The 129,737-nt window shown below is 47.4% G+C and overlaps 3 protein-coding genes and 1 long non-coding RNA gene across 7 annotated transcripts; 2 read left to right on the top strand and 2 right to left on the bottom strand.

Moving 5' to 3' along the window:
• Nucleotides 1-9,664: 9,664 nt before the first annotated feature.
• On the top strand, nt 9,665-18,213 carry LOC139052030 (uncharacterized). The gene is made up of 4 exons (XR_011509663.1): nt 9,665-10,100; nt 11,092-11,196; nt 15,179-15,323; nt 18,104-18,213. It is a non-coding gene; the product is annotated as an uncharacterized lncRNA (long non-coding RNA).
• Nucleotides 18,214-30,670: 12,457 nt separating this feature from the next.
• LOC139051992 (uncharacterized) lies at nt 30,671-39,473 on the bottom strand. The gene is made up of 3 exons (XM_070529062.1): nt 39,080-39,473; nt 36,869-37,163; nt 30,671-31,238 (listed from the first exon to the last, which is right to left on the bottom strand). The coding sequence occupies exons 1-3, from the start codon at nt 39,471-39,473 to the stop codon at nt 30,881-30,883; spliced, it is 1,047 nt and encodes a 348-aa protein (XP_070385163.1). The 3' UTR covers nt 30,671-30,880.
• A 45-nt stretch (nt 39,474-39,518) lies between these two features.
• Nucleotides 39,519-49,211, bottom strand: LOC139051991 (uncharacterized). 4 transcript variants are annotated; one of them, XM_070529058.1, is made up of 4 exons: nt 48,625-49,211; nt 42,984-43,274; nt 41,827-42,156; nt 39,519-39,923 (listed from the first exon to the last, which is right to left on the bottom strand). In XM_070529058.1, the coding sequence occupies exons 1-4, from the start codon at nt 49,192-49,194 to the stop codon at nt 39,519-39,521; spliced, it is 1,596 nt and encodes a 531-aa protein (XP_070385159.1). In that variant the 5' UTR covers nt 49,195-49,211. The 4 variants fall into 4 exon arrangements, with proteins under 4 accessions (XP_070385159.1, XP_070385161.1, XP_070385162.1 ...); XM_070529060.1 differs by having other exon boundaries at nt 42,984-43,302; nt 48,625-48,722; XM_070529061.1 differs by having other exon boundaries at nt 42,984-43,297; nt 48,625-48,711.
• Nucleotides 49,212-60,385: 11,174 nt separating this feature from the next.
• On the top strand, nt 60,386-105,962 carry LOC139051988 (protein NLRC3-like). The gene is made up of 5 exons (XM_070529056.1): nt 60,386-60,466; nt 66,627-66,745; nt 76,906-77,085; nt 77,865-78,227; nt 104,970-105,962. Exons 3-5 carry the CDS (start codon nt 76,909-76,911, stop codon nt 105,768-105,770), a joined length of 1,341 nt encoding a protein of 446 aa, XP_070385157.1. The 5' UTR covers nt 60,386-60,466; nt 66,627-66,745; nt 76,906-76,908; the 3' UTR covers nt 105,771-105,962.
• The last annotated feature ends 23,775 nt before the right edge of the window (nt 105,963-129,737 follow it).

A 129,737-nucleotide genomic window follows, 5' to 3' on the forward strand; every position in this document is an offset into this window, starting at 1 on the left:
AGTGTACGAGTACAACCTGCTTTTCGGTAGTAAAACACTGTTGGAAGTTAGCGCCGTGTGCGTCCGTGTGAGGCTTCTTTTGTCCTGTCGTTTATTCACACTACAGTGATACATCTTCAAGCTAGCCCAATGGCTGTGGCATTGTGCTGCTGAGCTGAAGGTCGCTGGTTTAATCCCGTCCGCGGTGGCCGCATATTGATGGGGCCGAAATGGAAAACAACGAAGAAGAAAAAACGCTGGTAAGTAACTAGAATCCTTCTGAGGCGTCCCTAACATACCTGTCTTTGTTAAGGCAACACTGGAATTAAAGGGCGAGACTCAGCGTCCGTTCATTTACGTACGTACAGGGCGCGCAGCCAAAATGAATAAATTTATAGCGTTCGTATACGTGCGACACATGAAGTTTGTCCGTACGTGCACATTTAGATCACGCGATATGTGTGCGTATTCAGAGCTTCTACGCACGTGAAAATAGATAGTTTGTACTGTGTACAAATTCTGGACTAGACCTTCACAAATAACGCTGCGCGCTATAAGATATGGTGTAACTCGCTACTTCTTCGTTTCATTTCCTCATTCTTTCTTCAAGCGAGTTGTATAAGATGGCACAGTTACTCGCATAGTTAGTTCAACACAACTGTATTCAGACTTCATGTGGCGGATAATTAGCGCTGGTAATTAGCGTGAATGAGTTAAGACTTGACTTGATTACGAAACAAACAAAAAGCTGTGTTGTCTACGTTGCACAAGTTATGTACTTAAACCCCCGCATATTAAACCAAGAATCGACAAAGCCGAAATTCATTCGTACTATGATGCACGGATACTTGAATTGTCGATTAAAAAGAAGGACTTTAAAATAAAGCCGAATATAGCACTAAATATTTCTTACATCATGTGATAAGAAGGTGGCACATGAGGATTACTCTTACATGCGCCTGTTTACATGTAACAGAGGTAGAATAGTCCTAGCGGGAGTGTATAATGCAATTCTGGAAGCTAATGGTCCACCATCCTAAATTTACATTCCCGGCAATATTATTCGCTCGAATTCGATAGCAATGTACGTCTTAGTGGCTCTTCGAGATTCAAGAGTGCGATGGAAGGGCTAGCGGTGCGTACAAGAATACCCACCTGTGCGACCAATTTAAATATATTGCCGTACAAGTATTTAAAAAGTGTAGAGCAAGCGCTTATATCAGACAATAACGCACGAGCATAACATACAGAAGGCCTCATTTTTCTTTCTCTTTTGCTTCTTCATTTGTCAGAAGCAAACGCAATGGCATACCATAGCTTTTCTATCCGTTTCGAGCGAATCTGATTCAGGTGATACACTCCTCTTGTTCTAGCGGCCGTGTTATCTGGCTTTGGTTGGTAACATCGGGTGATGTTCAATTGAATCCTGGTATAGGCGATGGGTAATTCTCCAGTGATCCTGGAATGTTCTGGCCCACCTTGTACAACCTCGTTCGTTGCTACTGGCGGAAACACGCTTGATACGTACATTTTAGTCCAATATTGACAGTCTGGTCAACCGCCTTCTTATTTGTGCAGAAACGTTGGAAACAACAGTTGGATGTTATCAATCAGCAGGCTCCAACACGGATGGCAGCACGAGCAGCGCCATCGCTGTGCTCTCGTCTCACGTCAAAAGTTTTAGGGGCTAAGTGCGATGACGATGAGAACCGCCTCCGCAGATCAATCCTAATTTTTCTGGTATTGCAGAAACGAACGGGTTGACAAGTGTACAATACGAGTCAAATGATTTTACCTTTTAGGCAGAAAAGCTTGCTGTTAGAACTAATGACATTATTATTGCAATGGCTGATCAACTGTGTCGCTTCAAGCGGCAATAATTGTACTAGTATCATTAAACTCACGCGCTTGAAAGATAAGGGGAGTATCTTGAGGCATGGGTCTGAATTGCGAGGACCGTCTTTCGCTATTAGCTTGGCTTTTTCGTTGCGTGTGATACTAGCCCAAATACAGACGTATGTCTATGCTCAAGAAACAAATAGTTCGTTTAAACTAAAGCTCGACAGGCTTCTGACTGACAAGCAACAGCTTATGTGAACGCCAACCTGGACTGTGCCGTTGAAACTATGGACCTATTCTTCTCTCTTTCCCCTATGTGTCCAATCAGTCATTGAGAACTGTTCGTTCTTATCATTATTTGAAGATTTTGATGGCCAAGCTGCGAAGTTATCTTCCTAAAGAAAGGCAAATAAAAAGCCATTGACGTTGAGCAAAAACAATCTCGTTGGGTGCATTAGTGTACCATGCATGTGGTTCCTTCTTTTAACTCCACTACCTGCGGCACCGGCCCAAATTTTTAGACTCAAAAATCTCCCAGGTCGGCGCATATGTTTTATTGAGTCAAGTCCTACTTCCGTATCTGGTTTTAGGGGCGCGCGGTTCGAACGAGCACATCGACTTTTATTTCGGCCTTATTGCGATAATTGCGCTTGAATAATACTTCGTTCATACCTCTACGCTTACTCGGTGCGTCCTTTTCTCCCAGCTTCATTTTTATGCATTTTTCATTGTCCTACGTGCACCACAAGGTCTGAAAAACGTCTAAATTCACAAGACTAAAGTTGCCAGATTCTGAGATCTCACGAACCTACTTTCGACCTGAAGTCACCGAAGAAGACCTTGTCTTCAAAAGGATACTGCGCAAACCACTTTGGATGACAACGACTCTGACGTGGCCATTTTCATGGAATCCTTGCCTACTTTTGACGTGGCAGATAATTAGCTACTAAACAATAACGTTTGTTATTCAATTCATCGACTTGAAGGGTTAAGCGTCGCGGAGCCGGGCTGGGCAAAGATACATTGGTATTGCGTCGTAATATAATAATAATAATAATAATAATAATAATAATAATAATAATAATAATAATAATAATAATAATAATAATAATAATAATAATAATAATAATAATAATAATGATGATGATGATGATGATGATGATGATGATGATGATGATGATGATAAAAACGTTTATTTCACATCGAAGAAGACGGATAAGATATGCTAGAGATGGAAAAGATACGATACAAACATTTGAGAAACAATCATTTGGCAACAAGAATTTGAGATAAAGATACAGGATACTACCGCAATTATTGTATCCGATGCGATACCTTCCAGTTGTATCTTAAGTTACTTCTATACATTAGCAAATTTCTTATTAGAGATGTTTATAATGTAGCAGAAAACGCGTATGGACAAAAAATGTTTGCTCGGATATTGCTTAGCTCCTACCAACCTAGTTTCATTGAACGAAATATCTGTTAGTATTTAAAAAATTTTGTCTTTCTCGATCAAAGTATATTTTCATTCCGAAACAATTTATCGGGGTTGCTTTAGCTCCTTAATATGACAACTCCTTATAGGCTGCGCTGTAAGCGATTTCCCCCTGGCAGATTTGTAGCTGCTCTGCTTGACGGTCAGCTAGCAGGTCGCCATCTAATTATATGAACGTAAACAAGAAACCTCTGTACGATGGCGCAAATACCACTGTAGAGTTTACCCTGTCCGCAAGCATATTACCGTTTACGGAATACCGGAGCATCGGACAAGCGTACAGCAGCAACAATGATTGTAGCGACTGCTTTTGCGACGCGTCGTGTATACAGAGGGCACATAAAGCTGCAATGAGCTTTCATATAATACTCATCTGCCGGCGTAAAGCGTTGGTTAGCGACACATTCATTAACAGGCCATAATTTTACGATTTTTCTTCTACGAGAAAGCTGGTGCAGCCCAAAAGCCTTTCATCCGCATTGTAGTGGCCCGAAGCCTTGCAGGATACCGCTGCTATTCACACTACTGCCACGCATAACTCCTATTACCTGGTGATTTGTAAGAGCAAGAAATTAAAGAGTGAGCTAGAAAAAACAAAATATCTACGCATGTAACATAAAAAAGCGGTCCCGTATCAAACAGTCACATTCAATACGTATAAAAATGATACAGCTGGCACCACTAAAAGCTAACACTTCAGCATGAAGTATTGTCAACTTACATGTTAAGGTCAGACAATAGAAAACTCGGTGCCTCTGTAAAATAGCTTAAAACAACTCGTGTGGATGCTCATGAGAGAAACTGAGTATTCGGTGTGATAATGTTTCTCGAATCTCCTTCCTAGCATCTAGCATTCTTCAGACTTCGTAACAAAGCACCACGCAAGAGAAACTTCGATAACGACACTATAGAGGAATCCAAATGTGCGTGAAAGACGCAGCACGCATTGGCGTAAGCAGCACAGCACGGTGGCTACGAGATACCGAGCAATATGCGTATGGTTCTTAGTGAACCAAGCGTCTCCCGTTTTCTTCGATATCCCTTCTGTAGCCACCGTAGGTGCCCAAAGCAGGCATTCGATTGTGGCCAGCCTGCCTTCCTTAGCATTCTTTTTTTCACTTTCGATGCCCCCGCCCAATGCACGAAAGAAAAAAAGGACATTGTTGCGTCGTAGCGAATTGTCGCATGGTAAAAGTTAGATTTTGTTACTCCTTTGCGGAAAGTAATGGGCCACGGGACGCTTCAGTTGCTGGATATTCTTATTAAATTAGATTGTTTTAGAATACGGGCCCCAATAGTTTGGGGCCCCAAAGAGCTTTGCGGGTGTTAGTGTTGGAGCACGCAGGAGTGAAGAGCTTTAGAATAGGGCTTTGCGTTTGCGGAAGCGTCTTGCGCTGACAGCGCCACTACGGCGTCAATGAAAAGCTATTAGAAATAATTCAGTAAAATAAACTACTTTTTGATGGGAATAATAGTTTTGACCTTCGTTTGTTTTCGCGTTTAATTACAATTTAGAGGTTATTCTGTAAGTATCAAAGCATTAGTTGCGCTTAGTTCTGAGCAAACCACCTTTACGTACCTTCACCAGCCAAGCTTAGCCGTGTTAGGCCTACGTGCCACAAAATTCACCATCGAATTCGGAATCAGCGTCGTCTAATGAATCAATCTTCATAACGCACGTTAGTTGAGAGAAAGCAATAACCGCAGTCACTTCTCCAAGCTTCCAAACTTCATGTGTTATCTCGAATCGAACCCAGTTTGGTGCTAGGTTAGAGCCGTTGCTTCGATAGGTGCCGCCATGTTTGCTGAAGCAAAGCTTTGGGGGCCGCTATTTGCGCTCTCGCTAAATTGGTGAAATAACGTTCCCAACGCAAAACCCAAACGCAGTTTGCGTCTCGCGCATGCGCAGTGGTTTCGACGCTATTTCTTTGGGGCCTCAAAATGTTTGGGGCCCCTATTCTGAAACTCTATTCTTGCGATAGCGATTACATAGACACCCCAGGCGCATTCCTGCCCGCGCCGTCACCCTCATGTTCAGTATAAAGTCCAATTAAGGGCGATAACATCGGGACCGCGCACCGCATGCTGTATGTGCGAGTGAAAGGATGTGGAGGGGGTTGCAAGGGTGAGCCGGCGATGGTGGCTCAGTCTTGTGTGCGCAAGGGAGAATAGTGGGGAGGAAGCGCACCACCTTCCGTCGCACACGATCGCACGCGATACATAGGGGGCAGTGGAGGGAGGAGGCGCAGGCATTAGGATTTTTATCTGTGAATCTGTGATTGCGCAACACGTTTGTTTGCTTTGCTTGTCGCATTATATACCGTGAGTTTTTCTTAGATACGTAAATTTATAAGAGATTTAGTCGTATATTTAAATATCTTATTGCGAGTTGTCCACGCAAGGTGCCCCCGCAAGGTGTCATGTTACTGCTAAATAGACAAATCTTCGACGTTAAAACAAGAGACGTTCGAGGCATCCTCGCTCTCGATCTCACGAAAGCATTCGACGCCGTCTTGCACCGTTTCATATTGGAGTCTGTGGCAGGCCTCGGCCTCGGCCAGAGATTTCAGGAGTTCGTACGCTCCTTCTTAAAAGACAGAGAAGCCCGACTGCGTGTCTCACAACTTAAGTCGGACCCCTACACGCTGGGCTCCGTCGGAACACCGCAAGGCTCAGTAACCTCTCCATTACTATTTAACATAGTGATGAAGGGACTCGCAGACAAACTACGAGACATCCCGAACGTAAACTGCGCTCTATAGGCAGATGACATCACCATCTGGAGCCCGGGAAGCTCCAGATGGTGATTGGAGATGGCCATTGGAATATGAACCTGGCAACGTTTAACGCTAGAACGTTATCTAGTGAGGCGAGTCTAGCAGTTCTAATGGAGGAATTAGAAGGCAGTAAATGGGATATAATAGGGCTTAGTGAAGTTAGGAGGCCAAAAGAAGCACATACAGTGCTACAAAGCAGGCACGTCCTGTGCTACCGGGGTTTAGCGGAGAGAAGAGAACTAGGAGTCGAATTCCTGATTAATAAGAAAAATAGCTGGTAACATACAGGAATTCTATAGCATTAACGAGAGTGTGGCAGGTCTTGTTGTGAAACTTAATAAGAGTTACAAAATGAAGATTGTACAGGTCTACGCCCCTACATCCAGTCATGATGACCAGGAAGTCGAAAGCTTCTATGAAGACGTGGAATCGGCGATGGGTAGAGTGAAAACTAAATGCACTATACTAATGGGTGACTTTAATGCCAAGGTAGGCAAGAAGCAGGCTGGAGACAAGGCAGTGGGGGAATATGGCATAGGCACTAGGAATAGCAGGGGAGAGTTATTAGTAGAGTTTGCGGAACAGAATAATATGAGGATAATGAATACCTTCTTCCGCAAGCGGGATAGCCGAAAGTGTACGTGGAGGAGCCCGAACGGCGAGACTAGAAATGAAATAGACTTCATACTCGGCGCTAACCCTGGCATCATGCAAGATGTGGACGTGCTCGGCAAGGTGCGCTGCAGTGACCACACGATGGTAAGAACTCGAATTAGCCTGGACCTGAGGCGGGAACGGACGAAACTGGTACATAAGAAGCCGATTAATGAGTTAGCGGTATGAGGGAAAATAGAGGAATTCCAGATCAAGCTACAGAACAGGTATTCGGCTTTACCTCAGGAAGAGGACCTTAGTGTTGAAGCAATGAAGGACAATCTTGTGGGCATCATCAAGGAGTGTGCAGTGGAAGTCGGTGGTACCTCCGTTAGGCAGCATACCAGCAAACTGTCGCAGGAGACGAAAGACCTGATCAAGAAATGCCTATGTATGAAAGCTTCTAACCCTACAGCTAGAATAGAACTGGCAGAACTTTCGAAGTTAATCAACAAGCGTAAGACAGCTGACATAAGGAAGTATAATATGGATAAATTGAACATGCTCTCAGGAACGGAGGAAGCCTAAAAACAGTAAAGAAGAAAACAGGAATTGGCAAGAATCAGATGTATGCGTTAAGAGACAAAGCCGGCAATATCATTACTAATATGGATAAGATAGTTCAAGTGGCTGAGGAGTTCTATAGAGATTTATACAGTACCAGTGGCACCCACGACGATAATGGAAGTGAAAATAGTCTAGAGAAATTCGAAATCCCACAGGTAACGCCATAAGAAGTAAAGAAAGCCTTACCCTATTGGAAAATCCTATTTAAATTCAAACTGGGTTATACAGGTTTAAACTGGTTTTAACAGGGACCTGTTTAGCAACAAACAGGTATAAACAGGACCAGTTTACACATGAACAGGTTTGAACGGGGTCCCGTTTGGCATGCAAACAGGTATAAACTGGACCAGTTTACACACGAACAGGTCTGAACGGGGTCCCGTTTGGCATTCAAACAGGTATAAACTGGACCAGTTTACACACGAACAGGTCTGAACGGGGTCCCGTTTGGCATTCAAAGAGGTATAAACAGGACCAGTTCACACACGAACAGGTCTGAACGGGGTCCCGTTTGGCATGCAAGCAGGTATAGGCATGACCAGTTCACGCAGAAATGGGTCTTAACAGGAGCCCTGTTTGCAACTAAACTGGCTTATACTGGACGCAGTGGCACCATATAGGGTCGCCTGTTTGTCACAAAAGCTGGTTTAATCTGGAGCTTTGTGGCAACTATACTGGATGGCATCATGCATACCAGTTTAATGCTTGAATATAACTGGGGAGGAGCTTTTTTATTGTTCGACATCCTGACAATTTAACCCCTAGTGCTAAATTGGGCCATTATCAAGCTCTACAGAAATTGCGTGAACACCTCGGAACATTCACAGACCAAACTGCGATATGCTAGCTGCGAATTTCAAACCGATTCCCGGTCCTGCCCAGTTGAAAAAGACAACAGGAATTCCTGCTGCAAATACAGAAATTTCTGTTGTACGACAGAAGTTCCTAACGTTTCTGTAGCTGCGACAGACATTTCTGACGTTACGACAGCAATTCTGACGTCGCAACAGAAACATTCGGTCGCGACGGCCAAGCGTTCTGAAGTCGCAACAGAAGCACTTTCCGTCGCGGCCCTTTAAAATGTCAGCTTCGCATCGGTGGTGTACACTGCACTTTTCTCTTGCGCGGTATTCAATCGTGCTTCTCTGAAGCCGGCAATACTGATAGCACCGACACCGGTATTAAAGTCGACGTGGCCAATTGTTATAATTGTGCCGTGACGACGCGGCACCAGCAACGCGCTACCGGCCTCCTCAAAATCGGCCGCTGATCAAAATCATACCATCTGCGGGAATGGCTGCGTATCCGCTTTGTTTTATTTGGTAAGATGGGGCACACAGTCCTGTGGACTTACATGTGCGGTTACACTGACACATTAGTTAATTTCCCAGAAATATTGCACGAGCTTATGCGAAGCGGAAAAGAAGTTTTGGATTGTTCCACAAAGTTGCGTGAAAAGCTTTCTCGCTCGGGTCTCATTAATCTGGTACAGCGCTGCCGTGAGAAGCCAGTATACTGTCCGGATCAAGACTCACCCACGAGTGTTTATGTAGCTATTTTGCATTGAACGCACGAATTATATGCGAGCTCAAAAGTGTAAAGAGCAAGAGACAACTGTCGAAATTACCAGTAAAAACCTTCAGTGTCCCCGGTCACCGTTGTCTATTTCTGAATTTCTTATTAAATATGGATATCGTTACAGCAAAATTGATGTTCTAGCATTCCACGATGTACCTGTCGATGGTAACAACACTTTTGCGCATATAGAGATACGGCAGTTGACGCGACCGGTGAAGTGAAAGCGCATCTTGGCTTTTAAAATGTAAATGTAAACAGCAACCCACAGCGAGATTTATATTGCTGGCCTAGGTGAGGTGCGGGCGTGTTCGGCGTGGTGCGGTGGTAAGATGCTTGTCTCGAAATCGTGAGGTCCGCAGTTCAAATCCTGTGCGAAAGCTTTTTTTTTCTACTTTCTTTTTTTTTATTAATAATTTTTCTTATCCTTAAAGAGGTCTCTGTCAATTTTTAATCAAATATATTGATCAGAAGCTACAGAATTTTCGACTACAAGACGTCACACTACAGAGAACAGAACGACAGTCACAACGTCCCAAAATACGACAGACTGAAAATTTCCTGTTGTGTTATTCAAATGGGTGAGACGTCTATACGGCGTATACGCACATTGCCGTCCTCTCTATTAAAAGCAACGTTGCTGAAACACGTCGTACAAGACGCTGTACGACTCGCATAACATCGAAATACAACGCCGTCACCATCCATGAGATCACCGAAAGCACGGTCGCTTTCGGTGGCGGCCTACAGATGGCAGCACAGATAGCGCCGGTAAAGTTACAGGTGATATTATTTTGCCGTCTTCAGCCTTAGCTACATGTGAGTGCGCGCTGCATTGACGCCGTCCGATGCAGTTGTTTAATCGTGTGTACGCTGTGCCGAGAGTAATTGTGGTGCATTTTGTATTCATTGAGAATCACAAAACCCCTGGGACCGCGTAATGTAGCCCGCAGTATCCTTCGTGTGGTGCGCCGATGTCGAAGGTATGAGCCTTCGCCACTTTCTTTGTTCCGGGCTCACGAAAAGGATCTCCTCCTCTGGCACTCTCGCATCGTATCACACTGTACGGAAGAATTTGGTGAAAATTGTGCTCTTGCGTCCTGTAGTTGATCCGCAATTCAACAGTGTGTGCGCCGGAAGGACCGTTGGTGCAGTCGATGCCGCGGCACCTGTGACGCTAAAAGGAGCGTTTTCCGAGTACGCCTAGAAAGGTAAGTCCGGCGCTTGCGCGCATTCTTCCCGTCTATGGTTCGTGAAGTGTGCGTTCTTGTACGTATCGCAAGATCCGTACAACAACCGAATCCGAATGAGTAAAGCAGCAAGAATTATAAATGTGCTTTTCAAATGGTTGTTCTTCATGTCGCAGTGCACATTTAGCAAAAAGTTCCATGGAAATTGCCCTAAAACGTATTCATGTTACCAACAGCTCTATCTGTGGTTTATTTACTTTCACCTATGAAGCACGCTAGCGCGGGTGGTTCTTTGATCTAAATGGGCACAAAAATTCAAGCAAAGCAAGTTACTGTTTGTGTACATAATTTTTCATTGAGAAATGGTATAGGCATTTCCAGAAGTAGTACGTCCATGTGTCGTCTTCACAGCTAACAGCTGCGCGAGATAGCACCCGATTTCTTCGTCGACGCATGGCCAGATTTTCAGCTTGTATGGAAATTCGTCTGTTTATAGAGTGTCGTCAGATGACGTGTATTAGTGTCCTGTGTGTTTTCGTGTACTTGTAAAGGGTTCCGATCTTGCAGAGAAGCCGAAATTACAAAAGCAATGTTTCTTTTTAATCGACAAATCTTTCTCTTTTCTGTATTGTCTCTCCAGAAAAAGAGGTGGTCTGTTGAAATTTTGAGCGCATCGTCCTTTGGGAGCAGTGCTTTGTTGCGCCGCATAAACAAATTAGGTTTTGGAACGCTTTTCATGTACTAAGAAATTTTTTGATAGTACAACTCACATTTCACGTTATACAGCTGTACGTTTGTGTGAACCTTTTCATAGTAGATTCATGTTTGCTACAGTTCGATTTACGTGTTATTTAACCGCCTGTGATGTTACGGTCAGATATTTGCACAACCAGTTGCAGCTTCATGTAACTGGTTGTAGAGACTTTTTTCAAAATATGACGTGATCTTTTTATATCACAAGTTTGCAGTTTCAGCAGAGATTACAATAAATTAAGCATTTATTATTGTTTAGGGATGGCAAGATTTTGTGAACCAGAGGCACCTCCAGATATGCACCTGCGGCACTTCTGCAGCCTCAACAGCACGGCAAAGTACCTGATGTGCATGCTGTGACAAGGTGTGTGCAAAGCAGTTGCTGCCACTTACACAAGCTGCAAATTTTGTTGGTATCATCCATGTTTGGAAACTCTCCTGAATTTTCCGTGGGTTTACAAATGTGGGCTCATTTTACAATTTTATGGATGTCACTTTAGAAAGACAATGAAGTTGTGTTGGTTAAGATATTTTAAAGCTGTTGAGAGATTAAAGGCATGACATTGTTAAAATGCACGTAAAAATTAATTGTAATGGTACTTGTAATGGTTTATTATTAGCGATGCAATATCTCTAACGAGAACATCAGAGGGGCACTTGCTTTAGGGAAGTTTGGTCAGATAAATTCATGAAGCAGCGTAAAGCGGCAGCAGCAAACACGCTGTAAAAGCTCTGTAATCTAAAGAAAAAACAAAGCTGTCAGTTACTGGTTTCAAGTTCGCTGCTGCTTTTTGTGCTGCACGACAAGTTAAATAATGGTTGATAATGTGTGTGTGACGTAATAGTTATGCGCAAACACACGAGGTGGAGAGAAGTAATTATTAAAGGGAAAATCAGACATCGTAGCATTTGCTACAAAGGAAACCCGTATGTGTTCCTCAAAAGGAAAGCCGCACAGTTGAAGAAAAATTCGTCCTGGTCCGGGACTCGAACCCGGGACTGCCACCTTTCCGAGGCAGCCACTGTACCATCTGAGATAACCAGGTGGCTAGCACATGGCAGGGCGAAGTCGAATTAGTTGACAACACGAAGCAAAGGCAAGGGTTTGACATAATATTTTTTCCCCTTTATTAATTACCTCTCTACACCTTGCGCGTTTCCGCAGAACTATTACGTCACACCCTTGCCTTTGCTTCATGTTGTCGACAAATTCGAATTCGCCCGGCCATCTGCTAGCTGCCTGGTTATCTTAGATTGTAAAGCGGCTGTCCCGGAAAGACGGTGGTCCCGGGTTTGAGTCCCGGACCTGGACGGTTTCTTTTTTTCAACTATGAGGCTTTCCTTTCGAGGAATCCGTAGGGGTTTCTTTTGTAGCAATTTCTACGAGTGGGTGGATGTGCGATTTTCCCTTTATTAATAATGTGTGTGTGTATGCAACAATGGGGGTGCTGAGAGCAAGCTTTAAAATAATGTGTGTTATGTCCCCAACAAAGAATTTAGTGTCTGCAGCATTTTTACAAAATATTATGTTCACAGGTTGGCAGGTATGACATAATGTACAACAATAATGTACAACACTTTTGCTGTAGATGCCATATTCATAACGTCCCTTTTCTGTCTACTTGAATCGTATATTTAGAATTTGGCCCACCTTCAGTTTGATCAAGGTTCATAGGTAGCCCCCTCTGAAATAAATATAATTAGGAGCTATTGTAGATAAGCATGATATACCTACTCACTGTATTGTGACATATATTTTTAGGGACTGTGTTGTGAGGCATGCATATCCTTTTACCTGTATGTCTTGCAGCAGGTTGCCCGACAATAGCATAAATGCTCTGCCCACCTTTATTATTATGCTTTCATGTAGACATCTAACATCTGTGCCCACATAGACTCCATGTTCTTAATTACATTTTTCTAAGTATTCACTGTTGTGCATTACATTATTGTGTTACATTACTGTGCATTACATGTTTTCTTTGTTTTATTTTGGAGGGGGCTATTCATTTCTATAATAGTACAGAGAATAGGACTTCAAAACAAAAAACCACGAAAGGTGGCTTAGGGCCCGTATTCACAAACCAACCTTATCTTAACGCTATAAGGCGCCCTTTTATAAGGATGAGGAAAGTATAAGGTTGAGAAAAGGCCAAGGTATGATTCAGAAGCGTCCCTTATTGGGTGAAAAGGCGTCCTTATCGAAGGCAGCCTTATCGTCATAAGAGATGAGCATGGGTGCGAGGCTATGAACTTTTCTTGGCCTTAAACCACTCAGTTATTAAAAAGGAAACACATTTTTGTCGCTGAGAACAATAAATATAAAAATTGGATGGCGCATTATTACGCGTTGTGAAAAAGCAATGTGGAAAGAGCGAGTTCTAGCTGTTGCGCGTCTCTCATCTGCAGATGAGAGACGCGCAAAAAAACGGCAACGCGTGTTGCCATGGCAACACGCGTTGCCGCTTTTTTTTTCATTTGCGGTGCTTCATTTTCCATTTCCATTTTGCGGTGCTCGAGCGCAGTTGCTTCACTTTTTCTCTTGTGTGTTAGCTATAACTTGCGCTTTGTACTTTTAGATGCTGTAAATATTGCACGTATTTATTTATTTATTTCCTTATTTGTTCATTTATTTGTGTTTTGAAGTGTTCGTTTGCTTATTGTAAGATCTGTTGTGGGAATGGCCACTGAGAGGAAAAAAATCAACTTTACGGAGGAGGAGCGGGGAACTTTGATTGACTTGGTGACGAGAGAGAGCAACGTGCTGGAGATCAAGCGTACTGATGCGGTGTCCCTGAGCGAGAAGAAAAAGAAATGGCAGCAGATAGAAGAACAGTTCAACAGTAAGAACGGAGTCCACCCGCGCACGGAGCATCAGCTACGCAAGTGTTGGGACAACTTGAAAGAGAAGTGGCGGCACAGGCGAACCGCGATCGTCTGGGCTCGGAGCAAGTGGCAGGATGGAGAGAAGGTGTACCACCGCTCGTTTTGAAAAGTGGAACCTGCCAAGAAACTCGCCGTCGTTGTACATCTCCATGACATTCTGACGGTCCCTGAGTACACGCTGGATGAGCTTTACATAAGGAAGGGCTTCGCGAACATCGGCTTCCCTTAATAAGGCGACAAAATCGACTAGCTCCGAAAAGCTGCTTGCGTGGTCGGCCATAATAAGTGGCGCCTTAAGGTAGCTGCCGGGCTACCTTAAGGAACGCTCCTTTTCCGAGCCGGTAAGGTTAAGGAAAGGTTCGACTTAAGCATAAGGTTTGTTTATGAAACGCGTTAAGGCACTGAAAAGGTAAGGAAGGCAAAAGATAAGTATAAGGTTGGTTTGTGAATACGGGAAAAGTCTATGATGCTTGGAATTCTACATTCCATCCCCTAAAGCGCTACCAGTAGTAAAACATTCCTAATTGTCTTTTTTATAAGCTAGCTGCCAGATACATAGTCCCATTATGAGAGTATGTTATTTTTTTTTCTTTGGTCTGACTTTTGTTGAATGTTCTCCTTGTTAGTTCAGAATTTGTTTTCTTGCCACCTCATGCAATACTCCAACTGGAGACTATGAGCTATGTGTACAATAAATAAGTAAATTCCTAAAGCATGCAACAAACCATGCAGCATAGCATTTAAATGTTGCCAGTTTATAATGCTTCTCGAGTGCAGCGCAGCATGGAGCTTGAGGCTGATCTCTTCAGATGTAAAAAAAAATGCAGGTTATGAAAATATGGTCCTACAAACTGCTGGTTACGCATGTCAGTCAGCCTGTTGCAGTGGTCACAAGTGAGAATGTAACCAAAAGCTGGGCGTGCTCGGCCATTTTGCATATGGCACAAGATAAAGCTTCACCTCTGCTATTGCTTCTCTTATAATAATGGCCTCCGAGTATACATGCCGAGTTATGCTTCTGGGGACACTTAGTAGTTAACCTTATCAGGTAATACCATTAGCCTTATGGGTGCTATAATGTTGCAGTGCCTGCAGGATGGCCAGCATTACAATACACATTAAAATTATTGTACAAGTCATGCAATGGTATCGAGATTGGCCCACCAAGTGACACCCTTTACTTACACTATACCTGGGATCAGCCCAGCTCACTCAGTCAGGGAGACATCCATGCATAAGGGGAGGGGTGTAGCAAATAGAGGGCGTTCGATTAATCTTTCTCACATAGATAGCTCATACATATAATGTTTCTTAAATTGGATGCTTTGTTGCTCAAAATGAAGTTACTTATGTGCATAATGTCAGCAATGCGATCCTATTTATGCCTAACGAAAGTTGCTTTGTTCACTGCCACTTTTTATATTGTTTCGCTTGTTATTCTAAGCTCACTTGTTTTATAGCTGCTATAGGTATGGCTGGACCTGGAGAAGAAGTGTAAGCAGACCATGCTATGTTGCTGATCTGCGCTGATCTCCACATCCAAGTTGGTCCCGCGACAGTTGGGCGCCATTGTGCCTTGCTTCATTGACAAGGTGATATAATATGGTGAGCTTGTACTTCAATATCGGTATTGAAAATTATGTTAAGGAAAAAAGACAAGGATTGGTCTTTATGATAGATACACTCATATTCTTTCTTTAAGGTGTTCTTTTGACACTGTTCTGCATGGACATATTTTTAGAGAATTATAACAGTCCTTTATTGCAAAGTGCCACGGCGCTAGTTTATGCGTTAAACTAGCACTCTTTCACCAAAAAAAGCCGTATTTAGCACACAATTCACAAGGAAAGAAAGGAGGCAACAGGACAGAGTGCTACTAACAGTTCAGTATTATAGCTCGCACAGTAATATTGTGCAAAAGGTGAAAGGGGGAGAATAGATCTGAATACATATTGTTCGCACAGAAACGAAAAGGATGCATCACATGGTGAGTGTGACATTTGTTTTACAATGATAAGAAGCAGTCTCACTGTCTAGTAATTCTCTGCATGGGGAGCTAGTGCCAGGTTCCTCGTCATACATATAAGAAAAGTTTCAGATATCTCTCCAGCGCTTTTGTCTTTTTATTTTGTCACGATCAAGCAGCTTTTAAACATAGGTGCATGTGCACCGAGAGTAGTGCACTACCACTGCTGACTGACCCACACATCAAGTTTGCTTGGTCACGCTGCCAGTCATTTATACATTTGCCGGTTTATCCGATGTAGCCTCTACTGCACGAAATGGTATGTGATAGACACTGCACCTGTGTACTGTACGTGCTTTCTTACATTATTTTTTTCAGAGATAGTGATGCAGGCCTTTTCATTATTTACATGCCTACACAACAAACGAAGCATTATCTGTGCTTAGAAAGAATTGTAGGAAAATCCAGCATGAGGCAACTGTTCTCAGCACGAAACAAACGTGATTCGTTGGTTTTCGTTCATTATTGCGGTCACACTAAGGCAGACAAGCTTGTAGGCTGTGCTTCTGCAATTTGTACAGCACACTGACAGCACTGGTGTGGGCCTCATCTGTGGGCTGACTGATGGCACCTTCTACGGCGCAGACCACTTGTGTTGGGCGAGGCACCAATGTTGACGTTTGTTCCCTTGTGCAAAACAGCAGTCCTAGGTTTAGAGTAGTTGTAGGAAGACGAGGTAAACATAACTTCCATGGCTTGAATGGGCTCATTTCTCTTGGGGCATCTAGCTTTTTTTCTTGCAACTGTGCAGAGGTGCTTCCCTAGAGTCAGCGGGAAAATGGCATAGAGTTGTGCATTCGGGAACTCCTTAACAATGATCTGCCGTAGTTAGGGCCTTGCGAAAATGCACTGTCTGCCAAGTGGTAGAAGGTGCATTATTCAGCCACAGATTTCCTGTTGGCATGATTGCACTCGTGCTGTCAGTAATTTCTTGGCTTGCCGTATTATCTTGAGGCCCCACGCTGATGATGCTACCGATGTCTTCGTGTGCAGATTTTCAGGGTGAGGTTTTTTGCTTTGCAAATGTTGTTGAAAGGTAGGTGGTGCTTACAGGTAGCTATTCTAAATATTAGTGAAATGAATTGGCCCATCTTGCTTCGTCAAACATCGTCACGCCGGCATCAGTTGCACAAACAAAAAACCTGGCCTACTTGCAGCGTCGTGCATGAAGAAACAAACAAATCAGCTGCTGGATTGTCTTGGCATCGCATACTAAGCTGAGACCAGAACTGCTGTAGCTACAAACCAGGCAGAAACGATGATGATGAGCAGGGATTTGTAGTAGCGCCACTTCGTGGGGCACCAAGGAGGCTTCGTTCAAAACAAAAATGGCGTTCAGCAAGTAGAACCATGCAACGGTGAGAGTCGGTGCATGGTGCTCTCGATCAAGTTGGCTCAAGGAGTGTCCGAAAAATCAGACGAGAGGTTGCAAGGCGTCCGAATTTTCGGAAGTTGTTATATATTATGGTCCATGGGGAGAATGGCGGTGCCGTGAAGCAGACCGAGTAATCATGTCCGGAAAATCAGTCGGCGACTGTACCTATACCTATTTGTCTATGTATACCTAGGTGCAACAGTGTTTGCTATGATCTGTGCCAGAATTGCTGTTGCCCGTAGATGCCCAACATGTCGGGTGTCAAATTGTAAAATACCTTGCAAAAGTGATCTACGGAAAAATACCGCTTCTGCTATATTTCGCTTTTGCAAGAAATTTAGCGGCTGCTGGTACCTACCTTAAAAGCCTTTATATGGTCTTCGCATGGCCAGGGCCTTCTACTTTTGTGAGTTTACTTATCTCGAAATTTACCCCGGTTTTTATAACTTCAAGTTGGCGGGATCCCTAGTCTCCTTTAACATGTACCCAATAGACCTTACATAGGGGTTTTGGCATTTCCCTGCCATCTAAATGCAGCCATTGTGGCTGGGATTCAATCCCGTGCCCTCTGCCTGAGCAGCGCAATGTCAAAGCCAATACACTACGGTATTTTGCTGGCAGACGGGTTTAGTTTCTGAATAATTTATTATCTCAACCTGTTGGTGTTGTTTTTAAAGGTATTTCATGTTTGTATTCTGTTGCTTCAATACTAGTAATTATTGTTAATCAAACGATGTGTCCATCTTTTTCCTATAAGACTTGCTTCAATCGCCTGCTAATTATGACAGCTTATTCTCCCACAGTAATCCATGTTCCCTTGAAACATAGGCAGTGCATGAAACCACATATTTTTCAATAAGATGTATTCGTTATCTTCTATGACCGGAATGCTGAACCTTTCTTATCTGTGAGAACATAGGCAAATTTGCCTATGTGCTAACCTGTTGCATGAGTCAAGATAAATTATTGGCTTTACTTTTTCAGGTGCCCTGCTCGCTCTCACCCAAGCAACCCACTCCAGCGGTCTTCTCTCGGCAGACTGGATGCATCGAAATACCGTTAGAAGGTCCAATAAACAGTGCTTGAGACATTTATGACATGCTTTTATTTAGGCCGGAGGACTTCAGGCTTAATGAAAGCTCAAGTGGGTGTACAGAAATACCTACGTAAAGTGTACTTGTCTTTTTCAATTACAAGTACATGCCAATACTTTGCCTGACATTTTTCACCCCAAAATTACACTTTACTGTGGATTTGTGTACAAACCATTACAGCAAGAAGCACTGCATTAAGACGAGTACAAGTAATCGAACATATACTAAACTAGCAAGAATTACATTTGCATACTTGTAGTATAAATATGAAAAGGAGGTACAATCTTCTTCAGGGTGCATTTTCTTGTAGGTCATACATAGAGAACGTACTCGTGGGTCATACAAAACTTGTTCATAATGTATCACATCAGTGTTGGTAGTGCTAATCAATTTATGCCGAAAATTGTGTTCATCTTCGTATCAAGCAATGTACCAGGCAAACCTACATATGAAAGTGGCTTCTTGTTGCGAACCTAATGCAGATCTACTTCTCTTCAATGCTGATCGCAAATACACAAGTGCACAAAATATGTGTAAAGAGTAAATTATATTAAGCAACATCAATCCATTCTGAAAGGACCTGGTATGAATGTAGCAAAAAATAGGTCTGAACAGGGGCAAACAGGTCTTGGTTAGATAGGACGGGATTAAACGGGTCAGGATTAAACAGGATTTAAACGGGTCAGGATTAAACAGGATTTAAACGGGTCAGGTTTAAACAGGATTTATACGGGTCAGGTTTAAACAGGAACAAACGGGATTTAAACAGGTCAGGACTGAACAGGATCAAACGGGGTCCCGTTCCATAACCCTATTTGATGAAACCCGTTTGAAAACAAATAGGATTTTTTAGTAGGGTAGGAGCTATGCAAAGGAGGAAGGCAGCTGGGGAGGATCAGGTAACAGCAGATTTGTTGAAGGATGGTGGTCAGATTGTTCTAGAGAAACTAGCCACCCTGTATACGCAATGCCTCATGACCACGAGCGTACCGGAATCTTGGAAGAACGCTAACATAATCCTAATCCAAAAGAAAGGGGACGCCAAAGCCTTGAAAAATTATAGACCGATCAGCTTACTGTCCATTGCCTACAAACTATTTACTAAGATAATCGCAAATAGAATCAGGAACACCTTAGACTTCTGTCAAGCAAAGGACCAGGCAGGATTCCGTAAAGGCTACTCAACAATAGATCATATTCACACTACCAATCAGGTGATAGAGAAGTGTGCGGAATATAACCAACCCTTATATATAGCTTTCATTGATTACGAGAAAGCGTTTGATTCTGTCGAAACCTCAGCAGTCATGGAGGCATTACTGAATCAGGGTGTAGACGAGCCGTGTGTAAAAATACTGAAAGATACCTATAGCACCTCCACAGCCACCATAGTCCTCCATAAAGCAAGCAACAAAATCCCAATAAAGAAAGGCGTCAGGCAGGGAGATACGATCTCTCCAGTGTGTTTACAGGAGGTATTCAGAGACCAGGATTGGGAAGAATTGGGGATAAAAGTTAATGGAGAATACCTTAGTAACTTGCGATTCGCTGATGATATCGCCTTCCTTAGTAACTCAGGGGACCAATTGCAATGCATGCTCACTCACCTGGAGAGGCAAAGCAGAAGAGTGTGTCTAAAAATTAATCTGCAGAACACTAAAGTAATGTTTAACAGTCTCGGAAAAGACCAGCAATTTACAATAGGCAGCGAGGCACTGGAAGTCGTAAGGTAATACATCTACTTAGGGCAGGTAGTGACGGCGGATCCGGATCATGAGACAAAAATTATCAGAAGAATAAGAATGGGCTGGGGTGCGTTTGGCAGGCATTCTCATATCATGAACAGCAGGTTGCCATTATCCCTCAAGAGAAAAGTATATAATAGCTGTGTCTTACGAGTACTCACCTACGGGGCAGAAACCTGGAGGCTTACGAAAAAGGTTCTACTCAAATTGAGGACGACGCAACGAGCTATGGAAAGAAGAATGATAGGTGTAACGTTAATGGATAAGAAAAGAGCAGATTGGGTGAGGGAACAAACGCGAGGTAATGACATCTTAGTTGAAATCAAGAAAAAGAAATTGGAATGGGCAGGACATGTAATGAGGAGGGAAGATAACCGATGGTCATTAAGGGTTAAGGAGTGGATCCCAAGGGAAGGGAAGCGTAGCAGGGGGCAGCAGAAAGTTAGGTGGGCGGATGAGATTAAGAAGTTAGCAGGGACGGCATGGCCACAATTAGTACATGACCGGAGTTGTTGGAGAAGTATGGGAGAGGCCTTTGCCCTGCAGTGGGCGTAACCAGGCTGATTATGATGATGATGATGAATCGAAGCCACTGGATGCCACGGACACACGTTAAGCATTTAACCACCAAAACCAAAAACATGATCAGACTCGCACACAGAATCTCAGGGCGCAGGAAGGGTCTGTGGGAAGATAACCTTCTGCGCGTATACCAGGCGTTCCTTATGAGCCACATGAATTACGTCGCCTCTGCTCACGACTGGATGAAAATAGAAAAGAAGAAACTAAAGACACTCATGCGCCAGCGCATCAAACAGGTCTTGGGCATTCCACAAAGAGCAAGTACAGCAAAGGTTGATCAGCTAGACATGCACAACAACATCAAGGAAGTGATCGAGGCTCAGATTATTTTTTTTTCGGCAAGTATTCTTTCTTTATTTATTGTTTGTTTCACGGATTCTCTCCGTGTAGGGGGCAGAGGTAAAGGCAATATGCCTGACAGAGCCTCTGCGCCCCTACAGTTCAAGGCAGCATGACATATCATTCACATACATATTTCTCGAACATATGTTTAACACACAGCACACAGCAACGAAAAATTCAATTATTCAGAACACATGTCTCCAAAGCATTACTTTTGCTTCAACGGGATGGATTTCGAAAAAGCAGAAGATACATATGCAATAAGTATTATATAACAATAAAATTGGCTTACACCAGAAGTCAACAAAGAAAAAAAAACCATAGAATCACTTTCTCGAAAATAAATAGCACATACAGTAAGTAGATCAGTACATTAAACATTTCAGAAAAAAAAACGAAGGTTTAGACTGATACACAATGTATATGCCGAAACAATGGCAAATATGATTTACAAGCGCTGAGAAAAATCTAACATAACTGAGGTTACATTTGTTATCAGGGATGAGCACAATTTACTCAAAATGAAAATGCAATGTCACTGCCCACTAATAGGTTTTTACAGTCATTTTTGAAGCCGTGGGAGGATTGTGTGTATTGTACGTTAAAGTGATCACTGTTTAATATATTAATCGTTTGATAATTCAATTTTTGCTTTCCAGCATTAGTTCTTGTAGCGGGCTTTACATAGTGTGGTTTACGTATTGCGTATGAGGTGCAACTGTCTACAGGTATTGTGTGCAGCCTATATTTATATATCCACTGGAGTAGCTTGAAATAATAAACTTGATCTGCTTTAAGCATGCTATATTTAATGAAGAGCGGTTTTGTTCGGAGTCCTCGTTTATCACCCACATAGTTTTCACACATTCTCAATATTTTCTTTTGTACAATGATTAGTTTGTTGTAGTTTGAAGCTGTCGTAGTTCCCTCCCCAGACTTAAATGCCATAACTGAGTTTTGAATAGAAAAGTGAGTAATATAATGTTTGTTTCAACCAGGTGAATAGTATATTTTGTATTTTATACATGCAGCCAGTAACTCGAGATAGCTCACTTTTTAATTTGTCAACATCAGTATTCCAAGTAAGGTCCTCTGTAAACCATACGCCCAAGAACTTTTGCTCTGTAACTTGTTCCAGTAACGTGTCCTCAAAGTGCAGATGAACACAATAGGGGTCTTTTTTATTTGCTGGCTTAAAAATTATATATTTGGATTTGCTTGTGTTTAAACTTAGCCGGTTGCTTTTAAGCCACCTGGAGAGGTGTAAGAGGTAACTCTTAGCTGATGATTCTATGACCTCTTTTGTAGTGCTAGTAAAGAAGATATTAGTGTCGTCAGCATACATTATTATTTCAGGGGAGTTTGGTATGGACATTATATCATTTATGTACACAAGAAATAAGAGGGGTCCTAAGATTGATCCTTGAGGAACGCCAGATTCGACTTTCAATTTTTGTGATACCAGATTGTCGACGCATACATACTGATACCGATTTGAGAGATATGATGTAATTAAATTCTGTGCTACTCCTCGAACACCATACGCAGCAAGATTCTTTAGAAGGATATCGTGCTGCACAGTGTCAAATGCTTTTTTTTAAATCCAAGAAAATCCCCAGAGTGAGCCGTTTGTTCCCAATATTTTCAATTATTTTGTCCTTTATGTTTGTTAAAGCTAGTTCTGCAGACTTATCCTTTTGAAAGCCATACTGCGACTTCGTAATTTTTTTGTGTTTATGAAAAATAGACGTAAGCCTATCATTAATAACACGCTCAAATATCTTGGAAAACACCGGCAAAACAGATATCGGCCTGTAGTTGGTAAGCTTTTTCTCATCGCCACCCTTGTAGACAGGGGTGATCTTAGCTATTTTTAATTCATCTGGGAACTCGCCGCGTGTAAGCATCTCATTTATTATATGGGTTAATACAGGACTCATAAGATGAGCGAGATAATTGACAGGTAAGGCCTTTATTTCGTCTTCTCCGCCTGCAGCTTTGTTTCCTAGGGTCATGATAATTGCTTCAATTTCAGTAGGAGTCGCTAGTGTAAGCATAATGGAATCAACCTGCCCTGTAGTCATGAAAATATCCGCTTCCAAGTCTTGTGCACTATATACCCCTGTGCTTACAAAGTGTCGATTCATTTCATCAACAAGCTGTTGCCCAACTACACTGGCATTATCGATTACAATTTCATTCACGATATGCGTTTTTCGCCCTCGTCCAGTTAAATCGTTCACTGTCCTCCAGTCTACGTTGATCGTTTTGAATTTTGTAAAATTTTCTTTCGTAATAATCATCCCTTGCCTTTTTCAAATCGAAGTTTAATTTATTTCAGAATTTTTTAAACTCAGTCAATATGTCACAATTACGAGAGCTAACGAAACAGTGGTACAAATTATTTTTTTACGTATTCGTTTGTATAAGTCCACAGTTATCCATGGTTTTCTAACTTTTTTATTTCTTTTTTTCTGCTTTCGCAGAGGGAAGGCTGTATTGTACCACTTGTTGAATTTATCCAAGAAGATCTTGTACGCAGTTCTGGGGTTATACTGATCGTAAACAGCCTGCCAGCTTTCTTGGTTGATAAGGCAGCTGAACATGTTTAGCGTAGTTTCGTTTACCATGCGGAGCAAGAGGTTTCCTTCATCATTATGTTGTTTCTTGTAGGATGCATTTGTTAGGCAAAACACGGGCAGGTGATCGCTGATGTCATTCAAGATTACACCAGCGGAAAGACCATCGCTATCTATATTTGTGACGCAGATGTCAAGGGATGTGGCCGTGTCAACGGTCACCCTAGTGGGCAGTGTTATCACATTGTTGCACGCGTACTGGTGAACAGCATCTCGAAATGTGTTAGCATGTAAGTTACCGGATATTGTGTCAATATTTATATCTCCAAGGATCATAAACGGCGCATTCGCCGAGCTAAAAGAGCTAAGTGAATTTTCGAAAAATGACATGAATTCAGACACGCAGCCAGAAGGTGGCCTGTACACGGCGCAGACAATGGTGTTAAGCACTTTCACCGATAAGCTCTCGACATTTTCATCCATTCGGCACATGCTGTCTAATACCTTATGCGGTAAATTATCTTTTAAGTAAATGGCTATCCCACCACCTCTTTTGCTTTTCTACTTATGCTTTCCCATTTGTAACCTTGAAGGTAAGGGGGTTCCATTTCATCTGATAGCCAAGTTTCCGTGAGTATTATAACGGTAAATTTTAAGCTAAATGACTGCAGAAACATTTCAAGATCTTGAACCTTATTTTTAAGGCTTCTGATATTTAGATGAATGGCTGAAAACTTTCTTTCGCCTTTTTTTGTATTTTTCATTGAAATGATCACATTCATAATAGTGGCATTCCTGTGGTATGTCTTCCATTTGAGCTGTTGTGCACTGTACAGCTTATACAGTTTTCTATACAATTATCTGCTCTATGTCAGCAACGCTGCTAATTCTGTGACTTGTGGTTTGCTCGTCCTTACGGGCAAAAATTTTCCCGCCAGTCACCCACACAAACTTCCATCCTACTACTTTTTTCTGAGCGATCGCAGCACCCAGAATTATCTTGTTTGAGCGGGTCAGGTGCTCGTTCACATAGATGGGTGTGCCGTCTCCACCATATTCAAGATCTTTTGTAGTCATCCTCTGCTTTCTTGCTTTTTGCAGAATCTTGTCCCATTTTGTGCGTTGTACAAAACGGACAACAACGTTTTTTTCGGAGGAGTTTGATGTGGGCACACGATGGCAGATGTCAATGTCCGAATCAGCAATCGGTTCATTCAGTGTACTCCCGATCCTCCTCACAACATCGACAACGTCACCTTCCTCAGGCACTCCTTTTATTTCCAAGTTGTTCATCCTTTGATACTGTTCTAATTGATCTATCCTTTATTCAATCTACAGTTTTCAGCTTCCAGTTCTTTGTTTTTCTTTGAAAGACTTTGGACTTCCTTTCTAAGTTCTTTCGTTTCACTTATGATTTCATTACACCATCACAGGTATCGTTGCAGTTTTTCACACTTTCTTTCAATGATCTGAGATCTGTCCTTAGTTCTCGCCTCAGGTGCTCAAGCGCCGTGGCAATATCTTTCACGTCCTTACACATTTACGTTTAAGTATAGAAAGTGCCTTACAGAAGTACCCAACAAAAGCAATGGCTGTGTCAAATACAATGTTTGCTGTGTTCGGCAGGAGTGCACAGTCAAGATTTCGGGCTTTATACAATAGAAAATTATATTGCTCACCTGCAGAAGATACAGAAATTAGCCGTTGCTCTGTGGTGCACCGCTGCCGAACTGAAGATTCAGCTGAGGCGCTTCTGCTAATATAGGCAGAATCGTCCACCAGGGGAGTCCTTGTGCATGCGCTGTTCCGCCACTCGAAGCTTGTAATGCTTGCAATTATCCGCTGACGGCCGCTGATAGCACCGGACCAGCGACGAAGCAATGCCTTGCTCGGTAGATGGGCACGCGCCGAAAGCTGCAGAAGATACAGAAATTAGTCGTTGCGCTGTGGTGCACCACTGCCGAACTCAAATACTTTTTTTTACTTTCGAAAATACTTTCGCAAATACTTCACCTATCCTCGCCCAAAGCCGGTAGACTAATCCTAAGCGATTAGTCCTTGAATGTGAATGTCTCCCCATCTCCCTATCTCGAGCATGCGGTTACCCTACCGACCAAAATTAGAGACAATTACAGAGTCTCACCGTTTCTCAGAAACGTGCACCCATTACACAACGTGGGTAGGCACCGGGCCCGCGCCTGCGCCATTCTCGTCCGCACCGACGCGGATCGTGAAGCCACTGCTCTTATAGGCGCGGCCCAGTTCGGCAACACATCAACTGTCGCGATAGCAGTCGTGGATGGCAACGGAACGTTACGATCATCCGCATTGGTTGAATTGGCCACCAGCGCTAAAACAAAACATATAGCCGTAGCCACCGCTATGGCATACCCCACATTTACCCATATCCTCACGGATTCGCGTGCTGCAATTCGGGCTTGCGAAAGCGGCAACGTATCTAAAGAGGTAGCGCATATACTACTAGCAAGCTCAAAAGAGAGCAAACGATGCCTCTCCTGGTTCCCCGCTCACATGGGGAAAGACATTCACCCGAAAAAACACAACCTCAATGAAACGGCCCAAGACCGTGCGTGAGAACTTGCCCGCCGTGACGGTCCCACGGCCTCCGAGGGGATGGACATTGAGTTTCATGACCCGCTACTAACTGACCAAGAAATCACCTCACACTATCGAAAAGGCAGAATTAAATACCCCCTCCCACACGCCAAACTCGAACGCGCGCAGGCGGCCGCGTTTCGAATGCTACAAACGAACTCGTATCCGTCACGAGGCCTACTAAGCCACTACAACTCAGAAATCCCGGCAAATTGCCCAGACTGCCCAGAACTCTACTACTCACTCTCGCACATGCTATGGCAATGTACCGCGTTACCAAAGGTACCAAAGGGCCCTCTCTCCTGTGAGCCCGAATGCGAAGGAAGGAAAAAGTGGAGAAGGAAATGCAGGGAGGATTACCAGTTTAGCATAACCGGTTTGCTACCCTACACATGGAAGCGGGATGGGAGGATGAAAGATGTGGAAAGGAGAGAGAGAGAGAGAGCACATAGCACAGTACACACATCGTCAGTTAGAGTCCATCACTTTTCCGTGGTACGTGATATCACTGCCACAGCCGCTTGTCCAATGTCGTCTCTTTCAAAAACCGAAGTAGTCCCATCGTCGCCTTCAGCCGCGATGTCTTTTGTCGGCGGCATGTGAAAATCGTTTCGAGGGATAGTGGTCTAGTGTCAACGTGCGCTAGAACGGATGCGAGGGACTGTCGCTGAACTTTATATGCAGGACAGTCGCACAGAATGTGTTCAAGCGTCTCCTCGCAAAGACAGGCATTGCAGAGAGCGTTGTCGGCCATTCCAATGCGAAATGAGTAAGATTTCGTGAAAGCCACCCCTAGCCATAAGCGATAAAGCGGAGCGGCCTCTCTTCGGCGGAGTCCAGTTGGCATACAGAGATGCATCAAAAAGGGCAGGGGGTATTGACGGTTGCTCCGGTTGCTTTGGCTGCTTGGTGTGCACCTTAGAGAGAGCGAGATAACCTGTGCAAGCACCAAAAGTCTGCTAGCTGCGTCGGACCGTGAAAGTGGTATGGCCTCTTCTTGTGCGTCTTCAAGGACTGCGCGAGCGGCATTATCGGCATCTTCGTTTCCTATGACACCGATAATGAATGGGAAGAAGCCCTCAAATGCCGGGACCTCAAACTCCAACTCAAGGCCGTCCAGAGGGCCGAAGAACTGGCGGAGCGTCACAACGTTCCCGTCCTGACTTGAGCGTCGCCTACGGTTACGGCCCAAGGGGCTCCCCGCGTGCCATCTCCCAACGGCTTAAACCTCCTCAGGACCTCAATAAAGCTCTTGACTGACTGATTGCGAGGTTTTGTCTATGTGTGCGGTGACCTTTGTTTCCTGTGACACTTTTTTGCCCTTTATCAAGCTGTATCTTCGCATTTGTAATGTACGAGGGCGAGTCAAATGGAAGTGAGCCAACCAAGCCCGCGCAATGATGGTTGTGTTCATTATCTGCGAAGCATGCGCGTAGCACACAGGCATCTCCCATTTACAAAAGTGACACGCAAGTGTGAGAATAAAGATTTTTAATGCTCTCACACACTGTGTTGAACATGGTTGAGTGACATAATGGACACTCCAAAGTGGAATAGCGTGGTGTCGTGAGGTTTTTACAGCTGAAGGTGTACGTTGAACATTGCATTTCGTTGGCCACTTGTTGGTGAAGCGTTAGAGCAAATGGTTCAAAAACGGACGTGAAAAATGCAAAGATGATCCAAGACCATGCCAAAGCCACCGTGCAATCACCCGCAACACAATTGCAAAGGTTGATGAGATGATTAGGCAATAACGGAGGATAAAAAAAAATTAATAATAACGGAGGATAAAAAATTAATAATAACGGAGGATAAGCGTCGATGAACTGGCAAAGCGTGTAAACATCAGTCACGGTTTGGCTCAAACCATAATTCAGTAACATTTCGGTTACCGGCTCTTGTGTGCACAGTGGATGCCCTAGATTTCGACTCACAGCCAGCAGACGAAGTTCGGCGCTGCCTTGACTCGATCATCTAATCCGGTATCACAATGAGGGTGACGACTTCTTGTCTGCATTTGTGACCGGGAACGAATTATGGTGCCACTACTACAGCCTGAAACACGAAGCCAAAGCTTACAGTGCAAACATTTAAATTCACCATCCTCAAGGAAAGAAAATCAAGTTGCCATTTCCGTCGGAAAGGTGTTGACTTTTTTTTTCGATCGTTAGAGGTCATTACTGATTGTGAAACGTTATTTATTATTGTTATTGTGAAACGCCGGATCGGCTGCGTGTCGCAGTCAAGAACAAACGGCGTGGAAAAATGACGAATGGTGTCATCTTGACTCCACGACAATGCCAGTGCCCACGTCGCTTATGATGTTAATACAAAACTGGCAAAGTGTAAGTAGGAAACGCTGCAACATCCGTCATACAGTGCAGATCTGTCGCCTTGCGACTTCCTCATTTTGGTGCAATTCAAGAAACAGCTCAAGGGAACCAGATTCGTGTCGGACGATAACGTGAATATACAGATCTTTTGAAGCAGCAACGCGAGGAGTTTTATGCGACAGGAATCACGCGACTCATTAGCCAGTGGCGCATATGTCTAAATGCTCATGGAGACTACGTTTAAATAAATACCCCGTTTGCCATATATTGCAATCGGCTCACTTTCATTTGAATCGCCCTCGTATATTTTGCAGAATTCCTGCTTTTTATACGTGGAGGGCTCTTTGTTGCGACTATAATTTCGGTCCATTTGCTAACAGTACACGACCGATGATAGCTGCTCATGAGCAATACATCGGAACAAATGACCGAGTCATTGAAATTTTTGTGTGGTTGTGGTATATGTACAAAAATGTAAACAAGGTTCTTCGCTGACAGAGTTTCATTAAACTATTTGTCCTCAAATTGTTAATTTCATGGCCTTTACATTTTTCATAACAGCGGCATTACCTGCTTTGCTGGTTTCGAGCTGATATAGTTGTAAAGTTCATGTGATATTTTCTTTACCTATTCATCATCATCATCAGCAGCAGCAGCAGCAGCAGCAATCTCGTTACGCCCACTGCAGGGCAAAGGCCTCTCCCATATTTCTTCAACTACCCCGGTCATGTACTAATTGTGGCCATGCCGTCCCTGCAAAATTCTTAATCTCATCCGCCCACCTAACTTTCTGCCGCCCCCTGCTACGCTTCCCTTCCCTTGGAATCCAGTCCGTAACCCTTAATGACCATCGGTTATCTCCCCTCCTCATTACATGTCCTGCCCATGCCCATTTCTTTTTTTGATTTCAACTAAGATGTCATTAACTCGCGTTTGTTCCCTCACCCAATCTGCTCTTTTCTTATCCCTTAACGTTACACCTATCATTCTTCTTTCCATAGCTCGTTGCGTCGTCCTCAATTTGAGTAAGCCTCCAGGTTTCTGCCCCGTACGTGAGTACTGGTAAGACACAGCTATTATACACTTTTCTCTTGAGGGATAATGGCAAACTGCTGTTCATGATCTGAGAATGCCTGCCAAACGCACCCCGCCCATTCTTATTCTTCTGATTATTTCCGTCTCGTGATCCGGTTCCGCAGTCACTACCTGCCCTAAGTAGATGTATTCCCTTACGACTTCCAGTGCCTCTTTGCCTATTGTAAATTGTTGTTCTCTTCCGAGACTGTTAAACATTAAGTTTTCTCCAGATTAATTTTTAGACCCACTGTTTTGGTTTGCCTCTCCAGGTCAGTGAGCATGCATTGCAGTTGGTCCCCTGAGATACTAAGCAAGGCAATATCATCAGCGAATCGCAAGTTACTGAGGTATTCTCCATTAACTTTTATCCCCATTTCTTCCCAATCCAGGTCTCTGAATACCTCCTGTAAACACGCTGTGAATAGCATTGGAGAGATTGTATCTCCCTGCCTGACGCCTTTCTTTATTGGGATTTTGTTGCTTTTTTTATGGAGGACTACGGTGGCTGTGGAGCTGCTATAGGTATCTTTCAGTATTTTTACATACAGCTCGTCTACACCCTGATTCCGTAATGCCTCCATGACTGCTGAGGTTTCGACAGAATCAAATGCTTTCTCGTAATCAATGAAAGCTATATATAAGGGTTGGTTATATTGCGCACATTTCTCTATCACCTGATTGATAGTGTGAATATGATGTATTGTTGAGTAGCCTTTACGGCTACTCAATCTAATAAATAGACAGAAACATGGAAGAACTGATATCAGTTTTTTCGGACAGAACTTTTGGGACATACGAGTGTATTCTTTTATGAAAAAATACGTATTTTACTTGTCTTGACAGTGCGTAGCGTTCAAGAATACGTTTGCGGCGTCTTCGGCAATAGCAATGCGGTCATTATTCACGTATTTGATCCCTCGACAAATTTCATAATGAGGAGGCCGAGCTGCAACGTGAGCCCCCCTCCCCCGAAACGAAATTTCTGGCTACGCCACTGCCCACCTCGACTTTATATGAAACATCATGGCGACGGCGGAAATTCGTTTTGAGTGTCCATATAATTGCTATCGCAATAAAATTATCGCTCTTTCTCTCTCTCCAGTACGCGTAACAATATTGGTAAAGTATCGAATGCTCACTTAACAGAGTCTTTGTCAGTATGTAAGATGGAAAAAAATTATTTTCCTTTACCAGGCTGTGTCACTTTATTAGCAAGTGCGCTCTTGCGTGCCATCTTCCTGCTCCGGTTAGTCAGCAGTGAGAAAAATCAGTCACGAACGCCTTCGACATGTTGCGCATTTTTAAAAGAAACTGACGCGCCGTGCGAAGCCGCACTGCTGCTCTCTGCGAGTGACTCTCGTTTTACTGCTTCTACCGTGCAGCCGCCGAGTGGTCAGCACCCGATGCCCACCATGGCGGGGCACCCGAACGCTCCGGCGAACGCGGGCAGCGTCATGGTGGCCACGCGACACGCCGTCGCTGCCGCCTCCCAGTGGCCGCGCTGGGGCACTGCGCAGAAGGTGTGGCCAAAGCGGAGGAAGAAGAGCTGCCTGAGCGACCTCTCCTGCGCGATGTTGGCGTCTCGGAAAGCGGACGCCCTGAACGAGACCTCGGCGGCCCAGCGGACCTGGACCGCGTCCCGCCACCACGGCTCGTCGCCGGACATTTCGATGCCGGAGGTCTGCTTCGCGTAGGACGCCAGGCAGTGCGTGTGCTCAGTCAGGTCCCACGCCGCGGAGGAGTTGGCGTGGCTGCGTCGAGAGGAGGTTCATACGTTAGCGAAAGACTGGCTGCATGATGCCTCATGCAATGCGGTTGCGGGTTCCCGAATTGACAAACGCTAATTGTCCGAAAATTTCACATGGGGCACCGTGTTCGAACGCTCCATGCACTTCTTGTGCACTGCGCCGTACCATTCGCCTTTGAAGTACATTCTAAGGGAAAAATTTGGCACCTTTGGGGCTATCTTCTCCCCCGGAAACTTTATTTAGATTGTTCACTCTAGAAATGAAAGTTACATCTTGGTGCACCACGGCATTTGCATATTGCACATTATCGGTTGTGCCACACAAGTTACAACCTTTTTCTGGAGCTCTGGTTTGCCCGCTGGACGAAGGAGAGCGCACGTCGGCAGCCGTCTCACTTTTCCACTCCCCCTCAATGTGATGCACCAGCGTCTACATGCACCGTGCGAGGCGACTCACCTGTGTCCACCCGAGCCTTAACCGCGCCTAGCGCAACAATTCCGAATTGCCTCGCGGGGGGCTTACTGCGGTTTTCATGGATGCGACGTGCTGGAAATGCAATGCGATGTAACGCTATCGCAAACCTATACAAACGCAGCTATAGCTTCCCGATAAGATAGTCGTTATATTTCGCTATGTGGCACTTTGTATACGGGAACAGTGTACAAGATACAATGCTGCGAGATTGGTTGCGCAAAGGAAAGGAAAAAATGCAATGAAGTGAACCTTACCTTTCGTGCAATACTGTAAATTTGTGCAGATAAATATTTAATGACTTCGATAAACCAGAATAGTTAGAATTACTAGCTCAATTGCATATCTCACCAGATCTTTTCAAAGCGAATGCTCATACCTTCGTCGCCGTCATCCTGTAACGTAAATCCCAATGTTTCGTTTTATGCGGAATGCTTTCTTTAACTGTCATATCTAGGCTGCTGCCGTTTTTCCTGATATGCTACGTGTCTAGGCGTACATTAGCAGCAAGATAGTTTTCAACGATAGTTCTGCCAATTACGTAAAGTTTCATAATTTACTTTTTATTTAATAACCCAATGTGTATATATATATATATATATTTATATATATATATATATATATATATGACGTTTTAGGAGTTCTGTATTGCTACAGTTATACAAAAATCCTAAAATCTTAAAAGTGGCGTTACTTTAGATATATACGACCTTAAGATGTGTTACGAAAAAATTGGGCGTGCCACTTAGCAGCATTCTAAAAGTGTGCCTCTAGCAGTTCAGCACAACCTTAGCTGAAATACCGAGGTATTCTTTAGCATATTTTGGGGACTGCAGGGTATCTAGAAGGTGGTGCTAGTTCTATAATTTCTATTATACAGACGTGAATTCATTATTTGTCAGCGTCAGTTTCGAAATTGCAACATTTACGTAAAGTTTGTAATGACAGAAATAATTTGCATATTTATATGATTTTGACCACCTGGGGTTCTTGAACGTGCATCCAATGCACGGTACACGGGCGTTTTTGCATTTCGCCCCCATCGAAATCCAGCTGCCGCTGGTAGCACAATTTTGGAACGCGCCGATTTAATGAATACATACGATGATAGGAGAGACGCTGATTGGCTCGCACATGTATACTACACAAATACCTGGAGAGCGCCTTTTGTTAAATGCCAACTGGCTATATGTAGTCGTAACGAACTAAGCCTAAAAGCGGCAGCCCTTTCTTGTGCAGGACGGAAGTTGTTTTTTTTTCTTTTGTTTTACTTCCCTTACCAATAACACCTCTGCTGGCGCCACGATACGCAGCCCTTGCCTACTGAAGTATGTCAGCCAGGCAAGCGCTATTTCTTTAACAATATCACCCGAGGCTCGCGCGCTATGCCGACGCAAACACTGCGAGCGAAGCACTTGCACATGGCAATGTATAGTCAACGTCTATCGAAAAAAAAATGACAAAGAAAAAGATCAGCCATGACGCCAGAACCTGATGTAGTCTGACGCATTTCCCAAGGCTTGTTTGGGCTGGGCACCGTCAATGGCATAAAGCATGATATGAGGGTGGTGGTTCCTTCGACGGCACCGTAGAGTCGACAGTGAACAATTGTTGACTTAGCGATGGTTTAAGGCCCTAAATATTATAATATAATAATGAACTATACCTGCCGACAAAACCTGCGAATGGTAAAGTGGCTTGGTTCTGTACCTAGAATTTAGAGTTTCTGTTTTAAAGCAAAATAAAAATAAAAAGGGGAAGGAAATGGACTGGACAACAGTTTACACCGAAGACAAGGTCTTCTGGGGTGCATTAGCCTACCATGTGACTTGTTTAGGTTGCATGACTTTCGTGATCGGCCCACATTAGAGACTGCACATTATCCAGGATCGGCCTATCTGGGCCATCTGGGTTTAATTTCGGCCTGTTTACGCTAATTACGCATCATTACTACACCGTACATAGCCTTACGCTAATGTATGGTCCGTATTTTTCGTTGCAAGCTTCATTTTGACGTTTAGGTCCATTCGCTTGCTTTCAGTATTATATCAAATATTCACCAAGATAAGTTCCAATAGAATAAGAGCAACACTTCACTTCAGTGAACCAAAGGAACAAGCTGGCTTCAAGAAGAGATATTCTACAATGGATCACATCCAGGTCATCAATCGGGTAAACGAGAGATCTGCAGAGTACGATCAGCCACTCTCTATGGCTTTCATAAATTATGGAAATGCATTTTACTCACAGAGATACCACAAGTCGTACAGCCATTACATAATCAAGAGGCACAGGAGGATTACGTGAATGTCTTCGTAAATATCTACAAATAACCCACAGCTACCTTGGTACTCTACAAGAAAAGTAGACAGTTACTTATCAAGAAAGGGGTCACACAAGGAGACAAAATATATCCGGTGCTATTCACTGCATGCTTGGAAGTAGTGTTCGAAGGCTTAGGAGTGAGGATGAACGGTGAATATCTCAGCAACCTTTGGTTTACAGATGACATTGTCCTGTTCAGGAACACTAGGGATGAATTACGACAAATGACTTGGGGCCTTAACAGAGAAAGTGTTAAGAGTGGAGTTGAAGATTCGTATGAAAAGACAAAAATAAGGTTCAATAGCCCGGAAAGGAAACATGAGTTCAGGATCACCAGTCAGCCTCCAGAGTCTGTGAAGGAATACGTTTATCTAGGTCAATTACTCACAGGGGACCCTTATCATGAGAAGGAAATTTAGAGAATAACAAGAAATGTGTTGGATTGCATACGGTAGGCATTGTCAGATGCTGACTGGGAGCTTGCCACTATCATTGAAAAGAAAGGTGTAAAATCAGTGCATTCTACCAGGCTAACATATGGGGCAGAAGGTTGGAGGCTGAAAAAGAAGCTCGAGCACAAGGTAAGTACCGCGCAAAGAGCAATGGAACGAAAAATGTGAGGCGTAACGTTAAGAGACAGGAATAAAGCGGTGGGGATCAGAGAGCAAACAGGGATAGCCGATATTCTAATTGACATTGAGAAAGAAATGGAGCAGGGAAGGCCATGTAATATGCGTAGGATGGACGACCGGTTGACCATTAGAGTTACAGAAGAGCGCAGTCGATGGCGGCATAATACTAGGTGGTGTGATGAAATTAGGAAATTTGCAGGCTCAAGGTGGAATCAGTGTGTGCAGGACAGGGGTAATTGAATATCGCAGGGAGAGGCATTCGTACTGCATGGGACATGAAGAGAGACTGGTGATGATGATGAAACTAAATTTACCACACAGGCAAAATGGCGATTGGCGCGAATATGCGAGCCTACATGCGTTTTGTTGACAGGGCACTCGCAAGCTCAGCGTTAGATGCCAGTATGATACCCAAGGTATCTTTTTTTTCTCATTTGCAGCCGATTTTCTAGCCGCTGTGAGAAAGACTAAAAGCTGAGAAAAAGGCTTGAGGGGGGGAGGGGGGGCGGAGCGTGGTTGTAAGAGGAGGGTTCTAGGAGGGCCTGGCCAGGGCTCTTCTAGTCCCTGTAGCGGCCACTGTGTTCGACGAACTAATTCACTGTTGTAACGGAGGACTGTGTCTACCGAGTCCTTTTTTTTATAATTTGAACATACGTACTCGCATAATGTTAGAAATCAAGTTTCATTATATTTAATGCGAATATTAAGTACTCTCTTATTTCTGAATAGTCACACCGTCGTATGGCGCTGTGTACTTGCTAGACTGCTGTCGAAAACATTGTCATCCAATGCATTGACTAGGACTACGGCGCTGACGAGTTGAAACTACTGTCTTGTAGCACTTTCAGAGTCTACGAAACAAGTGAGTTAGAGATTCACTGAAAAAAAAAGCACGGTAAGCTGGATGCGAACAAAGGCTTCCAATAACGTAAAGCTGGGCGCTATACCGTAAAGCTATTCCAATTTTGCAATCAGCCTTCCGCGATTGGTCAAAAACTTTTTGGACCACCGCCCTTTCACCTGTCTGTCACGTGATGTCACGAAAACCGCAATAGCTCCCCATCTGATATAACGTGTACACACGGATTATGCATGGTTTGATCGAACAAAAGAAAAATAGTTATTTCTGATTTGACGCCTATTCGCCATTAGCCCTCGGCCATTGGTCAAAAGTTTTCGGGCTGCGCCCACTTCACCTGCCTCTCACGCGAAGTCGCAAAACCGCAAAAACCCACCGCGTCAAAGTGTCGTGTACGCGATAAAGATGCAATAATGTGCGGAACAAAACTGAATTTTCTTCTGAATAGCCGCAGGCTGCCACGTTCCGAAAGAAATAGAAGATGGCTGCCGCCGATCGCTCAGGCACTGGCTACTCGCCCCTGTCGAATAGCAAGAGCTTATTTGCGCGTAATAAAACTTTCTACGTGACCGTGTAACATTTTCGAGCACTTTCGGCCCGTTCACGACCTCGTTCTGCCAACTCTCCTTTGCTGAGGATCCGTTTTAGCGTCATCATTAATTCCGTTGCATGCCGCCGCGATTTTCGACCAGCCACCGCAAGGTGTGTAAGAGAAATCGGACAAATTAGATCAGATATCATCATCATCATCATCATCATCATCATCATCATCAGCCTGTTACGCCCACTGCAGGGCAAAGGCCTCTCCCATACTTCTCCAACAACCCTGGTCATGTACTAATTGTGGCCATGCCGTCCCTGCAAACTTCTTAATCTCCTCCGCCCACCTAACTTTCTGCCGCCCCCTGCTACGCTTCCCTTCCCTTGGGATCCAGTCCGTAACCCTTAATGACCACTCATTAAAGCCACTCATTAAAGGCAATGTCTATCGTTTTTAAAGCAAATTGACCTTCCATAAACGAGGAGAGCGTCTGATTGGTCTGTTCAGTCAACACTGCGGGTGACCGCCCGATGCTTGCGTCGGTCGTTACGCGAACTTCGCGCAGGAGATTGGAATAAAAGCATTGGAATAGTTTTACGTTATATGGCCCAAGTATCCAACGAAAAGAAAGCAGTTCGAATGGGAAAACATAATCGCCGAAGAAGGATAAATTTTCGAGCAGGAGTAAAGAGCGGCAAAAGTATGCCGAATCTCGGAAAAGAAAAAACCGAAAACACTGAAGCCTACTTATGACTTATACTTTATCAATAACCTTCAGCCTGATGCTTTCAATGTTCGGAGTTACCTGTCGTTCCCAGCGCCGTGCCACGGCGATCCTGCCCAAAAGGCTTGCCTGGCCAAGTAGTACCTGACAGTGGCGTAGTTGAGCACGACCTGCGCCGTATGCGCGTAGTAGAAGTCGGGTATCAGGAGGCGTTGAGCCACTTCTCGGTCACTCCACTCCGCCGACAGCGCGTCAAAATCCAGCAAAGGCCTCGCGGGACTGCCCCCGCCGGCCGTAAAGAGGACAGCGTTGACCACGAAGTCTGACCCGTAGTTGGCCTCCACCATTGTTATTGTGTCGTTGTCGAGAGGATACACTGTAAGGAGAAAAATGAGAGAGGTCTGTCCTTTCTGTAACCCAGGGGCATTTTAAACGTTCAACTTATTCTGGACCTCCTCAAGTTTTTCTTTTGCGTGTGGATTTAAGCAAATGACGGACGTTCGGGATGTTAAAGGTTGGACGTGCCGCAGCAGATTGATGCAAAGACTCTAAATTGCTAAGTATGTCGTTAAATTAAATTGTGGAGTTTTACATGCCAAAACAATAATTTGATTTGAGGAATTCGGTAGTGAGAGGCCTTCGAATTCATTCCGACCACCTGCGGTTCTTTAAAGTGCAACTAATTCACGCTACAAGGGCGTTCTTGCATTTCACCCACATCGAAATGTGGCGACCGTGGCCGGGAGTCGATCCCGCACCCTCGGATTAGTAGCACAGCGCCATTGCCGCTTCACGACCACGGAGTGTGGAACATGTCTTCCCACCTTGTACTTCATTGATGAGGTTTTGTAACTGACATATTGTGTCCTTTCAATAGTATTGCACCAGTGCGTGTGTGTGTGTGGGGGGGGGGGGGGGTTGTTTATCGTTTGTCAGAACAACGGCGTACACGGCGCCACGAGAAGCGAAGACACCTGTTGTAGAAAAGCGTAATAAAAAACTAGTACAGTAGAAATACTGTCTGCAAAAACACAGCATATTTAAACACGGTGATAAAGAACCACAACATCACAGTACTAAAAAACAGAATTTCATTACAATTACGTTCTTACTTATGAGATCCCTTTGTAAAACACTGAGATTCAGTATTCACAGCCTCTTCAGAAAATAAGTTCCACTGAGATGACGAGTGGGAAAAAGACTATTTTAGTAAATTGGTTCTAGATTTTATTTCCCATAGTTTCAATTCGTGGTCTCGTCGTTGAGAGACGTAGTGTGGTGTTAACGAGGTCGGCTCCCGTCGGATGACGGCAAAAATGCATGCTGCTGGCCGAGCCCTGCCGAGGACATAAAACAACGCCATGCTGCTTCCTCGTCGCCAGTCACGACGCAGCCGACCTTGTTCACCGAACGCACGCTTGAGAGCAGCGCAATAGCACTGCGCAAACACTGGGTCACGTGGCTTTTTTTTTTACATTTCGCGGGCTTTCTTTTCAAGCCGGAACAGAGGACTACGTGAGACGTATCGTAAAGGAAACAACTCGATCGGTACTTTCTGAAGGCGCTCTACACATCTGCGTTTCACACTTGGGGTCCTCAAGCAGTAATTACAAAGTTGGGTAGTTAAACTTAACTAGTGAGTTATGGGGACAACAAAAAACATTGCCTAAGTTACTATGCACTATTGCGAATAGTATGCGTTCGGTTCAATTCGCTTCCGATGCGCCTTTCATTTTGAAATTCTTGGCTCAAGTTATGTGGGACACTCTGTATATCTTGCTATGTTGATGCCATTGCGCTCGTAGATATTGCTAAAAAATTTCAGACAAAGGCAGCGCCTTCGGTGGCTCAGCAAAGGCTGATACAAATTTGTGTTCATTACTGTGACGCTGCTAAGGCAACGATAATTAGTGATGCTTAATCTTGCAGCACGATTTTGTGTGCTTTGCACGGATCGTTTATGTTCTGCTTATCAGAGTACCAAAGCACGCAGGCGTAACGAAAGAAAGAAAGAAAGAAAGAAAGAAAGAAAGGAAGAAACAAGGAAAGAAAGAAAGAAAGAAAGAAAGAAAGAAAGAAAGAAAGAAGGAAAGAAAGAAAGAAAGAAAGAAAGAAAGTAGGTCGTAGTCAACAAAAGCATTTCTACTTGTAATGCGTGACATTTCAGTCGCGTACAACCTTCCACTATTCCTACCCACAGTGCTACATTATATTTTCGTCTACGCATTTTTCGGTGCAATAGCGTCAAGCAATGTCTTAGTGACAATGTTCGCAAAGAGTTAAAGCACTCACTTCGCGCTGGGTAAGTGGCCGCGACCATCTTTCCGTAGTCTAGGGCGCCACCTCGGGTTATTTCTCGCACCTTGTCGGCCGCCTTCAGCACGTCGGAGAGCATGCGCCTCAAGTCGGCACCAGTGTCCGAGCCTACCAACTCGGCCGTCATCCAGCGCTGATAGATATCTCCGAACATCGTTTCCACCGCCGTCACGCAGAGCTCGTTTCTGATGTCGTCCTTGGGTATACGACGGTGGACTCTGGCCCGCTCTTTCAGTCCGAAGAACTTGGCGAGCGGCACCAGCATCAGGTAGATCTTGGTCGCCATCATGTCCTCTTGACTGGACAGCGAGTCCAAGATGGCTCGCACACCGGCGATGTTTGTGACGCGCGCCTTAATGGGCAAAGCCATGAGTTCTACGGAAGAGTAGGCAGTGAACACTTCTGTCCAATTCCACTAGGACGAGTCCAACTCACTCAGCCCGATTTCCACTGGAGGCGAAGTATCCGTCTGATTAAACACAACATCGTCCAGTTTCACTATAGCGTCAACCATCTGGTTGTCGCCCGTGGCGCCGTCAACCAGATTGGAGCGTTGACGGAAGCCATAGTTTCGGAGCAATGCCTTGACGGCGTGAACCACGATGGCGCGACGAAACCCTGCTTTGACGTGATGCAGTATGGCTGTGCCCGGCGAGATGTGCACAACCTGCGCCTTGTAGGCGGCATAGAGGACTGAGTCTAGCCGGAAATTTAATAGGTGGGTCACGGCCAAGAAGAGGGACTCCTGGAACGTCTTGGCCTCAAGCCAGAGGTTGGTGTAGATGTTAGCAGCTTGCCATGCTGTAATTAAATTCAGTGGCTGCGATTGAAATTAAAGGTCACATTTGATAAGCGATAACATACCTTAAATTTTATAACAGCAGATGGTGCCGCGATAATCGTTCACATTGCGTTGTTGCTACAATTGTCGTGTAAATGGCACCACTTTCGTGCGATGAACCACACTCTGCCAATACAGTTGGTTCGCGGTAGGTGAGGAATACGAGAGTTCTGCGCTTGCAGCGTGGCATTTGCAAGAGGTGGTTGCTTTGCGGGGAACCGTCTATGCCTTATTAATTAGCAATGATCACGCTACTACGGGCTCGTCCCTGACTCAGCAACCGTAAACGGATATTTGATGTGACTCGTTCCAGATCTCCGCATGGCGTGTTGTAGGAACTAAGTAGACCTTCACTGTATGCTGCCGAAAGGCATGCACTTCAACAGGACCGCTACGAAACTTAAATAAAATGAAATTCCTTCTGCAGCATGCGGCTTAAAATGATAATTTATTGCTCTACATACCTGCACAATTTCTCAAACGAATCACCCACCGTAGCGGCTAAGCAGCTATGGCGTGGCGCAACTTAGCACAAAGTCGAAGGGTTATAATACGGGCTGCGACGGCCGCATTTCCATGCAGGCAAAATGCAAAAACACCCGTGTGCTGTGCATTGAGGGCACGCTAAAGATCCATGGCCAAGTGGTCAAGAATTTCCGGAGTCCCCCCGTACAGCGAGTTTCATAATGCTTCGCCGAGCGTGAGCTTTGGCAAGGGGAGCGTTCTTTCGTTCTCTCGGTTCTTTCTTTCTTTCTTTCTTTCTTTCTTTCTTTCTTTCTTTCTTTCTTTCTTTCTTTCTTTCTTTCTTTCTTTCTTTCTTTCTTTCTTTCTTTCGTTCGTTCGTTCGTTCGTTCATTCGTTCGTTCGTTCGTTCGTTCGTTCGCTCGCTCGCTCGCTCGTTCGTTCGTTCGTTCGTTCGTACGTTCGCTCGCTCGCTCGCTCGCTCGCTCGTTCGATCGTTAGTTCGTACGTTCGTTCGTTCACTCGTTCGTTCACTCGTTCGTTCGCTCGTTCGTTCGTTCGTTCGTTCGTTCGTTCATTCGTTCGTTCGTTCGTTCGTTCGCTCGCTCGCTCGTTCGTTCGTTCGTTCGTTCATTCGTTCGCTCGCTCGTTCGCTCGTTCGTTCGTTCGTTCGTTCGTTCGTTCGTTCGTTCGTTCGTTCGTTCGTTCTATTCGCTTACACTGACAATCATTGTCGATGGTTTCTTCACAATTTGTTTTTTGCTCCAGACAGATCATTCAAATTTTCTCAGTACACGAAATTATGAGGACAACGGTAAAATAAAGCTAGCGACAGCCAGACACTGGGGCAGCCATAACTTTGTTGGTGACTCTTCCCGGGAGCGTGAGGTTGTCATTCACGGTACTTTCACGTAATCTTCATGCCTCTTTCGCCTCCCTCTATGCAGGGTAGCCGACCTGACACGACCTTGGTGAACAAACCTTCTAACCTCTTTCCGCCGCTAAACTGGATACCACCGCTCATTAACAAGCTGATTAAGGAAAGCAAATCATCCTTTGGTACTCGCCTACATATCCATGAACCAACCGGTAAATAAACAGCCCGCCAATTGATCAGTTAATTCCACGTCGATAGCTGGGATTATCTCATTGCCAAAGCCTTCCCGTCCGCGCCATTACACTAGCACACTACTACAGGGCACGTCAAAAAGAATCCTGCTGACATTTTTTTATTACAAGGGGGCTCGCAGCATTTCACAACAACACACTTACCGCTGCTCGTATATGGTGCCCTCACCATGGGCCAAATAAGCACCTACCGTCTCAGACCTCCCGTCTTCCGAACACTTTACTGGAACAACCGCAGCTGCGTATAGTGTTGCGACTCGGATGAACTAACTTGCACCATGCTTGTACTCACCTTGTCAACGAAGAATGCCAGGCACGATGCGTAGACTTTGCCCATGTCACTGACCTGCTCGTCAGAGGTCGCCGATCCCTGCGCCACGCGCAACAGGATCTCGTTGGAGGCGGCCACGTAGTCGCTCCTCAGTGACGCCATGTACGATACGTTGCGATCGGCGGGCGACGTCCAGTCTGACTCATTCGTCGTGGCCAGCGGAAACGATCGCCAGTGGCCACACGCAAACACGTAGAAGTTGGTGCAAAGGTTGGCCGAAACGTTCATGGCGGCGGCGATGAACTTGATGGCAATAAGGCAGTCGGGAGAGTTACAATGCTCGTCCATTTCCTGAACAGCGGGCGAAGAAGAAGTCGCTTGGCTAATTGGGTCCTCAAAGATTCGAATCAAAGTAAGCAAATCCCATATCACCGCCACTGCGCAGCGACCGATAGGTACAGTCTCCGAAAAATTGGTGATGTTTAACACCTCAAAGCAGCACAGAAGCCACGAGAGACGTCGTAGTGAAGGGATCCCCGGATGCAGTTTCACTAAGGACCTTTCTTCTTGAGTGCACGGCAAGTTTTGTGAACGAGTATTCGCATATCACTCGCGCGTGATTCCGGTCCCCGTGGTACCCGGCAATGGAACCAGAGCTCTCGTGCTCCGAGGCAGAGCTTCGTAGCCCCTACTGAGCCACTGCGGCGGGCCACCGCCCAGAGCCATCGCGCATTCGCGGAGTCGCCCTAGGCGGCCATTACAGGGAAGCCTGTGAACTCGTTATGCACGAAGCCTGTACCGTGTAAAACGAATGGTGACGTGCAGATTCTGTCAAGTTGCATTGATGAATTAAATACCGACATGCACATCCCGGACAAGTTCAGGGAGTGTAGACGAATTCAATCGACATATCCTAGGTCAATCTGACCCATTTTGGAAGGGAAACGTTGTAGCGCGTCTATGTGCCAAAGAAAATCTTCCTTCAAGTCCTATACCAATGTACAAAGTAGGTATGCAGTTATGTAATGCATAGTACGAAGTTCAATACTATAGCAATGGGCAAAACAAGCAGGGATATTAGCCTGGAAATCTCGCGATATAGTCTTGAACTTCGTTCCCTTTACTTGGCGCTGCAGCTGAATCATCGTGGAATTCACTGTATACATGTCGCCTCGCACCTTTAGCCAGGTAGAAGCCGTGAAAGCGGCGCCATCCAACTTGTGCGCCGCGATGAGCCGCGCAAGGAGCGCCATGACGGCAACGAACGCAGCGCACAGGATAGTCACGAGGATGGCGCGGCTCATGTCCGTGCGGTTAAGGCCCGTGGTCTCCGTCGATTGGCCGCTCTTGCGAGCTCCACCAGCCGAGATGCTGGAGCCGCCTTGTTCCGACAGCACCTCAGTCGCACTCCGAGGAGTCTTAGTAACGGCTGGACTCTCCACCTCCATGGCAGCCTTGCGCGGCATGACCTGAATTTGCCAATTCCGCTAGGCTGCACTTGAAAATGGGAAAAGCCGAGGGCATTTCAGAAAAATTGGGCGTTTGGTGAGTCGGCCCATGACCACTTAAAAAACAAAGCCGAACGAAAATCCGAATATATATATATATATATATATATATATATATATATATATATATATATATATATATATATATATATATATATAGTATTGCTAATTAATGAGATTAGCCACTTACGCTTTCATTATTCACTTTAGGGCATGATTTGCAATTGCGAAGCTTAACCCGAGAAGCGGTGAGGTCATGTTGGCTTAGGAAAACTCATGTGACTACCACCACTTCGAAGTTAGCCACCCCATGATATGCGTAAGAACGCAGTTGGCATTCCAGTTACTACGAGGTTTGCTACGAGGTGACTATTAGGGGGAATCGCAGTCACATTGGGTCCAGCGCAGAGAGCAGCCAAGCAATTCCAGCCAAGCGCCAGCGCGAGCGAGAACAGCGACACCGACCCTTGAGTACCGTGAAAAGACCACCGTGAGTAGCCTTCCTGGTGACTCACGGTGACGATACGATAAGGGGATCATAATAAGGTTTAAGCCGGTTGACATGCACTGACTCACGACCACGATGCCGCAAGTCGTCAGATGGAGTAAAGAGGTTCGACCACATAGTTGATAGCAGGTGTACAGGCGACGATCTGATAGGGTCCGTGGTATTGTGCCAGCAGCTTAGACAAAAGACCGGGAACATGAGGCGGAGTCCATAACCAAATGCGGGAGCCAACACAGAGTGGTAGCGCTCAGGTCGTTGTCGTGAAGATTCCGCTAGTGAGCTTGACCCCCCGTCGTGAATCTACGGGCAAGTTGGCAGCATTCTTCAGCGCAATTGGCTACTTCTGATATGGGCCTAAAATCGGAGGCGTCGGGTTGGTACGGCAATGCTGTATCGAGCGTGCACAAGCGTTCTCGTCCGTACAACTAGAAGAACGGCGAAAAACCTGTGGTCGCTTGAGTCGCGGTATTGTAAGCATAGGTAACAAAGTGGAGAGCCATGTACCAGTTGGAGTGATCCGACGCGACGTATGTAGTGAGCATGTGGCCGAGAGTGCGATTGAAGCGCTCACTTAATCCATTGGTCTGAGGATGGTACGCGGTAGACGTGCGGTGGATGACGTGGCATTCGGCAAGCAGAGCTTCAACCACTTGGGAAAGAAAGACACGCCCTCTGTCGCTGAGGAGTTCTTCAGGAGTGCCATGTCGAAGCACGAAATTGCGCAGGATGAAGAAAGCTACCTCGCGTGCTGTAGCGGCAGGAAGGGCGGCTGTCGCAGCATACCGGGTGAGATGGTCAACACCAACGATTATCTATTGGTTTCCAAACGTAGTGCACGGGAGTGGTCGGGAAAGGTAGATGCCGCGCGATCGATAGGCCGCGCAGGGCAAGGTAAGGGCTGAAGAGCGCCGGTCGAGCGTTCCGGAGGAACCTTGCGTTATTGGCACGCTTCGCAAGCAACGATATACTTGAGGACAACGCTGTACATATCGCGCCAGTAGAAGCGTTGGCGCAACCTTGCGTGAGTTTTCACCACACCTGCGTGAGCACTCTGTGGGTCGGCATCAAAAGCAGCGCAGATATCGGAGCGCATGTGACGAGGTATGACGAGAAGCCACTTGCGACCATCCGGTATATAGTTGCGGCAGTAGTGCAGGTTGTCTCGCAAGGTAAAATGAGAGGCTTCACGGCGCAGCGCGCGGGAGGGCGTGATGGTGGTAGAATCGGACAAGAGGTCGAGCAGAGCAACAATCCGCGGATCCTTCCGTTGCTCCTAATGCATGGACTCGACGTTGAGCGCAGAGATAACGGTGTACTGTGCCGAGAGAGATGCTGTATCATGGAGTAGTGGAGAGCGAGAAAGGGCGTCCGCGTCGTAGTGCTTGCGGCCAGACCTGTACACTACGTGGATATCATACTCCTGCAGCCGCTTTGCCCAGCGACCAAGGCAGCCACAGGGGTCTTTCGGAGTTGGCAACCAGCAAAGAGCGTGATGGTCCGTGACGACGTAAAAGGGTCATCCGTAAAGTAGGGTCGGAACTTCCCAATCGTCCAGAATATGGTCAGGCACTCTTTCTCAGAGGTTGAATAGTTAGTCGCGGCCTTTATGAGGGTTCGGCTCGCATAGGTGACAACGTACTAGTTGTAGTATACTCTTTATAGCCCATCTGCCAACGCATTGATTGACAGTACTGAGAATATAAAATTCGAGTGGAGAAATTCCCCGTATTCCATGTGCAGCTTCTGTAGATGCATTCTTATGGTAAAGGCTGTTTCTCCTACTTCCCGAACCGCTCATTTAAACAGAGTGTATATATTGATTGAGTATGTTCATTTTTGTGTGTGCTTATGCTCTTTGTTTTGGATACTGTAGTTTCATCTTCTTCATTTTTTTGTACTGTATTCCATGTTGTAACCACTCCTGCATGGGCCCGACAAGGGCCTTCAGTATTGTAAAATATTAAACTGAATAAATACTCAGGCTTGCGTTCCGCGAGCACCGCACTAAGGCCCCCGCCACTTGCATCTGTGTGTGCATCTCTGTAGGCGCCCGGATATCGCAGTGCCGCAGTATCGGAGGAGATGTGAGCAATCGGCGTAGTGTCTGGAATGCATCATCACATTCGGGAGACCAGAGGCCATATAACTTAAAACTATTCCAATATGTTTTTATTCCAATCTCCTGACGTCCAATTTGCGTAACTGGCGACGCAAGCATCGGGAACTCATCCGCAGGGTTGTCTAAACAAACCAATCAAAAGCTCTCTTCGATCATAGGAGGTCACTTTTGTTTGCTTGAAAAACGAATACCATTGCCTACACTCAGCCGCTTGTCTTATCTGATTGGCTCCCAAGAGACGAGGAGCACGCTCAAATGGAGAGAGATTCGATGGGGCCGAGCAAGTGCACTGAAGAAAGATAACCGGATGAAAAGGGTGGTGCAGCCGTCTAAGATTGGTCCGCTTTCTCTTACTTAGCTTGCGCTAGCTCGTCGGCAATCACGGCGGCATGCAACGGAAGCTTAAGAATGTGGCTAAAACTGATCCTCAGAAAAGAAGAGTTGGCAGTACGAGGTCGTAAACGTGCCGAAAGAGCTCGAAAACGTTACAAGGCCACGCAAAGAACGTTTTATTATACGCAAATAAACCCATGCTGTCTGGCAGGTGCGAGTAGCCAGTGCCTAAGCGATCGGCGGTGGCCATCTTTTATTCCTTTCGGAACAGGGCAGCATGCGGCTATTCAGAACAAAATGCAGTTTCGTTCGGGATATTAATGCATCTTTAATGCGTACACGTCACTTTGACGCCGTGACTATTTGTGGTTTTGTGACGTCGCGTGACAGGCAAGTGAAGTGGGCGCAGCCCGAAACTTTTGACCAATAGCCGAGGGCTAATGGCGAGAAGGCGTCGATTGAGAAATAACTGTTTTTCTTTTGTTCGGTCAAATTATGCATAATCACTGTGTACACGTCATATCAGATGGGCAGCTATTGCGGTTTTCGTGACGTCGCGTGAGACAGGTGAAGTTGGGTTGGTCCAAAAAAGTGTTTGACCAATCGCGGAGGGCTGATTGCAGAATTGGAATAGAAAAGTTTGGAATAGTTTTACGTTATAGCGCCCCAGTTAGACATGACGGTGCCAACAGTGAGAGGGCTCGTCAAAGGCGCGATAACGGTCGCGAAAGTGTGCACAAAGCGACAAAAATAACAACAAAGGCCGAAGAAGCTCCGGAGGTTCTTCAGTGACGTCGGTTTAGGGAATTCGGCGACACCTCCAAGTTTCGCAGGATCATGGAGGACGCCATCTTTGGATACAACATGGCCCAAGATTGTCAAGATGCGAGCTGCAAAGCGACGCTTTTTGATATCCGACTGAGTACCAGGGTTTCTAAGGCATGTCAAAACTTTGTGGAGACGAGAGAGGTGCGTCGAAAAATCTGAAGAAAAAACGACGATGTCATCGAGGTAGCACAAACATACGCTCCATTTTAGACCGCGAAGTATGGTATTCATCATGCGCTCAAAAGTTGTGGGTGCATTGCAGAGTCCTAATGGCATGACGTTAAATTCATACAGCCCATCAGGGGTGACAAACGCTATCTTAGGACGATCACACGCGGCCATGGGACCTTGCCAGTAACCAGATCTCAGGTCCAATGACGAGAAGTACTGGGTGCCTTGTAAACAATCAAGTGCATCGTCAATTAGGGGTAAGGGGCAGACATCCTTCCGTGTTACTTTCCTGAGGCGGCGGTAATCGACACATCATCGAATAGAACCGTCCTTTTTACGCACTATCAATACTGGAGGAGAACATAGACTCTGGCATGGTTGAATGATGCCACGCTCGAGCACGTCATTCACTTGATCGTTGATTACACGACGCTCCGCCGCTGAGACAGGATAAGGGCGTTGTCTGAGATGAGGCTGGGACCCGGTGTCGATGTGGTGGGAAACACTGTCCGTACGACCCAACTCGCCTTCCGTACAGTCGAAGGAATAGAGGAAACTATCTAGGTGGGACAGAAGTTCGTCGCAGTGTTCAAGGGAAAGGTTGTCGTCAGCACACGAATCAACATCTCGGTAGGTAAGCCGGAGCACTTCGCAAGTGGTGTCATGGCGTCCAGCGAAAGTCCAGAATGGGAGACCAGCACGTCCAAACAATCCGATATGTCAATGGGTTCGACACATCCTCGGCATGTAAGTTTTAACGGGTTAACCCGTTAAAACTAACATGCCGAGGATGACGAGGCCACCTTTGACGAAGATAGGTCCTCCTATCGAAACGTTGGCAAGAATTTTTGAGGCACCTTATCCCGATTTGCAACCTTTATACCACAGGGTGCTATTCCATCTGTCAGCCCCATTCTTGATCAACTGTATCGAAGTATTTTGAACGTTGTCGCCCATTCGATACCGTAATAGTTTAGTCTCACAATATATGCGCACGCGACATCAATATTGTGTAACATTCTCGAATCCACACAGGTGCGAGTGATTAATCTGGAATGCATACTGTGATTCACATGTATAAATACTGGACGTACTTGAACCGTCATTCAGATTTTTTGACCGACTGACGACTGTGAATGCCGCTATCGTTGTGATACCAATGCTGTCTTTCTAAGCACAAGTACGCCCAATAGAAAATTCATTCTTAACTCATATGCCTATTAGTAAAGCGTGAAAATATCAGTATATCAGTATATCAGTATGTATAGATCGATGCTCTAATGAAGTGTGCCGTTCAATAGACTTAAACTTTTACTTTTATGGTCAGCCGCAGTGCTATTCGGAATGCGTACCTGCTCAGAATATTTGTCTTTCTCAGTCGCTGAGCTGAGCAACTCCGTTTCGGTAGTTTGTCTCTCCTGATCCTGCAGCTGAGGAGCGAGCAGTCGCTTGTGCGTCAGTGGCGTTGCGACTGCTTCGGGATCCTCGAGGACAGCCTCTCTGTAAGAAGGGCGCCAGCCGGGCATGGCTCGTTTACCAGGGGATTCGCTTCTAGGGGACTTCTCGCGGTGGCGCCGGCCTCTGTCTTCAGACCGCCGCTCATCGTTATCCAATGTTTGTTTCTGCCGCGCGAGTAAATCGGGTTGCTCCGCGGGATGCTTGATTGCAGACCCGTGTTGCACATTGTCCATTGAAGCTGCCTTGCCACCAGTAGTGAGGCGAGCGTAGCGGGCACGTATGTTGACTCGCCCGCGGGGCGCGGCCATTGTCTTCCTACCTGGTTCCTCGTCTGCATCTGGCTGGTGTCCAACAGCATTTCTCTTGCTTTTCTCGCGTGGGCCGTCGTGGGCGTATATTTCACCGCTATCATCCGACACATTCGGTGTCTCCGCAGGCACGGCAGTTTGCTTTCGGGCCCGCATCGTTCACTTCGTTTCTGTCTTCGTCCGCAGTCTCTTCACCGGGTGCTGGTGTTAGAACGAACGCGTGCGGCAAACCCAGCGTTCTCCGCAGGGCCCGAATTCTTGAATAATCGTGATGATTATGATTATTACGAGACCAGATGTGGCCTGGACCCGTAGTGTGTAAAGTGCCAAGATTGGGGGAGTTTAAGAAAACGCAATAAAATAATAATAATAGCAGTGTTAATAATAATAATAATAATAATGATGATGATGATGATGATAATGATAATAATATACATGAAACGAAGAAGAAGGTAACGTAAATGTAGTAGCTAGAGTACACCAAGTAATTGATTAATCAGTCCAGATAAATGGAAATTAGATTTAAAAGGAAGAAAATTGAGAAAGGTTCATTCTATGATTCAGCGAGAATTCGGAAGAACGATAAAAAGGCGTGGTTTCACGCGGAAGACAAAGCATTGATTGCGACAGCAAATTAGCAGACAGCCATACGAAGTAAGTAAGACAGCCATATCAACTTGTAAATATTCCCTTCATATCTAAATTATTAAGCATGGTGTCAGCGCGCACAGCAAACATGAACACATCACACGCAATGACTACAGACACTCGCTGTCAAAACGCTGGCATGAGACAACGCGGAGGCAGCAGCGAGCGAAGTGACGTCACGGCCAGGACGGCGCTCGCTCCCGCTTGCTCGGCTGTCATGCGCGCTCGTTCCCTTCGTATGGTATGGTAGAGAATTTTATTGGGTCCTGAAGGTCAACCCTGCGTTGACGCGGGCCGCTCCCATGTTGGGACTGGCAGGCCGAGCCCTTCAGCCACATCGCGGGCCTTCTGGATTGCCCGTAATTGGTCAGAGAGTGATTCGCTGTGTAGCATTTGCCGCCACCATTCTTGTTCCTTGTCACAGTCTGTGAAGACCGCGGGGCACTGCCAAAGCATGTGGTCAAGAGTAATGATGCCATTGCACTTATTACAGTTGCTTTGAGTTTCCCTCTCCGGATAGATCCTGTTATTAAAATCTGGACTCGGGTATGTTCTTGTCTGTAGCAAACATAATGTGACCGCTTGGGCTCTGCAAAGCTTACCGTTTGGCAATGGGTACTCCCTTCTGCTTAAATAATAATGCTTCGTTATTTTGTTATATGTTAATAATCGATCCCTATGTTCCCTGGGTGAATTGTAAGTTGCTCGGTCTTGAAGAGCACGGCTAGAAAGTCCTCATGCTGCTTCATTTGCCAACCCCTTGAGGTTTCTCCGAGCTCCGTCCACCACCCCCAGATGTGCAGGAAACCAGCGGATTTCAGTCCTCACACTGTTGACCTTCTCTAGTAATTTTGTTGCTATCCGTGTCACATTTCCGTTGGTAAAGTTGCGTATGGCTGTTCTAGAGTCACTGTAAATATGTGTCCACTGATTATCCCGGATGGCTAAGGCGATTGCTACTTGTTCTGCTACTGTTGGGCCCTTGGTATAGACGGTGGTGGTATGCCGTATGTTACCTTGAGTGTCTACAACAACGGAGGTATACGCATCCTTATTTTTAACTGAGGCAGCGTCAACGAACACCGCCTGCTGCTTATGTTGATCTATGTCTTGAAGGAGTGCCTTTGCCATTGCCTTCCATCTCTCGAGGTTATGTGTCGGGTGCATGTTCCTAGGGAACGGGGTCGTCTTTAATGTTTCTCGTAGTCCCGCTTGCAATTGTGTTAATAATTCTCCTTCGTTGGTGTGGTTGTTAATTTCTACGCCAATTTCTTCAAGTAGCGCCCTCCCAGGTCGTGTCCCCATTAGTCTCTCCTGGTGGGCCACCTGTTGAGCCTCAGCTATCTCCTCTAGTGTGTTATGAAGCCCTAGGCGCAATAAGCTATCATTCGCCGTGCTGGTGGGAAGTCCTAGTGCAATCTTTATAAGTCGTCTGATTAAAGCGTTTAGCTTGTTCGTATCAGCCTGTGTATATAGTAGCATGCAAGCCAAGTACGAGAAGTGGCAAAAGGCGAATGCATGTACCCATCTTATGGCACTGTCTTCTCCTAGCCCCTTATGCCTGTTGGTAATTCTACGCAGAAGCCTAATGACTTCTTCCGACTTGCTAGAGATGTGTTCTATCGTCCTGCAATTAGATCCGTTTGCTTGCAGGAGAAGTCCTAGCACTCTAATAGTCTCCACCTGCCTGATTGGTTCTCCATTCTTGGCGTATATGTCAATGAGGGGTTCTTCCTCTGGGATATATCCGTTCGGCTTGCGGCCACGCTTACTGCTCCGTAATACCAATAGTTCTGATTTTTTAGCAGAGCAGTTCAGTCCCATACCCTCAATTGTTGTTTCCACCACATAAATGCTTTCCTGTAGTTTGGTCTCTGTTTGTCCCATATTACCTTCGGCACTCCAGATTGTTACATCATCTGCATATATAGCAAAGTGGATACCCTCACTCTGCGCGAGACCTCGAGCCACCTTTAACATTGCCAAATTAAATAGCATAGGAGATAGCACAGACCCTTGTGGTGTCCCACGATTCCCAAGTTCCAGAGTTGTCGATCGGAGTTCGCTTAACCTGAGACAAGCAGAACGGCCACCGAGAAAGGCTTTGACTATATTGTGCAATCGCTTACCCAATCCCATTTCCGAGAGGATATCCAATATGGCCCTGTGCTTGATGCGATCAAAGGGCTTTTCTACATCTAGGCCTAGAAGAGCTCTCGTATGTTGCGAGCTAGCCAGAATAAGGTGATGTTTGATTAAAAGCATTGCATCTTGAGTCGAATGTCCAGGACGGAAACCGATCAGGTTATCCCTTCGTGCATGCTTGGGGTATTGGCAGCTCGAGTCGTACTTGCTGAGGAATATTTCGGATTCTTTCTGCTGCCATGCCTGAACCGCAGTTTCTTCTTCAAAACCATGCGAATCGAGAACATTTGCGATTTGTATATCGCAAGCTAGTAGCGCTGAAGGAGTCTACTGTTCCCTGCGGTGCATATATGCGCTGAGTCTGTCCATAAATGTTGCTTAAAAAGAATGTCTGCAAGCTCAACACGCGAACTTATGTATGATGCTTGTCTAAACATTTAACATTCTCTTAGTACTTAGCTGTAAGAGACATCGCATTTTACATGGAAGGAAACCTTAATGTCATGGCGTCCACGTTATAAAATCATGTTAGAAGGAAGCTTTCATTACGATTCTTATTACTCTGGCGACTTTTAGTCAACCGTGGCAACTGTATTAAGGCCTAAGAGGAAGAGTTAGGGGCGCATTTTTTGTGAAAAGGTTTGGTACTATCACCGTTCTCTGAAACAAGCACCCAGAAACGCATTGGCTCGTAACACAACGGCGCATCACATATTGTATATGTATACTTAACGAATACCATAACATCAGTCACATGAAAGAAAATTTTGTGGTTAAGATCGAGAACCAATAAACGGCAAACGATGAATAGTGTCATAGTGGCTCTCGCTAGCTTTCATCGACGACATGGCACACCTCCCCCAACGGAAGCAACCGACTGTCTTTATGGCGAGGCACGCATTGTTCGCGAAACCGAGCCGCTCAGTGCAACTTCCAATTGAAACTATGAAGTAGCTCTTTACAGCGCGAATTACAATGCCTGCAGCATACTCCAGGCACTACAGCGCAGCTTAGGCTCCCTTGAAATGGAAAATTCAAGCACATTCTGCCTCACCATGTCTCGATCCTACGTTGTTTAATTATACAAACAGAAAACTATTCGCTTCTTCAGTACGTACAAGAAAACCTCGCATACCCGCCTCATAAAAAGACACCACTAGCCTCTTACGAATTCACTTGACTTTTGACCTCCACTGAGGAACAATGATATCTTCAATATGTGCCACACTACTAATGAATGAGGCTTCGGCTTCTTGGTGGCTGCAACGGCACAAAAGGCATAATTCACACAAATATTTGGCCCGCTGAACCTGTGTCAGTTCTCAAAAAAAGTTCATCATGTCTGTTTCTCAAGCAAGTAGCACCAGTAAATTGCTCAAGTGAGCTGAGCGTGTAGCATGGAAAGGGAATAAATATTCGTACATATTCCTTTCCGTATGCTGCAAAGAGGTGTAAGCCTCAATCATCTTTGCTTCAAATTACCCCCACTTAAGTTTAACCGGTGCAGAGCGGCCTTTTGAGAAGCAGTTAAAAATGCAAGTGGTGCTGGCAGAGTCTTAACTGCAATGTTGGTTGTGTCCTCGTGTTACTGCCGAGCGTTTCTGTGAAAAAATAGAACAATTCAATATTCTACCATGAACTACTCGTCGTCAGCAAACGTGTTTAGTTGGTTAAAATCAAAATAAATGTTGTACAAGTCTTATATAGGCAGCGTCTGATTGCGACAAGCATTTTGCACCGTGGTGGGCACGGGATCCTAACTGAATTCTTATGTGCTGTGCTTTTGCGTCTTTGCTTTCATTATTCATGTGAGCTACCACTGCAAAATGTAGATCCGTGCATGAAAAACCCGTAATAGGCTGGTCTGAGCTCCCTCGAGTGGCACTATAAAAAATTATGAGGTTTTATGTTCCAAAACCACTTTCTTAATATGTGGCGCGCCGTAGTGGAGGACTCCAGAAATTTTGACCACCTGGGGTTATTTAGCGTTCACCTAAATCTAAGTAGACGGGTGTTTTCGCATTTCGCCAGCATCAAAATGCGGCCGCCGTGGCCGGGATCCGATCCCGCGACCTGGTGCTCAGCAGCCCAGCACCATAGCCACTGAGCAACCACACGGGTGAGTGACACTATAGCGTTGCCTTTGAGAAATATATTGTCATCTAGGAAATACGCTCCTTGATTACATTTTCGCGAACGAAGACTTCTAACAGATATATTTGAGAGGCCTATCATAAGTATACAAGCATAGACATCGAGAGCGAACAAACGGAAACACTGCAGAAGGCGCCCGGGGACAGCCCGAACTGCAGCAGACGACAGGCGCGACTCCGTGCCCTGACGTCACGCGAGCGCCGCTCGCAGCGCCCCTCTAGTTCGTTCTCGGGCATCCATGTTCTCGGGGCTAATAGACAAGAACGGTACCGAGAGCGGCGCTGCTGCGCCGGCGCTGAGAGCGCCGCATTCGGGGCAAAATTCAACTAGCGGGTGGTGCGCCTCTCCTATCTCTCGTTCGCACTGCCTTGATTGCCTCTTGCACAGAGCGTGTTTGGGTACGTTTCGTACCGCGCGCGGTGTGTGCCTACGTGTGTGTACGTGGACGTTTTTTTCGCTGGACCATGTACAGTCTGTTGCACACTTAGGGGAAAACTCGGAGCGCATCGCATCGCGATGCGGCGAGCGCTTAAGTCAGGCGGCGGCAGCAGCTCGCGCAGGCGCAGGTGCTCAAGGGGCGGGGTCGTGAACGGCGTCGTCTGCTACGGCGGCGCGCGCTGGCCGCATTGTCGGGAAGCCTTCTGCTGCCAGTTGCAGTGCGCCGATCTCATCGTTACTGCGTGAAATGAGCCGGTATTCTTTACTAAGCGTTGTGCGATGCCCACTGATACGCCTAGAAGGTAAGTTCATCGCTAAAAGGTGCAGAGCAGTCACAGACGACGTACTGATTCCATACATTCTTGACGGCCGGTTCCTGGAAGGCGACTATATATTCTAACACGATAGACTGCCGATCCACACTGCTCATGTTGTGCAAGAACTGCTGGAAGAGCGCGCCGTCACTCTCTTGGAGTGGCCGCCTCAATCCTCGGGCGCCAACATTATTTAAAATGTCTTGGTCTCTTTGAAAGTATCACTGGCGCACGATTCCCTCTATGAGTCGCCCGAAGATAGGCTTCGGTCCACCATCGTCAGCGACTGAGACGTGCTGCAAATGAACACATCCCTGATGAAGTCACTCTACATTTCACTGCCTTCCAGGGTGAGCGCTGTCATCACTGCCGCTGGGGACAAGACGAGATACTTACTGAAGTTCGGAGCGTGACGTGTCCAATTCCCCGCCGTTGGGCAGGGTCTGTCTGGTGTAGTGATTGATGGTCGAGAAAAATCACTTCCAGCTCATTGTCTTAACCTAAAACATTCCTTTAATCGTATGCGTTTGTTTCATCGTGTTCGACCCACATATTTATATCTGTTGAGTGCTTTGTTTTCGTTTCGAGAAAAATAAAGACTGAGCACGTTGCGCGCACATCCTGGTGCGTCTTGTCGCTGCTTATTACGGTAGCACACACAGTGAAGAAATATGCGTGCACGCGCTCAGTACCCCGGCCTTTCGTAAGAACAAACGAAGCATGCTGTCAAAAGAAGTTTGTGGAACTCCATTATCGCCACTGAAGGCTCAGAGTTTGGCGTCGCACAACATTTAGTAAAGAATATCAGCTCAGTTTCCGCAGTACCGATGAAATCAATGCACTGCCCCTGACAGTAGCACGCTTCCCGACAATGCGGCCAGGGCGCGCCGCCGTAGCAGACGACGCAGATCTCGACTCCGCCCCTCGAGCGTCTGCGCCTGCTCGTGCTGCCACCGTCGCAAGACTCCATTGCTTGCAGCATCGCGATGCAATACGTTCCGAGTTTCCCCCTAAGTGTCAAAGAGAGAGAAAAACATTTATTGAATCATAAAATGGAATTCTCGCGGATCGAGGTCTTCTCTTCTTCACGCTGTCTTCTCGTCGAAGGGAAGCCTCTTCAGCACGGGTGGTCCCTCACTCCAGGGCTCCGCTGAGTTTGGCCGCGTCCCTAGCGTGCTCCACCAGCCTTCTTTGGACGGCGAGCTCGCAGCTGACGAGCCGGCTCTCCCAATGCTCCACACTCGGGGGTTTATGATCGCGGAATACGTCGTTTCGTTCACACTCCCAAGTTATGTGATAGAGTGTGGGTGTAACCCCGCACCAGGGGCAGGTGTCCCTATACTGCGTTGGGAACATCTTGTTGAATATGAAAAGGTTGGGGAAGGTGTTTGTCTGGAGCCTACGCCAGCCCGTTGCTTCCTCCTTCGTCAGCGCTTCATGGGGCGGTGGGTACTTGAGTCTAGTCCCCCTGTAGTGTTGCAGTAATTCCGAATAACTGCCACTGAGGATCCCGGCGTAACTAGCGCGGTACTCCTGCTGCTGCCCAGCTCGGAATCTATTAGCTCGAGCTAGACCGTCCGCCGCCTCATTACCCCTTATGCCCTCGTGTCCAGGTATCCAGATCAGATTGTGTTTGATTTCCGCCTCCTCCGAGGGGTTACTCCCTCTGATGATCCTAAGGGCAGTTTTGCATATTCTGCCGCTCATGTAGTTGCGACAGGTCTCTTTCCAATCTGTGAGAATATTTAGCGATTTATTCCCCCTATATCCTTGCATCGCCGCCAGCGTCACGGCGATTTCCTCGGCTTCAGCTACGCTCCATATCTCGGCCGAGACGCACGAGACAAGCTTTTCCTACTTATTCATTACTACCGCCATGGCCTTTGCCTCACTTCCTATTACACTTATGCTCGCGTCCGTGAAGAGAGTGTTCTGCTCTCTAGCCACTGTCTTTTCTATGTATTCGGCCCTAGCTTTCCTTCTGCCTTCGTGGAGCCTGGGATCCATGTTCTTCGGTATAGGCTTTACGTTAAAAGTTTTCCTAATTCCCGCCGGTACGTCCTCGTACCGGTCGACGTCTCCTATTTCGAAGCCCAGCCTACCGATCAGGTTTCGCCCCGTGTAGGTCCCCGTTCGTCTTTTCATTTGCGCCTTCCGCTGTGCTTCCGCCATTTCGACGAAGGTGTTGTTCACCCCTAGTTGCATCAGCTTTTCGTTGGAGTCGTCCTAAGTGTCACACATACTGTACACGCTTCTATTTGCCTTTAAGAAGATCGCTACGCTTGACGATTATTTTTACGGCTGCAATGCGGTGAAAGGGCATCGTCTGCTTCGCCATGTAAGTGATGCTGAGCACGTAATTGGAAACGGCATGGTATGTGCCGCCGGAAAAATCGTCGGCACATACGATGCGGCATATACATACGGCACATACGGGCTAAAGTCATTTTTGAAGTTTCTCAAGAAATGTTTGCTACAAATCCGTGTTGTCTCTGATGGCGAAAACGGACTTCCATCGACACTGTGCGGAAATAAATAAAATATATCGCTGCATAGCACAAGTACGACATGCGCACACAACTTTAACTAGTACGTCCCCTGCAATAAAGAAGAGGCAGCAATGTAAATAGCTTGGCCATTTTTTAACAGTGCTCAAGCGACGGAAGTTGAATGTATTAGTAATCATTTCTGCTTCAAAAATGCCGGTGCGACCAATACGCGTGCGTGTATCGTCCAGTAACTCGATCGACCAGTGCGGTGGTGATGCAGGAATGAACTCCGGTCAGGGTCAATGGACCGTACATATATTCAATTTCTCGGCACGCGTGAACTTCGGCCACTGTTGCGCATAAAACAGAAGTGGTTTCCACGCTTGGGCAGCGCACACACAAACGAAACACGAGAAAGAAGACAGGGCAAGCGCTGGTCGAACAACTGAAAGTTTTTATATGAATAAAAGGATTATATACCGAGTAATTAATAAATTCATGTGGGTTACTTATAAAAATCATCACACACTCAGGAGTGATCAATGAAGGAGCTCGGTTCGTTTGCCAGTTCTTTACTTCGCTCGGCGCACCGCAGTAATCCATGTCTGTCGTCTTCTTTTTTCGTACCATTTTCTTGTGAATCGGCAGAATTTCACTGGTGGCATCAACCATTTCGTGTTTACATTGCTGTCGTGACAGTTAACAACACAATCATAATTTCCGCTCATTCGAACAGGCGCCGCGGCAAACAAGAGACGTGTCGCGCGGGGCGCGAACTGAACGCGGGTGCGACCTTGAAGGGAAGCGGCGGCGGAAACCTACACCCGTTGGAGATGAAATCGTGCCGCCATGGGAGAAACGAGCGCTGACATCTGGGATGAAACTTGGCTTGCGGACGTCCATAGCTTCAACGCAAAGTGAGCGCCGAGCCACACAGCCCGCACCAAGCTACGAGCCGCCGACGTACCCTGCCCCCAACGCAGAGCGCTCTCAAGATACGGCAGAGCGACCACGCGCAACCGCCACATTCCAGCCGGAGTTGCAGCCGGAGAGAACGCCCCCCCCCCCCACCCCCTCCCCCAAGGCCTCTCAACATTGTATGCCTCGCGCGCGACGGAAGACTGCGCGCTTCCTCTTCGCATTCTTTCCTTTCGCGCGGGCGACGGTGTTATCGCCGTTGGGCTTTGTAGGGAACGTCACGGCGACCGCAATGGCAGAAATGGGTTTGCAGTGTCCACATAATTGCTATCTCAATGAAAGGAAGAGCAATGAAAGGAGAAAGTAACATAGTAAACAAGAAAGATAGCAAATATAGAGCGGAAAGCATTTTTTTTTGGAAATAGACGCACAGCCACGTCACGGCTGTCTAGAGGGCGGGAGAGGTGCTAATATAGGAACCGTAACACAATAGCAAGCCTGGAAGCTGGCACGCGCGTATTAGTTTCTGAGCCTGCGCTCAGAAATGGGAGTTGCGAATGCGCAGCCCCCCTTTTCTGGTGATTTCTGGCGGACAGGGAGTCGCCACACGCGGGTCTGTGGGTTGAGCCAGAAGAACGTTAGGAGGAAAGGGAAGCGGAATGCAGCAATAAAAAACACGGAACACTTTCGGGCTACAGACATATTATCGGGTTCGGAAGTTAACCAAAGGTATGCGGGCCAATCGGAATTGGGGGCCCAAGAAAAAGCTTCAACTGAAGCAGTGCTGAGTAACATATGGTTGGCTAATTTTTGAGAGGAAAGATGAAAAATAATGGGTGGGTAAAGTCTGTACAGTAAAAATGGGGTACAGTAAAATCTGTATCTTGTGATAATGTAGACAAGGAATGGAGCAAGAGCTCAAGAAAATTGGCAACCAAGTACAGTGTAAGTTTCATGCTTTGAAATTAAGTACAGGATGAAAGAGAACATAGATAGCCAGAAGTCATCAGAAATAAAGTGAGGAGAACACAGTCGGTAAAGTGCATGCAAAGGGTGGAAACAATGAAAAAACGTCCACTAATATTTACAAATACGGCAAGAAATAAGTTTGCAAAGATAATATGTACAAAAGGGCTGTGCCCGCCTGCCTGAGGCCGGAGCTTGCTTGCTGCCTGAGGGCAAAAATATACTGGAGCAAATATTCGCAACAAGATGAGGCACGCGTCTGCCCCGGCAAAAGTCCGAATACGACTCAGTGCATTGTAATGGAATGCCAGAATATTCTCCAAGCAGGACCCGTAGGAAACGTGCACCTCTTAGAAGCGCTGGGATTCAAAGCGGATAAAAGCATTAACTGGCCAGCAGTGGAAGTATGCAACGGACACTTAGAGCATTGGTGAAAAAGAAACAGGAGGGATTGATAGGGCTGGGGCAGTTGCATGCATGGGTACACTATAGAGATGGCGGACTTAATCAAGAAAGGAAAGTTCAAAGAAATGTAGAGGCAAAATGCAAGACTGCAACATTGATGTAGTAAAGTGCTATTAGCTCAAGCTGGCGAGATGACTGTCGCCGCCCCGATTCGAAAGGAGTGTCAATACAATGGGCCATTATCACCATCATCATTATTATTGTCATGATCATCATCAGCAGTTGCAGCGTACACGCGCGCCCCCGCTTCGGAAGTGCACCACTCCCGCGCTCTATTGACAGCTGCGATGTGGTCTGTATTAAGTATAACATCTTATATGGTGCGGTTTCCAGGCGAAGCTGTGCCTGACAAACGGTACAAGCGCTACGTGCCTCGAATCTTCTGAGATATCACGTAACGAAGTTGCGAAGAAATTTTCCAGGAGCGTTGTTGTCGACGCAAAATGGTCCAAGCCCAGTACGGGAGTATAGTGAAAAGAAATTGCAAACCGGACGTTGTAGGAAAGAGAAAAGATAACAGCAAATACAGGTCAAACAGATGATCAGTGAGGCAGAACATGACCAGGGATTGAAGAACCACCCCCTCTACCCCGTGATATCCAATTTCCAAAGAAACCGTTCTTCTTTTCTGTGTATTTCATATTTGAAATCTGTACTAACCCTGGCCAACATATGTTTAAAGGCGCCTTCCTGCACTTGAAAGGCTGGCTGTCCACTTAAGCGTTCACTGCTTGCGTTTTCTTTTTTTTTCTTTTTTTCTTGCTACTTCATGTCACCGACTTGTCGATCTATCGCCCTTGGTGGGTCCGGGCCATTCTCTCGCAACAGCGATAACGACTTCGGCACACGTCGCCCACCGTCTTCTTTTGCGTCTTTCCGCGGTCGCCACAGGTAAGACCACATAAGCGTACTAGGTCGAGAATATCGAGGATGTGTTGAGCCTGTCGTCCGTTATTGTCTTGCGCCTCTTTTCAGACAGGCGGCGGTGTTACAACGCCTTTCTCCCCGTGCCGTCGCGTTTCAATATTTGGCCAAAATTAGGTTTTCCAGTTCAGGTAATTGATGGGGTTTTATGGCGCAAGAGCTGCCAGCCCCCAGAGCACCCAAGCAGTTGTAACCTGGTCAACACAGTTCGAGGGACATGAGCACGATGATTTGGCTGTAAAGGGGCATAAGATACCGTACATAAGGGTTATGCTGTTTTTATGAGAAGGACTGTGCATCACAAAGCAGAAGGTAAAAGCAGACAGTAAAATTGTGCGCGCTGGTGTATTGCAACACACTGGTGTGCTGTTTCATTGTCATTAGGTTAATGAGATGTCAGTTTAACTACGTCGTATCTCATTCCGGCAGTCGAAACAAAGAGGCGGGTATGGGATTACAGGTGTATACAATCTGCTGTAACAATCCAACTTCTGACTTGTACGCGAAAACTAATCGATCAGGGTACAATGCCTTTGTGGATTTTCTTCTAATTGGGCACAGGGCGTGTTGTAATTCGTCAGTGACTTCTCTAACAGGTGCGTAATTCTCTCGGCCATAGTCGGCAATAGGGGGGGGGGGGGTATGTCTTGCACTGCAATCGGATGCGGCGCTCATGGAGGTTCATGACTGATAATGCAACCGGTCACGATATCGCAGCGGCTGCATGGCGTTCTGCTTCTGAGCACGAGGCCGCGAGTTTGATTACCGGCCGCGGTGGCCGCATCGCAACGGAGGCCGAAATGCAATAAAACGCTCCTGCACTTAGCGTTACCTGCGCGTAAGAGCACGCCAGGTAGGTCAGATTAATCCGAAGACCTCATAGCCTCGCTTCGAGACGCCAAGCCCCGCTATTAATTTAAATTATTGTTTTTAAATGTGGCAACTGAAGACGTCTAGTTAGCAATTTCTGCGTGTCGATATACGCGATATTTTTATACTATAAGGCTGATTATTATCAGTGGTTCTAACACTAGCTAGCAGCGATCCATTATGTTAGCAGCACAGAAGCATGCAACTGGCCAGCAGTGAGACGTGGTTGGATTTCCGTTCCGCGTAATACGTTTCTCAGCTGAGCTATAGTTGGCTCATACTTTTCAGAAAATCAGCTGACAGACGTTTTGAAAAGACGTAAAGTAGACGGCACGTAGAAGAACTAACAAGTGAATCTTCATTGACGTTGAAAGGGTATATATACCAGATGCTTTTGCGCAGACATTAAGTAATATTTAAAAATTGCCTTCGGCATATGGCACATTTCTACTCATTGAGGTGGTCTACTCGAAGAGACTGGCATGACGGGAGTGAGAAATCAAAATAGAGAATCAACGAATCAAAAATCACGAATTAAGTTTTCAGCAAAAAACTTCTGTTGCAATCGCAATTGCGATTTACAAATTGCAGCCTGTGATTGCAGGAACATCCCGCAAGGAATATCCAGTTGAAAATAATTCTTTGAATGCCATCATTTTCAAGATACGCGACAACAAACTTGCAGTAAAAAATGCACAGTCGTTCAACTTTTCGAGAGAAAAAAAACCGTGTTATGCATTGAAGCACGAAAATACCTGGACTGCCAATGTATTTTTCGCAAAGTTCTGGAAAAAAATCGAAATTAATATCATCCTGAGACTTGGTTCAACGTGAAGCGCCGTTGCGTTGTCCCTGGCTACAATTTGTAAATTGCTCTATGTGCCGTAAGGTTGCTCGTTAAAAAGTTAACCTGTGAATTTTGCTAATTCTTGGATTATACATGTGTATCGATTTCTCGTGAAATTAATGCCCGCTTGTTTGAGCAATACAGCTGAAGGATTAAAATTCTGGTATCTGCCACACGTGGCTTTCTTAATATTTCTTAGGGTCTGTGCCCACATGAGGACACAGCAGCAGATACATGTATCTGTACTCCATCTCACAAGTCGTTTGAACCACTGCGACAAAAATGACATATCTAGCCTTAACGCCGACCCAGTGACCCATGTTGTCTGCTTATAGTTTCGGCTACTAAGCAGTGGAGGTGGTGATGCCGTCGTCGTAATTTCATCGTAGTCATTCCAGCTTTGTCGTCCGACTCTCGTCATGCCGTCGTCATACAGTCGATGCCATCCCTTTGTCGTCATAACTTCGTCGCCCGGTCGTTATCGTACGATCGTCGTCACTTCAGTAGCGTCATCCCATTGTCGTCATGACGTGCTCCTCTAACCGCCTATGTCATTCCATCGGCCTAATTTCATCGTGATCTTGCATTCGTCATTCTGTCGTCATCTTCCCGTCGTTGTCATGTCATCGGCGTCATACAGTCGTCGTGACGCGGTCGTGGTCGTTCCATCATCATCATCATTCCAGATTCGTTATCCGGTTCTCGTCACACTGCCGTCGTTACGCCATCGACGCCGTGCACTCGCCGTCATCCCATTGTCATCACGCTGTCGTCGTCACGCTGCCGTAGTAATGCTATCGTCGTCATTTGGGAATCGCCATCCCGTTGGCGTCGTGCAGTCGTCGTCATACCACATTCGTCGTTCCTATGACGTGATTGCGTGGTCGTCATACAGCCGTCATACCGTCTCGGCCATGGCCAACCCTGGCAAGCGAGAGTCACAACAATGTTGGCCGATCCCGGAGACAGTGTAGGTCGCTATAAGCGAAGCAGTGGATATTTCTGAATAACCACTGCATATTCTAAATGAATTAAGGTATCGTCAGCAATACAGTGTGTGTCGCTACATTGCTTAAATACAAATCTCAATAACGTCGACAGTAATGGAGAGATGGGCTACGGGGGATTATTTTTTAATTGTGATATTCGCAAAACACTGAATACAAGAAAATATACAAATAACTCTTGTTGCATTTCATACATCATTCGGAGCCCGTATATTCCTTCAGAACAATTAGACAGCACTTCGTATGTTAAGATTGCCAGCTAACAAGAGCCGAAGACATAGCCAGCATGCTGCAGTAGCCATAAATCATCCTCTGAACTGTATTATACCACTGAGCGAGCAGTTGCGTGCTCTCCAGCTGAGATCAGTGCTCCTTTGCATGGCGATACTTTAAATTCCTGTTAATTTGAGTGGCGTTCTTGCCGTGTCACACCAGTTTCCTTTCCGGCTCTGTAGGTAAACAATAATGTGGTCCTATCCCGAACATAGTGCAGCAAAGGAAATGCGGGCCGATCCCTAACGCGTGCACTCTAAACATACGAGCCTAACCTCGTTCATGGCACTCTTGAACAACAAAATATGCTCTTTAAAGCGTCTTACGTGCTGAGCAGAATCGAACCAGCCACGCACGGCTTCCTCAAGCACAGACCCGTCACTTCTACACGCTGTGCGACGGATGCCCACGGGGAGGGAGGCGGTTAAGGGGCCCCTCACCAGGTCACATAGAAAATTTGGTTATATTCCATCTATGCGGCCTCTAGGGCGCACTCTAGCGCAAGAATTTTTCAATTTTGCTTATGAATAGCCGAAATATAAATATTTCAGTGCCGCGAACGCATGATTTCAGGAGGGGACCGTCATCACCAATATTACACCTTCTCCATCTGTCCCCGTCAGCCTCCGCAAGTAAAATTCCTTCCCTGCGTTCCCACATGCCGCAGCCGGAGGATCGCGTGATGTACACGTCACGGGCCACGTCTTTCTTTTTTTCGTTCGTTTTTCTTTCTCGCCTTTTTGCTGCGCGGTCCACTTCCGCTACACGAACACTGAGGCAGACGCAAGCGCATCACAGAACATGATCACGTGCTGGAACACGGTAGATAATCACATAGTTTCGCTCTGTACGCGCGCGACTACACGTCATTGGAACGAGAAGACGAAGCGGAAGTACGCCTCTCTTGCTAAGGTACGAAGTAAAACAAAGACGCGCAGACATTCGGTTTGTAGGTTTTATTATTTCTCTAAACTTTGATTGGTCTACAGAAGCAACAAAGCAAACAAATAACTGCTGTTCCCTCGAATAATTGTCAAAGTTACGGAACACTATGAGTGTCTTCACAGCACTGCCATGTGCGTAGCCGCACTTGTGCGATATACGTCGACTCCGCGGCTGGGAGCGCGGCGCCCGCGAGGGGTAGGGCAAACGGCGTTTTGTTTGAAATTCGAGCTTCTTCCGCGGCGCGCGGCGATGTAATGCCCAGCAGACGCGATGGCTAGCACGCATTGTATGCACTGCGCTTGTCAGCTCGAAATGGCCAGACCAGGTGAGGAGCCCATTATGTGTCGGTGTTCGCATGCACCGGCGCGCACCACGCCTCTCTGAGGCCATGCGCGGACTTCTTGGGTGCGCCGCTAGTTGCCGCAGCGTGGACGCAGGGGATAAACTCACTGGAACTTAAAGTCACTGGAGGTTCCAGTGACATTCATGTGAGAAGTGCGAAGAGAGGAGAAGCGCGCGAGAGAGGAGCCTGCTGCAATGCACGGTGCAGTAAGCGTCACCGGTGCAGCCTCGGATGCCACGCCATCTGAGACTGCAGGCAAAGGACTTCGCGCGTACTTCGCAGTGGCAACGCTAGTTGTCGCAAGGTGTTCGAAGTAAATACAATTACCGTATGTTGCTGCCATTAGGGAGGGAGTCATATACAACAACTGCAAGAGAGAAGCGCGAGAGAGCAGCTCGGGTGCATTGCACGTCTCAAACGTGACGCGTTTCGCACATTCGCGTAGGATAGTCATTGTAGATTAGTTTTTCCCCAATAATTTACCCTTCCTCACGCAATTAAAACACACATAATCTCCGCCAATAGAAAAACATTATCCGAGCCATTAGCGTGTCAAAAGGGCTTGTTGATGCTCACTAAAATAAATTTTCAATGCAGCAGCGGCGTACCTACTGAAGGAATAGAAATGGTGCACTAAAGCCTCCAAGAATAAAACTCAAGCTTCAAACCATCAACGTGTCATCTCACCTCGATATAATCTCCGTATTTGGTCACATTTGGTTCTCCGTAGTGGCCTGCAACTTTTGCTTCGCATTCTTTCTCACGCATGCTTTCTTCGCAGCACGAAAATGGTGAGTAAATGAGGCCTACCACAGTTCTGATTTAAGAGGAAGCTTTAGCTCGGGCCCAACTCCGACGCGGCCTATTCAAATACATGTAAAACGCAAAAACGTTTTTATAAGATAACCCCTGGACCAATTTTGATGAAATTTGTTGCATTTGAAAGAGAAAGTTAAATTCTAGTGAGTGTTTGAAGCGGAATTTCGGTTTAGGGCTTGAATTTTCTTAAAACGATTTTCAAATATTTGACCGTTTTAAAAAAAAGAGAAGCACGAAGTTTACAAATTCATAGCTCTGCGTCAAGAACTGATATTCCAGTTCTGTAAACGGCATCCATTAGATCATTCAAAGCGGACAAATTCAATATGTCATTTTACATCTTACGTAAATTTGTTACGTTGGTTAGAACGGTGTTGCAAAAGTTGTATTTCCCTATGATTAAACTTTTTTTATATTCATGTGTAACATATCAATTTTGTCCGCTTTACATGTACTATTAGATGCAATTCACAGAATTTTATTACCATTTTTAGTGGTTGATTTACGAAGTTGTAAACTTGATAGTTTCGTTTTCTGAAAATTTGCGATTTTCGCCAAATGTTTGTCAAAAATTGACGACCTAAATCAAAAACTCGAAACCAACAGTCACTAGATTTTAAGTTTTTCTTTTAAATGCAGCAAACCCCGCAAATTTGGTGCAGTGGTTGCCTAGAAAAACGAATTCTCCTTTTACATGTATTTAGATAGGAGCACCCGAGCTAAAGCTTCCTATTAAACGACGACGAAGAAAGGGAGGCCTAAAGCTGCGCGTGGCGAAAGCAGAGCCAAAACCACACAAATGAGGACTCGGCTTGTTTCTGCTTGCGACCGTCTCTTTATAAGGCTCCGTATTAGTAACATTACGAAGCGCTCCTTGTCGGTTTTTTTTTTTAATGTTGGATGATAGTTTATTGAACTAAAATGATGAACCTGGACGTAGGCATTATTATCTTCCTCTTTTTTTATTTTTCAACGAAATTGCCGCCCCTGTCGGTAAATGCGCAGCACAATTTGCTACTGCAGCGCCATTGCTGGCGTGGACGCTGTTCCCAGAACGTGCAACGTGCCGCAGCGGCTTAGCACTGCCTTCTGCACGCGGGGACGCAACTGGACCCAGCCACCGGCTCCTGACGTCGCTTAACGTAAGTGCTGTCACCTGCTACGACTTCTCCGGCCTTTGAGCTGGTTCTCTGGAGCCAGTTATACAGCTCCGCTACCCGAAGCTCTTTGTATCCAGCTAAATAAATCGAATCTTGGCCATTGGTACCCCGACGACCGCCATATCTGAGAAATAACCTCGAAATCGACAGCGACTTGTCTGCTGAGAGATAAGCTTCGGTTCTCGGGCAAATAAGGAGCTTGGTAGCCATTATGCGTGCCGCTCCTACGTGTAATACGCTGAGTACCTGCGAGGGCAGATGAAACGCCAACACACCCGCTGTGGTGGCGCAGTGGCTTTGCCGTTGCGCTGCTAAGCCTGAGAGCGCGCGGGAACAAATCCCAAGCATGGCTGCCGCATTCCGATGGGGTGCGAAATGCAAGAACGCCCGTTTACCGTACATTGGGCGAAAGTTCAAGAACTCCAGGTGGTCGCAATTAAACCGGATACACCCGCTACGGCGTGCCTTCTAATTGTATCGTGGTTTTGGCACGCAAACCCCGAGGGCTTCCTTTTGTTTTAACGCCAGCAGTGGAAAGTGTGTACGGAGAATACCAAGCGACACAGCGCGGGCCGACTCGCCACGCAAGCCCAGTGGCTGTGGCGTTGTGCTACTAAGCTCAATGTCGCCTTGGTTTCCGCTCGGTCGTCCTTTTCTGGTGTTGCATATCGTGGTTGCTAGTTGCATTCAGCGCACAACTTGATGAAGGAACAGCAAATAGCCCACTTTTACGTGATGCTCAATGTGCCCTTTCAGCAAGTAACTTTAGAAAGTAATCCGCGGTGTTGTAATACGACGTTAGCAATTCGATTACTGACCGCGCCTTAGCACTTAAATAACGCCGGAACGCATAAAAGCCTTCACACCGAGATTTCACGCTGAAGAACCCTAGGTGGCCGATAATAATCCGTATCCAGGCATTACGACGTCACCAGCGCAAGCAGTAGCTTTCGGGTGCTGAAGTCAATCGTTAAGATAGTTTTGCGTTTTGCTACCCGAAAGCTGCTCTAGGAAAACTACCGTGTTATACTTGTCTTAACACGATCAGCTTTCAACTCATTTTTCGTGAAGGACTGAATAGCGTTTGCCTCTTTACTATGGCCGAAACGCTAATAGATTTCCGTCTACAGGGAGAATAAAAACTGATTTTTTATCCGGATGCAAAGTGCGCTAACCCGTTAGCGTACTTTTTGCGCGTATGCATCTGTGCGTTGAATGTTTGAACATATGCATGTGCACTCTGTTTTACGCTGTGACGACGACCTCTGCTTGTAGCCACCCAGCCATAACACTAGCAGTCCTTGAAGCGACAAGGTTGGCGTGGTCGTTCTGGTACACGTTAGACTTAATCTTTCCTGCATTTTCAGCCTCAAATTTTCCTAAATGTAAAGCTTTCGCTTCATCTTCAACGCTGGGTAAAACTGTCGGGTCATTTTTCATCAAATATCGAATTTTCTTGAGGTGGAACGTTTATAATCCTTCAAGCAAAATGCTTCCTTAAATATGGACTGCAACAAGCCATTTCTGTAAAGAAGCTTTCCATTAAATAGGCACTGATGTTGATTTTAACCTGAACAGCTGCTTTAAAAATTGACGGGCGCATTCCTGTCACTGATAGCAAAGAGGTACCGTTAAGGGTATACGATTTACACGCAGTTTTTTTTGTGTCGCAAACATTCCTTCGTATATGTCACTTGCGTTCCCCTCCCTACCCATTTGTTAATTTTTTTAGGCAAAGTACGCGTAGAAAGCAAGCTTTGTTGATAAATTGTACCACAGTCAGCCTCTCATTGACAATATTCTTTTCGAAAGCGTGCTGATTCATTCCCCTCGCAGCAAACTTAAACTGCGATGATGGGTAGAAGCTTCAATATAGGTCACAAGGCTAAATAACCAACTTAAACGCTAATAGCAGGAAGCTCCAAAGCACTCATGCAACATTGTAGCGTCGTTGTGCGTCAACCATTTTCCCGTTGCTATAAAAGCTGAAGCACGCGCGCACCTCATAAGTTATAAACTGATGTCAGCGTCCGGGTAGATTCCTGCATTAGGCGCTGTCAGGATTGGGGGCTCAATCCCATCGTCCGTGGTCCTTTGCCAAGATTGGAGTACGGCATGAATTCGAAGGTAGCTGGCCCATGCCGTCATCCAACTTATTTACGCTGAGATCGTTGATGAAGTGAAGAACTGTTTCTCATCGAGAACGAGGAAAAGGGTTTATTTACAGAAACTAAATCAGTCTAACATGACTGCTTGAGAAAAAGAGTATTAGTCCAACAGGACTGCATGAAAGAAGTGACTCAGTCTAACATGACTGCTCAAGAGAAGTGTCCTCAGCATTCGCACAACCACAGTTTTTATACACTCGATGCGCCGGTCCTACGACGCGGCGACTGTTCGTTTACTCATCACCAACTCGCCGCTGCTCTGCAGACCAGTTTACGTACACAAAGGCAACCGCGCTCTGTACACAGAGGCAACCGCGCGGGGTGCCGTTCCGGGAAACTATCGGCGCCGATCGAGGGTCGCTCGTTGTTCCGTGCTAGGCCGAAGCGTGAGACGCTCCAAAATACGTCGTCCCCACGGCAGCTTGTCCATGCGTGTCAAATCAGCTCCGCGTTGGGGAACTCCGGAATCATTGTTCACACACCGAACTAGTTCCGTCACAATGTCGAAGGGGCTGGAGTAAGGCGGCGGATTCCAGCACAAAGGCCGCTTCTTTGAACGCCTCCCAGCTGCAGCGACGGAGAGGGAGAGGTGCGCGTCGTGTCGCCCTGTCGTAACTGTGTGGCAATCTTCTTTCACAGCTCGCCATTCTTGACAGCGCCGAAACAACAATGTAAAAAGTTGAAGTTTCGCACGGAAGGCGAAGCTTAGCTTGCCACAGCAAAGTAATAGTCAGCTGTACAAAGTAGGATAGTAGTTTTAGTAGCCGTATGTAGTTGCAAACATTCGCTTAGTAAATAAATTGAGAACCATGGTGTCAGGGTGCACAGGCATACATGAACACATCACACTCGATGAGCGCAGACACTCACTGTAGAAACGCTGGCATGAGGAAGCATGTCAGCAGCAGCGCGCAAAGTGACCTATCGCTTCAACGCAAAATGACCGTTGAGAACGCAGCACGCGCAAAGGTACGAGTCGTCGGTGCACCTATACTCCGCCGCGGAGTAGCGAGCGAAGTGACCTTCGTGCTGTGTATCGCTCCAACGCAAACACAGCGGCGAGAACGCAGAATGCACGAAGGTATAAGCCGTAGAAGCACCTAGACTCTGCCCGCAACGCAGATCGGTTTCAAGATGTCGACTGCGCGGCCGCGGAATACGCAGTACAACGCCCCCCCCCCTCCCTTCCCTCCCCCGGAACGTAGCGCGCGACGGAAGACGGCCTGCTTCTTTCCAGCTTTCCCCCCTTGCGCGTGCGAGATTGAGTCGTGATCGTGAGCTTCCTTGCACGCTTTCACTCGAACATACAGTATTAGGCGCACGGCGACGGTGTTATCCCCCTTGGACTTCATACGGAACATCACTTCCACAGCGACGCCGACGGCAAAAATGTGCCTTTTGAGTGTCCATATAATTGCTATCCCAATAAAACGTCGTACGCAAACGCGGCGCGGTTGCGTGCGTTCACGTGAATACCCGGGCCACTTTATGCGTGTGCTTGAAAAGGTGATGTATCCTATCATAATTATTAGCAACCGTCTCGACGTATTATTTCGTTAGGATAGTTAGTTCGAGATATTCAATTTATGTACATCTTTACAAAACATTACAGTGATGGAAGTGCTGCGCCAATTGCGCCAAACTGTGCCGTAAAGGAAGTCCTGCTACAGCATGTGCAAAATTGCCGTTTATGGCAGGTATTGCGCCAGGCCTGCGCCGACCCGCACCTCCTTCGAATTGGAAATACATATTCTGCGCGCGAGAGAAGGCGCCGCCATTCAAGGCTCCCTTCTTGGCGACTCACCCTCACGCGCTTTCCATCACAGCTACATCATATAGACCTAACGGTGTTTGCAAACGGAAGTGATCGTCGATATATTGTATAGTATTCTAGGGGGGCGGTGAGGGGGGGGGGAGCGCATCGAGGCCACCCTAGTATTCTTGGACCCGTAGTGCCGCGTAGGTTCAGCCCCCATTCACCGCCCCGGCTTGCCGAGGCGGTGAATGGGGGTGGAAGGGGGGGAGTGCCGAAGCCACGATTTGAATATGAGGCGTGCGGTAATGTGGAGCTCCAGCATAATTTTGACTACCTGGGCTTCTTTGACGTGCAGCCAATGCAGGTTCTTGCATTTCACTCCCATCGAAATACGGCCGAACGAGACTGTCGGCCTGTCTCGCTGACCGCCGCAATAATTACTATCGACGGTGCCTGCGATCTGGCCGCAGCTCGTCAAAGTGCGCTTACTTTTGACAACATGATTACCATGGACTTAAATGAACTGTTTTTCTCACTTGGCGGTGTGAATAGCAAACGAAACGTAGTGCAGGCAAGCCACCCAAGCGGATTCACTGATAGGCGTTTGCTTTCCGTTTGTGAGACGAAACGCCATCGGGTCATTGTGGCGATCATGCCAGTGGTTTAGCGCTAGGTGCTGCTTTACGAAACACTCACATAGTTGATCAACTGCTCTTTTATTAAGTAGTACTTCATGTGAAAAACAAATTGTATCGCATTTCTGTGTCGCCGTGAGTGCCAATAGAAACGATCGCCTGGGCTGGGTGATATAGGACCGGCGAGGTACTGGCCCTACAGCGATGCAATCTTAGCTGTTGACCTCGGCCATCCAATCACTCCAACTCTGTACCAACTGTACATTTTATTTCGCGCACGGAAATTCATTAACACGTATAGGCGCTTTGATTACATACACGCTGTAATTTATGTAGCTGTGACCGTGCTGCCTGCGTACGTACGTGAACATGTAAATTACACTGCAGGTGGCTCAATACCTTGAAATGAAAATAAATTATTTATTGTAGTGAAGAAGAGGAGCACCATAGTGGGACATCCTCTCCAGCGCTTTCTGGTGAGTCAAGCTCTCCAGCGCTGTTCTCGGGGAACGCTTCTCGTGCTCACACTCCGTGCCCTGCGCAGACAGTGGGTCCAACCGCTGGTGTTTAATAAACACCTTTACAAGGGGTGTAGGTTGCTTCGGCCTACAACGTCAACCCCGGAACTAGGATCCCGTACCGTACGCTCAATTATGTCTGAAGATTCATCCCAGCAAACGCCTCCTACTCCATCCCAGCAAGCGCCTCCTCATTCGGTCCTGTGCTCTGGTGTGCCACGCATCCGGGTGAATAATTTACCAGCTACATTGAACATATACTCAACTTGTGCAAAACAAAGTTAATGCGGCGATATCGGAGATTTACAAAATCATAAGTGTCTTCAAAGGGATAGAGAACGATGCTTTCAACATGGTACTTGCCAAGAATCCTCAGTCCATGACAGACATCACCACTCTATGCCAAAGCTACGTGCCCATGTCCTGCAACGGAATCTCAGACGCTGTTGCACTACTGTCTCCATGTGACCAATTTCTCACTCGGAAACGTCTGCTGCTGCCTTTTGAGACAGTGGACATCACACAGTGCTACATCACCATTTTCGTTTGCAATCCGTTCCCATACCCCGTGTTGCTGTTTCGAGGGGAACGTCTTGGCAATATAGAAGTGACAGAAGACGTGCAAGTTATGTGCGTGCCCAGTAACATTTACTGTGCTAATTCCAGTGCGCTCAGTGCTGTTTCTACGTCTTACCTATCGCCCAGTGATGTGTTCGGTTCTTCTATTGCCGATGCCCTTACACTGGTCCAGCAATCTTAACTTTTGTGCCTTCTAGAAGAATTTCGTTCTTCTTTCGACGTAAGGCAATATTCCCTGGGCCGGACGCCAACTGTTACACATCGCATCGATAATGACCCGCAGCCACCATTGAGCCAACGTAGGTAAAGTGTCTCTCCTGCAGAACGCCATGTAATCAGCGAACAAGTCGACGACATGCTTCGCCGCGAGGTGATACGACCTTCCATCAGTCCATGGGCATCCCCTGTCGTCCTAGTTACGAAGAGAAATGGTTCTGTGCGGTTTTTTGTCACTGCCGCGGCCTCAACAACCTCACTTACAAGAGCGTCTACCCTCTCCCGCGCATAGCGCACGCTATTGAGAGTCTACAAGGCGCAGAATTCTTTTCATCTCTATATTTGCGCTCAGGGTATTGGCAAGTACCCATGGCAGACGCAGATCGGCTGAAGACAGCTTCTGTCACACCCGACGGCTTATACTAATTTTACGTAATGCCTTTTGACATTGTAATGCGCCCGCAACGTTTGAGCACATGATGGGCAAAGTTCTGCTGGGCTTGAAGTGGCACACGGGCTTGTGCGGTCTTCACGACATTGTTTTTGCTCCTGACTTCACCGCGCACCTTCAACAGCTCCCGTCTGTTTTCGTGTTTAACAAACGTGCGGCTACAACTAAACCTCAAGAAATGCCGATTTGCTGCTCGGCAGTTGACAATTCTAGGTTGCGTCGCATTCAAGGATAGAATTCTCTCCGATCCAGCCAAACTTCGGTCCGTTGCCGAACTGCCTAAGCCAACGTCATTGAAAGAATTGCGCAGTTTCATCGGTCTGGGTTCCTACTTCGGACGCTTCAGTCGCAGTTTCGCCGTGATCATATAGCCCCTGACGAAGCTACATAGAAGCAACGGGCCCCTCACTTTGTAGTGTGAGTGCGACGAGGCCTTCACAAGGTTCCGTCATTTGCTAACGTCTCCGCCAATTTTGCGCCATTATGACCCGACAGCCCCTTCCAAGGTGCACAAAGGTGCCAGCGATGTTGGCTTCGGCGCTGTTCTTACCCTGCGCAAACAGGGGTTTCCTGTATTTGTCGCGGGTTATGCAAGTCGTACGCTTACGAAAGCTGAGTCCCATTACGCTGTGACAGAAAAAGAATGCGTAGCCATCAACTGGGCTCTCACCAAGTTCTGGCCTAATTTGTAAGGCCGTCCATTTGATGTAGTCACGGACCACCATGCACTGTTTGCTGCCATCCTTGAAATATTCCTCAGGCCATCTTGCCCTATGGGTACTTTGGCGGCAGGACTACGATATCCGCGTGCTGTACCGCAGCGGACGCCAGCATTCTGACGTCGACGCCCATTTGCGCTTTCCCTTCTCTGATGCAATGCCTGCAGCTCGCTATCCCACTTTGCAGTTTCTTCGCTCGACTTCGCCACCATTGCCTCTGAGCAGCGCAAGGACAATTGGATTACCTTTCTTATAGACATGCTTTCTGCTTCATCAGCACCACTATCCACTCGCATGTTGCGTCGTCAAGCCCACCATTTCGCCATTCGCAACAACCTGCTTCAACGACGCAATTATAATCCCGACGGGCACCAGTGGTTACTAGTAGTACCTCGCAGTCTCCGTTCCAACATATGCGCACCTTTCTACGCCGGTCCACTGTGTGCACACTCGGGCATATTTAAAACCGATCACAGCTTTCGAAAGCGGTACTTCTTGCGTGGCATGTACAGCTACGTTCAGAAGTTCGTTCGCTCTTCCCCCAATTGTCAGCGCCGGAAATTCCCACTCTTCCTCTCGCCAGCCTCTCTGCAACATTTAACTTGTCCTACCTGGCCATTTTGACGCGTCAGCGTCAATTTGTATGGGCCCCTTTTCCTGACATCGACTGGAAACCGCTGGGCCATATTGTGGCGGTTGACAACCTCATGCGATACGCCGAAACTGCCGCCCTCCCAGAAGCTACAGCGCGCGTTGTTGCCTCCTCCTCGTTTCATCGATTCATCCTGCGTCATGAACCACCTGTGGAACTGCTCAGCGATCGCGGACGTGTCGTCCTATTCAAAATAGATGAAGCCATTCTCAAATAGGGCCACGTTGTTCATCGCACAACTACAGCGTGCCATCCTCAAACCATTGATCTCACAGAATGCCTGAACCATCCGCTCGGCAACATGCTTGCAATTTACGTCGCCTCCGACCACACAAATTGCGACGTCATTCTGCCCTTCGTGACCTATGTGTAGAACACCGCTACTCGGAGCACCACCCGGCTTTTCACCCCTTTTCTTACTGTACGGTAGGCACCTGTCGCACACCATCCACCCAATCCTACCATACCGGCTGGTGCATTTGAATGTGCACCCATTTCTGCCACGGCAAGACATGCTAACGAGTGCCACGCTCTCGCACGGGCCTTTACCTCCAATGACCACGAGCGCCAGAAGAGCACTCGCGTCACACCACCTCTGAACCGACCTTCCATCGCGGAGCGCATGTCTGGCTTTCCATTCCCTCCGCTGCACCTGGGCTCTCTTCAAATCTGACCAAGTATGAAGGCCCATACTCTATCATTGAGCGCGCATCCCCCCTTAACTACGTGATCGAACTTATTGAACTGTGTTCGGACATGCGCCGTCGTGGACGAGACATTGTCAGCGTCAAACGCCTGAAGCCGTACTATCATCCACTCGTAGTCAGCAGGTGTCAGCTTGCCGGACGGCTCCCTTTTCGTACCCGAGGGTAATTGTAGCGAAGAAGAGGAACACTATAGTGGGCTATTCACTCCAGCGCTTTCTAGTGGGTCAATCTCTTTAGCACTGTTCTCGAAGAACGCCGCTCGTGCTGAGAGACCGTGCCCGGCGCTGACGGTGGGCTGAACCGCTGGTGGCTATTACGCACTTTTAAATGGTTAAATTCTTTATTGGAATGCTGAATTAGCTGTATTTTAGGAATAAGTAGGCGCTTATCCTCATCTTCTTATACAATAAGAATAAAATGGAACAGGAGTTCCATTTTATTCTTATTGCATGCAATGCAATAAGTGTAAGATGCAAGTATGTATAATGCTTGCATCATAGTATAAGACATATTGCATGCAATGTTTCAGAAAGTACTAACCTATACAGAGCTTCTCTTTGCTCCAGAAAATTAAATTAGTGCTCCAAAGCATTCTTTTCTTGCTCCAAACAGTAAATATTTCTGCTCCGAAAGCATAAATTTATGCTCCAAACTGCGATTTTCCTGCCCTGAAAGCTGCTTCAAAAGACCAAGTGCCGCTTCCATCACTGAAAATACAACATGCTTGCATTATTTGTATTTCATGTTCTTGCCGAGACAAGCTTTTACGCCTGTGGCTGATTGGAAGAGCGTGGATTCAAGTTAAATGTCTCCTACTGTTACTCTCGCTTAAGTTGAATGAAACACGCCCTCCTTTATTCAAAGGCCCTCCATGCTTTTTCTAATTCAATAGAATCTTCACGGTCCCTGCCACTCCACAGCAGTGGTTCAGTGACTAGATATGGTGTTTTGCACGAGGTAGCGAGTTCGATACCCCCGCCTCGACGGCAGCGTTTCGATGGGGGTGGAATGCAAAAACACTCTCGCAGTTACAATTAGGGGCACGTTAAAAAATCAGGGTTGAGCAGTGAGCACATGACTCAAGGGTTGTTCCTTCGCGACGTCTAACTCATTCGACTAATCGATTCCAACTGACAAAAGCCCTGCGTGTGGTACTATATCCATACCACATGTAGATCTGTGTTTGGGGACCAAACTCGTGGGTTTTATGTAAATGGGAATAGCATTCGTGGCATTGTCAGAGCAGTTGTCTTTCCGGCTGCGCAGCTACGCCACCAAATACATGATGCCGAAGGTTCTGCAGCCTAAGATCTATTCCGTTCGCATGGGTATGTGTCCCCCTTGAATGAACCTCTTTGACGGCAACTTGGCTCAATGTCCATGTGCCACAGGGTATGCGCGTGCATAACACCGGCGCCTCCAGATGGCGGAGTGTGTCGAGAGGGAAGTGCGAGAGAAGAGCGCTGCCGCAGCACATGCCTAATACATGAGGCGTGTCAGCTATTCGCATACTTGGGCAATCATCTTTGACCATTTGTGCCCACATTTTCTTCTCTGTGTGACGCTGGGAATCACTGAGACAGAGATAAGAACGCATCACATACCTGGATAATCTCACGGGAAACTTCGACCGACTAATAATTTCGTGCTGGATAATTCTGCTCTTGGATTAGGCTCTAAACGTTGCTGGTGTTTTAGGCTCTAGCCACCATGTTGCTCCAATATCTCTGACACTTTCCAGGTCATGGACGTGGAGGTAGTCAGGTTCCGGAAGTTTGCCGAAGATCAGTTCGAGGACGACCTCGAGTTGCTCGAGAGGGCCGCCTTTGTCGCCCGAGATATACTGAAGGTGCCTTTTCTGCTTGACCCATGTACGCAGCGAAACGAAGGAGGTGCCCGCTGCTGGATGTTGACTCATGCGGTAACTCATTCCGTCACTTCAACCACGTCCACGCAGAAAAGTGAAGCGTGCGCATCACACACAGCTCACACTGGCTACAACCCCAGGGGTTTAGTGTTTGCAATTTACGTTAAGGTAACCACACAGACGCTTTTCTCAGTGCCTTCTGCCCCTAAGACAGAAGATGACGTTCTTCTGCTCGTTGTCTGTGCAGGCCAGTGAGAAAAGGAATATTACACACGTATCAAGAATATAAATATTATAAATTTTAAATTTTATATATACATATATATGCGAAGGAAATGCGAAGGCTGTGGGTTCGGTTCCCACCTGCTGCAAGTTGTTTTTTTTTCATCCACTTTAATTTCCATTATTTCTTAATTTCTTTATTTTCATTTATCAAGCACAAGTAATTTCCCCTATGTTGTCCTTGGTGTCAATGTTTGTTGGCTTCGTATGATATGACTAATAAAATCGGGACCCTCGGTTAACCCCCTTTCTTCTCGTTTATATATATATATATATATATATATATATATATATATATATATATATATATATATATATATAAGTAGCACACAAAAATTTACACACATATAATTAGGACAGAAGGCTACTGCATAGAACAGCTCCCAGAGTAGCTAAGGGACAAGGCAGGTAAGACAATGAGGACTCTGTGCATATACGACACTTTACATATGCCGACACACCTTGTACGAGTTCAAGCCGTGAAGCGAGCCAGTTCATTTCGTTTCAGGAAGCAGCTCTTACGAACTTTATTGGCGTTGCGCGCGATGCAGGAAGAGTTGAACGAGCTCCTGAACCCCTTCGGCATTGACTTTGACGAACTGCGCGAAGGCAGCCTAGACTTCAACATGATCCATGACGATCCCATGGCTCCGTACGACCCAAGAGCTGCGGTGCTCTTCCTGGCTACATTGTGGTTTCTGCGCGAGCATCGCTGTTTCTCGGGCGTCAGCCTGAACGTGTCAGTGCTGGCACGATTTCGCCCGGTGCAGTTCCTGAAACAGATCACGTTCTCCAAGCGGATCGTCACGGCCCACCTGACCGGTGTCGAGGGAATCGAGATTTCGTTCGAGGTGTGCCCTCTGGTTCGGTTGCTCGACCAAACGGAGCTGCTTACGCACGTCAGCCTCGACAGGGTGAGTTTTATAATGGCATGCTTCGTCCGGGCATCATGAGGAACGTACCGATAGTTTAGTCACCATTACACGTGGCACAATGGTGTGACAGCGCTGATAAGGCCGCCGCCGTGATGTGTCGTGGCTATGGCGGACTGGTTCTGAGCAAGAGGTCGCTGCATCGTTTCATTCCCAGCACTCCTCAAGATTCTATGCTCACTTCCGCTTATTATTCTAATTTTTGTTTCCAGACTATTCATTCTTGGCCAACTGTGAGGACGTTCTTGTAAGACGATCATGCAAGGAAGCCTCTCGGCCGCGTGTACTACGGTCAGACCAGAGTCCTAAATGTGCTGATCATTCAGGTGCCTTATGGGTCGCTTGCTTGGCTGGCTAGGCCATGGGCCACGGGCGTCTCAAGGGCCAGTTTTACCAAACTGCTCGTGCCACACGTATCGAATGAACCCCCGCGGTAGCTAAGTGGCGTTGGCGTCGTGATGCTGATCGCGGGTTATATTCCCGACCGTAGAGGCCGCATTCCGATCGGGGTTGAACGCAAACACGTTCGTCTACCGTGCTTCGGGCGCACGTTGAATACAGTCAGGTTGTCAAAATTAATTCGATGATACCCCTCATTATTGCGTCCCTGATAAATAGTGTACGGTGGTTTCGTGATTCGTTTTTCTTCGAATTCGGGGGTAATTAATCAGTGTTTATTTCTGTCGCCTTTGAACCGGTGTTTTTCGATGTCTAATTTCAATGGCGGAGATAAATGGGTATTTGTCGGCGCGTGTGTGTTAACTGGACGGTCTAATTACTGGAGAAAATATAACGCTCCTGAAATGACACAACCTTATTGAGCAGATTCCAAGCACTCTATACCCAATTCCTTATAGAACCAACTAGTGAAAATAACAGCTGAAACGCGACGCTTTCAGGCGCATGAAAGTACTACTTAAGAATGTTGTAAAAAATGGGCATGTACTATCGGCCAAAAAGTAAACGGACCACGACTCAAGTGGCCGGAGCGGCTACGGGCCCACACCGGTGCGCTGCTATCGCGCTCCGCGCGCTGACGACGAGAGTGACCCGAGTGACGCCAGCCTCCGTACTCACTCTCACGCGGGGCCTCGTCATGCTTGATAAATTTCTAGTGCACCGTGCGGTTGCTCTGCTGCTGACGGCCGCGATGAAGGGGACCGTGCGTCGCCGCTAGTCCAGCACATGGCGCTGTCGTGCAGTAGCGGGCGGCCGCAGCGCATCAAAGCGCGGCACTGAGAAGGAACGAAGACCCGTTGTGATTGTTGTTTTTCTTATATTCACTTTGTGTTGCATATTAGTATATGTCGCTGGCCTCCGCCGCTGCTCGATTTTAAGCAGCATAACGCAAGTAGCCGCAACGGCGGCTACAGTGACGCGCGCTCTTTCACGCCCGCGCAATAAGTTAGCAGAAAGCGCTGCGCGGACGCCCGAAGCTATAGCGGCGGCGCTCTACGACTCGCTGCCAAGGCGAGTAAGCCAAGTCATCGCGGTCGACGGCAACTTTTCATCGCACTGAGGACCCCTTCAAGCCATGGAATGCTTCCGTGAATAAACTTTCAAGACTAACTAGTTCCTCCGATTCGTCTTCCCAATTATCCCTTCCTGGCCGTACTTTTGTAAAGTTTCATAACGGCCCACGCATTGTAGTAGCTATCCAAAGCAGTTCTCAGAGGCGTCACTCATGTAAATAGTAAACCCAGTGCTGGAGACACTGCCGGAAAAGTTATCTTGACAGAAAAGCCGTGTCCTCAGCAAAGCTTTGCGCCTGTAACTTATCAGCTTGGCATGAAAAAGCGCGCATCACTTTTAACGCCGTTGCAGCTACTTCTGCTATGCAGCCTAAACTGGAGCAGCGGTGGACGCCGGCGACATGTACTAATATGAAACACAAGGTGAACGTAAGCAAAACAACAATCAGAACGGGTCTTCGTTCCTTCTGAGTCCCGCGCTTTGATGCGCTGCGGCCGCCCTCTACTGCGCGACAGCGCCATGTGCTGGACTACCGGCGACGCACGGTCCCCTTCGTCGCGGGCGTCAGCAGCAGAGCAACCAAACTGTGCACTAGAAATTTATCAAGCGTGACGATACCCCGCGTGAGAGTGAGGGCTAAGACTGGCGTCATTCGGGGCACTCTCGCTGTCAGCGCGCGGAACGCGATAGCAGCGCCCTAGTGTGGCCCCGAAGCCACTCCGGCCACTTGAGCCGTGGTCCGTTTGCTTTGATTGCGAAAGATATACTGTGCTCGCACTTTCGGTCCATCCGTGGTCGTGGCGCCTCTTACACAGCTGCGTGTCACGTGAATATGTGACGTCACGCCAGACCGAGAGACGGGGCCCCAGCTTGCGCCATCGATGGTGGAGGCGAAACCTTCCGCGCCGCTGCAGCGGCGCTACCGAGAGAGGGCGCTCGCTGGTGTGACGTCACGCCAGACCGAGAGACGGGGCCCCAGCTCGCGGCATCAATCGTGGAGGCGAAGCCCTGCGCGCCGCTGCTGCGGCGCTACCGAGAGAGGGCGCTCGTAGGTGTGACGTCACGCTAGGAGGATAAATGGGGCTACAGCCATAGAGAAAGAAATTTCAACAAGAGCGGACACTCCCATAGAGCCCAGCGGCCGAATTGACTGTAGCGCACCAAGCGGATGTTGTTGACTCTTTCCGGTTTCGTTTTTGGGCGCGCGCGTTTTGAACACCTGTTGGTACACGCCACGCCGGCTCCGCTGCTCGGCGCGGCATTCATGTTTTTTTTTTTTTCGCGTCTGCTGAACCTCGCGTGGCCTTGGCGTGGAATCGTTTCATTATTAAGTAGAAATGATTGCGATTGACCTTTACAAGACTGCGCCGAATCTGTCGGCTGCAATTTCATAAAGAACACGAAAGACGTCTTCTGAAATGATGAATTTTTTTATTTTGCTCTATATAAATGCTCGTTACGGGCTTCTTCTGCATTCATCCAAAGTTGTGGCACCAGGTAAGCAGCAGTCGTTGCCGTACGATGCTCCACCGGATTCCATCAGCTGAAAGAAAGTAAATTACAAGCATCTATCATTTCGGTATATTGACCTAACAGGAGTATTGCGTGTAGAGGCGAAACGTGCGTAAGTGGTGAATGAGCGGCATTACAGATAAATTCACTTTTACGTACATTTCGCAGCAAAGAGTCCTCCCAAACAATGCCATAAAATCTGAACATCCGACTTTCAAGCACTTCTCCTTTCCCGGGCATTGTTTCCTGCACTTTAAGTGCGCAAATACACGGGTGACTGCGCGTTTCCAAAACAACTTGGCCTCAGTCGACACGATGGTACGCCAAGTACACAAAGGTAGCTACAACACAGGCTAGGCCAGACCATGTTACACGCTCGCAGAATGCCTTCTAATCGCACTCAAGTCAGACTCGTCGGTGCAAAGCCTGTTCTCAGTCGCTCAGAATACATAAATGTCATGTTCTTGAGCTCCTCCTTGTTATCTTTTACGCGTCCTGCCGGCGCATGCAACACTCCCGTGTTATCACTCTCGGCAATCGCTCGTCGCGTTTTCGAGAAGCGTGAGTACCGAAATAAGATATATGTTGTTGCAGGGCTATAAAATGCGTCACAAACTTGTCCCACTAAAATTCAGTACACGCAAAACTAACTCACTGTGGCCGCGGCCGCGGCTTGCTTTTTTCGCTAACAGCTTCACAACCCCAGGCGCGGCGAGCAAGCCTCAGGGTATCCCAAAAAGTTACCAAATAATTTACAATACTTTTTTCGGGTCAGAGAATGCGTCACGAACTTCTACCAGTAAGATTCAGTACACGCGAAACTGCGGCACACAGCCGAGCTGCTTTTCGCTAACTGCGTCAATAAGCCGGGCGCGGCAACCGTGCAACTAAACTACCCCAAATATAACGACGTTAGTTACAATAATGTTGGGAGCCACAGAATGCGCGAAAACTTGTCTGTCCCAGGCGCTACGACGTAGTACACGCATGCACACGCGCAAATGCGTCACACGGCCGAGCCGGTTTTCGCTTACTGCGTCAATAAGCCGGGCGCGGCAAGCGTACCCAAATACTACCGAAATAAGTTACAGTAATGTTGCGGCTCATAGAAAGTGTCGCAAACATCTCCCAGGACGAGGCATTAACTCAAATTAACTGCGCCAGGACGGCGGTGCTGTTTTTCGCTAACTGCGCCACTCGAACTAAGCCTAAATGTGATTAAAATGCGCCGCACACTGTCAAACACAATTTCTCACCTTGCTGTAGTCCAGTAGTGCAGTGGTGCCGTGTGGAAATGCAGACGACACGCAAGAGAAGCATGGAGAAGGCCGGAAGCCCCCCAAAAATGGGCTATATCCAAAACAGACGGGTCGCCGAGCACGCGAGCTTCGCACGTACGACCGTCCTCGCTCACTCCTGCGGCTTGTCTGGCGCATGACGTATGCACGCGCGTCTGGCGTGCCGCTAGCTTGTTGCTAGGCAACGCAACAAAAAGTTGCAAAGTATAAGTTCATTTACACGCAAAACTTTTTCACTTTTAGTGGGAAGGAATAAAAAAAATAAATTGTTGTCTGGAAGTTTATTTCACATTCTTTTTTTCTGATGCTCGCGTCAACTAACGGACGTTGTTGAAACTAGGCGTGACGTGTTTCCTGTTGCCAGTTTTTGAAGAGTGTCCCCTCTTGTTGAATTTCTTTCTCTATGTCCTCGCAGTGGTCGGCGCGCTGCCTTGCGCTATGTCGGATGATGTGTACAAGGCGAGGCTGGAACGATCAGCTGCGGCCAAGTCAAGGGGGGGGGGTGACATTCCGTATGGCTCCCATTGGCCGTTTTCGAGTAGACGCTCTTTCGACGCTAGCGCCAAGGTCCCCTTCAGTTACGGCCCTAACCAATGGGCGACGCAGAAGCAAAATGGCGGCGCACATGATTGTTTAGGTTGTCATGGCAACAGCAGCCGCGCGGCATCTCCTCTCCCAAACGTTTTTCTTTCCTTTTTGTTTTTATTATGCTGACCCACTCCACTCCCTTTCCCCCATGCCGCGCGCACCACTCACTTTTTTTTGTTTTTACCCGCAAGCGGCGCGTTTGTTTTTTATAGCGCGCTTGTTACGGCGCGCCAGCTCGCAAGCAATGCGCGTGCAACGCCGCGCATTAGCATTGCTTGCGAGCTGGCGCGTGGTGCGCCGTGGGCTATGCGTTGGCACGCACGCAGTCTTGCCCATACTTATTCCAGCATGTGCCGCGACATAGAAAAAAATTCCACTTCCAACACAATAGATGCTTAGGCTCGCTTTAATGACTTCGTTTCCGAAAACAAATTTTTCTTACAACATGGAGTGATACACGCTCAAAAAGTGAGCAAAAGTTAAAGGTGCATGACGTATACAAGAGTACTAAAGACAAAAGTTCACAGATGGTGAAATAACAAAAGAAAGCGCTAGAAAACGCGAAGGCCGTTTCATGTACACACATAAAAAAACAAGATTTTTATATAACGTCCTCAAGACCTAAATGTAGACGAGCTCCTGATATGTGCACTAAGATATTGCACAAAATTGGACGACGCGTATGACATATTCATGACAACTATAAAAAGGAAAAACTCACTGGTAATGGCAAAAACAATGGCACGCAAAGTACCTGAAAGATAGAATAAAATGCTAACACTGTTTGATTGAGAGTCATACCAAAAGAAACCTTACTTATAAATCTGCACGAAAGTATATGAAATGCGTGACATGTTCATTATTGCTGAACAAATTGAAAAAAACATGGCAGAAAAAAATAACATTGTACTAAAAACTGAAACACGCATTATCACATTATTTTGCACTTGGCCACAACTTGAGTAATGGTGGCAAGGGGAACAGAAGGTAGTCGGGTTTTGCAGCAGCACATAGAAAACATTCGCAGAAAGGCTTATTCCTCAATCAAAGACCAGGTAAAACAAGCCAACACGACTTTTCCTTCTACCCGAATGCAATGCATAGCGATAAAATTACGTCACTTAAGGCACTAAGTCGTACCTATTGTGCTCTCCTTTGTATAATAAACACGTACTGCAAAAATCAACATGTAGGACACTTGAAATGCTCATGCTTTCCCGAAGAAGAAAAAAGCGTATCATGCCTACACATGAAGGTTGTTCGCGCGGTTTTCCCATCGGGGGTTACTGAGATAGTACACAAACACTAACAGTAATTTTTCAGCTGTTAGTAGGTTTGTAGAACGTGATACACAGAAAAAGCACTGAGGGAGGTATGGAAAGCTGGGAAAGTTACTGAAGTTGCAGAATGAGACCTGGCACAGAAAAACACAAGTCACGTACCAGGTGACAATGAGGAGGAGCACCTATTTGTCAGCTTTCTCTACCGGGAAGAGGCAAGTGTAGCACAATCAAGGCGCAACGACGTCCGGAGCCTCATGGAGCACACAAATGGACAGGGCTGTGTTCGTGCACATGCGCCTTCTGATGTCCTTGGGTCTGAGCGCTCACCTGTTGCCATTAGGCACCCGGGACAACCTTGCAGGACTTGTTTTTGAGGTATTCGTGCACCACTGCACGATGCACAAGCGGTACGAGTCGTGAAACGGGTGAAACGTCGCGGTGCACAAGCACACAGCTACCGAGGACCACATAACTGACGAAACAAGCCACGTCGATCAACGCACAGCAGCGCACGCATCTCGATGACAGCAGATAACAAAAATAAAGCGTTACGTAGAGGACTAAGCAGCCGCCGGGCCGGCTGGTACGGCACGCCGGCGAGGGCGCGTGGACAGTCGAAGGTGAGGGAGTTGAGAGGGTTTTACAAGAGAGGGCATGGGGAGAGGAGGGCACAGTTAAGCGGGGGGAAGGCCTTGGCCACCGGGATCGGCGCGCGTGCGCGCGACGATCTAGGAGGCCATACAAGGGAAACGGATTTTTGCGTTCGCCCATTCAGAGATGGAACAAATTTCCTGTGCCACCTAGAGTTACTGTATATGCTACCACAGGTAACCTGTGGTAGCATATACAGTAACTCTAGTGCCACCGAAAACGGGGAGTGTCACGCCCCCCCTGGCCAAGTGACGGCGCTGGACTTTCGCAATCTTCCGGGCTTAACCAGGCTGTTTTTTTTTTTGGCCGACAGTACATTTTGAGAGAATTGTAAACCATCGGAGCCTGCTCCTTACGGCCCGGGAAACGCAGTCCAGAAAACGCACGTTTACGTTTTCGCTCGAAACTTGGATGGCACGAAAATTAAGGGAAGTTTTTGACGAGACCGGCCATTCTTTGTTGAGCACTCGCTAGATACTTCCAAGGCCAACTTCCCAGAATGAATTTTGTAGAAAAGATATTGACACGTGTACTTATCTTTATCGGGTGACCACGTTTGGCCGCCTAAAAATGTTATCGCACAGCGCTGGACGCGCCTGCATACATTCGAAGTTTCTGGAAAATTATCGATGCTTCTATCCGCTGTCTGTTATCGCCGAACCTTGTGTTATCTGACTTCATCGCCTGACGCGTATGGCGTAGAACTTTGTGAAAGGCACGCAGGTTCCAACGATTAGTGTGAAACATTCGACGACTGCTATATAAAAGCCGACGCGTTTGACCCGCTGATCAGATTTTCGACGATCGCCGACCGCGTTCGCCGCTATCGTTGTGCTGTAAGTGTAGCCTGTTTTGTGGGCACAGGTTCGTCCAATAAAACGCTAGTCTCGTCTTTCTGAGTTTGGCTGCTTTCTTCACAGTCACTACCACGTGAACTCTGGTAGAGGTGCCCGTGCGTTCTGTACCGAACGCTCCCGCAAAGCCGCAATCAAAGACCGAAGCCCGAGGAGTAAACTAACATAGCCCAAGACCAGCGTGCTAGCCGCAGACTGCAAGGACTGCCCCCAGAGCACGGACTTCTACCTGACTCGATAAAGAAGATCGTAGTCAAAACTACCCCAATGGCTGGCCCAGCGTCCCCCGTTATCCTACAACAACCTCGGGACCCACCGACCTTCCATGGAGCAGCGACTGAAGACCCAGAATCCTGGCTGGAGACCTACGAATGAATCGCGACTTTTAACAACGGGGACTCCGACGATAAGCTGCGGCATGTATACTTTTTGCCTTAGAAGATGCCGCCAGAACGTGGTTTGAGAACCGGGAGTCGACCTTGACAACATGGGACCTCTTCCGTAGCGGCTTCCTGCGCACCTTTACGAGCGTCGTGCGCAAGGAAAGGGCCGAAGGCATGCTGGACATCCGAGTGCAGCTACCTAACGAGAACGTTGCCATCTTCACGGAAGAAATGAAGCGTCTGCTCCGACCCGCCGACCCAGATATGCCCGAGGAGAAGAAAGTCCGCCTTCTCATGCCTGGTGTGAAGGAAGAACTTTTCGGCGCAACGACGCGAAGCCCACCGAAGTCCGTAGAAGAGTTCCTTTGCGAGGCCACCAGCATCGAGAAGACACTCGAAATGCGGAACCGGCAATTCAACCGCCGTACAAGCTCTACTCAGTACGCAGGAATTCAGTCACTGGCCACAGACGATCTGCGCGAGACCATCAGGGCCATTGTGCGAGAAGAACTGCGCAAGGTCTTGCCTTCGTCGCAGCCTCAAGTGGCCTCGATCGCCGACATCGTGAAAGAGGTGCACCGATCGCTTGGAGTTCCTGAGGTGCAATCACAATCGCCGCAGCCCCAGCCGGAAGCGATGACCTACGCCACCGTCGCACGCCGTCAAGGCACCCCTCTGCGACCGCGCCAGGGGTAAGCCCGCAATTCCGCCGTCCGCCGCCGCCGCCACCAGCACGCCCACCCGTCGCCCAGCGCACCTACGCGAAGAAGACGGACATTTGGCGAGACCCCGACCACATCCCGCTCTGCTATCACTGCGGAGAAGCCGGCTATGTGTACCGCCGATGCCCATACCGCGACTTGGGACTGAGAGGGCTCGCCGTCAACGCGCCGCGTCCACAGCTTGGGGAGCGCCCACGTGACATCGCCGATTACCTAGCCGCCACTCAGTGGAACTCAAGACGACCGCCGCGTTTGCCGTCACCAGGCCGCTACCTGTCGCCGCAGCGCCATCCATACACTGGCCCAGCCCGGGGCCGGTCTGCGAGCCCCTATCCGGAAAATAAAAGCAGCAACCGATGGAGGTGCGGTTGCTGTTCGTCGAACTGACGAAGGTCCTCCGCCGCCGACGAAGACGCCGAAGAAACTACCTCGACGACATAACGACACGCCGCCGTCCCGGCGAAGTGTGGAAGCAAAGAATACGACGATGAAAGACGACCTGACGACGTCCCATACCAGCCACAGGTCAACGCGACACAGCCATGATCCGACGCCAAGACCTAACTGCAACGCAAGGCAAAGAACCACCGACCTCGACGTGCTTCTCGACGGCCACGCAGTCACCGCCTTAGTCGACACAGGGGCCGATTACTCGGTCATGAGTGGACCCATCGCCGCCCAGTTCAAGAAAGTTAAGACTGCATGGGAAGGCCCGTTAATTAGGACCGCTGGAGGACACCTCATCACGCCGACTGGAATCTGCACGGCAAGAATTGCCATTCATGACCGGACTTACCCTGCCCCCTTCGTTATCCTGCAACAGTGTTGACGAGGCGTCATTCTCGGCATGGACTTGCTCAACCAACACGGCGCAATCATTGACCTGAATTCGAAGTCAATAACGCTGTCGGAAGATCAAGCGATACCGCCGGAGAGCCCTTGTAGTCACCACGCCTTGAGTGTGCTCGAAGATCAAGTGAGCATCCCGCCTCGCTCCAGCATTGTTATTTCGGTCGGCACCGAAACGCCCACTGACGTAGAAGGCGTCACCGAAGGCGAACTACGTCTACTACTCGACCGTGAAATTTGCGTCGCAAGAGGGATCGCTCGACTGCATGGAGGAAACACGAAAGTGTTGCTGACAAACTTCAGCCAAGAGTTCAAGCACATCAACGAGGGTACGACGATCGCATACATTGAAGAAATTCTGGAAACCAGCAATGCGTTTGTCCTCTCGGATTCTGTCGCATCTACCCCGAAGACCGTAGTTCCCGAGCCAGACTTCGACATAAATGAAGTCTCCCCGTGATTAAGCAGCAACAGCTCAGAAGTCTGCTTCGACGATACAAAGACTGCTTTTCAACGTCATCGAGGATTCGACAAACGCCAGTCGCAAAGCATCGCATAATAATCGAAGAGTGCGCTCGACCACTCGGCCAGAGCCCTTACCGAGTTTTGACGCGAGAACGTGACGCTATTAGGCAACAAGTCGACGAAATGCTCCGCGACGACATCATACGGCCGTCGAAAAGCGCGTGGGCGTCTCCAGTTGTTTTAGTGAAGAAAAGGGACGGATTCCTACGTTTCTGCGTCGATTATCGTCGACTGAACAAAATCGCGAAGAAAGACGTATACCCCCTCCCACGGATAGACGACGCTTTGGATCGGCTCTGCAACGCTAAATACTTCTCATCGATGGACCTCAAGTCTGGCTACTGGCACATAGAAGTCGACGAAAGGGATCGCGAAAAGACCGCGTTGATCACGCCAGACGGCCTCTATGAGTTCAAGGTTATGCCATTTGGACTGTGTTCGGCGCCTGAAATGTTCCAGCGCGTGATGGACATGGTTTTAGCAGGATTGAAGTGGCAGACCTGTCTTGTTTACTTGGATGACGTCGTCGTCTTCGCCGGAAATTTCGACGATCACCTTAATCGGCTTGCGACAGTATTAGAGGCCATCAAGTCATCAGGGCTCACTCTGAAGCCGCAAAAGTGTCGCTTCGGTTACGATGAGCTTCTATTCCTAGGCCACGTCATCGGCAAATCTGAAGTGCGCCCCGACCCGCAGAACAAAGCTGCCATCGCAAAGTTCCCGCAGCCAATCGGCAAGAAGGCAGTGCGAAGATTCCTTGGCATATGTGCCTACTATAGGCGGTTTGTCAAGAACTTTTCACGCATCGCGAAGCCGCTAACACATCTAACGAAATGTGATGTCGAGTTCAAGTGGGAAACGCCGCAGGCCGACGCATTTCAAGAACTCAAACAACGCATGCAGGCGCCGCCGGTACTTGCGCACTTCGACGAGGACGCCTATACTGAGAGCCACATTGACGCCAGTAGCCTAGGCCTCGGTGCCGTCCTAGTCCAGAGGAAAGACGGACTTGAACGTGTGATATCTTTTGCTAGCCGGTCGCTGTCAAAAGCGGAAGGCAATTATTCTACGACTGAAAAGGAATGCCTCTCATCATTTGGGCTACAGCAAAATTCCGCCCTTACCTCTATAGCAGGCCATTCAAAGTCGTCAATGACAATCACGCGTTCTGTTGGCTAGCTAACTTAAATACTCTTCAGGACGGCTGGCGCGGTGGAGCCTCAGACTGCGAGAATATGACGTCGCCGTAATATACAAGTCTGGACGAAAACACTCCGACGCCGACTGGTAATCACGCACCCCCATCGTTCCCGCGCCGCAAGACGACGAGGACGATGACGCCTTCCTTGGAATAATAAGCGCGGCAGACGTCACTAAACAGCAGCGAGCAGACCCGGAGCTAAAAGACCTCGTCGAGTATTTGGAAGGGAACACCGGCGTTGTCCCTAGAGCATTTGAGCGCAGGTTGTCTTCGTTCACGCTACAAAACAACCTCCTCGTGAAGAACTTCTCACCAGTCCGCGCCAGCTACCTTCTTGTTGTACCGTCAGCGCTGCGTCCAGAATTACTGCGCGCCCTACACAACGATCCAACCGCTGGGCACCTCGGATTCTGCCGGAGGCTGTCGAGGATACAGGAAAGGTATTGCTGTCCGCGTATGGCCGCCGACGTCGCCCGTTACGTCAAGACATGCCGAGACTGCCAGCGACGCAAGTCACCACCGACAAGGCCAGCAGGATTACTACAGCCGATCGAACCACCCCGTCGACCATTCCAGCAGACTGGGATGGATTTGTTGGGGCCGTCTCCGACGTCAACAACCGGAAATAAGTGGATCGTCGTGGCAACGGACTACCTCACCCGCTTCGCTGAAACTAAAGCAACTAAAGCTCTACCGAAAGGCAGCGCAGCCGAAGTGGCGAAATTTTTCATCGAGAACATCCTACTGCGACATGGTGCTCCAGAAGTCCTCATCACCGAAAGAGGAACGGCTTTTACAGTAGAGCTCACGCAAACAATTCTGCAATACAGCCAGACAAGTCACAGGAGGACAACTGCCTACCATCTGCAAACGAATGGTATCACGGAGCGCCTGAACAAGACCCTCGCCGACATGCTGGCAATGTATGTCGACGTCGAGCACAAGACGTGGGATGCGGTCCTGCCGTACGTAACATTCGCTTACAACACGGTGGCGCAAAAAACAACACAGATCACGCCATTTAAGCTGGTTTATGGCAGGAATCCGACGACTACGCTCGACGCCATTTTGCCGCACGTCACTGACGAGGAGAATCTTGACGTCGCTACCTATCTCCAGCGCGCCGAAGAAGCCCGACAGCTCACCCGCCTACGGGTCAAGACCCAGCAGCGTACCGACAGCCGACACTACAACCTCCGACGACGCTTCGTCGAGTACCAGCTCGGCGACAGTGTTTGGGTATGGACCCCGATACGACGGCGAGGACTCTGTGAGAAACTACTGCGACGCTATTTCGGACCCTACAAGGTCATCCGACGTATTGGCGCACTGGACTATGAGGTCGTGCCAGACGGCATTTCGCATTCACAGCGGCGCTGTGCACGATCTGAAGTGGTCCACGTGGTGCGCCTTAAACACTTCAACGGACGCTGACGAACTTCCCTATTTTAACGCGATAGCGTTAAGGAGCTCGTGTCGCAGAAAAGCCGGTGTCGTCGGCGTCGGTGTCGGCGTTTGCGGCGTTGACCGTGAGCGATAAATCACGGCAGGCGCTTCATAAATAAAAAGCAACTTCCAAGATTGGCCCGGTGGGAGTCGAACCAGGGTCTCCGGAGTGTGAGACGGAGACGCTACCACTCAGCCACGAGTTCGATGCTTCCAAGCGGTGCAAACGCGCCTCTAGTGAATGCGGTGTTGCCTTCGAAACGAGCCGTGGAAAGTTATACTGCGGTGTATATCGGTAATTATGAACATGTAACGTACAGAAGTCACAATTACACGAGTTGCGAAGTGCGTTTCCGCTGCATTTCTTCTGCGCTTTGCGCACGCGCAGAGCCATCTTGCGGCAAACACAGAAGACCCCCTCCTCTCAATGTACGGCGCTGCCCCGACAGGAGGCGCGCCGCGCGCGCATTGGGACCGCTGCCACGCGCGTCGCGGGACTCCCTCTCCCCTGACGACGCTTCGCCGTGCTCCCGGTTTAGATTACTATCTATCTCTCTGCCCGTGCCGATCACGACGTTTGGCTGGCGTAGATCGTTTCCCCTCCGAGACACCGAGTTCTTTGGTTCGTTCCGTTCGCTCAGGCGCACGTTTCGTTGCCGCGCCGAACGCTGCGTTGCTCGACGCTCACCGCGTGATAGGTGGGCGCTAAGTCCGATGCGGGGCGCATCGTAAGTAATCGCTGTGCCGTAGCGCATTGTCTTATACCCCTTGGCGGGTCGACGGGAACGCTATCGCGTCCCACTCTTGAAGGCGAAGCTTAAGCGTCCTCCAATTTTTTGTTGTTTCCTTTGTTACGAGTGCTTTTCTTTCTTACTTTCGTTGGGGGGGTAGGGGGGTATTGACACCTGTATTTATGTTTATCGGGTGACCATGTTTCGCCGCCTAAAAAGTGTTATCGCACAGCGCTGGACGCGCCTGCATATATCGGAAGTTTCTGGAAAGTTATCGATGCTTCTCTCCGCTGTCTGTTGTCGCCGAACCTTGCGTTATATGATTTCATCGCCTGACGCGTATGGTATGGGCAACCAGCGCTGAAGCTTCGCGTGCCGACAGCAGCGCCGTAACACACAGCCTAGCGAGCGGTAGACACAGTTTCCAGTAGCACACGCAGTGATTTCGTGTCAGCAAATTCACCGATTGTCTTGAGTCACACTTTTCACGGCTCCTCAAACGGCAGGGAACCGACGTGCTAGGACGTAGCAGCGCATGCGCTCTACGCAGCGCGCATGGCCATGGACAGAACTTGGCTGGCCGCATCGGGCTAGACAAACATTGATACAGGCGCACGTTTCTTATCGCTAAATATGTCGTGCCATCTTCGTAGCCTCCCTATCGGACGGTTTCAGCATATTTAAGTAACGCATGAAAAATGTCGTAGCGCCTCCTGGCCAGCGCTGGTTCCCCATAGACCTTTGTGGAAGGCATGCGGGTCCCAACGATTAGTCTGGAACATTCGACGACTGCTGTATAAAAGCCGACGCGCTTGACCCGCTGATCAGATTTTCGATGATCGCCGACCGTGTTCGCCGCTATCGTTGTGCTGTAAGTGTAGCCTGTTTTGTGGGCACAGGTTCGCCCAATCAAACGCTAGTTTCGTCTTTCTCAGTTTGGCTGCTTTCTTCAGGCACTAGCACGTGACAATATGGAGTGTAGTGGAAAGGTATAGCAGCTGTGGGAGCACAAAGAGCCGTGAACGAATGCATCAGGGTTTGATTGCTGTGCCAGTTATCAGCATCAGCATCCTCAGCCTATTTTATGTCCACTGCGGGACGAAGACCTCTCCCTGTGATCTCTTATTACCCCTGTCCTGCGCCAACCGATTCCAACTTGCGTCTGCGTATTTCCTACCTTCATTAGCCCACCTATACTTATGCCGACCTCGACGGCGCATCTCTTATCTTGGCAACCATACTATAATATTAATGGTCCACCGGTTATCTAACCTACGCATTACATGGCCTGCCGAGCTCCATTCTTTTCTCTTAATGCCAATAAGAATGTCGGCTATCCCCGTTAGCTCTCTCATCCACACCGCTCTCTTCCTGTCTCTTAATGTTACGCTTAACATTCTTCGTTGCATCGTTGTTTGCGTGGTCCTTAACTTGTTCTCGAGCTTCTTTGTCAATATCCAAGTTTCAGCTCCATATGTTAGCACCGGAAGAATGCATTATATGTACAGCTTTCTTTTCAATGATAGTGGTAAGTTTCCAGTCAGGATCTGACAATGTCTGCCATGGGCACTCCAACTACTGAAATACAGAAATATTCTTCTGTAAATTTCCGTCGTCTTACCAGCGTTCCCGGTGAGTAATTGACCTAGTTAAACGTACTCCTTCACATACTCTAAAGGCTTACCGACGATACTGAACTCTTGTTTCCTTGCCCGGCTATTAATCATTACCTTTGTCTTCTGCATAATAATCTTCAACCCTAGTCTCATATTCTCTCTGTTAAGGTCCTCAATCATCTGTTGCAACTCATGCCCAGTGTTGCTGAACAGGACTATGTTATCTGCAAATCGAAGGTTGCTGAGATATTCGCCGTTGATCCTTACTCCTGAGCCTTCCGAGTTTAACAGCGTGAATACTTCTTCCAAGCATGTAGTGAATAGCATTGGAGAGAATGTGTATCCTTGTCTGATTCTTTTCTTTATAGGTATGATTTACTTTTCTCGTGGAGAATCAAGGTAGCTGTGGAATCTTCGTACATATTTTCCAAAGTATTTACGTAAGCTTCCTGAAATCCTAGATTACATAATGCCTCTATGAATGTTGCTACCTCTCCTGAATGCAAACCCATATCCTTATCTCTGAAAGATTTGCGGATTTATCGATTACCTGATTGATGACGGGAATGTGATCCGTTGAGTATCCCTTCCTGAAGCAAGCCTGTTCTCTTTGTTGACTAAAGTCCAGTGTTTCCCTTAATCTTTTGGAGAAAATTTTGGTAAAAATTTTATGTAATACTGGGAGTAAGCTAATGGGCCAATAATTTTTCAATTCTTTAACGTTTCCCTTTTTGTGGGTTAAAATAATGTTCGTATTCTTCCAGTTCTCAGGGACACTTGAAGTCGATGGACCGTTCGTATAAAGGGCGCGAGTTTTTCAAGCATTATGTATACTCCATCGCTGATTAAATCGACTGATAGTCCATCTTGTCCCGCAGCTTTTCCCCGTTTCATGTCTTGCAAGGCCCTTCTAACTTCATCGATAGTTGTAGAAGGAGCCTCTGTAACTTCTTCATTACTACTTCGAATGGTGATATCGCGGCTCCTCTGGGTACTGTTCAGGTCAGTGTAGATTTCTTCTGCTGCCTTTACTATATCTTCGAAACTGCTGATGGTATGACCCTGTTTTATCTTTCAAACCATACATCTTGGTTTGCCCGATGCCAAGCTTCCTTCTCACTGATTTGAGGCTGCGTCCATTTATGCTGCTTCCTCAGTCTTTCTCACATTATAGTATCGAATATTCCTTATTTTGTTCTTGTTGGTTAGTTTTGAGAGTTGCGAGAATTCTATTTGATTTCCTGAGTTGGACAGTTTCATTCTTTGTCGTTTCATTATGAGGTCTTTCGTTACTTGCGAGAGCTTACCTCCTGGCTACCTTGGTGCCTTAACTCCTCCTTCCACTGCTGCTTCTGAAGGCAGTCTAGTTACGGTTTCGTTCATTACCTCTGTCATTTTCATCCCTCAGTTCTAAGGCTGAATATTTGTTTGTAAGCACCAGCCTAAATTCCTGTGCTTTTAGCCTTTGCCTCCAGCTTGGCCTGTTTCTTCTTGACCAATTTAATCGCTCCATTCATATTGAGTGGAACCCTAGACCTCACTAACCTATGATCTCTGCACTTTACCCCACCTAACACTTCTACATCCTGCCCTATGCTGGGATCGGCAGAAAGTATGAAATCTATTTAATTTATTATTTCACCATTAGTGATTTTCCAGTTCCACATTCTGTTGCTACGCTTCCTAAACTAGGTGTTCATTATTCGGTGTTTATTCATTTCCGCGAATTCTGCCAACATTTCTTCTTTAGTGTTCCCATATCAATGCCGTAGTTGCCAATTGCTTGTTCACGAGCCTGCTTTTTCGCCACTCTTGCATTGAAATTGCCCATGACTACGGTGTATTCAGTTTGCACTATTCTCATCGCTAATTCAACACCCTCATAAAACTGTTCCATTTCATCAGCATGGTGACTAGAGGTTGGAACGTGGGCTTGTACTACCTTTATTCTATACCTCCTATTTAGTTTTGTTACAACTACTGGTACCGCCTCATTAAAGCTGTAAACTTCGTCAGGGTTGCCCGCTATGTCATTATAGATTAGGAATACTACTCCGTATTGATTCTTATTTGTGAGTCCGCCATACTAGAGGACGTGGCCATAGTAACCACTTTATAAGCCTCACTAGTTCTAACCTCACTAAAGTCAATGATATCCCACACAATGCCTGATAGTTCTTCAAATAGTCGTTCTAATTAGCTTCACTCGAGAGAGTTCATGTGTGTAACGTTGCCAGGTTCAGTTCCGAGTGGCGGCATGTCCGGGTCTTAGCACCCTCTGCTGCCCTTACATGTTTGATCGCCGCCTTGTTCAGTTGCTCTGCAACTGCTGGAGACTGAGGGCCATTGGATGATTATGCTCTTTCGTATGAGGCCGCGGCTTCGATTTCTGCCCACGGTGGCCGTTTTCTTATAATCCATGCACGAAAAAAAGGCCAGATTTGCAGCTGCTGCCAATCTGAGCAACCGAATAAATCAAAAATAGAGAAGCTGTATACGTGGCTTCTCACAGCCTTCAGAAGTACTAAGTGGGTCTGCTTGCTAGCTCACTGCCTTTGTTCAAACTGAGCAGTCCGTTCGATAACGGTGGTGGCTGGCCAGAAAAAAAAATGTAAGAGTTGTGAGCATTATATTACCCCTTCATCTTCTTCATCTGTATATGTTCATCATCATGGGCAGCATCATCGTCTGCAGCGCGCGACCTGCGAAATAAACCGTTGAGGCTTGCCAGCTGTCTCGCTAGTGGTGGAGGCTGCTCTCTATCGCTTGGTCCTCTACGCCTTCGAGTTTCCCTGGAGCTTTGTTCAGGTCGCCGCTTGCTACGCCTTTCCGCCAGGATGCTCCAAGAAGATCCTCGAGGAGCCTCCGCCGTCACCGTCTCTGCCCCACCGGCCGTTCCGTAATGGACCGTGAGCACGCGGCAGTGCAATTCCACCATGTTCGCTGGCCTACGTAGTGACGACGTTGACGACTGGCTGGGCAATTATGACCACGTGAGTGAGTCTAACTGGTGGCATCATATGCGCAAGCTTCGCAACGTCGCATTCCACCTCACTGTTGCCAGGACTTGGTTTCTCAACCACGAGATCACCTTGCCTGACTGGGCGGCATTCAAACAACAGCTTCGGCAGATTTTTGGGCGCTCCCAAAGTCCGCTCTGAGGTCACCAAGAACAAGCTTGATAGACGCACGCAACTTCCCAGCGAAACATTGACATCTTATATCGAGGACGTCCTCGCCCTTTGTCGCCGTGTTGACGCCACCATTTCGGAATCTAATCTTGTTCGTCATATCCTAAAGGGCACTGCCCACGTCACGTTCCACGCACTGGCGATCGAGAACCCAAATACCCTTAACGATGTGATCCTTACTTGCCAACACCTGGACGCACTGCAGGCCATCCGTTTACAACCTCTCGCCGGTGACGCGCCTCCTTCCTTGGATACGGACCTGCGTATGCTGATTCGTGAAGCATACGCATACGTATGCATACGTGAAGAGCTCCAAGCGTGTCGCCTGCTCAGTGCTCCCGTTCTCCAGCCTCAACCTTCGGTTCCTGGCCTGCGCGACATCATCAAAGAGGAGCTGTCCTCCATGACCTGTGCTGCGAGCTGTGCCCCTCCTTCGCCATCCACCTCGTATGCTCAGGTTGCGGCTGCGCAACCAGCGTTCGTTAGGACAGCTCCTTCTGCTCCTGCTACTGCCCCTAACCATCTGGCGACTCGTACCCCGCCCGCCTGCCACAGCATTTTGCACTACTCGGCCTACGCCCCGCTCCATTTGTTGTTATTGCCGTATTCGCGGGCACATATCGCGTTTTTGAGAAAGACGACAACAGGACGAACAATATTACGATATTTATGAGAGAGACCCGTTGCTTTCTCCGAGTCCTTACCAGCGCCGGCTCTCCCCACGCTCACTTTCTCCACCTACCGAAGTGCTTCGCAACTACCGTCCAGGGCGTCGCCGCTCGCCCTCCTCTCTCCGATGCCTGACATCACCCCTGAAACCGGCCACACGGACTCCGGACTACCGATCGGAAAACTAGATGGTGCAGTTTCTGGAGGGAAAGCTGGATGGCTCGCACAGACTACAATTCCTCCAGCGTGCCCGGCCAATACTTTATTCGTGTGTGTTGGAGGTGTACCAGTTATAGCATTGATTGATACGGGAGCAGCTATTTCTATTATTCACGCTGGCTTGTGCTCTCGTCTGCGCAAAGTTACACCTTACAGCGAAGCTCTTCTTCTTGATGCAAATAATGTCATGATTCGGCTATCGGCGCAATGCACCGGTAAGAGTTTCGATCGACGGAATACGCCAGCATATCTAGTTCGCAGTGTTGACTGCCTGTGCTCACATGCTTATACTAGGGTGGGACTTTCTCTCTTCGGCGTCTGCTTTCATCTCGTGCCGTCAACGTCTCGTTAATTTGACAGAGACCGACAATTCCGACGACCTGCACGAACCGCGCCTTCGCTTACGAACTGCCGACGATTGTAAGGTGCCCCCTGGCCACGAACAACTCCTTGTAGTTAACTCTGGCATCACCGATGGTGACGTTTTAGTGGTACCGTCAGCCCGTTGCTAATCCAAAGGGATTGCTCTGGCACCCAGCCTTGTTCGCTTCACCAACTGCACGGCCACTTTGGCTGTACTCAACACGACCACTGAGCCAGTCCTGCTTTGAAAGGCGCTGTTCTCATGTGCGTCTTGGACGCTCAGCCTGTCTCTGTGTTATCCTCGACTACTGCTGTTTCGCAACGATTCACAGCCGTAGATCCGGTCCCTGCTTCTGTTCTCGCTAGTACCATCAGCTCCGATCTAACGCCACAGCAGACGGGGGAGTTACTGGCGTTGTTATCTAAGCATAAAGACTCCTTCGATAACCACTCTCCTCTTCTGGGATCGACTTCTGCGACGGCTCATCGCATACACACAGATGGAACTTCCATAGTGCGCCGGCGGCCATATCGCGTTTCCTCCGCTGAACGCCAGATGATCGATACCCACGTTGCCGACATGCTGAAACGTACCATATTCCGCCCATCCTCAAACGCTTGGTCGTCACCTGTCGTTTTCCTGCGTAAGGGAAACGCTCAGTGCGATTTTGCGTAGACTACCGTGCCTTGAACAAAATAATCCGCAAAGATGTATATCCACTGCCCCGAATCGATGATGCGTTAGACTCATTATAAGGCGCGGAGTATTTCTCCAGCCTTGATGTACGCTCCGGATATAGGCAGATCCTCATGCACGAAGCAGACAAACAGCCTTTGCCACATCCGATGGACTTACGAATTGAACGTAATGCCTATCGGCCGGTGTGATACTCCCACGACATTTGAGCGGATGATTGACAGCGTATTACGAGGTCAAAATGGAAGACTTGCATAAGCTACCTTGACGACATCATCATATTTTCGTCGACCTTCCATCTGCACTTGCGGCGCCTCGACGAAATCCTGACATGCCTCTCATCTGCTGACCTTCAGCTCAATACAAAAAAGTACCACTTCGCCAGCAAAAGCATTAAAGTACTCGGACATCTTGTCAGCAAGGAGGGCCTTCGACCCGCCCTTGATAAAATTACCGCTGTCCTCCGCTTCCCTAGGCCTCAACGCGACAAAGACTTGCGTAGCTTCCATGGCCTAGCTTCGCATTTCCCGCGCTTCACACGTAACTTTGCCACCATCGCGGCGCCGCTCCATCAACTCCTTCTTTCTGGAGCTCCCTACGTATGGTCGGACGAATGCCAAACTGCTTTTGACGCCCTCAAGCGTGCCCTCACGTCCGAAGCTGTGCTTTGTCATTTCGACAACACCGCACCCACTCTCCTACATAATGACCCCAGCGGCCACGGTATCAGCGCTATTCTTTTGCAACGTCAGCAAAATTCTGAAGAACGCGTGGTTGCATACGCAAGTCGCACGCTAACCGCTGCAGAGAAAAATTATACGATTACCGAGCAAGAGTGTCTCACCGTTGTTTGGTCCGTCCAAAAATTTCGGCCTTATCTGCACGGCTGCCACTTTACGGTCGTTACTGATCACCACGCCTTGTGCTGGTTGGCGACGCTAAAGAATTAAACGGGACGTCTCGGCCATTGGATACTTCCTTTACAAGAATACGACTTCGACATCACCTACAAGTCTGGAAAGAAGCACCAGGATGCCGATGCTCTCTCTCGTTGCCCCCTACCACCATCTTCAAACGCTTGTTACTTACCCCCTTCCGTGAGGAAACCGCAGAGCGCGTCGCCTGCGTTCCCTTCGCTCGCGGCTCTCGACCGGCTCCCATCCAGCCATTCTCATACGTTTGCCTCTAGCCAACGCTATGACTCCATTTTCCTTCGTCTGCACCCATCGTTGCGGCACACTCCTATCGTGCTGAAACATTACAGATTGGGACCGGTTACGTAGAAGCGCAGACAGTGAAGGCGAGGACGAAAACCAAGACACCAAGACGTATGAGGCATGGGCCAAAAAGCAACGCGAATTTGTAAAGAAATTTACGCAGAAGATTACTACTACCACGCAAATTCCATTCGTAGACAGCAGGCTTAGTCATATGTGGGCGGCCAGGCACGGTCTTACTCGAAGGTGGAAGAGGCAAAAACATAACAAGAAGCATCGCAGACGTATACACGCGCTCAACAAGCAAGTGACCGAGTATGCGGAACAACTATGCAGGGAAAACTGGATGAAAATGTGTGATGACCTGCAAGGCACACTGTCTACGAAGAAGACGTGGAAGCTGTTGCGACACCTCATAGATCCATTAAAAAGCAAGAGCGCATGCGTCCGAGACCTCACAAGAACGATCAACAATTACGACGGGGACGGGGAGAAGCTCATTCGTGAACTCACAAGTAAATACCTCAAGACCGAGAAGAGCGGTAACCCGACTCACGAGTATGAAGGCGATAGCAACGTCGAGATGGACGAAGCCTTCACCGAACTGGAGCTGGTTGCGGCCATCGATGAAAGTAATCAAGGCAGCGCACCGGGAATTGACGGCGTTACATACAAGATGCTAAAAAATATGGGCGACAAAAGCCGAGCTGAACTGCTAAACCTCGTCAACGCGTCCTGGGAGAAGGGTTCGTTACCAAAAGAATGGAAAGAAGCGGAGGTGCATTTCATTCCCAAGCCGGGGAAACCACCCCACGTCGACAATCTACGCCCCATCTCCCTCACGTCATGTGTAGGGAAGGTGGTCGAGCGTATGGTGTTCAAGAGACTTCAGAGACATTTGGATGTCACTGATCAGATGCCACCGACCATGTACGGATTCCGGAGGCACCTGAGCACGCAAGACGTCTTGGTGCAAATACACGAGCTGGTTATCAAGCAAGCGAAGACCCCTACGCCAAGAGCTATCCTGGCGCTCGATCTCAAGGGGGCCTTCGATAACGTCACACACGAAAGTATTCTTCGTAACCTGCACCAAACGGGATGCGGAAAGCGGACATTCAAATATGTGCAGGATTTCTTAACCAATAGAACGGCAACCATCAAAATTGGAGAGGAGAAGTCGGAACCGATAGCCCTGGGAGACAGGGGCACTCCGCAAGGATCGGTTCTTTCGCCGCTTCTCTTCAACCTGGCACTCCTCCCTCTCCCGACTTTGCTTCAAGACATAGAGGGCATAGATCACGCTCTCTATGCAGACGATATCACTGTGTGGACGTCGAGGGCAGGGTCGGAGAGTTGGATGGAGGAGACCCTTCAGAGAGTGGCAAAGACCGTGCACGAGTTCGCTAAATCGTGCGGCCTCAGTTGCTCACCACAGAAGTCCGAGTTACTCGTCATCAAGCCAAGAAGAAAGAAAGGAGACCAAGAGAACGTACGCATCACCATCGACGGGACGACCATAACACCAACCACGCAAGCACGTATCCTGGGTGTCATCTTCCAGAACAATGGCAAGGCGGGAGCGTCGATCGACAAAATCAAAGTTTCAACGGAACAAATTTCGAACATGATCAGAAGAGTCACAAACAGACAAAGGGGATTGAAGGAGGACGATGTACTGACGCTCGTCCACGCCTTCTTGACGTCGCGCATCGTTTACGCGGCGCCGTACCTCAAGTTACTGAAAAAAGACAGGGACCAGTTGAACGTCATTATACGAAAGGCAACCAAGATGGCGCTGGGCATTCCGAAGCATTCTTCGACCGACAAACTTCTCGGCATGGCCAAGCACAACGTCGTCGAAGAGCTAATAGAAGCTCATCTATCTAATCAAAGAGTTCGGCTCAGTCAGACGTCGGCGGGACGTCGCGTTCTTGCCAAGTTGGGCTGGCAAGAGGCAGAGCGGAAGGAAACGGGGCCGTTACCCAGGTTGTGGGTGCATAAAATCCACAGTAAGCCACTGCCTAGAAACATGAGGTCGGGTCGTAACGACGGCCGCAGAGCAGCTCGTATAGCGGCCTTGACGGAGACTTTGGGTCAAATAGTAGAAGAGGAAGAGGGGGTCACTCTCTTCACAGACGCTTCGTTACCCAAGTTTTCATCGAAAGCAACGCTGGCAGTTACGACGCGGGATGTGCTCGTAACCTGCGCCTCCATCAAGACGTCTTTTCCAGAGGTGGCAGAAGAGGCCGCTATAGCGCTAGCACTCGCGCAGCCCAAGGTGGGAAGAATTGTCACCGACTCGCAGAAGGCGTATAAAAACTACAGGAAGGGGTGGGTGTCTCTTGCGGCACTAGATATTCTCCAAAGTAAACGCGACGTACCTAAAAGGAAAGTTGAGTTAATATGGACACCGGCTCACTCTGGGCTGGAGGGCAACGAACTTGCCCACCAGTTCGCCCGAGAGATGGAACACCGGGTTGAGGAAGATGAGCCACAGTCCATATTTACTTACAGAGACATTACGAACCATTATAAGACGGAGAGGCGCCGTTACCCCGATCCTCACAAATCGCTTAGCAGAGAACAGCAAGCTATCTACAGGCAAATACAGGCAGGATCCTTCCCGCACCCTTACCTTCAAAACAAGATGTACCCGGAAAGGTACGAGAAGGATTGTACCTTCTGCAAAACTCATTTAGGCACGCTCCAACACGTCATTGGAGTATGCAATTTCATCAAGGCGATCCCCCCACCTCTTAACTGCCCCACTACCCTACCCCATGCCTCATCCACCCTTACCGAGCGATGGGAGACCTTGCTAACCAGCACCGCCCTGGAAGACCAGCTCGTCCTGATCTCCAGGGGCCAGGCGGCTAGGGAAGCATATGGGTCCCGTGAAGAGGGAACCACTTCCATCGACGGCGTCTAAGAAGATGTCGAGCTCGGCTCAATAAAGTTGTTTCTCTCTCTCTCTCTCTCATTGCTGAGACAATGCAGAAGACTAAGAGAGGATAGGATAGGATAGGATAGGATAGAAATAAACTTGATTCGTCCAACGGTTGTTGATGTTGGTGCCCGGGGCTAGGCTGCCAGAGGTTCATCGCCCGAGGAAAATCTTTCGAGATCCTCGGCAACGGCCCTGGCCCACTGGACGGCCCACTCCTGGTCTGCGGGTGCCTCGCTCAGGAGGGCGGCGTGCCATCTCTCACTGAGGCGCCCCACATCAGAGGATCCTGCTGTTGTCTTCCCCCTTCCTCCTTGTCCTTCTTCCTCATGGCGTTGGCATTCTCAAAGCAAATGGGTCATATCGGCCCATTCGTGCTCGGACCACGTGCAGCCGGTGAAATCATTTGTGCCGTACTATCGACGGCCTCATATGGCTATATGTTTGGAAGAAAGCAAACTCGCATTTTGTTTTTGACAAACTGAACAAGTAACAGTGCCCGGCGTTATAAAGAACGATCAAGTCCAGAAATGCGATCTTGCTACGAAACGTCTGCAGAAGCAAAGCAGCGGCAAGCGCAAACTCGTTTTTTTAAGCTTTAAATTAAATTGTGAAGTTTTATATGACAAAATCACGATCTGATTATGAGACACGCTGTAGGGGGGGACTCCTGAATAATTTGAACCACCTTGGGTTCTTAACGTGCACCTAAATCTATCTACACGGGTGTTTTCGACCCGATTGAAATGCGGCCGTCGTGACAGGGATTTGATCCCGCGACCACGTGCTCAGTAACCCAAAACCATACACTAAGCAACCATGGCGGGTGTTTCTTTTTTGAAACTTTCTTTGGGAACAAAGCCGCTGGTTACAGTATACGCAAAGCATAAAACAGCAAGGAATGATGTGTAAGAAAGCACATACAAATTAGCTGCTTTTTTATCGCTCTAGAACGCCGACACTGGTCTAGAAACAACCTCAGCATTCATGTAAACACGGTCGCGTCGGAGCGAGAAATTAAGTATATTCTGGGATTATTGTGGGCATTCATTTCTTTCTGCTATGCTTGACTTGCAACGTGTACTGGGCGGAGAGGTGTGGCTTCCGCAAATCGAGCTCATGCTCTCGCAGGGCACCATTGCAGTAGCTTTCTTATCAGAGACACACAGACGTGCGACCATTCCTAGCGACTCACTGCGATATATACGTGCAAGCTGGTTTACACATTGGCCGACGCGACAGGTGGCTTCCATGTAGCCCTGCCGCAACCACGTAAAAATTGGCGAAAATGGTACAAAAAACATTATTCCAGCAACTTCTTACAATAAATTAAACAGCCTATGTGTAATTATCGAACAACGCGGCGGCGCTGGCCACACTTAGACGAAGGCCAATTGCAATATCCTCCGTGCACTTAGATTTAGGCGCACGTGAAATGAATCCTATTTGTAGTCAAAAAAATTTCGTAGCCCTCCACGACGGATTGCGTCATAATCAAACCGTGCTTTTGGCAAGTGCAAGGCTTTTATTAGCCACCGGCGTTTAGGACCGACCGTTAGCACAGAGCACGGACCCTCAGCACGAACAGCATTCACGAGCAAAAGCGCTGAAGCGGACGACGCACTATGTCGTTGCAGTGTTTCTCTACACAAGCAATATTTCAGAATTAAGTTTTATCTGTAACGAGGCTGAGACCCAACAGAACGAAGAGCGATGGACCAATATAACGCTAAAGTTCATGCTTTCAGTTATCGAAACGTGATGAATCATAGCGAAACCTGAATATTTCTCTGTATTGTAATAATCCTGACATTATTTGCCATGACTAATAATCGTTTATCGTCTAGGCGGTCTGAGAGGTTAAAAGAACGTGCTGCTAGGTTTGTTCGTTCGTACTCCCAAATATTAACAAGCGCACACTTCAAGGCAAAATGTATAAGCGTAGCGCAGGTCTCGAAATGTAGAGGTGATACCAGAGTAAGCTGCATGCTGGTTGGTTGCTCATTCGTAAGCTGCATCAGCTTCATACCGCATTTTCCTAAGCGCTAGAGAAACGTCGTGCAAGCGGTTTATCGTTTGCCGGGAAAGCCCATTCCTCGGGAAAACATGACCGTGCATGCATCTAACGTTGGCGTGGAGCCAAAGGAAGGGAAACTATTTTTTGTGCAATTTTAGTTAAAGATAAATAAATATCAATGCGGTAGGATCGCAAAAGCCCGACTTTCGTCACGTATGACACCTCATAACATTTTTTGTTCCTTCGCAACTTCGATTGCCTTTGAACTGCAGGTAACACTGATGGAAGCTGAGGGGACCTGTCTGTCTTCGCTGGTGGCTACCAATCCCGGACTCGACTGCTTCGCCCTTCGGAACGTAATCATGAAAGACTCCGTTCTGGCTAGACTCGCGCAGGAGTTCAAAGAGCACCGCCGACCGCGAGAGTTTGAACTGCAAGGGAGGATCCGCTACAGTGCGACGCGCACTGAACTGGTCTCGAGGCTGCTGGATAGCTCCTTGCAAACTCTAAGCCTCGACCTCACGTGCGACATGACCCAGCTGTTCGAGAAGCTGAAGGACAACACGCAACTGACGGAGCTAGAGCTCGGACGCAGTTGCCCAGCCGGCGTCTGTCTAGACACACTAGCATCTGCTCTGGCTCAAAACGTGACCCTGCGACTCCTCACTCTGAGCCTCGACATGGCGTGGATGTCGGCCAAGAGTTGCTGCTGGAAGCACTTGGGGGACCTGGTTGAGAACAGCCGCGGGCTAGAAACATTGTGTCTCCGCGATTCGTGCCTGGGAATGCACGCTGTGCGCCCCATAAGCGAGGCCATGAAATCCAACGAGAAACTACAGACGCTGAACCTAATGGACTGCGGATTCTCCTGCGCCGATGCCCTGTTGTTCGTGCGGGCCCTTTCCCAAAACCCTTCACCTAGTATGAAAGTGAAACTCGGCGTATTAACGGGAAAAAACTGCGAAAATAGGCAGCTTTTCCGAGAGATCCTGGCTGGTAGATTGCTCAAACGCGTTGAGTGGATTTTCAGCGACAACTCGTGGACAGGTTCGTCAGGCCTGCGCATCATGTGAGAAGATGTAGGCTACGTCACTAGCCACCGGCAAGTTTCCACTCGGCTGGCTCGGTGCCATTCGCCGACACTCGGGCAGATACATCCATGCCAGTTTGCGTGAGTGCAAAAAATAAAGTCGGCAATGTTGCTTCAGATGGGTTTCTCTCCCTTCATTGTAAAGAGCATCAGTGGTCCCCTCCCATTCGATCAACCACCGTTACTGTGAAAGTAAATGCGAACTCACGAGACTTAGAAGCTGAGCAGAATGCTGCCCTCGGGGAATCTCCTATCATTAGGGCATCTTTGGCTCTGTCTGATAAATAGAAATTCTTGCGCATGCCTTGAAATATTACTATAAAATTTTCATCTTGATGATGTGTGGTGTTTTATGGCACAAGGGCCAGGTTTGGCCAAGGAGCGCCATGACAGGTGTCAAATTTTCATCTTGATTGTTTACCATGTCCTCGTGGCTCGGACTCCTGATGGCTGAGTGTACGAGTACAACCTGCTTTTCGGTAGTAAAACACTGTTGGAAGTTAGCGCCGTGTGCGTCCGTGTGAGGCTTCTTTTGTCCTGTCGTTTATTCACACTACAGTGATACATCTTCAAGCTAGCCCAATGGCTGTGGCGTTGTGCTGCTGAGCTGAAGGTCGGTGGTTTAATCCTGCCCGCGGTGGCCGCATATTGATGGGGCCGAAATGGAAAACAACGAAGAAAAAACGCTGGTATAAGTAACTAGAATCCTTCTGAGGCGTCCCTAACATACCTGTCATTGTTAAGGCAACACTGGAATTAAAAAGGGAGACTCAGCGTCCGTTCATTTACGTACGTACAGGGCGCGCAGCCAAAATGAATAAATTTATAGCGTTCGTATACGTGCGACACATGAAGTCTGTCCGTACATGCACATTTAGATCACGCGATATGTGTGCGTATTCAGAGCTTCTGCGCACGTGAAAATAGATACTTTGTACTGTGTACAAATTCTGGAATAGACCTTCACAAATAACGCTGCGTGCTATAAGATATGGTGTAACTCGCTACTTCTTTCTGTTTCATTTCGTCATTCTTTCTTCAAACGAGTTGTATAAGATAGCACAGTTACTCGCATAGTTAGTTCAACACAACTGTATTCAGACTTCATGTGGCGGGTAATTAGCGCTGGTAATTAGCGTGAATGAGTTAAGACTTGACTTGATTACGAAACAAACAAAAAGCTGCGTTGTCTACGTTGCACAAGTTATGTACTTAAACCCCTGCATATTAAACCAAGAATCGACAAAGCCGAAATTCATTCGTACTACGATGCACGGATACTTGAATTGTCGATTAAAAAGAAGGACTTTAAAATAAAGCCGAATATAGCACTAAATATTTCTTACATCATGTGATAAGAAGGTGGCACATGAGGATTACTCTTACATGCGCCTGTTTACATGTAACAGAGGTAGAATAGTCCTAGCAGGAGTGTATAATGCAATTCTGGAAGCTAATGGTCCACCATCTTAAATTTACATTCCCGGCAATATTATTCGCTCGAATTCGATAGCAATGTACGTCTTAGTGGCCCTTCGAGATTCAAGAGTGCGATGGAAGGGCTAGCGGTGCGTACAGGAATACCCACCTGTGCGACCAATTTAAATATATTGCCGTACAAGTATTTAAAAAGTGTAGAGCAAGCGCTTATATCAGACAATAACGCACGAGCATAACATACAGAAGGCCTCATTTTTCTTTCTCTTTTGCTTCTTCATTTGTCAGAAGCAAACGCAATGGCATACCATAGCTTTTCTATCCGTTTCGAGCGAATCTGATTCAGGTGATACACTCCTCTTGTTCTAGCAGCCGTGTTATCTGGCTTTGGTTGGTAACATCGGGTGATGTTCAATTGAATCCTGGTATAGGCGATGGGTAATTCTCCAGCGATCCTGGAATGTTTTGGCCCACCTTGTACAAGCTCGTTCGCTGCTACTGGCGGAAACACGCTTGATACGTGCATTTTAGTCCAATATTGACAGTCTGGTCAACCGCCTTCTTATTTGTGCAGAAACGTTGGAAACAACAGTTGGTAGTTATCAATCAGCAGGCTCCAACACGGATGGCAGCACGAGCAGCGCTTTCGTGAATTATTTTTTTTTAGGGGGGAGGGGGCGATGTGCTCTTGTACCCTAGAAATGTCCCTCGGACGTCTCTGATGTGCTCGTTTTTATTCTCAAGTACCCAATGAAAACTATCATCGCTGCAACTTCATGATGTCCTGGTGGCACGTGCCACCACGCGACACGCCTGGTCCCAGGCCACCATGGCGTGTCGCGCAAGTATGACCACGCTGATTCATTTGGGTTGGCATATACTATTTTGTGCGTCATACTTCGTCACATTCATTTTTCAATCTATGCCAGAGCTCGAAAAGGGCGGCCAACTCACTACGTGGGGGTTGCAGAGCGGCACCATTAAATCCTCCGAACCCTTACCACACCAACGAGCTTTGGGAGAGAGCCTTGGCCAGCTCCGACCTCGAGGATCAGCAACGGCTGATTGCGAGGGCCCAGGACGCGGCCCGAGCTCAAGGCATTCTGGAATGAGGACGCCTCTCCAAAGCTGCATTCACCCAATAAAAATGTTTATTCTATCTCTCCCTTTCCTCTGTTTACTTCCGCAAAGTGTGTGTTTATCGCTGTGGTTACCAAATAGGCCCAGCGGTATGCTACCACTCAAGCCTTTCTGGCGGCTGAGCAACTGAAGTCGCAGGCTCTATTTAACATGGCGTCGACGTTCAATATGGCTATCCTCAATTACTTTTCGCGGACTTCGCTCCCCACCTTCTCTCCAGTGTCATGTCTTACACTAATCGCTCCTGCTAGACACAACACAAGCACGCAATGACCTTAATGAAGCATCAATTACACGCTAGTTGACATGCTGTCAATGATACTTCCGCTGAGCACCGGGATTTGAGCGTGGTGTTGTCTATGGTGACATTATCCGTCTACAGCCTCGCTCAAGAACACCGCTCGTTACTCATCACGTTCTCTCTTTTTTTTTGTCGACAAGAGCATAGTGTATTTCCTCTGCATGTGCTTTCGGCTTTAGGCGTGACCTTGCACGCCCGCTTATTCTGTTACATTGACGGCGACAGTTGTCGTCAGGCTGCCACCTCATTCTGAGCTTCGCAGTCCCCAGAAAGCACAGAAAGCTGTTTTCACAAACAAACCACCGGGATTCGAGCCTATCTCCCAAATGCACCACCTTGCATTTGGGAGATGGGCACGCTAACCATTACGCTACCACCTGCCTCCACCAAATTCTGCTTATCTGCCTTCCCTCTACACGTTTTTGCCGCCGACGCAGGCAGAACCGATGCAGCAAGGAAAAAAAAGTAAAGATTGCTTGAGCCGCCAGCTGACACATGACCTTAACTTTGGCAGATTGTTATCATTGGAGCGCATGTAAGCTTGCGGTTGCGTGCAGATTGTGGGTCGCCTTAGCTTTATTGTAAATTTGCTTTCACCGACTCTTTTCAGCTAGGACTGAAACGCCTGACGAAAATGATACCCACCGTTGAATATTTTTATGCGAAGCATATTAACGTAGGTTTCGGGCCTTCGCGCGACGCCCGGCGGTGGCCACCATTGACCCTGAAGTGGGGTCACGTGACATGACGTCACGTGATGACGTCACGCAGGCTGCAGATGAGGCTTCATATCGCGCCGTCGGTCGCCTCCCGGCGGTGGCCACCATTTACCGTGAAGTGAGATCACATGATGTGACGTCATGTGATGACGTCACACCGGCTGTAGATGGGGCCTCATATCGCGCCGTCGGACGTCGCCTGGCGGAGGCCTCCACGCTTCGGTTCGCGCCGTCGCGCGCGAAGCGGCGGCGGCGCCACCATCGCTGCATCACGTGATATGTGACGTCACGCCAGGGATGAAGCGGCGCGCGCCCGCCGTCGCGTCAGTCTCTGTGCCCGCAACCGCGCCAGCGTCTTTGCGCCGGGCGTGTATGCGGTCAAGATGCCTCCAAACGCTAAGAATACGCTAAGGTTAAGCCCAGTGGATGCGAAGCATCCACTGGGCTTAACCTTGATAAGCCTCCAATTTTTTTCTTGTTTTCTAGGTTTAAACCAAAAACGCTCATTTGCACAAATAGTGATTTTTTAAGGAAATGGCATAAGGATACTAGTACATAGAACACAAGGCACCCACCACCATTACATTTTATTTTTGACAACTGCGACACACAATGGCGGACTGATATACTTCCTAAAGGGGTTTCATTTGATTTTTTCATCGCAGAACCGCAAGCACAGGTTGCGTCACGCGTATACCGCAGCCACGTACTGTGGTCGCACTCCTTTTCCTCTAACAATGTGGACCTCGGCGGCTTCACGCTCTCCCGTAGGTGGCGGATTGGACTGTCACTCCAGAAGTTTAAATACATAACCTCTTTGCATAGAAACGACGGCATGATTGTTAACATATTGTTGGCTTGGATATGTTTGGCACGAGGCTTTCTTATCTTCTAACGAGTTCTTTTAGTTTGCGTTCGCACCTCTGTCTTGAAGGGACGCGCACCGTAACATGCTGCAATGGTGCTTGCGTTGAGCGTATGTAAGGCGAAAAACGCGGTTCAAAAATGTCTGTTCACTAACTTGTGCAGCAAACCCAAGTTAATAGTATTCGCGCAGTATAGTAGTAGTATAGTGATAGTCACGAGTATGGCATCCGTAACCGCAAGCGTCACGTTATATGGTCGTAACTTGTCAGGTCAGCGTAGCTGTAATCCACAGACCCTGGCACTAAGGAACACGTGGCTAGGCATGGCTGATGAATAAGTAATTGCGAAGATTGGTTTTCAGTAAAGGTTTGTTACCAAGAACGGCGGGAGCTTATACTGCCGGAAAGGACGTATGCTGGGCGGTGACTCCAATCATTTACTCGACACATCATACATCTACACTGGATTTCAACTGGTTTCGCCAACTCTTGCTTATATTCTCTCGACCCTAAGCTGCGACTTCGCCTGCCACCCGGGCCCCAGCTTTTCCTCTTTGTCCCCCGCTTCTTTCCCAGTCTGCTGAGACGTGCTTCCACTGATGCTTGCTCCTCCTTTTTCTCAATAAATGAAGGCATTCATTCAGGCATTCCTAAGTTACTGCCGAAAGTAGCTTGGCTTCATCTCCATAACCACCCTGTCTCCCACCTGGACTCTCCCATGCATCGCAAAACAAAGTTGCTGTGTTGAAAATGGCTGGGCGTCACATATACAATTTTCTAGGAATGGCCAGTAGCACGGCGGGCAATTTTCGGTGGGTGACGAGAAAGTATATAGAACACCTTCTCTGCCATATCCACACTCAGTGCTCTGCTTCGTGAGCTACTATTAGCCGCTACGACGAAGTACGAAATGAAAGAAACCTAGCTGGGCTGGTCGCGGGCAGCTCTTTTTGGATTCGTGATGCGTCGATTTAAAATATATATATTTCTTATCTAAGCCTAAATGACAGCGATATAGTCGAGGGGAGTTACGGTAGCTCGTTGGCTTGGACTAACGACGCTCTTCACGCAGCACTTGCATCTTACGCGTGTTTGCGAACGGGAACGAAAGACAGGAGGGTAACACGCCTTCCTGAAATGAAACATTCGGAATAATCCTTTGTTTGTTGGTTGGACATATGTCGAGGGTGCCCAATACGAACAATCTGCAAGTCTGTATTACCTTGCAAAGAGGAACTAAGATGAAACATTGTCTAACGGATAGGCTTTTAATTATCGTAAATAGATCTTTATTGAAATTCCTTACCATGAAGTGAAAGCCGACTAATAAGCATTTAAATTTTCTGTGTTATTAAAACATGCTGTTAGTAAAAGGTTGCTGTGCTTTACAGCCCCCTAAATTGAAACGTGAGTTATGGATAATAAATTGGTGCGGTAAATGTGTAAACGCAGACGCAAGAAAAGGCCTAATCCATTTCCTAGTATTCTTTCAATAAAGATGAAGCACCGCTATACTCTCACGTTCTAGTAATGTCAAGAACAAAACACTTCCAAGAGAGTCAGTCACGAATGTTACTCATTATAAGATGAGCTTGCGCTGGAAAAGAAAATAACACTCAAAGATACCGATGGCTGCGCGCAAAGTGCTTTCTCTGATTCTGATCTACGGATCAAGGCGTCGGTTCGTCAGATACGAATCCTCGTACATCGCAGCGCAATCTCGGGTCGGCAAATGTGTTGGAGAATGTACGCCAGTATTCGCTTCACGCGCGCAATCTGATAAGATAGCGCTATTTCGCTATTGAATCCGTGCCAACATACTGGATATTAGAAACACATGCAGGCGCATCTTGAGCTAACTGAAACTTTGGAACTATGGTTAGACGCTGAAAAAAGCCGCCCCCCCCCTTTAAAAAAAAAAGAATACAGTTGCTTTCAATATTAGCTGAAACATACACAAACTGAACCACACACAAACTGCGCTAACTGAACCACACGCAAACTGCGCTAACTTAAAGCGCTGTTCTTTATGTGATAATGAAGCAACTAGCCCGTACGTCATTCCTTCCAAACCTGTAAAGTCAACCTGACCACATCTAGCCTTTTATGATGCTGTCATCAAAAGTATGGCCCTGTGAACATGTTCCCCATGGCCACATAGTCGCATTCCATTTTTATTCATGCTGCTTTCTCGAAGGCAAGCATCTTAAAGTTTTAGTGTCACTACGGCAGTGAACGTGTGCCGCTGAAAGCTCGCTTGGTTGCAGAAGCGATGCATGACGGAATTATGGTGCAGATTTAGCGCGTCAGTGGCATCAAGACAATGCGCTGCCGCGGAGGGAAGAAAGATAACGAAAGTGAACAGCTTGGTAGCTGCTCACGGAGCCGTGCCGATGGTGGCGGTGCCATCATGACGGAATCTGAGGCGGCGATATTGACGGCTGAGGCGTTTTTTTTTTCTTTTAATCTTTTTTTACAACGAAGTCGTTAAGAGTAAGCTTTAACTCGGGCCCAACTCCGACGCAGCCTATTCATCATCATCATCAGCCTAGTTACGCCCACTGCAGGGCAAAGGCCTCTCCCATACTTCTCCAACTACCCCGGTCATGTACTAATTGTGGTCATGTTGTCCCTGCAAACGTCTTAATGTCATCCGCCCACCTAACTTTCTGCCGCCCCCTGCTACGCTTCCCTTCCCTTGGAATCCAGTCCGTAACCCTTAATGACCATCGGTTATCTTCCCTCCTCATTACATGTCCGGCCCATGCCCATTTCTTTTTCTTGATTTCAACTAAGATGTCATTTACCCGCGTTGGTTGCCTCACCCAATCTGCTCTTTTCTTATCCCTTAACGTTACACCCATCATTCTTCTTTCCATAGCTCGTTGCGTCGTCCTCAATTTCAGCAGAACCCTTTTCGTAAGCCTCCAGGTTTCTGCCCCATATGTGAGTACTGGTAACACACACTTGTTATACACTTTCATTTTGAGGGATAGTGGCAACCTGCTGTTCATGATTTCAGAATGCCTGCCAAACGCACCCCAGCCCATTCTTATTCTTCTGGTTATTTCAGTCTCATGATCCGGATCCGTGGTCACTACCTGCCCTAAGTAGATGCATTCCCTTACCACTTCCAGTGCCTCGCTACCTATCGTAAACTACTGTTCTCTTCCGAGACTGTTAAACATTACTTTAGTTTTCTGCAGATTACTTTTCAGACCCACCCTTCTGCTTTGCCTCTCCAGGTCAGTGAGCATGCATTGCAATTGGTCTCCTGAGTTACTAAGCAAGGCAATATCATGAGCGAATCGCAAGTTGCTAAGGTATTCTCCATCAACTTTTATCCCCAATTCTTCCCACTCCAGGTCTCTGAATACTTCCTGTAAACATGCTGTGAATAGCATTGGAGAGATCGTATCTCCCTGTCTGACGCCTTTCTTTATTGGGATTTAGTTGCTTTCTTTGTGGAGGACTACGGTGGCTGTGGAGCCACTATAGATATCTTCCAGTATTTTTACATATGGCTCATCTACACCCTGATTCCGTAATGCCTCCATGACTGCTGAGGTTTCGACTGAATCAAACGCTTTCTCGTAATCAATGAAAGCTATATATAAGGGTTGGTTATATTCTGCACATTTCTCTATCACTTGATTGATAGTGTGAATATGGTCTATTGTTGAGTAGCCTTTGCGGAATCCTGCCTGGTCCTTTGGTTGACAGAAGTCTAAGGTGTTCCTGATTCTATTTGCGATTACCTTAGTAAATACTTTGTAGGCAACGGACAGTAAGCTGATCGGTCTATAGTTTTTCAAGTCTTTGGCGTCCCCTTTCTTATGGATTAGGATTAGGTTAGCGTTCTTCCAAGATTCCGGTATGCTCGAGGGTATGAGGCATTGCGTATACAGGGTGGCCAGTATCTCTAGAACAATCTGGCCACCATCCTTCAACAAATCTGCTGTTACCTGATCCTCCCCAGCTGCCTTCCCCCTTTGCATAGCTCCTAAGGCTTTTTTTACTTCTTCTGGCGTTACCTGTGGGATTTCGAATTCCTCTAGGCTATATTCTCTTCCACTATCGTCGTGGGCGCCACTGGTACTGTATAAATCTCTATAGAACTCCTCAGCCACTTGAACTATCTCATCCATATTAGTAACGATATTGCCGGCTTTGTCTCTTAACGCACACATCTGATTCTTGCCCATGCGTAGTTTCTTTTTCACTGTTTTTAGGCTTCCTCCGTTCCTGAGAGCATGTTCAATTCTATCCATATTATACTTCCTTGTGTCAGCTGTCTTACGCTTGTTGATTAATTAGAAAGTTCTGCCAGTTCTATTCTGGCTGTAGGGTTAGAGGCTTTCATACATTGGCGTTTCTTGATCAGATCTTTCGCTTCCTGCGATAGCTTACTGGTTTTCTGTCTAACGGCGTTACCACCGACTTCTATAGCGCACTCCTTAATGATGCCCATGAGATTGTCGTTCATTGCTTCAACACTAAGGTCCTCTTCCTGAGTTAAAGCCGAATACCTGTTCCGTAGCTTGATCCGGAATTCCTCTAGTTTCCCTCTTACCGCTAATTCATTGATTGGCTTTTTTTTGTGTACCAGTTTCTTCCGTTCCCTGCTCAAGTCTAGGCTAATTCGAGTTCTTACCATCCTATGGTCACTGCAGCGTACCTTGCCGAGCACGTCTACATCTTGTATGATGCCAGGGTTCGCGCAGAGTATGAAGTCGATTTCATTTCTAGTCTCACCATTCGGGCTCCTCCACGTCCACTTTCGGCTAACCCGCTTGCGGAAAAAGGTATTCATTATCCGCATATTATTCTGTTCTGCAAACTCTACTAATAACTCTCCTCTGCTATTCCTAGAGCCTATGCCATATTCCCCCACTGACTTGTCTCCAGCCTGCTTCTTGCCTACCCTGGCATTGAAGTCGCCCATCAGTATAGTGTATTTTGTTTTGACTTTACCCATCGCCGATTCCACGTCTTCATAAAAGCTTTCGACTTCCTGGCCATCATGACTGCATGTAGGGGCATAGACTTGTACCACCTTCAATTTGTACCTCTTATTAAGTTTCACAACAAGACCTGCCACCCTCTCGTTAATGCTATAGTATTCCTGTATGTTACCAGCTATTTCCTTATTGATCAGGAATCCGACTCCTAGTTCTCGTCTCTCCGCTAAGCCCCGGTAGCATAGTACATGCCCGCTTTTTAGCACTGTATATGCTTCTTTTGTCCTCCTAACCTCACTGAGCCCTATTATATCCCATTTACTACCCTCTAATTCCTCCAATAACACTGCTAGGCTCGCCTCACTAGATAACGTTCTCACGTTAAACGTTGCCAGGTTCAGATTCCAATGGCGGCCTGTCCGGAGCCAGGTATTCTTAGCACCCTCTGCAGCGTCACAGATCTGACCGCCGCCGTGGTCAGTTGCTTCGCGGCTGCTGGGGACTGAGGGCCGGGGTTTGATTGTTGTATTCATATAAGAGGTTGTGGCCAGTTACTGCACCAGAGTGGCCAATCCTGCTCTGGTGAGAGAGTGCGTTACCGGTTTTGGTCACCGGGATCAGGCCGCACTCCAGGCCTGTTTGTGCAATTTTCTCAACACACGGTGTTTTGTATTTTTCAGTGGAGAATTGCGCGACACCGGGATTTGAACCACGGTCCTCTTGCACGGGAGGCGGATACTCTACCGTCCCCGCAGTAGTTAAATTTAAAAATTAAATTATGTGATTTTACGTGACAAAACCACTTTCTGATTATGAGGCACGCCGCAGTGGAGGACTCCGGAAATTTCGACCTCCTGGGGTCCTTTAACGTGCACTCAATTATAAGTACACGGGTGCTTTCGCATTTCGCCCCCATCGAAATGCGGCCGCCATGGCCGGGATCCGATCCCGCGACCTCGTGCTCAGCAGTCTAACACCATAGCCACTGAGCAACCATGGCGGGTCCCGCAGGAGTTGTACGCCTCATTTAACCTACAGTGGTGCCCTATTTGATCAGTCAAGGTGGACCAATGTGAGCTCGGTTATACCGCATGGATGGCACTCGGCTAAAGAACCTGGTATTTATGACCTGCACATGTGTGGCCATACATATTTGAGGATATATATAATTTCTTTTAGGAGGGTTCCCGTACAGTGATAAAATAAAGGAAAAGACATTAAAAGGAAAAAAAATGAAAAAAAGGAACATCAAAGGTGATTTGAACTCGTGACCCTTGGATGTTGCCCGGAAAGATAGCACAGTCGGTTGGTTCGTCAGGCCCCAGGCAACTTTCAAGCGCCACAGCTCCTGCTCCGAGCCTCATACTTACGTGAAAAAGGACTGATGTTGTCCGCGATAGTCGAAGGCATACTTTCTTGGAAAAATGGCTGCCCGAGGAGAAGAGCGAACTCGAGCGGCTTTACAGACTAGGAAAACTGCCTTAAAATATTTAGACATGAGTGAAAGCTTCGTTAACAAACTATAACACGGCAATCAGCACTCGAATACGATGAGAGAAATTATTGAGACGTGGAAAATTCCCTTGAAATAAATATGGTTTGCGAGACAAATGCTTGTAAGTATTGAACCTCTTAAATGATGAGGGGAAATATGTGATCACCGAGAGGGCATCGTCCGCATGAGACCACCACCAGGCACCTTACTGAGACGTGGAGGGCTCTGCGGCAGGAACAAAGCCTCCATTCTCCACCGGCCAAGAAGGGAAAACGCGCTTTCCGATCGCTCAAGGTTGCGCGGACATAGTATAACTCTAGCGTCTAGGAAAAGCTTAAACAGGTGCGAGGGCGGCACGCATAGCGTGGGAAGCTAGCCGCCAGAATAACTATCTCAAGGACTGCTGCTGACGAGGGCGAAATACCTTCGTGTAATTATATTAACCCTAATAGGACTATTTACGAAAGAAAAAAAGGGAAACGGCCCAGAGGGCTATACTAGGAGAGCTATGACTGATAATTTTCTATATATATATATATGTATATATATATATATATATATATATATATATATATATATATATATATATATATATATATATATATATATGTATATATTCATCGCATCTATGGGATCGCATGCGCGCGCTGTTGCTTTGTCTCTGCGTGTAGTAGTTAAGAGAGCCAGTTTAAGGGCGGAGAAGAAGGAAGGAAAGGAAAGTCTCTGAAGCAAAATTGCAGCGCCGTGGTTATAAAACGCACCCGTGGTAGAGAAACGGAAGGCGATATAAGCGTGCGTGGCCATGATACGCACACGACACACTGCCTTAAAATATTTAGACTTGAGGGAAAGCTTCGTTAACAAACGATAGCACAGCAATCAGCACTCTAATATAATTATAACCCTAATAATAATTGTAAATATTCATCTTTGGGATCTAATGCGCGCGTTGTTGCTTTGTCTCTGCGTGTAGTAGTTAAGAGAGCCAGTTTAAGGGCGGAGAAGAAGGAAGGAAAGGAAAGTCTCTGAAGCAAAATTGCAGCGCCGTGGTTTTAAAGCGCAACCGTGGTAGAGAAACGGAAGGCGATATAAGCGTGCGTGGCCATGATACGCACACGACAAACTGCCTTAAAATATTTAGACTTGAGAGAAAGCTTCGTTAACAAACTATAACACGGCAATCAGCACTGGAATACAATGAGAGAAATTATTGAGACGTGGAAAATTCCCTTGAAATAATTATGGTTTGCGAGTCAAATGCTTGTAAGTATTGAACATCTTAAAAGATGAGGGGAAATATGCGCTCACCGACATAGATGTAAAACGCCGAAACGATTTTCTGAGATAAACCGTGGGCAGATTTTAATGAAATTTGCTGAATTCGGGAGAGAAAGGTAAATTCTAGTGACTATTGGAAGCGGAATTTCTATTTAGGGCTTGAATTCTGGTAAAAGATTTTCAAAAATTCAAAAGTGCGAGAAATACAGAAGCACGAAGTTTACAAATTAATAACTCCGCATCAAGAACTGATATCGCGGTTCTGTAAACAGCATCCTTTAGACAATTCAAAGCGGACAAATCCAATATACCGATTTGTATATTACGTAAAGTCGTTACGTTAAAAACAAGGGTTGTGGAAAAGCTGTATTTCCACATTACTAAACTTTTTTAGAGTCATGCGTAATGTATCAATTTTGTCCGCTTTAGATGTGCTGTTAGATGCAGTGTACAGAATTGTCACATCAGTTTTCACTGCAGAAAGACAGAGTTGTAAACTTGACGGTTTCGTTTTCTGAAAATTTTCGATTTTTGCCAATTTTGAATAAACAAATGATGACCTAAATCAAAAATTCTAAACCAACAGTCACTAGATTTTAAGTATTTCTTTTAAGTGCAACAAACGTTGTAAAATTTGATGCAGTGGTGGTGGAGAAAAACGAATTCTCCTGTTACATGTATTTAGATAGGACCACCAGAGCTAAAGGTTCCTCTTAAGGGCTACTTTCCCCACTATCGAGTCCGCGTGTAGAGCAAAATCCTGAAGATAGCGTAATGCCGGACTGATCCTCAGCGGAGGTGAAGCAAGCGTTCAGCTCTCCCCATACGTGGGCTGATCCTGAATATAACGCCATGCCAGGCCGACCTGCGGCGGAGGTGAAGCAGGCATAAGCACTCCCCATACGTGGGCCGATCCCGAAAACAGTGCAATGCGGGACCGACATACGGCGGAGGTGCAGTTCGCGATTAAGGGGCCCACATACACAGCTTTGCTGGTCATCTTTCCTCACAGAGTGGGAGGGCACTGAGATTTTTTACTTATCAAACATCAGGTCATCAACGGCGAAACCAGGGACACCAAAGCCGTCCTCGGGCTCGACCTAGAAAGCGCCTTCGACAAAGTGACGCACTCTGCCATGCTCGCGCAGGTATCCAATCTAAACCTAGCCGAGAGGTCGTACGAATATTTCAAACGCTTCCTCACCGGCAGAACGGCGGAGCTCAGAGCCAGCGGCCTGAAGACGGACGAGAAGACATTAGGGAGCCAGGGCACCCCCCAAGGCTCCATCATCTGACCAATGCATTTTAACCTCGTTATGATTCAAGTTGGCAAACACTATGCCAGCTTGAAGGACTGAAGCACACGATATACGCGGACATTACGCTGTGGTTGGACGGGGGCAGTGATGCCCGCATAAAATCCACACTACAGACTGCAGTCGACACGATCGAAGAAAGCCTGAAAGGTACGGGACTGCGTTGCTCCCCAAGTCGGAGCTCCTGCTTTACCAACCGATCAAAACGCACAGAATCAAGAAGCAACGGGAACAAGAAACGATCAAGATCCGCACCACGGATGGTAACACAATACCGACGGTCAGCAAGAACCGAGTCCTGGGCATGACGATCGAAGCGCTCGGCAGGAACGGAGACACCGTCACCCGCATCATGGGTAAGGCGTCCAACGCCATCAGATTGCTCAAGCGCGTTACCACCAAGAAGGGAGTCATTAAGGAGGAAAACTTCATCAGGCTTATACACTCCTTCGTACTGTGCCACATAGTGTATGTGACAGTCTTTCACAAGTGGGTGAAAAGCGAATAGAACAAGCTAGACATCCTAATCCGGAGGCCTTACAAGACACCCCTCGGTCTACCTGAAACTACCAACACGAAACGCTGGCCATGCACAACATGCTCGACGAGATCGTCGAATTAGCGCAAAGAGCCGCGCAGTTGGAAAGACTGTCATCAACAAAGGCCGACAGAAAGATCCTGTGCAGTCTAGGCATCGATTATCACGAACAGGGACCAAAATGCCCCGTCCCCGACCACGTACGACGGAACGTGCGGGTTGACCCCTTGCCGAGGAACATGCACCCGGAATTCAACGAAGGCAGAAGACGCGCTAGAGCCAAGACCCTGACGGGCCTGCACGCGGAAAACACCGATGCCAGATACGTGGATGCAGTCAAATATGCCAGCCGCAACTGCTTCGCCATCGTGGTGGTCGACTCCGGAGGCAACGTGCGGGCGACCGCCAGCACATCGAGCAAGCAAGTAGAGGAAGCAGAAGAAATAGCCATCGCCCTGGCCATCGTAGACCGAAAATGCCACATGATCCTCAGCGACTCCAGACAGGCGGTGAGGAACTACGCCAAAGGAAGAATTGCCCCAACGGCGGCACGCGTCCTGCTCCGACAGCCATACCGCGGCAAGGGGACTCGAATCAAGTGGTTCCCGGCGCACGCAGGACAAGCGTCGGAGAAGCATGCCAATCGCAACGAAACGGCACACGCCCGAGCGCGAGGATTAACCGACCGCGCCCAAGGCAACGGCTGCCCGCTGTGGTTCAGCGCCAAAGACCGGATGACCAGCTATAACGAACTGGCCAAGGCTTTCGGCTGGGCCGCAGACTTCTCCCGCCGCCCTGCAAAGGGCTGAGCAGGTCGCAGGCCATGCTGTTCAGGCAACTACAAACGAGAACGCTTCCAAGCCCGGCGCAATTGCACAGGATGTACCCAGAATCGCACCCCCATGACAAGTGCAGAGCGTGCTGCAGGGAGACGGCCACATTCGAGCACATGCTACGCGAGTGCTCCAAACATCCCGTTGCCTACAAAGCATTTACTAAGGTAATTGCAAATAGAATCAGGAACACCTTAGACTTCCATCAACCAAAGGACCAGGCAGGATTCCATAAAGGCTACTCAACAATAGACCATATTCACACTATCAATCAGGTGATAGAGTAATGTGCGGAATATAACCAACCTTTATATATAGCTTTCATTGATTACGAGAAAGCGTTTGATTCGGTCGAAACCTCAGCAGTCATGGAGGCATTGCGGAATCAGGGTGTAGACGAGCCGTATGTAAAAATACTGAAAGATATCTATAGCAGCTCCACAGCCACCGTAGTCCTCCATAAAGAAAGCAACCAAATCCCAATAAAGAAAGGCGTCAGGCAGGGAGATACGATCTCTCCAATGCTATCCACAGCGTGTTTACAGGAGGTATTCAGAGACCTGGAGTGGGAAGAATTGGGGATAGAAGTTGATGGAGAATACCTAAGCAACTTGCGATTCGCGGATGATATTGTCTTGCTTAGTAACTCAGGAGACCAATTGCAATGCATGCTCACTGACCTGGAGAGGCAAAGCAGAAGGGTGGGTCTGAAAAGTAATCTGCAGAAAACTAAAGTAATGTTTAACAGTCTCGGAAGAGAACAGCAGTTTACGATAGGTAGCGAGGCACTGGAAGTGGTAAGGGAATACATCTATTTAGGACAGGTAGTGACTGCAGATCCGGATCATGAGACTGAAATAATCAGAAAAATAAGAATGGGCTGGGGTGCGTTTGGCAGGCATTCCTAGATCATGAACAGCAGGTTGCCATTATCCCTCAAAAGAAAAGTTTATAACAGCTGTGTCTTACCAGTACTCACGTACGGGGCAGAAACCTGGAGGCTTACGAAAAGTCTTCTACTTAAATTGAGGACGACGCAACGAGCTATGGAAAGAAGAATGATAGGTGTAACGTTAAGGGATAAGAAAAGAGCAGATTGGGTGAAGGAACGAACGCGAGTTAATGATATGTTAGTTGAAATCAATAAATGGGCATGGGCAGGAGACGTAATGAGGAGGAAAGATAACCGATGGTCATTAAGAGTTACGGAATGGATTCCAAGGGAAGGGAAGCGTAGCAGAGGGCGGCAGAAAGTTAGGTGGGCGGATGAGATTAAGAAGTTTGCAGGGACAACATGGCCACAATTAGTACATGACCGGGGTAGTTGGGGAAGTATGGGAGAGGCTTTTGCCCTGCAGTGGGCGTAACCAGGCTGATGATGATGATGATGATGATGACCCCCGTATCATCCCCAAATCCAGGCTGGCCCACCCCCCCTATTCCCCCAAACTGAGGCTTACCCACCCCTAAATCACCTCAAATTTAGGTTGGGCCACTCCCATATCAGCCTCAAATTCAGCTTGGCTCATTACCATTTCACCCCAAATTTAGGTTGGGCCACTCCCATATCACTACCAAATTCAACTTGGCCCATCCCTGTATCACGCCCAACTTTATGCTGTTGCCACTTCCAATTTCAAGCTGGCCACCCCAACACTTTTTATAAAGACCTATGTATTCTTATGGGAAATGCGTCAAGTAGCCAAGCTAGCTTCCTTGTAGAGCGACCGAGGCAGACACAGCATGGGACATTTATTCAAATGGTTTTTTACGGCCACACCTACGGATTCATACCACTAGGCTGTAGAGAACACATTAACAGTAGCTGTTAATCCGCACGCTGCACATCTCCTAGTTGGTGTATTTCTTATTTGGATGAATCTTTAGAAATAACGTTTGGGCAGCGACTCAGTTTAGCAGACCCTTTGTTCCGCACGAATGTTGCATAGGAATGGCACTGGCCACCGGGTGGCATTGTGGCCCAGGTGGACCTGATTCGCTCGGAGTATGTGCCATTATGGACAGGCGAAAGTCTAATAAATTGGACCTTCCAGAAGAACGCAATAATAGCCATTTTGTTTCCCAGGTTCCATGCTACAAAGCACGAAAGTTTTTTTTTTTTTGCATAACACAAAGCTATGCGCAAGCTTCTAGTTATGATGTCCAATGACTAAAATCTTCATAAATGCGATGCCTTAACAAATGAACTCGACACTGCTATGTTTTAGGAAGGAAAAATAGAAAACATAATATTTCAAGAGAACCACCGGAAAACCAGAACCGAAAGCAAATCATGAGTTTTGTGTTTCTGCCATCTGGTGGGAGACCATAAAACGAAGTCCTATGCGGCTTTTAAAAGAAACTGCGCCGCTGAAAAACCAGAACCGAAAGCAAATGTTGGGTTTTGTGTTTCTGCCATCTAGTTAGTGAGAGACTACAAAACTAGGTCCTATACGGCTTTAAAAAAGTGCGAAGCGGGTATCGAACCGCGGCCACCGCGACGCGGGACTGAAGGTGCGCGCGATTCTACCACTCGGCCACGGCTTCCGAGGCTTCGCCCAACAGTACGCTCATGTTTTTATAGATACCACGTGAATTTTCAAGACAGTGTTACAAAAGACTTCTGGGAACAGTGTTACGCCATGTGTGGAGAGTCGAAATAGGCATCAATCGAAAGCTGAGTCTCCGGGCTACATACGCTGCACTGGGTATCACGATAGACGCTGTAGTTTAATCACATGCACCGTTCTTGCATCGAAAATTGAGTACAAATTTTTATCGTTTCCATAGGCTTCCATTGCTAAATCTTTAGCCGCTGTGGGAACAAAATTCTTACGTGTCATAGAGTGACCACTGCATTTGGCTCGTGTGGATTGTCTTCCAGAACACGTCTGTCACCTGCCCTTTTTCATAATCGACCTGCAGCTTTTGTTATTCGCGAAAAACCCGCTCGTTCCATTGAAAACGCGCTAGTTTCGTGCCGTGGCCGCTTGGGACGCTAGCTGGTACGTGTCCACGAAATCAGGAAAGAAACCATTTATGATTACTCAAAGGGAAGCTCATTACTTTTCGAAGCGAGATCAGGATGCCTTAGAACACGCACCTATAAAGCGAGATATAAGAAGCAAGACGAAGCATGTGCTTGCTGTGGTAAAGCTAGGGAAACTACGGAGCATGTTTTATTAGAATGTGAAGCCGTCTACCCAGCGGTCGATTTAGGCACCACTGGCCTCCTTGAAGCCCTTGGGTTCAGAGGGAGCAGTGGTAAAGCAAAGATGTCCGCAATAGACATTAGTAAGAGGCGACTGGAGGATTGGTGGAAGAAAAGTGGGGAAACGACAAAAGACGGAGACGTACAAAAGCACAGTTCGCAATAGGGGATCAGAAAATTTGGGCGTGGTAGTTCATAGTGTTTTTTTATTGTTTAACCTAGGTAGAATATTAGGCAGTATAGTAGCAAGAGCTTGGTGGCGCAACCCACCGCCCCGTTCCAAAGGGGACGCTCATAACATCCATCCATCCATCCACTAAAGCTGGATATGCTGGTCATTTTCAACAATGCACTACGTAATAAATAATTAAATAAACACAACTAAAGCTGTCGGACGACAGGATTCGAACACAGGAACTCTAGCACAGAAGCCTGATATTGAAACCATAAGCCACGGACTCATGTATCGATAAGCGAATAAACCCCGTTATCGCAGGCATGCCAGTGCCTTGAGACGCTTGGCACGTTTCGATTTAGCCACCGGGACAAGCTCGATCATTGTAATTAATAGCAATTGTGCGTGTTCGCGGCGTCTTCCGCACATCGAAGAGTATAGACAGCGCGGAAACGTGCGACAGTAATATTTATACAGCTCACTATAAAAAGCCACAAGAACGTCTGAATCCACAGGCATGAAGACAAATCCATGTACTTCCCATCATTCCCATGGTGGCATAGAGTTTCTCACTATAACACCTAGAGGGTAATCTGGCGCCACCGTCTATGGGAGTTTCTTAGGGGGGCACCGTGCCGTCATGGGAATGACGGTATTGGCCTCGAGCTCCACCACTGGAAAAGCTGGCGCCACCGTCGGCGTGACGTGCTAGGAGGGATCACGTGGGCATAGCGTCCGCGTCGGCTGCTTCGGGCGCGCCGAAGCGAGCTGAAAACGAGTTTAAATTCCCTCGTACGCTGCGGTTTTCATTTAGTGGCGAAATGTACCCGCTTCGAGTGTCTTCTTTACAACGCTTGAAAGCACTACAATAGGTAGTGGCTGCATTTGAAGGCGCGCGACATGGTAGGCTGCTGCTCGGTGCCGCAGGACCGGACGCACGTAACGGAGGCCGGTGTCAGCCTTATTCACACGTAGCCGCAGGACAAGAAGCTGCTTGAAGCTTGGCTCGCGAAACATAAAACCGGCAAATAGTCATCGGCTATAACTCGGGTATGCAGCAAGCACAGACGCGAGGAAGATTTCTGCTACGGCGCCCGGTCTGCGACGTTCTGAAAACACGCACTGAGACGCACGCCCGAGTCCGCTGCCCGACTAATGTCATGACGGTTTGGTCTATGAACTTGTCGATACTATAGATACTGCCAAGTTCAGTGGAGTGGAAATGCAGCGGTAAGAAGCACATTTAAAGAAAGCATGGCATATGGTCATGTTTATGCTATGAATTAATGCACTGGATTACAAAAAAGGAGAAGCGGGAAATTGCACGCTGAGAACGCCGATAAACATACAGTGCGACGCAACTCGAGAAATAGTATCGAAAGGTCAAAGAATTTGGAAGAAAAAAAAAGATTGAATCGTCGCGACGGCACATCACAGTCCCCGTAGGCGTCGAAGTCTCTACAATGAAATTATTTTTGAACAGCTCCGATAGCGCCCACGCAACTATGGTTGCTTGTATACTGTCAAATGCTCATTTTCTGCGGCCTAAAGCTCATGGCAGGGTACGAAAACGCGCGCGCGGAGAAAGCGAAACAGTGGGCGGACAAGCATGCAGACGCGCAGTCGGTCGCTGCGAATCTGCGCGATCGCTGCATTGAGGCTTCGTTCTGTTACGCTCCATTTAGTTATACAAACACTATAAGAACATATTTCACATGGTTTGCTCTCAGCGTTTACCTACCTTTCACGCAAGAAGCCGGTTCGGGAGACTCCATCGCGGCGACCGCGCGCAGTGGCGTTCACTGTACGTATCGAGATAGCGGCTGTAAACGATTGTGTGCTTTCAGTTTGCCCAAGAATATTATTTAGACTGTAAGAAACTTCTCTTGCTTCGAAAGTACTTACAGAAATGTCCGGGAGAGCTCGCGCGTGGTGTTTTCAGTGAGCGCTGACAGCAAAACCTATGAGGAGCGCGCCACGTGATCCCTCATACTACGCCAGCGAGGCGCTTCCGATAGAGGGCGACTCCGTAACTCCTCGCCGCCAATATGCATAGGGTTTGCTACAAGAATTACTAGAGGGAACCCTGGCGCTATAGTGTCCACGGGAGCTGCAGTGGCAGCGGTTGTCCCAGCATGGGAATTATGGGAAGTACATGGATTTGCCTAAACTTCGTTCTTTTGGCTTCAAACGGCTTTGTGACTTCGTAAACTCGTCATTTTCAACAGTGTATTGCGCAATAAATAATTAAACAAACATCATTAAAATTACCCGACGGCAGGATTCGAACACAGGGACTCTAGCACAGAAGCCTAATGTTGAAACTATTAAGCTACGGACGCATGCATCGACAAGCGAATGAAACGCCCTTATGAATTTATCGCGGGCATGCCAGTGCCTTGAGACGCTTGGCGCGTTTCGATTAGGCCACCTGGACAAGCTCAATCGTTGCAATTAATAGCAATTGTACGCGTTCCCGGCGTCTTCTGCACTTCGAAGAATATTGGCCTCGAGCTCCACCACTGGAAAAGCTGGCGCCACCGTCGGCGTGACGTGCTAGGAGGGATCACGTGGACATAGCGAACGCGTCGGCTGCTTCGGGCGCGCCGAAGCGGGCTGAAAATGAGTTTAAGTTCCCTCGTACGCTGTGGTCCTCATTTAGTGGCGAAATTTTCCCGCTTCGAGTGTCTCCTTTACAACGCTTGAAAGCACTAAAATAGGTAGTGGCTGCCTTTGAAGGCGTGCAATACGGTAGGCTACTGCTCGGTGCCACTGGGCCGGACGCACGTAACGGAGGCCGGTGTCAGCCTTATTCACACGTAGCCGCAGGACAAGAAGCTGCGTGAAGCTTGGCTCGCGAAACATAAAACCGGGAAACAGTCATCGGCTACAACTCGGGTATGCAGCCAGCACAGACGCGAGGAAGATTTCTGCTACGGCGCCCGGTCTGCGATGTTCTGAAAACGCGCACTGAGACGCTCGCCCGAGTCCGCTGCCCGACTAATGTCATGACGGTTTGGTCTATGAACTTGTCGATGCTATAGATACTGGCAAGGTCAGCGGAGTGGAAAGGCAGCGGTAAGAAGCACATTTAAAAAAAGCATGGCGTATGGTCATGTTTGTGTTATGAATTAATGCACTGGATTACAAAAAAAGAGGCAGCGGGAAATGGCACGCTGAGAACACCGATAAACATACAGTGCGACGCAACTCGAGAAATAGTATTGAAAGCTCAAAGAATTTAGAATAAAAAAAAGATTGAATCGTCGCGACGTCACATCTCCCCGTAGGCGTCGAAGTCTCTACAATGAAATTATTTTTGAACAGTTCTAATAGCGCCCACGCAACAATGATTGCTTGTATACTGTCAAATGCTCATATTCTGCGGCCTAAAGCTCATGGCACGGTGCGAAAACGCGCGCGCGGAGAAAGCGACACAGTGCGCTGACAAGCATATGCAGACGCGCAGTCGGTCGCTGCGAATCTGCGCGATCGCTGCATTGAGGCTTCGTTCTATTACACTCCATTTAGTTATACAAACACTATAAGAACATATTTCACATAGTTTGCTCCCAGCGTTTACTTACTTTTCACGCAAGAAGCGGGTTGGGGAGACTCCATCGCGGCGACCGCGCGTATAGTGGCGTTCACTAGACGTATTCGTTAAAGAGATAGCGTCTGTAAACGATTGTGTGCTTTCAGTTTGCCCAAGATTATTATTTAGACAGTAAGAAACTTCTCTCGTTTCGAAAGTACTTACAGAAATGTCTGGGAGAGCTCGCACGTGGTGTTTTCAGTGAGCGCCGACAGCAAAACCTATGAGGAGCGCGCCACGTGATCCCTCATACTACGCCAGCGAGGCGCTTCCGATAGATGGCGACTCCGTAACTCCTCGCCGCCAATATATTGCGCCGAAATATACGACAATAAGGTTTATATAGCGTAATATACAAAGCCACAAAAACGTTTAAATCCACAAGCACGAAGATCAGACAAATCCATGTACTTCCCATCATTCCCATGGTAGGACAACGACTGCAGCGCCAGAGTTCCCTCCAGTAATTTTGTAGGAAACTCTATGGGTATATGCATAGAGTTTCTCACTATAACACCTAGAGGGTAATCTGGCGCCACCGTCTATGGGAGTTTCTTAAGGGGGCACCATGCTGTCATGGGAATGACGGTATATGTGTCTGCGAGGCTCGTGTTGGCTGGTGTTGTAAGAGGCTTCGTCTAAAACGTGGATATGGCTTCGCAAATAACGCGTTCTCAAAGTAAAATCTTCATAAAATGTTTCCATTCACGCATATTACATGTTTACTCACCCACGATGCATGACCAAGCGAAGAAAAGGAAGAACAGACGACCAACTGTTTCAAAGCGAGCGCGAACCTTGTCGTCTGTCCTCCAACTTTAGCGGCCAGCTGATACTTTTTACGTAACATGTAGTCGTACACACAATAACAAGTTCTGATAGTTGAACAAAACATGTTTTCGCGTAATAATAAAGCTAAAACAGCTTTTCACGTGCTGTTCTCGTAGAAAATGAATCGTGACAGACGGAATGGTACTTGCCAAGCACGTCTTCAAGGTGTCCTGTCTCTACGAGAACGATGCCAATCCGAATCCACAATATACCGGCATTCCCATGCATACCACAGCGCAGCAGCGCCAGATTTCCCTCTAGGTAATGTAGTGAGAAACTCTATGGCAGCGCCAGAGTTCCCTCTAGTAATTATTGTATGAAACTCTATGGATAAAACATTTACGCGTGGACGCAATTGACAATGTCATTAACCGTAGGACTGCTGCCTGTCAGCAAAAGCTCCGACGTTAACTACTGCCAAATCTAGGGCGAATGATTCTGCCTGCAAAATCAGAAAGAAAAACAGCGTCATTACATAGTGTAGAGATAATATACTGCCAGTTACCTTTTAAAGCACTTAGGGTACGCTTACACCTTCAGTTTCGGTTTGTTTTTTGTGCAGCATGCTCCTACGGTGCGGCTGCGCCCAAGTCAACATATAAAGAGCGCGTAAATAGGATAATTTATGGAAGTGCAGTCAGCACGTCGCACTGGATAAATTTATTTTGAAGATGCTGTGCATGTGCACGTATGCGCTCAGAATGGGAAACGTTACAGCAATGGTGTGTATGAGTTAGATCAGCTGCACAAGAAACGTTTTTATTTGTGGATGCCACTAAATTAAGCCTGACTTCGTCGTAAATATTCGTTTGCGGCGGCAGTGCTGTAGCCATGTGGCCAAATGTGGGCCATCTTTCAACATTTGACAGCATCGTTGCGACGTTATCTTAAAATCGCTTGTAAACGTTGGTACAATACTGTGGCAATGTTGCGTCAGCTGGTGCTACTAGGGGGATGTGCATCTGTGCCAGCGACTTCCTGCCAATACACTTCAAAACTTCCACTTAAAGCCCACCACACATACAATCTGAGTGATTTTTCTGAACTTCAACAATATGAATCATCCTTTCCTCATTTAACCTCCCTCGCCTTCACCTCATAACGCCTACCTTCACCTCAACCTCACCAATCTTCCCAACGGCAAACCTCACTGCCCCACGTGAGGGCAGAAAAGGGTGAGAAAGTCCCTGTAAGGGTGCCTATGTCTGTCTAGGATACTGCTCCAATACACACAGTAAACACTGTGTACATGAC

The sequence above is a fragment of the Dermacentor albipictus genome, unplaced genomic scaffold, assembly GCF_038994185.2.
Source record: "Dermacentor albipictus isolate Rhodes 1998 colony unplaced genomic scaffold, USDA_Dalb.pri_finalv2 scaffold_17, whole genome shotgun sequence".
NCBI lineage: Eukaryota > Metazoa > Arthropoda > Arachnida > Ixodida > Ixodidae > Dermacentor > Dermacentor albipictus.

What these genes read in the sequence shown, in the direction of transcription:
- LOC139051992 (XM_070529062.1), bottom strand. Translation starts at nt 39,473, where the DNA reads ATGGCTTTGCCCATTAAGGCGCGCGTCACAAACATCGCCGGTGTGCGA. An exon ending in GGCCACTTACCCAGCGCGAA is followed by an intron (nt 37,164 to 39,079) that starts GTGAGTGCTTTA and finishes TTCTCCTTACAG; the next exon opens with TGTATCCTCTCGACAACGAC. An exon ending in CACGGCGCTGGGAACGACAG is followed by an intron (nt 31,239 to 36,868) that starts GTAACTCCGAAC and finishes CTCTCGACGCAG; the next exon opens with CCACGCCAACTCCTCCGCGG.
- LOC139051988 (XM_070529056.1), top strand. Translation starts at nt 76,909, where the DNA reads ATGGACGTGGAGGTAGTCAGGTTCCGGAAGTTTGCCGAAGATCAGTTC. An exon ending in GCTGGATGTTGACTCATGCG is followed by an intron (nt 77,086 to 77,864) that starts GTAACTCATTCC and finishes CGCGCGATGCAG; the next exon opens with GAAGAGTTGAACGAGCTCCT. An exon ending in CGCACGTCAGCCTCGACAGG is followed by an intron (nt 78,228 to 104,969) that starts GTGAGTTTTATA and finishes TTTGAACTGCAG; the next exon opens with GTAACACTGATGGAAGCTGA.
- LOC139051991 (XM_070529058.1), bottom strand. Translation starts at nt 49,194, where the DNA reads ATGCGGGCCCGAAAGCAAACTGCCGTGCCTGCGGAGACACCGAATGTG. An exon ending in AAGACAAATATTCTGAGCAG is followed by an intron (nt 43,275 to 48,624) that starts GTACGCATTCCG and finishes TGGCAAATTCAG; the next exon opens with GTCATGCCGCGCAAGGCTGC. An exon ending in CGGCTTCTACCTGGCTAAAG is followed by an intron (nt 42,157 to 42,983) that starts GTGCGAGGCGAC and finishes CCCGCTGTTCAG; the next exon opens with GAAATGGACGAGCATTGTAA.